Source organism: Petaurus breviceps, unplaced genomic scaffold, assembly GCF_028583685.1.
Source record: "Petaurus breviceps papuanus isolate PSGF00001 unplaced genomic scaffold, PetGlider_PUasm1.0 229, whole genome shotgun sequence".
NCBI lineage: Eukaryota > Metazoa > Chordata > Mammalia > Diprotodontia > Petauridae > Petaurus > Petaurus breviceps.
This window is the reverse complement of record NW_027185903.1, coordinates 18,146,289-18,290,467: the sequence shown is the minus strand read 5'-3', so window position 1 is coordinate 18,290,467 and position 144,179 is coordinate 18,146,289. Positions and strand designations below refer to the sequence as shown.

General features: G+C 38.4%; 2 protein-coding genes across 16 annotated transcripts in view; one reads left to right on the top strand and one right to left on the bottom strand.

Annotated features, from left to right (window-relative positions):
- Window positions 1-13,276, top strand: part of LHFPL2 (LHFPL tetraspan subfamily member 2) — a 260,793-nt gene extending 247,517 nt beyond the window's left edge. For all 13 annotated transcript variants that reach the window (XM_069096301.1, XM_069096291.1, XM_069096295.1 and 10 more), the window contains one exon: window positions 7,239-13,276. In XM_069096301.1, coding sequence (XP_068952402.1) covers window positions 7,239-7,495 — 257 coding nt within the window. In that variant the 3' untranslated portion in view covers window positions 7,496-13,276. The remainder of the gene's footprint in view (window positions 1-7,238) is intronic.
- An 11,675-nt stretch (window positions 13,277-24,951) lies between these two features.
- On the bottom strand, window positions 24,952-135,306 carry SCAMP1 (secretory carrier membrane protein 1). 3 transcript variants are annotated; one of them, XM_069096284.1, is made up of 10 exons: window positions 135,103-135,306; window positions 91,771-91,848; window positions 83,147-83,245; window positions 81,328-81,439; window positions 76,900-77,028; window positions 68,607-68,766; window positions 49,695-49,793; window positions 45,895-45,996; window positions 37,073-37,190; window positions 24,952-29,072 (listed from the first exon to the last, which is right to left on the bottom strand). In XM_069096284.1, exons 1-10 carry the CDS (start codon window positions 135,157-135,159, stop codon window positions 28,908-28,910), a joined length of 1,119 nt encoding a protein of 372 aa, XP_068952385.1. In that variant the 5' UTR covers window positions 135,160-135,306; the 3' UTR covers window positions 24,952-28,907. The 3 variants fall into 3 exon arrangements, with proteins under 3 accessions (XP_068952385.1, XP_068952386.1, XP_068952387.1); XM_069096285.1 differs by lacking the exon at window positions 135,103-135,306 and adding an exon at window positions 116,594-116,978; XM_069096286.1 differs by lacking the exon at window positions 49,695-49,793 and having other exon boundaries at window positions 135,103-135,305.
- Between the last annotated feature and the right edge of the window lie 8,873 nt (window positions 135,307-144,179).

Sequence of the window (144,179 nt, the reverse complement as noted above, 5' to 3'; positions counted from 1 at the left end):
CTTCCTCTCCATCTATACTACTTCACTCATCAGCAAAGATCACTTGACTCTTAGCCTGGTGCTTTCTAGTTCACCACACTCACTGACTCTTGTCTCCAGGAGAGAGGTAGATACGTCTCAACTATCTTATGTCTGCCTGAGGACCTAGCACAATATATTTGTCATATGGAGCATACATTAAAAATACAGTGTTTGTATGGCAGGAATGGCTCCCCAAATCTGGGTATTCTAAGTGCGAAGCTGGAAGAAAAGAGCAAAAATCCAGCATCTCAAGAGTATCCACCTCCTTTTTGCCTCTTCTCATTCTTTCATCCTGCGGAAGCTGGCTACAGAAACACGTATTTGTCAATTGAAAAGTGGGTTAATGCAGATCATCAGTTTCATAAGGCTTTCAACACAGCTATCAAACAAAAAAAAAAACCATTTGAAGCCAAACTTCTCATTTGGGCCAAAAGAAGGAGCTGAAATCAGCAACAAAACTATCCTACCTACCAACTGCCCAGGAACAAAAAGTCATACCAATTGGCTGTGTAGACTGGTTCTGAAATCTAAACCCTTTCTTCCTTTTTCCACATATATAATTCTTCCTAAAATTGGGCCATAAGATTTTAGAGTTGGAATCATCTGGTCCAACTGCCATATTTTATAGGTGAGAAAACTGAGGGAGCTCAAATTGACTTAATTGCCCAGGGCCACACAGCTGGTAAGTAAGTGTCTGAGGCCAAATTTGAACTTGAGAAGATGGGCCTTCCTGATTCCAAGCCCAGTGTTCTATCCATTGTACTGCCTAGCTGTCCAGGTAAAGGCACATGGGTAGTTAGTAGCAACGCCATCAATGTTAGAACCAGAGCCACTGATTGGAGATTTAGCTCTCTTTCCCCTATACCACAGTTCCTCATTTGGAGACTGCCCTTATCAGGGGATTTGCATTTCCCAGTTAAAGTCCAATGACATAAAAAATTCTTTGTTACAAGGGATGGCTTTCTAGGAAAAGAAAGAGATGTGAGAAACTTAGGTGAGACGAAAACAAACAAGGCCAGCTAGGCGGTGTAGTGGGTAGATCTCAGTGCCTGGAGTCAGAAGATGTTAGATCAAATCCAACCTCAGACACTCACTAGCTGTGTGACCCTGGGCAAGTCACTCTACCCTATTTGCCTCAGTTTCCTCATCTGGAGAATAAGTCAGAGAAGGAAATGGCAACCCCCCCCCCAGTATCTTTGCCAAGAAAACCCCAAATGAGAACACAATCATTATTTTATGCTCTCTCTTCCTAAAAGAAACCTAGAAATTACAGCAGGGTATTAGGCTACTAGACTATGCTACATTTATGAAAATGTTGAACTAATTTTCTGCTTTATTTTGTGATGCTTATGAAAACCTTCCTTTTGCTATTTGATCAGGAATTTAAAAGTCTGTTTGAGATCTGTCAGGACAACGGTCCCAGTGTGATGGACTGATGATGGGTGTGCCAGTTGAAGTCCGTCCAGAGCCAGAGAGCTGCTCCTAACTAAGAGCGGTGGCAGGAGGGTTTGGGGACTGGTTTCCAAGGTCAGACCATCAGATCTGCTTCCCATCATTGAAAAATACCACTACGTGGTCTATTTCCAGAGACAATTAGGGAAAAGAAAAAGAACTTAGAGGTTCTAAAATGTTTCTAGCAGTTGTCTTTGTGATAGCAAAGAACTGGAAATTGCGGGGATGTCTGTCAGTTGGGGAATGGCTGAACAAGCTGTGGCATAAGATTGTGACGGAATACTACTGTGCTATAAGAAATGATGAATTCAGTGATCTCAGAAAAAACACAGATAGACTTAAAATAATGAAGAGAGAAATGAGCAGAACCAAGAGAATGTTATATATGGTAACAGCAATATTGTTTTAAGACTTTGAGCAAATACATTATTTTGACTATTACAAATACTCAAATTAACTATGAAGGACATATGAAGAAAAATCTATCTGTATCCAGAGAAAGAACTGAGAAATAGATGTATAGAATATTTTAACACATACGTACCTTTTTGTATCTAATAATAGCTGTCTCTAGGGTAGGGGGTAGGGTGGGAGAGGAAGGGGAAAAAGACATTTACATGATAATTGTATATTTGAAAGGAATAGCAAGTTGTGCATAGTACATTTGTAGTTTCATGGACAATTATCTTTTTTATTGTAGTGTTATGGAAATGTTTTCTTTATTCCATAAATAAAATAGAAAATTTTAAAAAGAAAGAATGAAAAATACATGTGAGTCCTGCCTACTGGAGACTACAGGCATTTATTTCAGTGAAAATCAGAGTTGTTTCTGAATCACCCACATATCAGTTTCCCTGCTGAGAAGGTTACCTGAGTCATTGAACTTTTCTGTAAATCCTTGCCTGCCTTGGGAAAGAAAGGAAAACACTTAGCTAGAAGACAGCCAAATATTCCAATGGGAAGGTGCAAATTGTTTCCTTGAAATAGTCTGAACTCAGCTAGAGGTTAATATTCTGTTTGCTTTCCTGGTCAGAATTTTGGTGTTTTCTTGGTTTGGATCTACTATTTACTTACGTGTGACCTTGGTCAGTCAGTCAGCAAACATCTGTTAGGTGTCTCCTGCATGCCCGGCACAGTGCCATGCATAAGGAATACAAATACAAAGAAAGGCAAAAGACAGTCCCTGGCTTCAAGGAAGTGTGTGTGGTGGTGTGTGTGTGTGGGGGGGGGGGGGGGCAGGTGGTTATGTTGCTGCTGTCTGTGAGCATTAGTTTCCTGCTCTACAAAATGAGGGCCTTGGATTGGACCGTAGCCCCTTCCAACTCTTCTTGACCTATTAGCTGACCACTCAGGCCAAGGGCCTTAGAGGAATGACCCATCCCAGTCTGTGCCAGCACTCTACTGTTCCTAGAAACAAGAACAATTCAGGTTTCCCAGCCAAGGATAGAGTGGACAGTGGTCACCAGTAAAACAGAAGGCAGCTTCCTTCTACCAAAATAGCCCAGCCTCTGTAGGCCTCTAGACAAGACACTGGCTATTTGCACAGGCTGCTTGCCCAGGGTACTTTGGCTCCTGGCTTTAAGATCAGAACTGCAGATGTTCCCTTGCTTGGTTTTTTGTTTTGTTTCCACTCTCATATTCACTCTCTTGTGGGCTTATAAAAATCTAGAATAAGGCTTTAAATAGGCTTGTAGGTACCAACCATAAGGTAAGAGAAATCTGCCTTCCTATATCATGAATTGAGATCAGCAGTGGATACAGCTCAGGGGCTAGAGTCAGGAAGACTGAGTTCAAATCTGGCCTTAGACAGGTATTAGCTGTTTGACCCTTGGCAAGTTACTTCACCATGCTTGCCTCAGTTCCTCATCTGTAAAATGAACTGGAGGAGAAAATGACAAACCACTCTAGTATCTCCGGATGGAGTAATGAGGAGTCAGACACGGCCAAAATGAATCAATGACAACAGTGCTACCATAAGCTTTGCCTCAGTTGCAAGTAGAATAGAGACATCCTGAGACAGCATATTCTCAGATGTTGGCAAAGCCGTGTACATGCCATCAGGTAGAAGACACCTAAGCCATCTGTAAATAGTTTTTGGAGTGGGAGTAGGGTAGGAGAAAGAATCCTTATCAGCCCAATTCATGTTCAGAAGTTATCAGTCATCAGCCATGCTCTGATCCTGAGAAAAGAGCTGAACAGACATTACCCTTGAAATAGGGCTGAGTAATTGTATCTCCTGCCACCTTCCTGAGCCTGGCACAGGCACAAAGGTTGTAGCTCCATGCCTGTGCTTCTGACAAACATTAGAACACATCCATCGTGTTTGCTGGGCTTGTTTAAACCATGTGAGGCAAATTAAGTGCAGAATTAATATTTAATCAGAGCCACAATTCACACTGAAAGACATCATGGTGTTTAGTCTTTATGAAAGCAAGAAGTGCCAACACTTACCCAGATGGGGGCCTGTGCAAGGTTAAAGATTCATAGCAAAGCTGTGTGTAGATTCATGGGTTAAGAGCATTCCCCAGAATGTCTGGAGATCAGAGAAAGAGACAAGGTCTGCTTGCTCTCCTGATATCATAGCCAGCTCCAACTATAGGCACATGGTACCCCAAGCCAAGATTCTTTTGGGAACCTAAGTAGTCTTCTTATAACTTCAGGGCACCCAGGACGATCAGTTTACCAGCTTGCAGCACAGCACTGATAATCACTCAAACAAAGAGAAACGTATAATGGCTCCCATTCCTGTGGTATGGGGTGGGACAATGCAGAGGGCACTGGACTTGGAGTCGTGAAGTCCCAAGGCTCTGAATTTGTTTTGGACATTTGCCTTACATCTTATGGGGAATCATAATCTTGTTCATTCATTCACTAAACATTTATTAGGTGCCTACTATATTCCAGGTACTGTACTAAGTTTACTAAGTACTAAGAGATACAAAAAAAGCAAAAGATGATCCCTGCCCTCGAGGAGTTTACAATCTAGTGACGGAAACATCACGCAAAGCAAGCTAGCTATGTATAGGACAAATAATTAACAGAAGGAAGGTACCAGAATTAAGAAGGCACTGGGGAAAGCTTCCTGTAAGAAGTGGAATTTTGGGGACTTAAAGGAAGCCAAGGAGGCTAGTAGTTGGAGACTATTGTATTTTGACCTAGCAGAGAGCTTAGAGGCTACTGAATCCAACTAATTTTCCAGTTTAGGCAACTGAGGCACAGAAAGAATAAGTTACTTACCCAAGGTCAACTCAGTAATTATCTGAGAGAGGATTTGAATTCAGGTCTTTCTAATTTCAAGTCTAGCACTAGCCACCACTCCACTTACTGGCTCTGGGACTCCGGGCAAGTCATTAACCTCTTTGAGTTTCAGTCTTCTCATTCTTAAAATGAAGGGGTTCAATTACAAGGCCCCTAAAGTGCTTTCAAGATCAATGTCAATGAGCTGAGGTTTACAAAGGATTTTGTTCACAATAATCCTGTGAGGCTGGTAGTGCAAGTGTGGTTAATCCCATTTTATGGATGAGGAAAGTGAGGTTCAGCAAGCTGAAGTCACTAGATTCCAGTTCTCTGCCTCAATTCAATAACATGCTGTTTCTGGAGGGACGTTCATTAACAACTGCAACCCAGTTTTCAAACAGATTTCTGCCTCATTTGCCTATGTGATAAAAAACAAACTGCAGACTTCATGCTGAGCTTCTTCTCTGGGTGCCTATATTGAGCAGAGCATAAAGGATGGCTTCATGTTATGAAGATAAGAGAGAAACTCTTGTTTTCATCCTGCTGAGCCACCAGCCATGACAGCAGAATAAACGCTCATCTCTCCTGGTCATCAGTTTGACTGTTCATTGTACAAACCAAATCATTACTGATCTGTTGGGGTTTTTTTCCTGGTGGGTTCAAAGATACAAAACAAGTCCCAGCTTCATAAGCAGAGAAGCATTTCTTTAGGTGGGGGAAGGGAAGAAGATAAAACATTTATATAGCACCTCCTATGTGCCAGGCACTATGTTAAGCACTTTCTGAAAACAATTATTTTATTCTTAATTTATGGAATACAGCAAGCATTTCTATAACATGGTATGATAAAAAAAAAAAAGATGATTGTACGTGAAACCACAAATCTACTATGTAGAACTTGCTATTCCTTTTAAGTATATAATAAAGTTATCATGTAAATTTCTTTTTTTCCCCTTTTTTCTTCCCTCCTTGTCCTAGAGATGGCTACCATTAGACACAAATAGGCACATGTGCACATGCGCATTGTGTATGTGTGTGTGTAAAAGTATTTTATACGTACTTCTATTTCTCAGTCCTTTCTCTGGATGCAGATAGCGTCTTCCGTCATATGTCCTTTATAGTTAATTTGGGTATTTATAATAATCAAAATGACTTATTCACCCAAAGTAGTTCTTAAAGCAATATTACTTGTTCTGTATATAATGTTCTTTTGATTCTGCTTGTTTGGTTCTTTATTATTTCATGCAAGTCTTTCCGTGTTTCTCTAAGATTGTTGAATGCATCATTTCTTACAGTTAAGCACTTTTTACCAATATTATATATGATCCTCACAACAACCTTGTGAGATAGGAGCTATTATTATCCCCACTTAATAGCTGAGAAAACTGGGGCAAACAGAGGTTAAGTGATGTTTAGGATCACAGAGCTAGTAAGTGTTGGGGGGGGGGGTTGAACTCAGATTTTCTAGATTCTGAGCTGCCTCCCTTTTTTAAAAAAAAAATAAAATCAAGATCTGCTAATGGGAAACAGAATTCAGTTCACTACCTCTTTCTAACAAAACCCTTACCTTAGGGTGACTGCATTAAATTTTCACCATATAGAAAATAACTTTGGTCAAGGTCAGAGTGGAAGGGAATTGATCTAATTGCCAGGGGTGGGGAACCTTTGCCCTTGAGGCCACATGTGGTCCTCTAGGTCCTCAAGAGCAGCCTTTTGACTAAATCCAAACTTCACAGAACAAATGAGAGGGTTGGACCAGAGGACCTCAGAGGTCCCTTCTCTCCAGAGCTCCGATCCTGTGATCTGAAGTCAGAAGACCTAGATTTGAACCTCACTTCTCTTGGCTCCATTGCAAAGACATTTCATCTCTTTGAGGCTCAGGTTTTTTTGTCTGTGATATGAGACAGAAGCAGCAAGGTGGTGAGGGACAGCTAGGTGGTGCAGTAGATAGAGAGAAAGACTTTGTGAATTCAAATCTGGCTTCAGAAACTAATTGGCTATGTGACCCTGGGCAAGTCACTTAACCCTGTTGACCTTGGTTTCCCCATATGTAAAATGAACTGGAAAAGGAAATGACAAACCATGCCAGTATCTTTGCCAAGAAAACCCAGTTGGGGTCTTGAGGACTCGGACACAGCTAAAACGACTGGACAACAATAACAACGAAACAGTTGAATTAGTTGATCTCTAATATTTCTTTCAGTTCTGAAGCCTATGAAATGGAGCCCCCTACGATTCCTTGGATGGATAGACCCACAGGACTCTCTAGGGTTATGTCAAGTGACCAAAAGAATAGGGCTGTCTTGTGCCCAATTACACATTGGGTTCAGGCCTGTTCCAAACACTGAGCCATAGCTGACTCAGTCTCCCCACACCATCAGTTGTAAGGCTATTCTGCGGCTGTCCAGAGCAGGCATGATCATCGTTAGGGACGTTTGAGCAGGATTGTTTGTCTAGCTCTGATGAACCTTCTGTTTCATTGTCAGCTCCTAGTCTTCTTATTCTTGTTTTTTTTCTCCTTCCTTTAGGTCTGTTCCTTATCCTAGGCTTGATACTCTACCCTGCTGGTTGGGGTTCCCAGAAGGCAATAAACTACTGTGGACATTATGCTTCTGCCTATAAACTAGGAGAATGCTCGTTAGGCTGGGCCTTCTACACGGCCATTGGTGGTACTGTCCTGACATTCATCTGCGCGGTCTTCTCAGCACAAGCCGAAATCGCCACGTCCAGTGACAAAGTACAAGAAGAAATTGAAGAAGGGAAAAACCTGATCTGCCTCCTTTAATTTGAGAAAGAAAGAGAGAGAGAGAGAGATCAAAGCCTGTTCTTTCCTGATTAACTTTGGAAAAGGATCCACTTTCCTGTTTTCACTGATTGTGACCATCCGTATGTCATCAGGGGCCTGTTTCTACTGAAACCATCCTACATCCCAGGACTCTGAGGAACCAAGAGGAAGAAACAGCCCATGTCAGAGAAGCTGGACACAAGGCCACCAATGGGGCAAGGTGGGGGAGGGGGTTTAGAAGCATGTAAATAGCATATAAACCATGTTAAATAGCTGACAAATGCTCTCATTGTTAGATTGCATCTTCCCAGGAGCCCCTGAAGGATTCTGAGTTAAGTACTAAAGCCAGCAATCTTTATTCTGGACAGGATGAGACAGGGAACTAGGTTGGGGGTGTCAAAAGGATCCTCTGTGTTTTGAGAACAGCTTCTACCACGAATTTAGGACCCTTGTACAAAGAACACCCATCAGAATGAATTGGGGGGGGGGGCAGAGGAGGAGACTGTTGTCTAAGGTGACTCCAAATACAGCTTACTGCCTGTTACAGAAAACTTTGCTGGGTGAAAATGAAACTACACTCAATTTCTGCAGGGGAAGAAACATGGAAGTTAAAGGGGAAACAGGCTTTTGTTAACTGGGTCAAAGCACTCGCCTTCCTTGGGTACCATGCAAAGAACTGAAGGTGATATTAACCTGGGGATTGCAGCCTCCCCCATGTGAAGATTCCTCAAGATGAGGTACCTTCTTGGGTTGGGTGGACCAAAAGTCAGTCTGAGATTGGAGAAACTGGGTAAAGATGAAAGTCTTAGAACCTAGTGGTAAAGAAGTTGCCATCTTTGGTCTTTTCAACACTTTGAGCCCACAGACACTGACACTTTTTTACACCTTAGGCAATAGTACTAGTGAGTGTCTGTGGCTAAAATAAGACTTCCTCCCCCAGCCCTCAGCGTCCAGACTTTTGGTCAGCTGCCTTTCTGGACTAGCTAGGCTGGTCCTTGACCAACAAACACTGTCAGCAGGCCTCCGCTTGAAGCCTTTCCATCTTTGTAGGACCTGCCACGGCTTAATCTTGGAGAAAGAATGCAGGGTCACCTCCACATCTAGAAATGTCAGAGTAGGCTTTAAGTGGTGGCTACCTCTAAAATGAGAGATAAATGCTTTTCTTTCCTGAACATAGTCAAACAGGCCAGCCTGGTGGGGCCAGCAAGACCTGAGGCTGTCCCAGATTTCCAGTTCAAATGCAGATCATGTGTTTTTCTCCTGGTGTTAGGACTTGGCTTCATTCAGTTGCTGAAGGGAAGCTCATTCCCTTTCCTCATTCCAGAGACTGATGTCCCAGGGCCAGCTGTGGCCCATTCAGATGCTTAACTAAGAAGCCCTGCCAAATTCTCAGCATTTGTGGGGAGACATTTTCCCACTGTTTGTTCACCACGTTGCTGTCAGCTGTATTTCCAAATCTAGCAGCAACAACAGCAATACAGTTACCACAACTGACTTTTTTTTTAACAGGAAAAAAAAGGACAGCTAGTCATGACTTTAATTTTTCTAAGCATAGCAACTCTTCTGGAGGACAGACTTAAAGAAGATGAAATGACTGTAATGAAGGAATGTTTCCCCAGAAGTTGTAGGTTTTAAGAGTCAGTAAATCTGAAAACACCCTGTGGATACCCGTTGCATGTTCAGGGTACGTGGACAAACTCAGGAAGTCTACTCCCTGTCTCTGGAAAAGTTCTACCAACTTTGGAAAGTGCCTTGGGGATCAGAAAGCACACCTATGTTCATAGCTTTATCGTTCTGATTGATTCTGAACTTTATTTTTTAAACCATATTCATAATACTCCTCTCAATACTACAGTCCCTGGTTTACAGGCGTGAAATCTTCATTTAGGTTCCTTCGTGTTCATGAATTGGCTAAATCTGGACATTCATAATTTAGAGAAAAAGGATTTTTTGTGAAATTAGCTAAGGCTGTTACTTCTTCTGTTTCATGAAGTATCTAAAAATATTTATCAGTGAAATCAAATTGACTGCCAGATCCCAAGGAAACCTTCAAAGAGACCAACAGAGATGCTTCCTTATTTTTGCTTTCTTACAACAGCCTTTCAGCTCTGAACGCTGACTCGGCTGGAAACAACTGGCCCGAGTCATCTGCTTAGAAGAATTTCTCCCACTCTTCTCAGCAAACCCGACTCATGTGTTTGTCTTTGGATCTCTTGTATTGGAATACTTAGGAAAATTCATGATCTCCCTGGGGGCTAGGTATTCCTACTCTAGTTCCTCTTCATGGTGTGAAGGTGACCCTTGATTCTTGAAGTGCTAGTGTTGTATCAATTCAGTTTACTAAGCATTAAGCTGCTCTTGTATGCCAGGCACAAAGTCAAAAAAGAAAACTGTGCTTGCTCATAAGGACCTTCCATTTTACCAGGCAGAGAATGCTTTGAGTACGGGCGCCATGATGGTCTGAATATTTCTAATTGCAGAGATAATCTTCAGCAGAAGGCTGTGGATGATAATAATAATAAAAGCATTGGCTCTTGGGTCAAACTACCTTTGTGACCTTGGACAAGTCACACCCAATTGATGGTGGACATCAATTTTTTTCATCTTCAAAGTGGAGGGATTAGAATAGATGGCTTCTGAGGTCCTTTCCAGCTCTAGATCTATGGTTTTAATCAAGAGCTCCCAAAATAATTGATTAGAGTTGGGGTGGGGAGGAGACTCAGCATATAGTACATCAAGTTAAAAATTGTCACTTCAAACAATAAGTCAAACTAATTACCAAGTTGAATATTTCTAATCACCTAAAAAGTTGGCAATGCAAAAATCATTGGAGTAAAGTACAAGAGTAATGAAGAAGGTGATGTAGTACTCTGAAAACACAGGAATGCCTTTTGGGAGGCGTGCCTTCCACATTTTGGTATAGCACTAAGCTACTAAAACACTGTGCCTCTAGCTTTAGAAACTCTATCCATTCTGTGAGGCCTCACAGAAAATATGGGAAATTCTCAAGTTTCATCCTAGGTAATTCTGATCTCAGGTGAGAAAGGGTTCTGTGAAGGCTTCATCCTGTTTCCTGTACCTCATCACCCTCTGCTCTCCCTCCCCTAGCCTATCCTCAGTAAGTTTCCAGACTCAACTGAGGGCCAGAGGATTGAGCCAACCACCTGGGAGACTGAAATCTTTTGAACCTTTAGAAGTGCTCCAGAATTTGGGCTTTCTGAGATTTTCTCCAGCAGCCCACTTTAAAAGCTGCGTAATCACTGCTGGGCTCTTGCCCTTCCCCTAGTGATTGCAGTCGCTTGTGAGTACACACACCTGCCATAATGCCAGTAGCAGCAAAGCTTGGCTGCAGGTTAGCCTGACCTAACTCAAGGAACCACCCACAGGATGGAAGTTGGCTCTGATGCTGAGAAAAAAAGAATATTCAGGTCTTCTGTTCTAACCACTAGTTCTCACTTTGACCGAAGTCCAAAGTAAGTAGTAAGTAGATTGTAAATCCTGTGACTCAGATGAAGAAGGAGAGGCAGGTGTTTGACTTGGTGACTCAGCTCTTGTTTTGAAGAGTGGATTCTCTATCTCATTTTTGTTGTCTACACTAACAGCTTAGAATCTCGAACTGCATCTGTTATCACATATAATTCTAGGGTTAAGAAAGACGCTAGGTAGGTCTGGGGTCCAATCTTGTATTAATGCTCTGACCTTAAAGTTTCTATGTAGGCACATAATCCAGCTTCATTGTTTGTTCAGTTATTGCTTTTAGGGCAAAGTATTTCAGTTTTATTCATTAGGCAAAGGTCTTTTCTTGGTTCATCAACAAATGTTCCCACACCTATTTTTTTTCCTCCTTCATTTCAACCCTTGAAACAATCTCAGTATCTCTTTTGAAATCCAACTAATTTCTATGGGCTTAAATAATTACAAGAACCAAAAAGCCCCCTCTCTTTACATCATACCATCATCACCTTTATCTGTGTGGCTGTTGTCTTGGCTGTAAGAATGCTGCTATCCCTACAGTTATTCTGTTCCCATCGATTACAAGATGTAAACATTTGTGTCCAGAGCCAAAAAAAAAAAAGTATTTTCATTCCATTAGTTGGAACTTGCAGGATTTTCTTAAAAAGTACCAAGAAAATGAAACCACTGAAAAACATCCCACACACTGAAACTAACCATATAACAGGAAGGAAATCTACTTGGTGGATAAAAGTGACATCAGACCTTGATGGCTGAACTACACTGAAAGATCAGATAAACTGTCATCCATCCATTCATCCACCCACCACTACACATCTCCTTCCACCAAAACTTCCAGAAAATTGTCTTGGCCTGGACTCAGGTTATTCTGAATAGCTATTTAAAAACCACTCAAGATGGAGACTATGCAGGGAAGAAATGCAAATGTTAACTGTTCATTTCTCAGCTCTTCCATTTTTCTAGCAGATATAAGAAAAAAAAAGTTGCAATATTCGTAATCCATTTCAGCTGACCATCTCATATTATATCGCTGAAAATGTCATATGCTTAGACTATTGCACCAGAAGAGTCCTATTTATTTTGCCGAAGTCTCCACTTCAGGCGAATTTGTAAGGTCTTGTGATGATGCAGAGTGAATTATGAGGCTCCTGAAATGTTTGCTGATGGTTCTGTGGATTCTTTAAACCTGTGTGTTAATTCAACAGTGTAACATATTGACTTGGGGTGGGGGGTATTTTTAATCATTTTCAATCTGTGGTTTGATAAACTTTTGTTAAACATGTACTCAGTAAAGTGCCATAGTCCTTCTTTTGAAGTGTAGCATATTTAATATATATATGTGTGCATGTATATATGTATATGTATGCACATATATATACAAGTACATGTATATATACATACACAAGTCTGTGAGAGATGTGCAATAACAAAGGCGTATGTTTTGTTTTTGAAAACTGGAGAAGAGTTGGAAAAGGGTTGGGGGGAGGGAGGGAATCATCCTGTTCAAAGCAAAGGAGAGTTAAGAATGTGGGCTTTGGCCTCATAAACCTATGGCATACCAAAGTGAGAAAATGAGAAGAAACTGATTGTTGATGTGAGTTTAATCTCAGTCTATAAAATCACCAGGCGTTTTTGTTTTTTTGGAGAGTTAAGCCTGATGACCCAGGCCCAATTTTTTGCTAGCCTTTAATTTGAAATGTGAAGCTGCCAAGCTGCTTTTATGTCAGGCTAATTTCTAGTAGCAAATATATTTTATATATATATATATACATATATATATCTGTATAATCACTGAGGAGCTTATTTCTGAATATGCTTTTTTTACACTTGTCATCAATGTGGGACCACTGCTTCGAGGCTGTTTTCACACATCTCAGCCACACCAGTCTTGCTTTTTAGTACAGGCATTTTCTGTGTAGTGACAGTGAGTGGAATTTTATAAAAATTCTAGACCTGTAGTTACACATTTATATTTAGGGGAGATGGCTCTGTGAGGCCAAAGGGATGGAAGGCAAGACCATGTTTTCTTTTGAGATTGTGGTGAAACTCTCCATTGGCCTGAGGCATCATGGGGGAGGGGGGGAGGTGAAGGAGGACTTCAGTGCCGGATGGTAGGTGACAGCCACTTGAGCCAAATAGAAATAAAACTGTGCTGATGGACTTAGCTTGAGCCAGTCATCATTTGTGGTACTCCTATTGTGTTCTCAACTAACATGTTTTTCTAGCATTGCCTAAGTTGCTGTGCACATGTATTTACCTTCTTTCACACCCCCAAAGATCTCAATTAAACTAGACTTTATAAACTTATTCCGAATGTGCCTGATTGTATTGATTTGACTGCTGCGGATAGATTCCTGATCAAGAACATATTGTATATATACTCTGTGCTAATTTCATGGAGCTTTTGATAGGGAATAAAAAGTTTCCAAGTGGGCTAAAACTTCTATTTATAGGTAATGCTACATATCTTTATTTAAAGATGAGGATGTAAAACATCTGTTGAGAAGAGTCTCAGAGTTAATGGTTATGGGGGAAAAACAGAAAATTTAGGTAGAAGATTATTCCAGAAAGTAAAGCTACAGTACTGAACACAAAAGCATTTTTTGGTTTTGAGGAACAGCAGGGAAGTTTCGACCTCCATTTCTAACCTGTTCTGGTATTTTGGGGGGAGTGGGTGGAGTGTTCCTTCCCCTCCCCCCCACCCTTCTACATAACCTGGTTTCCCCCTCCTCTGCCACTTACCATATTGATGTCAGTGCAGACAGCAGATACAGCTCAGAACCCCTGATCTCACTCAAGTGATCCGCCAGCCTCAGCCTACAGGGGTGTGTCTGTGTCTGTGTGTATGCACGCGCTCCACCACACCTGGTGAGGAAATGCCATATAAACATACCATAATTGGAAAATGGTAAACTGACTGATACTTGCCCTCACTCCAAAATATCCAAGCCAATCATACGAAGGAGTTCACACTTCCTAAGGAAGCTCTTTCCCAGGACAGACTACAGTACTCTCACTAGCTCCCTTTTTAGTAACTAAGGTAACTCAGCTTGTCAAGTACCATGGGGTAGGTAGGACAGGTTACTCTGATGGAGTATTCCTTGTTCTCACCTGAGGTCTACAGGACTGAGTGGTATCATTTGGCATTCTGGCTTCTTCTGAGCCTTCCACAGATAGCACTTTATAAAATAAAAAAAAAAACCCAGCAAACCTTTCATGTACAATATTGCAAAACCACCATTGAGGGAGGTTATGCAAGGATTATTTTCCTCGTTTTTACAGATAAGAATTCAAATTCAGGCTACTAAGTGGTGAAATTGTAATTTGAACCCAGGTTTCTTGACTTCTGTTTCAGTATTCTTTCCCTTATACCTTATTCTCTCTCTCCTCTCTCTGTCTCTGTCTCTCTCACTCTCTCTCTCTCTTCCTCTCTCTCCCTCTCCCTCCCTTGCCCTTCCTCTCCTGTCTCTCTTTTCCTCCATCCTTTTCTCTTCCCTGCCTCCCCTGCACAGTGCCTGGCACATGACAGTAGCCATATAAATGCTTCTTCCTTCCCCCTCCCCCTTCTCTCTCTTGTCTTTCCAATAGCAATCTATTAGAACTGGGGATAATTATCCAGACAGTTAAGACCAAACAGAAACACTGCACAAATCATTATCTGGGTCCTTCTGAGAAAAAGTAGCGTTTGTGGTTCGGTTTCCCAGGTGAGTGCCTCGATTTTTTGAGATGCTTCTTGACTAGAAGTCAGATGTGAGGCTTAGAAAATTTGCCTCTGACCAGGAAACCTCAAGGCTGAGCACATCAAAGAGACTTTGTCCTGCTTCTATCATCCTACTAAACACTGAACAATAAGCACCTATATACTGTCATGTCCAACTCTTCGTGACCCCGGGGACCATGGCCCACCAATACTGTCCCTGGGGTTTTCTTGGCAAAGATACTGGACTAGCTTGCCATTTCGTTCTCCGGCGAATTAAAGCAAACAGGTTAAGTGACTTGCTCAGGATCACACAGCAAGTGAGTGTCTAAGGCCCCACTTGAATTCAGATTTTCCTGATGCCAGGCTCATTGGTCTCTCTATTGAATCACCTAGCTGCCCTGAAGTTGACACCTACTTATCTGAAATTGTGAGGCACCACAATCTGTCTAAACACTGACATTTCCATATTGATAACTTTAAAATTAATAATTTATGTGACTATAAATGTATATATTATATAACGTGTGACTAAACATATACACATGTATGATTATATATACTGACTTACAAAAATGTCTTTGCTCAAGTGTCTGCAATGGTCTTCCAATTCATGCCAATGATTTTAATTCCAGCAGAAACTGAGCACACACACACACACATACACACATATACACACACACACTCCTTTATTTGTTTGGCCTTATTTTACCCAGCATCTGTCTGGGGCTCCAGCCAAAATAATGCCATTTGGAATGATTAGGAAGCAGGAAGAGAGATGAGGCCAATTTACTGCTCACTCCTCAACCTTTTTGAGGTTTTTCAGAACACACAATAATGATGCTACAGTGAGTGACAGAACCCTTCCTAGACAGCTTCCAAGATTTTCCTTAACATAAAGGCAGCATACCCAGATTCCTTGATATCTTATTCCAATTCTACATGCACCATTCATTTACTTATGTGGAAGTTACTTGGGATATGTCCCTGATGGAAAAGTCAGTTCATCTTTCAGGTATTAAGTCTTGAATCCTCCAAATAAATTTCCTGCCCACTCTCCCTAGAGTCCAAAAGCAATCCTGTGTCTTCATTCCAAAGGCTGCTATCACCTCAGTCATTCTACCTGGATCCCGAGATTGCTGCCCAGAGAGAGAAGGGGGCAAGCTACTCCCTCTATCCTTTTCCTCACAGTTTCCACTTCCCCTTTACCAGGGCAGTTTTGCAAGTTTAGTCTAACTATAAAGGGCTTTGAGTAGTTCCTGTTAGAAAGGCCCATCCCCACAGAAAAGGGAAAATGGAGGTATTGAGCTGAAAGGAAGAATTTCTGGACACATTAATGTGTTCAAAAGGAAATGATGGAAGTCCATTGGTTGCAGGATGCTTTAGGCCTATTTGATTTTAAGCTGTTTAAAAGCACATCTTACTTGTGTTTGTTCCTTCCCACACCATGAGTTGTACCTTACACCTAATAAGTTTCTTGGTATTTTGAATGAACAATGAATATCAGAATTTGCTGAAGGTTCATCTCCATGACCTAGAGTAGTTCCTTCCATATCAATTGGACTGATATAGCTAATGAAATGGGGATGATACAGTGGGAGCATAAGGCAAGGGCACCTAGGTGGCACCATAGTGCATAGATCATTAGGTTTGGAATCAGAAAGACATCCTCCTGAGTTCAAATATGGCCCCACATTTCCTAGCTGTGTGACCCTGGGCAAGTCACTTAACCCTGGTCGTCTGTTTGCTCATCTGAAAAACAAGTTGGAGAAGGAAATGACAAACCACTCCTAATATCTCTGCCAAGAAAACCCTAAACATGCAGTCACAAAGAGTGGGACACAACTGAACAGCATATGCCTGGACTAAAAACATCAGAGGAGGGGGCAGAATCAAGATGGCGGAGTAGAAGCAGGACCTCCCTGCTTCTCCGGCTTCCACCTTCCCTAATCCATGTAAAAAGGGGACTCTAAACAAACTTTGGAGCTGTAGAACCCACAAAATGACACAGAGAAGCTAACCTCCCACTGAGGACAGCCCAGCAGGCTGGCAGGAATCGGGGCAACACTCTGGGAGCCAAGCCCAGCCCCATGCCAAGGCTTTAGCCCTGGGCCGGCCTGACCAGCTGCCGGCCAGAGGGACTCCAGATCGGCAGCAGCTGTGGCCATTTCGAGATTTAGCAGCACATAGATGCGAAGGTCAAAGTGAGAGGTCAGTGCAGTCTGGACTTTGGGACCCAGTAAGTGGGAATGCGTGGCTTTTGCCCCCGGGGTGAGAAGCCAGCCCAGCCAGCCAGCACCACATGGCAACTTCAGTTCCTGGCCTGCAGAGTGTAGGGGACCAAGCACCAGTCTGATGGGTAATCACTCTTGCTTTAACCTGCTTGGATCTGGATTGCAGTCTAGGGTGGAGGTCCTGGGGTGTGAGTCCAGCTTGCCAGAGCATGTGGAGGCCTCAGAGAGGGCACCCATCTAATACCTCCCGCAGCTGAGAAAACCCCAGCGTTTGGAACGAAAGCTCCCCTGTCTGGTGGCAGAGTCCTACTGTGGCAAAAAGGCCAAAAGTCAAGTAATTGAGTGGCAAAATGAGCAGGCAAAGGAAACTAAGCAAACAGAAGATTCCAACATTACACTCCTATTTTGGGGACAAAAAGGAGCAAAGCATGGAACAGGAAGAAAACAGTGAAGTCAGAACTCCTGCACCAAAAGCTTCAAAGGAAAATACAAGCTGGTTACAGGCCATAGAGGACCTTAAGAAGCAGATAAGAGAAGTGGAGGAAAATTTGGGAAGAGAAATGAGAACAATGCAAGAAAATTACGAAATGAGAGTCAACAGCCTGACTGAGGAAAATAACACCTTAAAAAACAGACTGACTCAAATGGCAAAAGAGGCTCAAAAAGGCAATGAGGAGAAGAATGCCTTAAAAAGCTGAATTTGCCAGATGGGAAAAGAACCTCAAAAGCTCAATGAGGAGAATCATTGCTTCAGAATTAGATTGGAGCAAATGGAAGCTAATGACTTTATGAGAAATCAAGATGCTGTTAAACAGATCCAAACAAATGAAAGAATGTGAAATATCTCATGGAAAAAACCACTGATCTGGAAAATAGATCCAGGAGAGATAATTTAAAAATTATTGTACTACCTAAAAGCCATGATCAAAGTAAGAACCTAGAAATCATCCTCCAGGAAGTTCTCAAAGAAAACTGCCCTGATGTTTTAGGACCAGAGGGCAAAATAGAGGTTGAAAGAATCTACCGATCACCTCCTGAAAAAGATCCCAAAAAGAAAACCCCTAGGAATATTATAGCCAGGTTCTGGAATTCCCAGATTAAGGAGAGAATATTACAAGCAGACAGGAAGAAACAATTTGAATATTGTGGAAACACAATAAGGATAACCCAGGATCTGGCAGCTTCTACACTGAGGGATTGAAGGGCTTGGAATGATATTTCAGAGGGCAAAGGAGCTGGGATTAAAACCAAGAGTCACCTACCCAGCAAAACTGAGTATCATGTTTCAGGGGAAAATATGGTCATTCAGTGGAATAGAGGACTTTCAAGCATTCTTGCTGAAAAAACCAGAGTTGAATAGAAAATTTGACATTCAGATACCAGAAGCAAGAGAAGCATGAGAAGGTAAACAGGGAAAAGGCATCATAAGGGATTTATCAAAGTTGAACTATTAACATTCCTACATGGAAAAACAATAATTGTAACTTATGAAACTTTTCTCAGTAGGTGAAGGGAATAGAAATATATGTGTCTATATATGAGGGTATATGGACATATGAATACATATGTGAATGTGTGTGTATATATATGTTTACAGGTATACATAGATAGAGGGCACAGGACCAATTTAATAGGAAGGGATGATACTTAAAAGGTGAAATTAAGAGGTGACAGAGGAATATAATGAGAGGAGATGGAGAGAGACAGAATAGGGTAAACTATCTCAAATAGAAGAGGCAAGGGAAAATGGTTACAGTGGAGGGGAAGAATAGAAAGGCAAAAGGAAATGGGTCAACCTTATTCCCACTGAATTTGGCTCAGGGAGGGAATGAAATACACACCAAATAGGGTATCTCACCCTCCAGGAGAGTAGGGGGGAAGGGGATGTGAGGGGGGATCATGGAAGGGAGGGCAGGCTGGGGGGGGGAGGGAAGTTGGGAGCACACACTTTTGAAAAGGTACGGGAACAAAGTAGAGAATAGAACAAGTGGGAGGTGTGATAGGAGGGAGGGAAATATAGTCAGTCTTTTACAATATGTCTACTATATTATTGTTTTGTATTAGCTACACATGTACAATCTATACTGAACTGCTTGTCTTCCCAGTAAGGGTGGGTGACAAGGGAGGAAGAGAATGAATCTGGAATTCAAAGTTTTAAAATCAAATATTCAAATATATGTATGTATATATGTATATATTCATACTATTTTACATGTAATTGGGAAATAGGATATACAAGCACTGGGGCATAGAGATCCACTGGAAAAGTCAAAGGGGGTATGGGAGAAGATATGGGAGAGAGCAGATTGGAGGAGGGGATATCAGTGGGACTGCTATTTTTGGGCAGTGGGTAGGGGAAAAACGGGGAGAAAAATTGTAACTCAAAATCTGGGGGAAATAAATGATGTAAATCAGAAAAAAAAACATCAGAGGAAAATGAGAGAAAAGAGTGACATGTTTATGAAGCAGATAAGACTTGGTGACTGAAGAGATAAAGAGGAGGAAAGATGACCTAACATTCTAATCATAGAATGAAAGAAAAGTTGCAGAATCGACCAAAAATAGATTGTTAGGGAAAGGAAACAGTTTGTTGGAGGAGATAAATTCAGTTTTCAACTCTGACAATACTGGAGAACACTAGTGTCAATAACCTGTAAAATAACTGTCAATATGAGAGTAAGAGAAACATGGTTTCTAATGCTGACGTTGCTACTTGGGCAAATCATCTAAATGCTGAACGTAGTTTCCTTGTCTCTAAAAGTCATCACTAGGGGTCGGTAGGTGGTGCAGTGAATAGAGCACTGGCCCTGGAGTCAGGAGGACCTGAAATCAAATGCGGCCTCAGACACAACACAAAAAACTAGCCGAATGACCTTGGGCAAGTTACTTAGCCCCAATTGCCCTACCTTCCCCCTGCAAAAAAAAAAAAAAAAAGCAAAAAACCCCAAATAAACAAACAAAAAAAAGTGGCCACTAACTTTATTTGCCACGCCAGAGAAGCCAATAATGTCAGAGAGAAGATGTGAAAGTAATGATGTCATTAACATGTCAAGTTCATGTGATTCAATTAAAAAAAAAAAAACAACACTAAATCATTGACTACATGAGGCCGTTAGGAAGAAAATAGGCCCTGCTCTCAAGGTGACTGACATGCCACTGCAGCCATTCCCCAGGGAACAAAAGGTAAATTCAGGTGGGAGAGAGGACTAATGGCACCTCAACTAAGCCTGGAAGGAAATGAGGGATTCTAAGAGGAAGATTTTAGAAGGGAGATGGTGGTAATACTTGAGGCAAGCAGACAAGATTCCAAGCTGAGTTTGTACTTCATCCTTCCCTCAGGGTTCTTTGGGTATTTCCTTTGTTTTTGCAATTTGAAAGGCAGATTTGTAATCACTCATTTCTTCTAGCCCTCTAGTCCAGTTCAGGTATTTCTACTAAGGGGCAATGATGCTTTCTGGAAGCTAACCTGAAACCTTTAGCACCTGGCTTAACATTCCAAGGTGGAAAAGTGAAACTATGGAACTCATTCAGTTCACCTGTCTCCATCAGAGTTTCTTCCAGCCCACTATTTATTACTTTATCTGGGAGAGATTTGAATGTGTTTGTAGGTAGTTGGGAAAGAGCAATTGGTTTTGTTTTGTTTTGGTTTTTGTCATGGACCCCTTTGGCAGTCTGGTGAAACCTACGAACCCCTTTCTCAGAATATTGGAGAAAATACAAATTTTGAGTTAGAAGGTTAGTGGAAATAAAGTTTTTTTTTTTTCCATCCAAGTTCACAGATCCTGTGAAATCTGGACCCCAGGTTAATAACCTCAGTCCTTCACCTCCCCTACTGGGAATTTTTTTTTTGAGCAGGGATATGACCTGTGGTCAGATCTTTGAGGAATATTGATTTGGTAGCACTATGGGGGATGCAGTGGCAAGACTGGAAGCAGGAAGATCAGGAAGCTATTGAAATAGTGTCTTCATCTACCATATACAATAAGTTGTCAAGTCACGTGAATTCTACTTTGACAACATCAGACCACATCTGCAGCACTGTGTTCAATTCCAGATGCCACGGTTGAGGCAGGGTATTGTAAACCGGGGTGTTTATAGAGGAGGACAATTAGGATGGTGAAGAGCTGGGCATCCATGTCATTGATGGGAAAGTTGAAGTAACTGTGGCTGTTTGATGTGAAGCACACATGATCACTGTCTTCAAAGCTGCCATGTGCAAGTGGGTTCACACTCTTGTTATGCTTAGTATTAAGAGGAAGAAATAGCCATAGGTGGAAATGGCAAATATACAAATTTAGCCTTCCTCACAATTAGAGCCCCCCAAAGCTAGAGGTTGGAAGAAACCTGGGTTTCTCTCCTTTGGAGATCATTAAGCAAAGAGGTCAAACATTTGTTGTGTATGCTACAAAGGGAGTTCTTGCTCAAGTATAACTTCTGGAGTCTGTCCATTCTAACTCTAGTTTTGCCCACCCCGAAATCCCAATTCCCTCTGTCAGCCAAGGACCTTGTCATCTTTACTGAGAAAATCTGGCTCATCCATCATGAATGAGTCCTTTGTAATCTCTACTCTGCTCCTTAAAACCTCTCTACTACAGAACCTAATATTGGCTCTTCTCCTAACCTATTGCCACTCTAATTGGGCCTTCTCCTATCCTCCTCAGAAGCTCTTCCGGATAATCTCTCATCTTTACCCTCCTTTGCTCTTTCCCTACTACTTACAAACACATTCAAATAGCCCCAGATGAAGTCATAGTGGGTTGGAAGTGATGGAGACAGGTGAGCTGAACAAGTTCAGTATTTTCACTTTTCCACCTTGGAATATTAAGGTCAGGTGCTAAAGGTTTCAGGTTAATGCTTCCAGAAAGCATCATTTCCCCTTAGTAGAAATATCTAAGCTGGACTGGAGGACTGTAAGAATTAAGTGATTAAAAATCTGCCTTTCAAATCACAAAAATAAAATCAGGGAACCTGGGGATGGCCCCAGACTAGGCTGTGCCCTACACAGGTCTGGACCCAATCCTGCCCTATGCTGCCCCAATATTAAGGAATGTGGAAGATATCAGATTCATGTAGGAATGGTGACAGGAGCCTAAGGCTAAGCAGTCACAGTAACACAATAATGGGTAGCCTTTTCTTGATTATTTTTTCTCAGCCTATTTGGAATCCAGGAAATGAGTATTTCAATTCAGGGATTAGATGAACCAGGAGAAAAAACTGGTAAAAATGATAGGTTGGAGAGGTTGTTACCACTATGTTCCATCAATGGTTTCAATGTTGAGCCATAGACCTAGAGAAACCTTAAATATCAAGTTTGGAACAATGGACAAGCATTCAGTTATGTTGGTTATGATTCAAACATGTAATGTAGTAGACAGTGGTCAAGACTAAATAGGAATTTCCAAGTCAAGGTTAGAGGACAGAGCTAAATAAAACCATTTTAGTGATGTTTGTAAATGAACCTGGCATGGGATAGGGCATGTCTGCTTATAGGGATGATAAATTGACTTGGGTTCCCTTTCCCTGAAGGGCCAAAAATGACCAATTTTTAAAACATGGTAACTAAAGGCACTGGACATGACGAGGCAACAGAAATGTTTTAAATCAGCCTATTTTAAATCAGACTATTCTGCTTCTACAGTGAAGGATTTATCAGAACATTCCTTTTACAACAGTCAAATGGGTCACATACTACTAAATGCTAATATACAATTTCTGGCACAAACTGGACTTAAACATTTACAATAACAAAAATAAACAACTTTAGCTCAAGGGATACCTTTATCTAATCTAAATTGAACCAAGTATCTATTTTTGTCCTATATAAATTCTTGCTTCCCTGTGTCAAGGTACAAACTCTTTATTAATGGAATTTTTAAACCAAGTACAATCCCTTTGAAAACTCTTTTCTCTTTGAAATTAAAATTTAGTTTGAGTTAGAGGCTGTGACTTATTTTTGTAAATGATAAATAAATAAATGTGTTAAAAAATGTGTTAGGCTCCACACCCCCCCCCCAACTTTCAAATCACACAATTACATTCACCTCCAATTAACACAACTTCCCATCCTACATACATCACCTCCTACTATTCTTTCACAAGATCTGTGTTGGTTAATCTAAGGGTTGTAATCTTGAGAAGATGTCAGTGCAGAATTCCTATGATGTCACGTGATATTGCTGCATCCTCAATCTAAATCTGGACTTCTCCATCGAGAATGATACGATTGCTAAATGAACCAATGATTAGAGGCTGTTTTTCTGGCAGAGATTTCATGTTCAAGGACCCACCAATTATTACATGAAAAATCTAAAGGAGCCCTGCCAAATTAGGCTAAAACAAAAGTAGTTAACTTACTTCAATAGTTAAGGAAGATTTTATGTTACACATGAGGGTCCTAACAATTTAAGGGGGCAGACCTGCAAGAATTTTTAACCTGGATGCTGTGAACTTAGTGGGTTTAAAAAAAATTTTTTTTTGATGACTGTATTTAAATATGGTATCCTTTGTATTCCTAAGTATTTTATTTATTGCATTAAAAAATGTTACAATATATGGTTCATAGTCTCTACCAGACTGTCAAAGGGGTGCTTGACACCCCCCAAAAGGTTAAGGACACTGTAATGGTAATTTGAAGATCTTCCCTTGAGGGAACTTGAGGACCTTTCCTGATTTGAAATTAAACTCTGTGCCCCCTAATAGGCTGAATGTGGTCACATAGGAAGTCTGCTGAAGGGTGGAGCAGAGCCCACAGGAGAAGCAGGCTTTGAAGGAGGCTTGTTTTTCAGGAAGGCACAACTTTTGTTACTTTGTAGTCAAGTGGGTCATGAGGTTGTGATGTTCTCTGATCCTGGAGAAGGCTATATGTACCTCTGAGGCAAGGTTTTGCTTTGGGAAGAGTTGTGTGATTTACCCAGATGAATCTCTGGGCAACCATCGAGCCCCCCCCCCCCCTTTGAAAACCCAGATGTTGGTGCTTCCTTCCTTCTTTGGTAACTAACTAGGTATGGATGTAATGGTCAGACAGCTACTAGCCCTGTCTGTTTAATTGTGTTATTTAATATATAATAATAATAAAAACACAGGATTCAAAATGATCTCTCTATTCAAATATATTAAAAAGGATAATTACTTTCTGCTCTATATCTATGCAAATAAAAGAATGGGCTTTCAGTGAGGAAGTTTTTAGTTTAGATCAGTCAAGTTATTAGGTTCAAAATGAAATGAATGGATCAACATTTGAAGATCAAGTGAGGCTGTGGAATTCATACAATCTGAATAAGGCATTATTATTTTGTGGTTTTCTAATATGTGATATGATACTAGTGGAGTATTAAGAAATGGGAATAGTGGGGGCGGCCAGGTAGCACAGCAAGTAAGAGCACCGGCTCCAGTGTCGGGATGACCTGGGGATCAAATCTGGGCTCAGATACTTGGCACCATACCCAGAAATAACTGGCCGTGTAACCTTGAGCAAGTTACTTAACTCTGATTGCTTAAAAAAAAAAATAAAAAAAGAAAGGGGAATAGTGCTAGTGAGGATCTATAGATTGATTTTAAAAAATTTAATACATTACAAAACTACTAAAAGAAAAGTCTGGGCTGGCAACTAGATGACTTTACTAATTACTGTAATCTCTTCTCTGGGGAGTTTAAATGAAGCTAGTAATTAAAAAAAATTTTTTTTGAAGCTAGTAATTTTTAAATTACTAGAAACAGTAATTTAAAATTAGATATTATTTATTATATTATATAATATATAATATTATTATATTATATATTATATATAAAATTAGATATTATTAGAGAAAATAGCATTAAGTTTAAGAGAAACATTTTCATTCCTGTAATGCTATATTAAGATATAAACATTTGAACTCGTTAATACCAAGACTTGGAATATAATTTAATTTTGTCTTTTGAAATAAATCTTCATTTTATTCTGTTTATGGATTCAAGATTTTAAATTACATTCTGGCCTAAATCAATGTCTTATAGTGAATTAAACCCTAAAAGGTAAGTTTGTGAAACAAATTTTTTTTTAAAACCCAACATTTTAGTTAACCATATTTATTTGACTTCTGGAGTGTTCAAACTACATTCAATCAACAGATGACTTCTAAAAAAATTTTATGAAACAAAAGGGGGAAATAGATGAGTATACGAGTATCGTAACAATTCTGATACAAAGGAGCAAAAAATGCTTAAGTCAATGAATTCTGCAAATGAACAGTAGTAATAATTGTTGATTTTTAACTAATAAAAGTGCACAGATTGGTGTTGATGCTAACATTCTAAGAGAAAAGCATAGCAATAAATAGATAAAAACTGCACAAATAACACAGATATAGCTTTATAGAAACAAAAAAAGTTTAAAGAAAAAAAATTTTTAAGAATACAAACATCATTCAGTGTGGATTAGGAAATGTTAACTAGGAAAAACATTTTCTTAATAAATTAGTTGTGGAAATCCAAATTCATTTTTTAAGGTAACACGAACTGAAAATACTGTTTGTCTTAAAGTGAATGTGTCACCCAAAGTAAAGGGTAGCAGGAACATCCTTTCAAATTATATTCTTGCAAAAAAGTCTTTAGATCAGAACATGGAGAATCCAGCAATACACAGCAGGCATTTTTCTCTACGTCAGCACGTAAAACAGCATTCGGCAGTGATGCTGGGGAGGGGAGAAAAGGACGAGGGCAGAGGAGAACATAACGGAAACAAAAACAACAGAAAAAAATATTGATACAGAAGTGCCAATTGAATAAAAAAAGCAAACAAGTCTAGTTTAAATTTTAGACAGGACACGTTAAATCTAGTTCAATTTTAGACAGGATATCTGTGTTTAATACTTAAAACTAGATTTATTACAGATGAGTCCATACTCTATTGCTTTTTGAGTCCAATATAAGACAAAAATTTATGTGCTGAATGTTTTTAAATACTTCCTTACAACACTGTGTACAGTTGGATTCTAAGTGGGTCTGATAGGTTACTTCTTTTTTCAAAAGATTATAAAATTATATATAAATTTTAAGACTTCGAATGTGGAATTCTCTGTATGGTCAAACCTGTGTAATTCCTGTCTTTAACATTCTAATATATTCTTTAAAACTATACAGAGCAAACATCCAGTAAACAGTACTTTATTTTATGACACTCTGTTAATACAATAAATATACAAAACTTTCAAACTACTCAAAACATGCAACAGCAGAGGGACAGATGAGAAGGGCATTTATATAGAACCAAGACAGTCACCATGATAGCAAAGCATTATTAATCATTTACAAAATATACAAACATCCCTTAGATAAATAATGCAAATCCTAAATTACAGCCCACTAAGCGATGACTTCCAGTGTTCAAACTTTACTTTGAAATAAATTAGCCACAATTTATTACTAGAAAACAAAAATTAAATGGGTGCATACTGTCGTAAAATTGCTCTGTGACTGGAATACCTGGAAATTTTAGGGTAAAGTATAAAATATTTTAACAAACAGCCTCTGCTTTCAAAGTGAACACATGAATATTTTTTTTACTGACCAGAGAAAGGTAATTCCTTTAAGGAGTAATGATTTAAAGCCCCTTTCATCCCTGGCTACAGACATTACAGCATTATTTCAACATAAATTTGCTCTTTAAAAAAACAGATACAACTGTCGACACAAATTTGTAACAAGAATATCCAAACAAATCTATTCCAAAACACTTCCCCACCCTCCCCTCCACAAAAGAAGAAAGAAGGACCCATGGATTTTATGAATCCTTTTACACTTAGTAATGATAATTTTTAACATCACCCTGTAGGGGATGTAAAAATATTTCCATTCTCAAGGAAATGATAATTAATCTAATCTCCTTTTTAAATGTTAAATGTCCTCCCCAAAACAAATTTTTAATCTGTGGTTAAAGAAAACACCAAAATAGATTTGGAATGTGAGTTGGTGACCAAGAATGAATGTTCTTGTGACATTTAGTAGTCAATGTTTTAACCAATGTCAAGTTGTTACAATAAATCATTAAATATTCTGATACATCTCAGCAGCAGAAAGACCCACACTGAAAGATGTCATTTGCAGTATTTACTTTATAAGTCCTGCAGGAGTTATTACTGAAGAAAATGATGGAAAAATAGCTTTAAAAACTTTATAACAGGAACTAGATTTTCCTAAAGACAACATAGAAATGTATTCCAAGTATACAAATTCGTCATAGCCCCAACTGAATTTGACAGAAAGCCCTTTGACTGGATCCACGTTACTTGGCCAAATTCTTAATACAATGATTCTTAAGATTAGTCAGGTTGCTAAGCATATCCAGCATTTTATTTAACTTTATAATATAGAAAGGGTGAGGGGGGATCTTTTTCAAGTATTTACTTATTGGTGTTGATGTGAATTTTTTAAAAATAAGGCTTTTGCATTATATTCAAATATTATATTCCCTACATATAAACATCCTTAAAATCAAGTTCATCTATGCTGTTCTCAACAAATGTATTATTTCTCCTTAAAAACTGCTCAAGCACCTCCATGACCTTTTCAAAGGATGACTTGGGAAGGAATGACACCAAATGCACTATATCATGAAACTTCTGTGCAGCAAGGAGGCAAGTGAGTAGTATAACCTACACAATGAATACATTTAGCTTTATTTTCAGTTCCTTTCTCAGTATATGCTGAATATTTAAATGTTTTAATTTTACTACTTGCTTCCACTTGGAAGTAGTCTTGCTATTTGCAGAATTCTAAACAATTCACTTGATTTGTCTCAAACCCCAAAGACTGAAGTGCAATAAAAGGAATTCAAGTATGTGTGAAGCATCAGCTTAAAAAATTATCAGCAGTGAAAATAACAGAAGAAAAATAAGTTAAAACACTGTATATTTATATTTGGGGACAAAGGGCAACCTGACTTATAAAGGTAAGAAAGTTAATACCAATGTTAAAACTACAATTTTCACTGTTAAAACACAAATTACACACACAAACATAAATCCTAAATACAACCAAATTTTCACTCCGAGGAAGGATAGAAAAGACTAACCACAAGAGTATGTCAAGAAATAAGAAAGCATCTTTTCTTTAACAGCATTTTCCCTAACACATGAATACTGAAATTGTTTCTTAAAAAAAAAAAAGCAAGTACAATCACTTAATTCTACTGCACCAGTTATCTTTTTAACTCAACTGCATGTTGCATTGCATATTCTGTTAGAATATCTAAGCCCTCAAATCAACTTTTGTTTATGAGTGTAATACTCTATTAAAAACATTTCTTATGATTGCAAAAACATTCCACCAAATCCTGTAATCATAAAATGGTACAGATGAATTCTAAACCAAAACACTAATTGATTACATTTAAATAACTCAATAGTGTTCATGCAAGCTTACAAGTTGATATCAAAAGAATTACCCTAAAAATAAAATAAAGAACAAAATGAAATCTACATCAGCTTTTAACGAATGCACACAGGCCATCATCAATTTCTAAAGCTTCCACACCAGCAAGCCAAATTGAAATTCCCAAACTCTCAGCCTACCCTACTTCTTTCTGTACAAACAGGGAGACAGGAATGAAGAATCAATGCACTTGCTCCTAGATGTCCCTCATATTGAATAGAAGATTCCCAAAAGAATTACTGCAGCTAAAACCTAAATGTATTTTTAATCATAATGAAGTACCATATTAATTTCAGTGTTCCATCACTGAAATAAGTCATTGAAACACTCATCCCCCAGAAAATATGGAGAATATTTATTTAGTATACGGTATAATCTTTTTCTTTGTGAGGAGCACTGAAATATTGTTGAAGAAAAAATGTTAAGGATTTAAACAAAGAACTTTTCCTGGTTTTTGCCCATGCACAGGTGAACAGGAAACATACATGCTGTGGATAGTGTGTATTTAGAACATAAAAATCTTCATAGAATAATACAGTAACTTGAGAAAAAGTAAAGTCAAAAGGTAACAGTGTGTAGTTGTTGTCTGGAGATTTCTCTACATCTGGTTACCCTTGAACGCATTCTGGGCTGCACTTGTTGCGGCTGTTGAAGCTGCATTTGCGGCTGCTGTCTGTACGGTTTTATTAGACATCACGCCTGTTGCAAACTCTTGTTGGGCCTTCTCAAAACTAGCACCTGTTGTACGGTATAGTCCATGCACCTATGGAGATAAAAAAGAAGGCAGATGGGAAAAACAGCAAAGTCCCAGATGTTCTGGTCAGCCACAGACACACAAAATTTCAGGCAGCTCAGAGAGAAGAATCTCAGAAGTGCTTACAAGGACTGGATTAAGGTTGGGTTTATCAGTTATATTCTACTGATTAAAAGACTTCAATCTATGAAGGAACAAATGGTCAAGAAGCTCAAGAGAAATAATAAAATCAGTAGATGGAAGGAGGTCTAGCAGTACCAAATGTCAAACTGTACTACAAAACAATCATTAAAATGATTTGAGACTGTTCAAAAAGAGAGACTGGTCAGTGAAATAATATGCAGAAACAAATAAATACAGCAGCATAATGTTTGAGAAATGCAAAGACTCCAGTTACTGGCAAGGAAGGACTCATTATTGGACAAAACCTGCTGGGAAAACCAGAAAGCAGTCTGAATGGAATGAGTCATCAGCCAACATCTCAAACCACATACCAAAACTGAGCTCCAAATCGATACATTTTAGAAATAAATGGTGACATAATAAATTAGAGAAGTATGGAAGAAATAGCCTTTCAGATCTATAGAGAGGGGAAGAATTCATTAGGCAACACAGTGGGGGAAAGAGTCACAAAAGAAAAAACAGACAATTCTGATTACATAAAACAGAAAAGTTTTGGAAACAAAACTAATGCAGGTAAAATTAGAAAGACTTAAAAATTCGGATGGGGCAGTTACGTGGCACAGTGAATAGAGAACCGGCCCTGAGTTCAAATCTGGCCTCAGACATATAACATTTACCAGCCATGTGACCTTGGGCAAGTCACTTAACCCCAACTGCCCTGTCTTCCCCCCTCCAAAAAGCAATAATAAATAAATTTAAAAAAAAAGAAATCTGATCAACAAAAGTGACCAGTCAGGATTCCACAGGACTGATTATTATCTAGAATATTATCTACTTCCTGCTGAGGAGGTGATGGGATTAAATATCTTTTGATTCATTAATAAATTGGATGATGGAGTAAAAATGCAGAATAATACATGCATTTTTAGACATGAACACTATGGGAATCTATTTTGCTTGACTATGCACATTAGTTACAAGGATTTTTTTCTTTTGTTCTACATTATATATGGGGTGGAAGGGAAGGAAAGTAAACAGTTAAATGAAAAAAATTTTAAATGCTGAAATAAAATATTGGTTAAACTGCACATTAAGAGAATATTAAATTATCAATAACCACCTGAAAATTGTCTAAAATCACTAATAATCATTAAAGTGCAAACTGAAACCACCTTGAGGTAGCAGCTCATATTGATCATGCTAGATAAGAAAACTCACCGATCAAAAGGCTGTGCAAAGGCAGTGGATATGTAAAATGGTTTAACTGTTCTGGGAAATAATCTAGAATTATGCAATGAAAATTACTAAGCTGTTCTGACTCTTTGGTCCAGAGATTCCACTACTGTGACTACATCCCAAGAAGACTATTAAAAAGTTCACAGCATCGTATTTGTGATAAAATGTTGGCTACAAACTATATACCGAATAATTGGGGAAGAGGGCTGAACTGATTATGGAATTTGATATACTTTAAGGAATGATAAAATGATGAATTTAGAGAACCACAGATATAGAATGAAGGAAGCAAAGTCAAAATAATAATATTCATGATGATTAAAAACAACACAAAGTCAAAAAGAGGTAAAAAAAAATGATGGAAAAATATAGCAATCAAAAATACCATATCAAACTAAGGTGGAAAAAAAACAAACTTCAGTTAATAATCAACAATCTGTGACTGTATTTTAAAAGGTTCTTTTGGATATTTGACAGAAAATATCTGCTGTGTTAAAACAAAATGTTAATAATTTAAGGCATAGTAGGATGAAAAAATTTCTTTGGGCTGTCAATTTTTTAAGGCAGTACTCAAAGTGAGCCTATCCCCAGCTTTCTAATATTCCAAAGTGTTCCCAACTTCCTGTAAGGCTATCACACAATCTTTAAATCATTATCCATTTTACCTCATTTTAGTTTAAAAAAATAAATATTGTTCACATAGCACTTTCAGCTTATGACAGAAAAGGATGTAATATACAAAATGCAATTCCCAAAGGGACACTTGACAGACTAGTAATTTAATGATGAGCCTGACCCCTGGTGGATACAACAAATGGCTAACAACATGTAGATCTTAAGAGACTGAAAAACAGCCAGTTCTGCAGTGTTAAAAGAAAAAAAAGGTAAGAAAGAAAACTAATAACCATACAGGAGCTATTCACAATCTCACAATTCCATCACTGACTCAGTGTGTCTAGAACTCAAGTCTAAAACTGAATTCATATTTCCTCCACCTGTGTGCCAATATCACTTCCATTCTAAGTCTGCAGTAGGCCTTCTTCCTTGGTTCCCATAATCAGTTCATTATCAGATTCAGCTGATGCTCTCTCAGCAATATCTTTGACATTTATCCCCTCCTTTCTGTCTTATTTCCATCACCTTGATTCAAACCATCATTACCTCTTGCCTCTGTTACAATAGCTTTGAAATAACCACCTTGCCTCCAGTCTCTCTCCACTTCAACTCATCCCAGATGCAACTTCCAAAACTTATCCTTTTACTGCATAAGAATGATAATGGACCAGACAAATGATACCTCAGAGTGCTGTAAGAATATATAGATGTAAATGCTAAGCCACTCTGGCCACTTCTGAAAAAATCATGTAGCATGTGAAAGGTGCCATAGGACTGGAGATGGGCAAGTGTCTAATTTTTAAAAAAGAAAAGGGGGGCTCATCAAATTACTGGTTAAGACACTTAACTTCAGTCCTCAGCAAAAATTCTAGAACAAGTTATGGAGGGGATGGGTGTGTGAACACTTTAGAAAAGAAACTGATCATTACTATAGTTGAGCCAGCATGGATTGAAAACCATGCCATATCACATTAAATTCATTTCTTCTTTAATTACTAATTAATTATAAGAGGAATAACAATAGTACACAGCTGACAGGTGTATGACTCTTTACATACAAGAAGAAAAGAACTTCACACAGAAGAAATACCTCATCTGATCCTCAAAACAACCCTGTGGGGTAAAATAAAGCTATTATGTCTATTTTATAGATAAGAAATGGGGTCAGCAAGGTTAGGTGTTTTGCCCACAGTCACACACACAGTTAATAGGGTAAAAGGCAGAATTCAAGCCCCAGTCCCTCAGTCCAGAGTTATGTTGTTTTTTGGTTTTTGATTTTTTTCCCACTTGGCCATGCTGCCTTTTGCAGATTACTAAACTAGTCTATCAGAAAAATGCACTAAAAATGCTTCAAAGGTAGACAACATATCCGACCAATGCTTTCAAATAGTATCTAGACAAGACAGAGTGGAGGGCAGGATTTCAAGTGCTTTCAGGCACTTGAAGGGCTGTCATGGAGAAGGGAAACTTCAGACTTATTTTAAATGGCCCAAGAGGCAGAACTAGGGTCAACAGGTAAAAGTTAAAGGGATGCAGATTTCAGATAAATGAAGGGAAAAACTTCCTAACCAGAGCCAACCAAAAGGTTAATACATTTCTTGGGGAAAGAATGAGTTTCCCTTTGCTAAGGGGACTTCAATTGAAAGCTCAACAACCCTTTGTCATGGATGTTATGGACAGAATTTCCTTTCGGGTAGAGGTCATTTCATTCAACCTTGAAAGTCCCTTTCAATACTCCCTGGAGGCAGTATGACACAGGAGATAAAAGTGAAGAACATAGCAGTCAGGAGACCTGCTTCTGAATCTCACCTCAGAAAATTACTAGCTATGATATGATTATGAGTAAGTTACAACCTCTCCGAGTCCTTGCTCCCTGATAGAAAAAGGGGGAATAACAATGGTACCACACCTCATAAAGCCATTTGTGAGGAAAGTACTTTGGCAAAACTTGAAGTGTTATATAAATGGTCAGTTACTAGTCCCACTCTGAAATCCTATGATGATTATCTATGCTAAGATATAAACCTTACTGACTTGAGATCATTTCTAACAGCAATCACCAAAAACAGAGGAAGGCTTCATGAAAACAAAATTTGAATTGGGTCATTGGACAAAAGAGAATGGGAGGAGAAAAGGCTAAATTACAGGAAGGCATGGCAAAAACAAATTTATGGAGATAGAAAATTGATTTTTAACTTCTTTTTTAAAAGCAGAAATAACAGCCATATACCTAAGTGTCTTGCCTAGTATCTGTTCACTGTCCCAATATGTTTCAAATACAAAAGCTTAACATGTGGCTCAATTTAAGAAAATGCCAAAGTAAAAATAAAAAATCAGCTGGGTTGTTTTTCATAATAAATTTCCCACAAATAACAAGTTTCTCCCATGGTATATTTATTTACAAATAACCTTTTCAATATACAAAATAATTCAAAGGAGAATAATTTCTCCTAAATACTTTAGAGATAGACAATATATAGCAATGATGCCATGTCACCATCATACTGAATACTCAGGCCTATCACTTAACCTTTCCTTTTTTTTTTAAAGCAAAAACAATTTTAATGAGTTAATTTTAGTTTAAGTAAATGAACTTCTTGACCATAGGAATTTTAAAAATAGTATCTATACTAACATGTTATCATTTCACTCTTTAGTTTAAGTTTTATTCACCTAAGTAACCTGCCCATGCTATACATAGCATATAAAATTATGGATCCAAAAGTGGTTCTGTCTACTTTCTTTTTTTTTTCAAATGCTTTATTAACTTCTGATTTACATCACTCATTTCCGTCAGATTTTAAGTTACAAATTTTCTCCCCGTTTTTCCCTTACCCATCGCCCCAAAATAGCAATCCCACAGGATATCCCCTCCTCCAATCTGCTCTCTCCCATATTTTCTCCCATACCCCTTTCAACTTTTCCAGTGGATCTCTATACCCCAGTGCCTGTATATCTTATTTCCCAATTACATGTAAAATAGTATTAGTAATAGTATATATATATTTAAACATTTGATTTTAAAACTTTGAATTTCAGATTCATTCCCTTCCTCTCTTGTCACCCACCCTTACTGGGAAGATAAGCAGTTCAATATAGGTTGTACGTGTGTGGCTAATGCAAAACAATAACATAGTAGATATATTGTAAAAGACTGACTATATTTCCCTCCCTCCTATCCTACCTCCCACTTGTTCTACTGTCTACTTTTTTCCTGTACCTTTTCAAGAGTGGGTGCTTCCAACTTCCCTCCCCCCCAGCCTGCCCTCCCTTCTATCATGCCCCCTCTCATCCCCTTCCTCCCTACTCTCCCGTAGGGTGAGATACCCTATTTAGTGTGTATTTCATTCCCTCCCTGAGCCAAATTTAAGGGGATTAAGGTTGACCCATTCCCTTTTGCCTTCCTCTTCTTCCCCTCCATTGTGACCATTTTCCCTTGCCTCTTCTATATGAGATAGTTTACCCCATTCTGTCTCTCCCCATCTCCTCTCATTATATTCCTCTCTCACCTCTTAATTTCACCTTTTAAGTATCATCCCTTCCTGTTAAATTGGTCCTGTTCCCTCTATCTATGTATATATGTAAATATATGCCCATAAACCCTCATATATAGACACATATAGACACACACACACACACATATATATTTCTATTCCCTTCAACTGTTTTCATACTGAGAAAAGTTTCATCAGTTACAATTATTATTTTTCCATATAGGAATGTTAATAGTTCAACTTTGATTAGTTCCTTATGATTTCTTTTCCCTGTTTAGCTTCTCATGCTTCTCTTGCTTCTTGTATCTGAATGTCAAATTTTCTATTCAACTCTGGTTTTTTCAACAAGAATGCTAGAAAGTCCTCTATTCTACTGAATGACCATATTTTCCCCTGAAACATGATACTCAGTTTTGCTGGGTAGGTGACTCTTGATTTTAATCCCAGCTCCTTTGACCTCCGGAATATCATATTCCAAGCCCTTCGATCCCTCAGTGTAGAAGCTGCCAGATCCTGAGTTATCCTGATTGTGTTTCCACAATACTCAAATTGTTTCTTCCTGGCTGCTTGTAATATTCTCTCCTTAATCTGGGAATTCCAGAACCTGGCTATAATATTCCTAGGGGTTTTCTTTTTGGGATCTTTTTCAGCAGGTGATCAGTGGATTCTTTCAACCTCTATTTTGCCCTCTGGTTCTAAAACATCAGGGCAGTTTTCTTTGAGAACTTCCTGGAGGATGATTCCATGGCTTTCAGGTAGTCCAATAATTTTTAAATTATCTCTCCTGGATCTATTTTCCAGTGAGATATTTCACATTGCCTTCTATTCTTTCATTTGTTTGGATTTAACAGAATCTTGATTTCTCATAAAGTCACTAGCTTTCATTTGCTCCAATCTAATTCTGAAGGAATGATTCTCCTCAGTGAGCTTTTGAGATTCTTTTTCCATCTGGCAAATTCGGCTTTTTAAGGCATTCTTCTCCTCATTGCCTTTTTGAGCCTCCTTTGCCATTTGAGTTAGTCTGTTTTTTAAGGTGCTATTTTCCTCAGTCGGGCTGTTGACTCTCATTTCATAATATTCTTGCATTGTTCTCATTTCTCTTCCCAATTTTTCCTCCCCTTCTCTTATCTGCTTCTTAAGATCCTCTATGGCCTGTAACCAGCTCGTATTTTCCTTTGAAGCTTTTGGTGCAGGAGTTCTAACTTCACTGTTTTCCTCCTGTTCCTCCTTCACTGTTTTCCTCCTTTGCTCCTTTTGGTCCCCAAAATAGGAGTCTAATGTTTGAATCTTCTGTCTGCTTTGTTTCCTTTGCCTGGTCATGTTGCCCCTCAGTCACTTGACCCCTGGGCTTTTTGCCACAGCAGGACTCTGCCACCAGACAGGGGAGCTTTCATCCCAAATGCTGGGGTTTTCTCAGCTGCAGGAGGTATTAGATGGGTGCCCTCTCTGAGGCCTCCACACGTTCTGGCAAGCTGAACACACACCCCAGGACCTCCACCCTAGACTACAATCCAGATCCAAGCAGGTTAAAGCAAGAGCAATTACCCCTTAGACTGGTGCTTGGTCCCCCTATACTCTGCAGGCCAGGAGCTGAAGTACTGGATGGCTGAGCCGGCCTCTCAGTGGCTTCTCACCCCAGGGGCAAAAGCCATGCATTCCCAAAGTGGGTCCCAAAGTCCAGACTGCACTGACCTCTCACTATGTCCTTCACATCTATGTGTTGATAAATCTGGAAACAGCCAACAGCTGCTGCTGATCTGGAGTCCCTCTGGCTGGCGGCTGGTCAGGCCCGCCCTGGCACTAAAGCCTCGGAGTGGAGCTGGGCTGGGCTCCCAGAGCACTACCCTGGCCAATTCCTGAGAGCCTACTGGGCTGTCCTCAGCGGGAGGTTAGCTTCTCTGTCATTTTGTGGGTTCTGCAGCTCCAAAGTTTATTTAGAGTCCCCTTTTTACATGGATTGGGGAAGGTGAAAGCCGGAGCAGTGGGGAAGTCCTGCTTCTATTCCGCCATCTTGACTCCACCCCCTCACTTAAACCTTTCTGGCCTCATTTTCCTTATCTACAAATGAAAAGGCTTGAATGAGGTGGCTTCTAAGGTCCTTCCCAGGTGCACATGTATTACTCTACCAGCTTCTATCTGCAGTACAACAGCAGCCTTTTAAAATACTTTGGGAATGTCACTTGTCTCATCATTAAGGGGGACAGGGGAGACAGAGGCAGGGCAGAACAAGAGTCTCCCTCTTTCCCCCACCTGAACAGAAAGGAAGATGTAATGAAACATGGCTCTGTGGGCTCTAGTACTCCCCTAGAAAACACAGCTCAGCCCAGCACAGCAAGTTAGACTTGATGTTTAATGAGGTATGTGGACGAGGGGCTGACGCGGACCAATGTGCTTCCTGTACTGTCATTCAGTTGCTCCTGAGTAGTAATGGAGCAGGTGGATGGGTGGGAGCAATCTAGGCTGAGGTCTATAACCAAGGTAAGTACAATAAGTGAAAAAATAGTTCAATATAAAAATTTGAAGTTATACGTCTCATCTTACCTTTTTAAACATAACTAAAGAGATGACTGCAGATGCTGTGAAAAGTGCTGCTATGATCATCATCATGATTCCAACAGGAATACTTTTGTTGAGGCCAGTTAAGGATGAAATCCAACCACTGAGTTGTACCAAAAAAGACAAGGGAAAGAGACACTGAAGTTAATACAAGAGAATACTTCAATACAGGTGAATGCCTCACTTTTTAAATACCATGGGTCATTTAAGGTCTCTAAAATACATCCAATCTCTTTAATATGGATCATCCTATACACATACTCTGTATGACTTGTATCTAAATGTTAATAATTGTACCAAATATGTTTAAATGTTCACAATTTTTTTTCTAAGATACTTCTATGCCTAGATACTTCAAAAGATATGTACTTGGCAACACAGATTTCACTAAAGTGAGAATTTTTCCCATTGATACAAACCACAACGTCTGTATGCCTTCGCCTATTTGTGCCCAACTCAAATAGGAATGGGGGCCACTAAACTATACAAAAGGATCCCTGATGGTCACATACTGACTTAGTTTTAAAACGTAATGTTATCTATGTTTTATTGCATTTTTATTTATTGTGTTAAATATTTCCCAATTACATTTTCATATAGGAATGTTGTAGACTGCAATTCCCACTGGCAGAGTGTCTGACACCTCTACCTTAGTCAAATATTTTTCATGAATTGTTATGGCCAAAAAACTCCTCAATTGGTAGACAATATTTTGATAATAAGCCCTGTAGATAAACACACAGAGTTCCTCATTGAGCCTAAACTCAAAACCTTTTTAAGCAATATAAGAAAAAGTGCCTCCAAAAGTCAAACTCTTCAGAACAGGCCACACCAGTGGCACTGCCTTTGAAAACCCGGGCCACTTCCAAGATGACATGAAGCACTGTAGTAGGACTTGAATGGAACAAGACAGTGTTTTAATATTGAGAGAAGGTGCTACTGTTACACTAAAATAATGAGAAATCTCTGGCTTGTTTAGGATTTCCTAATAGTACGTTTAGCCAAGAATTACTTTATGGTTAAATTTATTTAAAATCTCCTTTCCTCGATAACAAATAACTAGGTTCTACTTAGAATGAAGTTTTTTAAAAGATTTAAGGAGTTTCTGTAACAGCTGACAAAAGGTAACTTCATGTACACAGCAGAGAACAAAAGAAAACTTACACGGAAGCAAAGGGAAGATGGGCAGCTCAGAACACAAAACACTATTATATAGGCTTCCTTGAAATGGAAATTTACTGTTCTATGATCTGAATCCTCTATTACATTCTAGTGTGCACATGGCGATGCTTTTTTTCCCCCTTTTCTTATTTCCTATTTATATTTTAGTATTTAAGTTCGTTTCTTTTTCTTTTCTAATTGTGTATTCAAAGCTTTAGTATTTAAATTTAAAATAAATTAATAAAAAAATGATAACCTCACATATAAACTAGCACAAATTCAAGTACAAAAATATGGTTACAGGAAAATATATGTTTAAGAAAATGCTTTTAGAAAATACAGGAAAATATTTTCAAGGTAATAGTACTTGCTGCCATGAGGAAAAAAAACCATCATTAAGAGTGTCTTGCCACAGAAAGGGCTACTGAACAATTATATAAGCCAAAATGCAAGGTTGGTTTCATTCACTTAGCCAACATTTATTGAATACCTAATTATGTAAACTTCCTGGTACTAGAAACTCCTATTTTTGACAACCAGAGGCACAGGATTTTCTAACAAATGTTAATGCAAAATATAACAATTGAGATTAAAAACTGTACTCTAAAGTCAGTTGCTATTTTTGAAAAAAAAAAAAAGGGGGGGGGGGGGGCAGCGGGGTGGCACAGTGAATAGAGCACTGACCCTGGAATCAGGAGGACCTGAGTTCAAATATGGCCTCAGATGTTTGACATTTACTAACTGTGTGACCTTGGACAAATCACTTAACCCCAATTGCCTGGCCTTTCCCCCTCAAAAAAAAAAGACAATCAATGACATAACATATTACACGATACACCAGCAGCATTATTATTATTATTAGGTGCCCCCTAGAAAGCAAAATAATTCACATCCATGACAAATGCTAAGAAGGGAATTTCTGTATTTTTAGTAATACTGCAATTTCATACTTGACAATTTGATAAAAAGCATTTCTCTTATTATGACATTACTGACCTTTGCATGGGTGTAGTTAGTTTTCCATCGAACATATTAATAAAGGGGTACTGATAATTTCTTTTTAATTATTTTACTGGAGCAGCTAGGTGGCACAGTGAATAGAGCACTGGCCCTGAAGTCAGGAGGACCTGGGTTCAAATCTGCCCTCAGACACTTAATATTTACTAGCCAAGTGACCTTGGGCAAGTCAGTTAACCCCAATTGCCCTGCCCTCCCCCCTCCAAAAATTAAAAAAAAATTTTTTTACTGTAGACCGCATATATTTAAGTTTTAATAAGTGAAGGATTACTCTAAATCTGATCCTGCAAATTATAAAGTTATGTAGTGTCCTCCTCCTGACTCCTGCTCAATCCTCCCTCTAATTATATGCTGTATTCTAAAGAGAGCCTTTCACACTCATTCAGAAAGGGAAGCCTTCTTCCAGCATCGGCAGCCTGCCTCCCACTGAGGTAAGTGAGTAGTTCAGTTTCAAGGTGCTCCGATCTCCCTCTCCAAAGTCACCCTAAGGCTTAGCCATGCTCGCTCTACTCTGGCCTCCTGAATCCCTCGTGCGTCTCTGTCCTACCACCATTCTTCTCATGTCAAACCTTGGCTTAGGTTACTCCCACCATCCATCTGCTCTGTCACTGCTCAGGAGCTACTGAATGATACTAAATCCTTGTTATTAAATATCAACTGGGCTCTGGCCTAATGCTGCCATATTTGATTCCCTCTTCTCACCCTCTTCTTCCCTCAAGCCCTCCACCCTCAATCTCTCAGCTATGGACATTCCCTCTTACTTTGAGAGAAAAACTAAGGTTGTTCAATGTGAGTGAGTTCCATCTTCTCCCATTCTCCTTCATCTGAAAACCCCCCAATATCATCATGCACTCTTTCCTCTCCCCCAGACTCTGACAAAGAAATAGCTCTTCTTCTCATCAAGGCTCATCCCCTCTATTTGTGTATTTGATCACATCCCTATCATTTTCTCCAGCAGATTATCATCTTCCCCATTAATCATCACTCTTTTCTCTCTTGAATCTTCAACCTCTCCCTATCAACTAGTTCATTACCTATTGCCTTCAAACATTCCCATGTGTCCTCAGCCTCAAAAAACCTTCACTAGATCCTACCACTCCTTCAAGATACTTCCTGATCTCTTTTCCCTTTCTCAAACTCAACTGAAAAAAATTGTCTACACACTCACTTGCCTCCACCTGCTCTCCTCTAATACACCCCCCAATCTCTTCTAATTCTAGTATATGAATTCATCATTCTACTGAAATTATTCTCCCTGAAGTTACTAAGTGATCTTTCTTAAAAAAAACAGATTTTTCTTGACAGCTTTTGGGAAAGGAATACCTTTCTCTGTTTCCTCTTAGGAATCATCCCTTAGAACACAGAATTTAAAAAGAAAAAGAGAAAAAAAATTCAGCACAATTGATCAATAAATAGAAAAAAATAAGACATTATACACAATGTTCCACACTCATGGGCTTCCCACCCCCGTTCCCTTGCAAAACAAATTGGTTTATGGTTGTTGTTCTTTTCCATTTACATTACTATAATCATTATAGTCATTGTGGTCTCTGTGTATATAGTTTTCCTGGCTTTATTTACTCCATCATGCATAAGTTCATATCTCTTTCCATGCTTCTCTGTATTATTTTTTACTTTTCATCATTTCTCATACCACAGTAATATTCCATTACATTTATGTAACATCCTTCATTTAGCCATTCTCCAATAAATGTATATATGCTTTGTTATCAGGTTTTTTTGCTACCAGAAAAGGTGCTATAATGATTTTGGTGGACATGGTGCTTTTTTGTCTATGCCCTCCATGGGGTATATGCCCAAGAATGGAATCTTTTGGTCAGTGGGCATGGGTACTTAACTTTATTTACATATTTCCAAATTACTTTCCAGACTGGTTATGCCAAATCACAATTCTACGAACAATGCATTCACGTACCTGTCTTTCCACAAATCCTCCAGCAACAACTATTCCATGATCCAGGGCACCACTCTGCATCTGGTGCAAAAGATCACTGAGAAGTGAGTGTAGGGGCAGCTAGGTGGCACAGTGAATAGAGCACCGGCCCTGGAGTCAGGAGGATATGAGTTCAAATCTGGCCTCAGACACTTGACACATTTACTAGTTGTATGACCTTGGGCAAGTCACTTAATCCCAATTGCCTTGCCTCCCCCCCCCCCAAAAAAAAGGAGGTGGGTTTAACCAGAAAGTAATTTTACTAAAAATATATTCAAATACCCCAATACCCACACTTAGAAGCAGCTCCCAAGACCAATAAATGCAATTCAAGAAGATAAAAACAAATAAAACAAAAGTTGTCAATAAGGAGGTTCCTCCAGGTATGAGGATCTGCCAGACAAAAACGTAAAAATTGCTCTTTTACTCATCTACCACAAAAACATGCACGACTGGGTCCCAATCGATCTAACCCCAAACTTCCCCAGGTTTACATCACAACTTCCTTGCTTACAACAGTCCTAAGGAGGTGTGGAGATTAGGAATTAATTTATGCTTACTCAGTACCACCAACACCTGGCCCACAACACTAATCTTTTGTCATCTTTGCCAATTTACTGGGTATGAGGTATTAGAGTAATTTTGATTTTAATTTTTCTTAATATTAGTAACCTGGAGCACTCTTTCAAATGGTCAGCAAGTCAACAAACAAATATCAAGCACTTACTGAGTGTTAGGAGTCTTAAATGCTAGGGATACAAAAAGAGGAAAAAAACAGTCCCAGAACTCGTGGTCTCACAGGGGAGACAACAAGCAAACAAATTAGTAATAGTTTGCAATTCCTTTTTTGCTGATCACTTAGATACCAATAATCTCTACTTACTTGTCAAATTTAATGATCTTTTCTCACTCCTAACACTTCTCAGCCCATTTGCTGCCTGCTATTGCCCTGCCTGCTGCTGCACTACCCACTGCTGCCCTGCCTGCTGCTGTGCTGCCCGCCTTCCTTTCTCTGCTGCCCCTCCTCTTCTCAGACTTTGGTGATGCTGCTCTTCCCTGACATGCCTCCTATGTGCTCAGCTGCTCCTTTTCTGCTTCTTTTTCTGGCACATCACACACATAGTTTTCCCTGAGGTTCTGTCCTGAGCCCTCTTCTCTTATCCCTCTTATACCCTCCCTCTCAGTAATCTCTTTAATCCCCATAGGTTAACTAACTACCACATCTAAGCAGATGACCCCAAGATCTACAGTCCTAGCCCAACTCCTCCTCTAAGTTTCAAGCCCACATCACTGCCCTATACCAGAGACATCCTAAACTCCAAATGTACAAAAACTGAACTTACTGTCTTTGTCCCCTAAACTGTCCCCTTTCCCAAACTTCCTTATTTCTGTCAAAGGCCTCACAATCCTCCCTGACTCTCAAGTCCATCACTTCAGCATTACCTCTGACTCACCCCTCTCCCTCACTCATATATTCAATAAGTTGTTAATCTTTGCCATTCTATCTTCACAATATCTCTTACATCCCACTTCTTTCCACTCACACAAGCTACACAACCTGTGTTCAGGTCTTCATCACCTCTCACCTAGATTACTACACAGCCTCTTAAATTGGTCTTCCTGCCCTAAGACTCTCCCTAATCTAGTCCTTCTTACACACTGCTGCCAAAGTCATTTTCCTCAAGTGCTAATTTGATCATATGACAGTCCTTTACAATACCTGACAGCTGGCTTCAAGTATTTTTAAGGGCTGTCGCATGGAAGTGGCTTTAGATTTATTTTTCTCTTGTCACTGAGTAATTTCTGTCCTGTTCAATTCTTCGTGACCCCATTTGGGGTTTCCTTGGCAGAGATATTGGAGCGATTTGCCATGTCCTTCTCCAGCTCATTTACAGATGAGGAAACTAAGGTCAATAGGGTGAATTGACTTGCCTAGGGTTACACAGTTAGAAAATGTCTCAGCATGGATTAGAATTCATGAAGTTGAGTCTTCCTGATTCCAGGCTGGGGACTCTACCCATTGCACCACGTAGCTGCCCTTTAGACTTGCTTTGCTTGGTTCCAGAGCAGCAATGGATGGAAGTTATCAAAAATTAGAATCACACAAGTTTGACTTTGGAAAGATCTTCAAAAACAATCTATTTGGGGGCAGGAAGCTCTCCTTCACTAGAAATCTTTAAACAGTGGCTAGGTGATCACTTGTTGGGGTTATTTAGAGGGGATTCTTATTCAAGTATAGGTTAGAAAAGATAGTAGCTATGAGATCCTTTTCAATTCTGTGATTACATCTTTCCCATGGCAGTAGTAATTTTTCTATCACAGTCTACACAAAGGTGTCGACATTTGGGCACCAGTGATGTGTTAATTCTCTAGGAATCTACACTCACATAAGAGAAGATGCCTCCCTCACTCACCAACTCCCCAAGTCATCTCAATTGGCACAAAAAAGGACAGCTGAGCATGTGGAGGAGAAATGTTCAAGTCATTTATCGTAAGGTGACTGAGTAAGAACTACCTATAATGTACTAACGAAAGCCACATGCCTAAGCCCTGAAGTAGACATGAACTTTTCTGTACTGCACCAGACCATAACCAATACCCGAACTACACAGCCTGTGTTATGGAAAAAATGCTTCATCTTTTTTTAACTTGCTCGAAAGAAACACAAGAGATAATGAGGCATAGCTAGACTTGAAGTCACAAAAACCTGGGTTCAACTATATCAAAATGCTTACCCTCTCAGTGGAGGGAAGGGAAAGAGGGAGGAAGAGAATCTGGAACTCAAAATTTCAAAAAATGAATTAAAAAAAAAAGTGTTTTTAGGGGTAGCTAGGCAGCATAGTGGATAGAGCACTGGCCAGGGAGTCAGAAAGGCCTGAGTTCAAATCCAGTCTCAGACACTTACTAGCTGTGTGACCTTGGGCATGTCATTTAACCCCAAACCCCTCCCCCCAAATATTTTTACATGTAAATGGAAAATAATAATTAAAAAAAAAGAATTGGGTTTGAGTTCTCTGTAACAGGACCACCACCTAACCCCACTCCAGCCCCCACATGATTAGACAAGTTTTTCCTTGAAAGGTGACAAAGCTGCCTTACCCCTGCTTAACTGTCATGGGGCAGGGAACGGAAGGGTGTTAAGGATCAAACTGCCCCTTGAAATAACTTCCTTAGACCTGTGGTCATAGTGAAATGGCTTCCTATTTACCTATGGGCCCTTTTAAAAGGCCTTCTGCATAGAGCTAAAACCCTTCAGACTTGGCTTTTGAGCTACCACACCTTACCCTGCTGACCAGACACATTTCCAAACACAGGTGACAGAACCCTGGTCTATCTAAGTCAAGTGTTGCCGTAACCTTATTGAATATCTTTTTTATGTTATGATTAAATAAATCTCCTTTTGTTAACTGTTGAATAACAAAATGAGTGTCTCATTCCAACACCAAACCTAAGCTAAGAAGGTAAAGGCCTGAAGCAGGCCCACCCATTATCCCTTACCCCTGACACATCCTGGCTACGTGTCCTTGGGGAAGTCATTTAACCTCTCAATGTTCTAGGTCAGTAGTGTCAAAGTCAGATAGAAAGACCACCAAACCCTACAAAAGGATCTCTGTGGCCACACAGTGTCTTAGAAAACCTTCTATTAACATTATCTATATTCTTTTTTTTTTTAAGCAATTGGGGTTAAGTAACTTGCTCAAGGTTACATGGCCAGTTATTTCTGGGTGTGGTGCTGAGTGTCTGTGCCCGGATTTGATCCCCAGGTCATCCCAACACTTGCTGAGCCATCTGGCCGCCCCTCATTATCTATATTGTCACATTTTTATATTGTTAAATACTTCTCAATTATATTTTAATGTTGTTTGGGCAACACTTGGGACTCGGAGGTGGGGAGGAAAAGGGGCATGTTTGACACCTCTGGTCTAGGTGACTCTTTAAGACTATTAAGGTGAAGAAAGGTAGTGACTAGCATTGTAGAAGGAATTTCCTCGTCCAGGAGTTCCCTAGACCAGTAAATTCACAGGTCCAGTCACTATTCCGTAAGAAAGACAGAGTGAAGTGATCAAAAATATTATGATCCTATGATTATATCACAAAACACTTAGAAGCAGTGGATGATAAAATAAACCAGCAGACAGTTTGATGTGTGATTAAGCTAAGAAAGGCAGAAGAAAAAACTAAAGAGTAAGACAGAAGAAACAATAATACATCAATGTAAGGTATTCCAAACAAAAATTGTGGTACCCTGAGTTCAGGCTCCACTACCTCATCTTCCTCACAGGACTAGCAGGTGTCATGTTATCTCAAAAGATGAAGTAGAGAAGAAAACGTGGAACAGGCCAAGTACATGGAGAAGAAATTAATGCTAGAAGTTTGCTTTAGAGATTTAAAATTTTATTACAACTTGCAGAAAACAAACTGGTCTTCAAACTTTGTGTTCAACCTATTTTTAAAGTAACTGTATGAGTATAATCTTCAAGACAATGATTCAGCCCAAATGTAATCTTTCAACAATATTTTGCTAAACTAAGTTAAAAAAATAAGACAATGAAAAATCATTTGCACTTTTATATCATACTACAGAATTTTTTAGCTTTATATCTCTGAAATCTAAACTATTGTATGACTATGTTAAGATTGTGAAAACGAACAAAAATAAAGTTAAATCACTTACCAATTACCCCAGCTTTGAAATCCTGCAGCCTGAAGTACATGTACAGCAAACTGACAAATATACACAAAGAAGAAAACAAAGAATCTGAAGGAACTATCACTCCTGAAGGAAAAAGAAAAAAAAATTTTCTCAATCTACTTGACACTCATTACAGTATAACATTAAACATTAACAGGAGCAAATAAGCATCTCAGACCCAAAGAGTCACTTAAATACCTATCATGGTAGTGTGGGGAGGGGAAGACAATTCTTTTGTATTTGCACACATATACAGTTGAGGAACACTTGCAAAAAGCATTTTTAAACTTTCTGAGATCACACCACTTTAGGAAGTTTGTGTGTGTGTGTGTGTGTGTGTGTGTGTGTGTGTGTGTGTGTGTGTGTGTGTGTGAAATATAAATTAATGTTTATCTTTTGGTACCTTCCCCCCCTTTAAGAACATAGTGACCTAGGACAAATAACGCATTCTAACTGTAACATTACAGAAATGTAACATTATAGAAATATATCCATAAGCTCTATGATTCCACATTTTCAGAAAATTATACTCTCTAACAAAAAGCAGGAAACTCTGGCAGCCACATTTAAAAAGGGTCTAAAGTAGCATAAATTTAAATGGCATTGTCTAAACTTTCAACAGCAGCAACTAGAGTTTTCACATTAGTCTGACAAACTTTTACTTAGTATTTATTACATATAAGTACTGTGAGGACAACAATGAAAAATGGCATTCCTGCCATCAAGGAGCTTACAATCTGGTAGAGGTAAAGAACCAAGTATGTAAATAACTATCGTGCACTTTAGAAAACAATTCATGAAGCACAAACATATGGGAAACTTAAGAGTATTAAATACACAGAAGGTACACAGTAGAATAAAATGCAAAAGAGATTAAATACACAGAAGAGGTCAAACAGAATAAGAAACTTGAAAAAGAAGAAATAATAGTTGAGGCAATCAGAAAAGGTAAGGTCTTGAAGAAGCTTTCCATGGGCAGAAATATGGGGAGAGGTCTACTCCAAGCAGGAAGAATAGAGCAGGCAAAGACAGAAGCCTCTGAAGGCTAGACCCAAAATGTGAATGCTTTATTTGGCCATATCTGGGATTCAGGAATTCTAGAAAATTGGTACTCAGGAAAATTATATAATCACAACCTTAATTGTCATGTAGCACAGCAAGCAGACAAAGAATATATACTATATAACAATATAAACAAAAGTTTGTCCCCACATGCAAGAAGAGCACCCCAGCCAGAGGGCGAAGGAGACATGTTAGAGCAGAAACATGCTCAAAGTTGGGGTTTAGGTGGCAAGGTTGCATACCCTAAGAACGGGCTTAGTTAAGAACATGTAATTGGTGCCAGAGGTAGGAGGGGACATTCCTGATCAGAACTAGATGTTGCAGGAAAATTCCTGGGGTCATATAACAATACCAGTGAGACTCAAGTTGGGGGAATTTCTTTATCTGGACTACAAAACTGGTGGGAGGATCTAATGTTAACTAAGGCAGAAGAAGAAGAATGGCTTATTAAGAGCGCTGCCAGGTCAAGTTCATCCAATCAAAAACCTACAAGCCCTATATACCTGACACAAGAAGTTAACAGTATAAAAGAACAAAGAATTATTTGTTTTGCCCATGTGATTCTATGAGCATGTGGACCCTTTAGTGTAAGTGACTCCACAATGGAGTCCTATCATCATAAATATAATATCAACAATATAAAGCTTACAATTGTTATAGTGAATGACCTCAATTGCCAGGTTGCCTTTATACTCTATTCAGGACATAACAGAGGATCTAATGAAGTTTTCTGAATAAGAAGTGACTTATTCAATACAATTAGGAAGATTATTTTGGTAGAAATATGAATGATGGATTAGAGGATAAAGGAAGATAAGCAAACCAGTTATAAGGAGACCTATCCTAAGAAACTTAGCATGCTATTGTGATGTGACATCTAGGTGGATATCTTAAAAAGCAGCTAAAATTGTACAACTAGAGTTCATAGGGGGTAGGAGTGGAAGGGGGGGTAGATGGAGAGAGGGAGACAGACAGAAAAAGCCTGCTAATATAGGTTTGAAAGTCTTCGAAACATTAGTTATACATTTGGAACTATGCCCAAAGGGCTATAAAACTGTGCCTACCCTTTGATTCAGTAATATCAGTATTAAGTTTGTATGGGAAGGATGGGGGGGGAAGCCAAGGAAAAGAACCTATATGTAAAAAATACTTAGAGCAACTCTTTTTATGGTGGCAAAGAATTATGAATCAAGGAGATGCCCATCAATTGGAGAATGGCTGAACAAATTGTGTTATAAGCTTGTGATGGAATGCTATAGTGCTATAAAAAATGATAAGCAGAATGCTTCCAAAAAACCTGGAAAAGCTTACATGAACCAAAGCAAAGTGAAGTAATAAGCAAAACCAGGAAAATCCTGCACACGGTAACAGCAAAATCATATAGGGATCAACTGTGAATGACTGAGCCATTCTCTGCAATACAAAAATCCAAGATAATTCTGAAGGATCTATGATGAAAAAAATTCTACCCATCTCTAGAGAAAAAATTAATGCAACTTGAATGCAGGTTAAAGCATATTGTTTTCTTTTTACTTTCTTTTTCTTTTTTTTGTCTATGTTTTTTTTCACAACATAATTTAATATGGAAATGTTTTGTGTGACTACATGCATAACCTATCAGACTGCTTGCCTTTGCAATAAGGGAATGAGGAGAGAATTTGGAACTCAAAACTGTTAAAAAAAAATGAAGGTTATAATTTATTTTTACATGTAATTGGGGAAAAATATTTTTAAAAATTAGAAAATAGAAGCTATGGGAGATGTATGAGATTTGGGGAAAATATCAAGACAGAAAAGAGTGTGAAGGAACAAGCCCTGGAGGAAGTGGGGGTGGGGGGAGAAAGGCAGAATGAGGAAAAAGAAGCAGTAGAGAAGACTAAGAAGAAACAGGCTGGGCAAGAGAGGTCAGGAACAGCACCGTGGAAGCCAAGGGAGAAAAAATTTATAAAGACGATGCTCAAATGTTGCAGAAAGGTCAAAGAGAATAAGAATGGAGAAAAGACTACTGGATTTGGCAGTAAGAGTTCTCTACTGACCTTCAGAGAACAATTAAGCATGGTAGGGATATATGGGACATTGCAGGGATTTTGAGAGTTAGTGGTGCAGGAAAGGGAGACAATATACATACACAGATTAGCAGTAAATGAAAGAGATCGACCTATAAACACTAAGCACCTACTGTACTATGTGCTAGGCTATAGGGATAAAAGATCACAATGAAATTGTCCTTGCCTTCCAGGAATTTATATTCTATCAAGAGAGACAAGTAATCAACAAGCATTTACTAAGCTCTGATTGTGTCAAGCAGTGATAAATGCATGTAGTGAGCCCCTAATACTTACAAAAACACCCTCACATATAAATAAGTATGTACAAAATAAACAGAAGGTAATTTGAGGGGAGAGATTCTAGCAACTGAAGATGCACAAAGATTTCATGTAGGATAATGGTTTACAGAAGTAGCAGGGTCAGAGTAGGTTTTGTTTTCTAAGTAAGATAAAGAGAACTGAACGTGTTTGTAGATGCAGGGGAATGTGAATGAAGATGAGAGAGAAAGAAAGCAGATGACCAAAAGAACATCCCAGAGGATACAGAAGGAATGGGATGAAGGGAACAAGTGGATGGGATCCCTTTGGAAAGGAGTGGACCATCCTATTCCCGGTGACTAAGAGTGAAAGAGGATTTAAAGTATGGAAGAGGGGAGATGAGGGAGCTCAAACCTGATGCCTTTAATCTTCTTGGTAAAACAGGATGCAAAGTCCTCTGATGAAAAAAGGCAGGTATAGTACTGGGAATGTAAGGAGGTTTGCAACTGCAGCCTACAGGATCAAAAAGCCAATTCCTTCGTTTAGTATATTCATAATCTGTCTCTTAATTTACCTTTCATATTACTATCCCTGGTCTCTTATGTTCTAGCCATACTGTACTTTTCTACCTCCATGCTGTTCCCTATGTCTAGAACTCATTCCCTTTCTCATCCAGAAACCTGCTGTAATCTTCTTCCTTCAAAACCCAGCTCAGGCACTCACCAGCTCCCTGAAACCTTTCTGAACCTCTAAGCTCAAAGTGACCACTTCTTTGCCTCCATCACATTCTATTCCATTTTATGCTATATTTTTATATATAGTTTATATATTTTATTTTATATATAGTTTATCCCAATGGTGTCAAACTGAAATAGAAAGAGGGACTATTAAACCATACAAAAGGATCTCTGACTTCAAACCACATATACCATCACCTATGTCGTATTTTTATTTATTTTATAATGCTAAGTATTTCCCAATTACATTGTAACCTTGTTCTGGCTTCACCAGGGGCCAAGTGTCTGACACCTCTACTGTATGCCATTCCTATTAGACTGGAAGATCCCCTGAGGATAGAGATGGTGTTGATTTTCATCTTTATATCCTCCGCACCTAGTACAGTGCCCTAATAATGTTCATGTGTTCAAAAACGTTGAATTGAAATGCAATAAGCCAATGACTTGTGTGAATTAACGTTTTATCAATAATACAATTTCAGAGTCAGGGAATTCCTTGCTCTCAAACATTAAACACCAATGTCTATCCTCATACTCTCAGGGCATAGAGTAAATCTCACTAGCTCACAGATATTAACTTCACCATATCATATGACAGAATAAACATTAAAGGCATGCCTTCGCTATATGTATTAGAGTACCAAGAATACTGTGGGGGGTTGGAGTACCAGGTCGAGTCAGACAGAACCTAGTTCAATACAACCCAGTGTCAGACACTTACTATTGTGTGACCCTGGATAAATCACTTAACCTGTTTGCCTCAGCGTTCTTATCTATAAAATGGAGAAATTAACAGCACCTACCTACCAAGGGAGTTTTTGAGGATCAAATGAGATTAATTATGAAGCACTTAGCACAGTGTCTAGCACACAGTAAATGTTATATTAATGTTAATTATTATTAATGAAAATCTTTCTTCTTTTCTCAGCTTCCAGGATTCCTAAAAACTGTACAGTTCTCCACAAGTGCCTTCTGAGTTTGCTGATCCTTCATTAACACTGGTGCTCTCTGAGTGCCTTCAGCCCTAAAGTGGAGGGACTTTGAAAGTCTCTTAATCACCTAAGTACAATAAAACCCTGTTTTTAAAAAGTAGTGAGAAAGTTCTGTTGCAGGTCAAACAATCTCAGGGCACAAGGTTAGGATTTTGTTTTGTTTTTTTCCCAATCATGTCATCAAAACCTCATAAAGTTAGCATAATTATTCCCCAGTACCAACATTAAAACATTTTGGCAGCACCTACATTAACTGAAGTAAGGATAATCAAATAAAACACTGTTTATAGTCTGTTTTCAGCACCCTTGACAATGTAGCTACCTCTACCCTATTTCAACCACTCCCCAGTACAGTCAGTCACACCCCGGACCGTTCCAATCACTAGACATGGTTTCACCTTCAAGTTTTTAAATTTTGAGCACAAGATCATAAATTTAGAGCTGGGAGGGGCTTTAAAGATCTTCTGCTACATTTTACAGACAAGGAAGCAGGATTAAGTGACCTGCTCAGGGTCACACAGATACTCTTGACCTCTGGTTCAGCATTCTCTCCATTGGACCACCTAACAGCCCTGTCTTACCAGAACCTTCTTATCCTTCTCTTTTGCTCCTTCACTCCTGATGAAATTACTCTTATTCCTACGCACAACCTGTGGTCCTTTCAACTGGTCCTTTTCTCCCAGTTAGGCTCCATCTGGCTTTACTTAAGCTCCCTACATAGGTTAATTTTAACCTCAAATCAATTCTCAAAGCTGATCTTCAAACCCTTTCATTCATTTCAAATAAGTCTTTTTACACTGTCTACAACAGCTGTTTTAAATCTTTTCCAGTCTCCTGAACTCTTACCCCAAATTTCCAAATGCTTGTTGGCCATCTTTACTCAAAGGTCCTGCCAGCAATTCAAATTCACTATGTCCAAAACCAAAATCATCATCTTCACTGCCAGTTATTCCTCTTAACTTCCTTTTCCCGTTACCCAAATTTAAAAAATGTGAAGCTATCTATTTGCTTTCTCTTGTCCTCCAAATCCAGTTAGTTGTTTAATTCAAACTATGCCAGTATGAGCTGCACATCAACTTAGCCCCAAATCTGAACATCAAGTACATACCATCTCAGCAAGGACCAGCTTTCATCTCTGGAGCAAAGATTTATTTGGGTGGTTGAAATGCAAAAAGATGCCATGAAATCTCCAAAATTCAAAAGAATGAATAATTATTCAACTGACCTTCACAATAGCCTAAGATTCTTAGCTTTCTCCTTTTTTCATTCCCACTGCCTCTTTTAGGTTATAACTAGATTTTATCTTATATGACTCTCTTCCAGTGGGACAGATTCTTTTCAGTCTCCTCTGCAAGATCCATCGGCTAGTTATCCCTTCCCTATGCATGGGGGCAACAAGAACGCTCAATATTAGGGCTTTCATTTCTCTCTATGCTCTATTATGGTAAACTCAACAGCTTCCCATGGATTCAACTATTTTATCTCTAAAAAAATGACTCTCAAATCCATACAAACATCCCTTCCTATCTCTCTCTTTCAAAGTCCAGTCACAAGTGTCCAAAGGCCTGCTAGATAATTTCACCCAGATGTACCAAAGACATCTCCCAACTCAACAGGTTCAAAACAGAAATCATTTTTTTCTCTTAAACCTGCCCTTCTCTTCCTACCTTCTCTATTTCTGTCAAGGACAGCACCATTCTTTCAGTCACTCAAGTTCTCCAATATTGACATTATCCTCAACTCTCTACTCTGACTGTACTCCAGAACATCTCTCCCACTGGTCTCTTTCTCTCTTTTCACATGGCCATATGTAATATAATGCCAAGGAAGGCAACTTCCCAAGGTTCAGAATACCAGCATAGGTGCTCTCCATTTTATTCAGTAACAAACCCAGAACAGGGAAGATCAAAACATGACATCATTCAAAATACAGCATTTACTAAGTATGATTAAATAATCTCCAAGGACTACCCCACCCCAGGACCTTCCAATCATTCAATCAATTACAAAGTCTCAGTTCTAAATACTTCTCCACCCCTAGGCTATACCTTCATTTAGTCCACCACAAAGCCCCTCTTCTCAAATGGAGATTAGTTTCCAAACATAAGTAAAGTACCTTCATTTGTTCAATCACAGAGCACAGAAAGGTCAAAAGTTCCCCACCCCTGGATCACAATTCAATCTACCCCAGAGTTACATCAAGTTTAAACACAGCACTTAATACCCAGATGGAGGTCTTTTCTTCATCTTGACATGAGGCAAGTTCTCAGCAATCTTAGTTCCTGGGGAGACAAGGCTTAGCAAGGCCATAAGATACATTGCCAATCCCTTCATGAATTTATCCTCTGTCTGTAGAACAGTCCTAGAACCCCTGAACACATTAGCAAAGCCCTCTCCCAGGATTTCTGTAAACATACAACAAGAAAATCCTTCTTCAGGGCTTCTGAACCAACAGAAAGGCTCCCAGACCCCTGCAACAACAGCACTGTCCTTCACCAGTGGACAGTATTCACTCTGTCTGCAGGACAGTCTCCAGACCCCTGCAACAACAGCACCGTCCTTCACCAGTGGACAGTATTCACTCTCTGTCTGCAGGACAGTCTCAGGGCTTCTTAGTGAACAGCCAGGTTCCAGGACTTCTTCAACAACAGGACTGTCTTTCACCAGTGGACAAATCTGGCAAAACAACATCAAAACAGACAGACAAAGTACCAGCAAAACAGCCATGTCTCCTCAGTCCTTGGCAGCTCAGGGGGCAGGTCTCAAAAGTCCAGGGTAATTCAAAGCGGCCACCAGCAATTCTCTTAGTCTCTCTCTCTCCACGAAGTGCTGCTTCCAAAAAAAAAGTTTCTTCTGCCTCTCTCTTGTGTCTCCAAATCTACGTCACCAGCTCCTCCCAGTTCAGGACTTTCTTTTCACATCAAAAAGTCCATCCCACAGGTGGGATTAACAAGCTCTGGGTTTTAACACAATCAATTTGAAAACCAAGCCAATACAGGGGAATCTTTAATTGCCATTACTATCACACCATAGCACCCTCTCATCTGGACTATTCCAAGTCTAACTGGTCTACTGTCTACCCCTTCTACTCCCCAACTCATCCTCAACATAGCTGCAAAACTGATATTCTTAAAGAACAGATTTGACTATGTCACTCTCCTAACTCAAGATGCTTCAGGGGCTTTCTATTGTTCCTTAGACAAAACAGAAAATCCCCTGGTATTTAAAGCTGATGAAAATCTGGTTCCAGTCTTTCTAAGGCTCTGAGCTAATAATTCAGCAGTATCCTATCAGCCTCAACGTGGCCAATGCAACATTCCTCATGCACAACATTTCAGGTCCCACCCACATGCTTTTGCACAAGTCGTCCTTGTGTGTGGCATGCTCTCCCTCTTTGTTCACACCTCTTACAAGCCCCAGCATCCTTCAAAGTTCAGTGTTTCACCTCATTCAAGAGGCTTTTCTTGATCTCCTCAGGTGCTAGCACTTTAGCTCCAAAATCCTATCTATTCATCTTGTGTATAGCTCATTTACTCATCTGGGAGCCTGATGAATCCTTCCAGTGGAACATAAGCTTCTTGAAGACAGTCTTGCTTTTGTTTCCTGTATTCCTAACAGAATAACTGGGACACAAAGGTTGCTTAATAATGCTTTCTAACTGATTACCAAATGACTATAAGAGCCCATTTCTGGTCATTTCTCCTCCCAAACCACCCACCCGTGTGGCTTTTTAACCGACTGACTAAAGCCCAAACTCCTCAGGATTTAAGACCATCTACACATCTGAATCCAACCTACCTTTCTAGCTCTCTCCGGAGTTACTCCTTTGTATAAACCCTAACAACGCTTCAGTCAAACTCTTCAGCATCCTTTGAAAAGAAAATTGTAATCCCATAGTTGGAGGAGACCTACCTAACCCCACCTTCAACACCCCTGATAAGTGGAACACTGAATCCCATGGCAAGGAATCTAAGTTCAATTCTTGGCTTTCACTCTGTTACCTTGAACCAGACATTAAAAATCTATGAGCCTCAGTTTCCCCACTTGTAAAATGAAAAGATTACTCTAGATATGATTGGCAAATTACTGTCCCACTTGTTGCCCTTGAACTAAAAATGGTTTTTACATTTTAAAATACAACAAAACTTTATGTGAAAACCATTCTTAGCTCACAGGCCACACAACAGGCTGTGGGCCAGATCTGGCCTGCCAGTCGTGTACTTTGTCAACCTTTGGGCTAGATGATCTAAGGCCCCCTTTGGCTCTAAACCTCATGATCTTCAGTGATAGGGAAATCATTACTTTATAAGGTAGCTCATTTCTATTTTTAGATACCTCTAATTATTAGAAAATACTTTAGGTTTGCTTACCTAACTCACTAATCCACTGGTCCTGGTTCTCCCCTCTGGAGTCAACCAAAACAGATCTGATTCCGACTCCACAGAAAAGACAGCCCTTCCAGTACTGTATGACGTGTCACATCCCTCATAAGCTCAACATCTCCAGCCTTTCCAAAGTCGGGAGCTCTACTCCTGCAGCTGCTGCCACATGGAGTATGTTCCTGCTTCCATTTGTGCGTTTCAAAATCTTATCTATTCTTCAAGGCCTACTTCTAATGGAACCTCCTCCTGATCCTACTCCTCCCCACCTTCAACCTCTGCCCTCTGAAACTCCACATGTTGTTTAAACCATTACAACGCCCTTTGTCCTTTAGGTATCTATGTACATCTTCGGTTCCTTACTGGCATATAAACTCCTAAAGAACAAAGATTAGTACTTTGTTTCTAGTAGTCCCTTAATTAAAAATTATTTCTTGAATAAACAAACAGGTGTATAACCATGGTGCCCAAAGTCAATTAAGCCTTAACTACATCTTTTTATACTGACTCTTTCCATCTAGACTGAGAGGATTGTATTTTACTTTTTATATTCTTCTCCTGCTATCCTAACCAAGTATAATCAATAGATATATATGTCACATTACTACCTAAAACAAAGCAACTTTGCCTACCTGTTCAAATTTAAGCAGTGATAGTTAAATACAAATAGTTTACAGAATTATCTCAAGTTTGGAATTATTTTTATCAAAATGATCTTTAATAGAAGCAGGGAAAATATAGTCTGGTCTAAGAAAACAAAGATTCAAATATTAAAAGCCTTTCTTTAATAAAAAAAAGTAACAACACAGAAAAGGAAAACCAATCAGAACGCAGATCAGCAGAAGAATAAGAGCACATGCTTTATGCAATAGTGATGAGAACTTCAAAAATCTTATGGAACGAGACTGAGCAGATGAGATTAATAAGCAGATGTCCCCTGAACTGAATAAACATGAGAAATATGCATTTTTTCTTAGCATAATTTCTTCATTTTTCAAATGCTTTATTAACTTCTTATTTACATAATTCATTTCCGCCAGATTTTGAGTTACAAATTTTCTCCCCATTTTTCCCCTACCTACCACCCCAAAATAGCAATCCCACTGGATATCCCCTCCTCCAATCTGCTCTCTCCCATATTTTCTCCCATACCTCCTTCGACTTCTCCAGTAGGGCATTGTGGATATCTATGCCCCAATGCCTGTATATCTTATTTCCCAATTACATGTAAAATAGTATTAATAATAGTGTGTATGTACATATATATATATATATATATTTTAAACATTTGATTCTAAAACTTTGAATTCCACATTCATTCCCTTCCTCCCTTGTCATCCACCCTTACTAGGAAGATAAGCAGTTCAATATAGGTTGTACATGTGTAGCTAATGCAAAACATTAAAATAGTAGATATACTGTAAAAACTGACTATATTTCCCTCCCTACTATCTCACCTCCCACTTGTTCTATTCTCTACTTTGATCCTGTGCCTTTCAAAAGTGGGTGCTTCCAACTTCCCTCCCCCCCAGCCTGCCCTCCCTTCCATAATTCTCCCTCTCATCCCCTTACTCCCTACTCTCCTGTTTAGTGTGTATTTCATTCCTTCCCCAAGCCAAATTCAATGAGAATAAGGTTGACCTATTCCCTTTTGCCTTCCTATTCTTCCCCTCCATTGTAACCATTTTCCCTTGCCTCTTCTGTATGAGATAGTTTACCCCATTCTGTCTCTCCCCATCTCCTCTCATTATATTCCTCTCTCACCTCTTAATGTAACCTTTTAAGTATCATCCCTTCCTATTAAATTGGTCCTGTGCCCTCTATCTACGTATACCTGTAAACATATATACACACATTCACATATGTATTCATATGCCCATATATAGACATACATATATATATATTTTTTTTCTATTCCCTTCGACTATTTTCATACTGAGAAAAGTTTCATCAGTTACAATTATCATTTTTGCATGTAGGAATGTAAATAGTTCAACTTTGATAAGTTCCTTATGATTTCTTTTCCCTGTTTACCTTCTCATGCTTCTCTTGCTTCTTGTATCTGAATGTCAAATTTTCTATTCAACTCTGATTTTTTCATCAAGAATGCTTGAAAGTCCTCTATTCCACTGAATGACCATATTTTCCCCTGAAACATGATACTCAGTTTTGCTGGGTAGGTGATTCTTGGTTTTAATCCCAGCTCCTCTGCCCTCTGGAATATCACATTCCAAGCCCTTCTATCCCTCAGTGTAGAAGCTGCCAGCTCCTGAGTTATCCTGATTGTGTTTCCACAATATTCAAATTGTTTCTTCCTGGTGCTTGTAATATTCTCTCCTTGATCTGGGAATTTCAGAACCTGGGTATTATCTTCCTAGGGGTTTTCTTTTTGGGATCTTTTTCAGGAGGTGATCGGTGGATTTTTTTAACTTCTATTTTGCCCTCAGGTTCTAAAACATCAGGGCAGTTTTCCTTGAGAACTTCCTGGAAGATGATTTCTAGGTTCTGACTTTGATCATGGCTTTCAGGTAGTACAATAATTTTAAAATTCTATCTCCTGGATCTATTTTCCAGATCAGTGGTTTTTCCAGTGAGATATTTCACATTGCCTTCTATTCTTTTCATTTGTTTGGATCTGTTTAACAGCATCTTGATTTCTTATAAAGTCATTAGCTTCCATTTGCTCCAATTTAATTTTGAAGGAATGATTCTCCTCAGTGAGCTTTTGAGATTCTTTTTCCATCTGGCAAATTTGGCTTTTTAAGACACTCTTCACCTCATTGCATTTTTGAGCCTCTTTTGCCATTTGAGTTACTCTGTTTTTTAAGGTGTTATTTTCCTCAGTCAGACTGTTGACTCTCATTTCATAATTTTCTTTCATCGTTCTCATTTCTCTTCCCAATTTTTCCTCCACTTTTCTTATCTGCTTCTTAAGGTCCTATGGCCTGTAACCAGCTTGTATTTTCCTTTGAAGCTTTTGGTACAGAAGTTCTGACTTCACTGTCTTCTTCCTGTTCCATGCTTTGATTCTTTTTGTCCCCAAAATAGGAGTCTAATGTTGGTTTCTTCTGTTTGCTCTGTTTCTTTTGCCACTCAATTACTTGACTTCTGGGCTTTTTGCCACAGTAGGACTCTGCTAACAGACAGGGGAGCTTCATACCAAATGCTTGGGTTTTCTCAGCTGCCAAAGGTATTAGCTGGTTGCCCTTGCTGAAGCCTCCACAGGCTCTGGCAAGCTGGACATACACCCAAGACCTCCACCCTAGACCGCAATCCAGATCCAAGCAGGTTAAAGCAAGAGCAATTATCCCTCAGACTGGTCACTTGGTCCCCCTACACTCTGCAGGCCAGGAGATGAAGCTGCCACATGGGGCAGCTGCCCAGCCACGGTTCAGCCCCATGCACTCCCAACTACTGGCTCTCAAAGTCCACAGTGCACTGAACTCTCACTTTGTCCTTAGCATCTATGTGTTGATAATTCTGGAAACGGCCACAGCTGCTGGTGATTTGGAGTCCCTCTGGCCACCCACCCTGGGGCTAAAACCTCTGGCTCACAGGGGCCTGGCTGTGGCTCCCAGAGCACTGTGCTGGCCAATTCCTCCTGGCCTGCTAAGCTGTCCTCAGGGAGAGGTTATCTTTTCTGTGTCATTCTGTGGGTTCTGCAGCTCCAAAGTTTGTTCAGAGTACCCTTTTTACATGGATCGGGGAAGGTGGAAACTGGAGCTGCATGGAGGACCTGCTTCTACTCCACCATCTTGACTCCGCCCCGAGAAATATGTTTCTTAACAACACACTGTTAAACCTTTCTCAAATTTTGGTATGATTTTTCTATACAATAACAGTTTTTGAAGAAGGATAAGAAACAACTACATGCTGCTCTAGTTTCCAGCTGTCCAGGGGCTTGGAACTGTGACTTATAACCCAGAGGCCTCATCTGTCCATACTCCTAAATTATCCTTCCTTTTCCTCTCTTGAACCCATCAAAACCAAACTTTTAAGGTAGTTGATTTCATTTAGCTATTAGGAGAGCCAATGATCAGACTAACTCACATAAAAGATATAAATGATCAATTTCATGCAGGGGTTTCTTAACTCTTTTTTGTATCATGGACTCTTTTCACAGTATGATAAAGATTGTAGACTACTTTTCAGAATATATTTAAATGCATAAAATAAAATACATAGAATTTTAAAGGAAACCAATTATACTGAGATGCAGTTATCAAGATTTTTTTTTTAAAACGAGTTCATGGACCCAAGGTTAAGAACTTCTCACTTAATGTGTTAACCATAGTAGAGGTTTTCCTATTTTAAAAAATTAACAGGATAAACTACAGAAGTATCAACCTCTCTTCCCCTTCTAATCCTGCACCTCAACCAGGAAGCACAGGGGGATAGTCAGGTCTGTTTGTGAATGAGGATGGACTCAAATTACAATGGAAAACTTAGACGTAAAATGCCAAATTATTAGAGTAAATTGTAGTAGAAATCACTGGACATTCAACAGACATTTTATGCATATATGTCTACTCAATACATATCTATTTAACATGTCTTCAATACAAGTGAAATTAACTTTCATTTAGACAGATGAAAGAAGAATAAAGTGAAATCTAACATCCAATTAAGTTAAATCGACTAGTGTGTGCTCACAAAACTCAGCCAACTGGACATGGTAGGGGGTTTTTTGAGGTGGGTAATCTTTACACATATAAATTTTTACTCTCCACTACAATTCTACTCTAGGCTATGTCAAAGAAGCACACAGTCAGGCAAGGCCCTCCACCAAGATGCCAAGTAAAGGCTTTGAGAATAGGTCTGATAATGGTCCCCCTCCTAAGGATTGGTCTAATTAGGATAAACAGTGCCAAAACACTGACTCCCAAATATTAAGTTTTCATCACAACTCATGAAGTCTTTCTACCTAGGCACTTAGGGGTTCAGCTCTATCTCAGTGATGGGAGTGTCCACACAGTTAAATCTCAGGCCCTTGAGGTCATTTATTCTATAAACACCTTCCTGGCAAAAGCACCTGTGACTTATATTTTGTTGTTATTCAATCACTTTAGTCATGTCCAACTCTTCATGACCCCCTTGGCAAAGATCCTAGAGTGGTTTGCTATTTCCTGAGGAACTGAAGCAAACAGAGTTAAATGACTTGCTGAGGGTCACATAGCTAGTAAATGTCTGAGGCCAGTAAGATGACTCTTCCTGACTCCAGGACCATAACTCTATCCACTGTGCCACCCAGCTGCCCCATTTATATAGACTTGAGGTTTCCAAAGTACTTTATACAGATTAGTAGAATATTGATCAGCACAAGAATCCTTTGATGTGGGAAGGAATATTATTTAGGAAATTGAGGCTCAAAGATGTTAAGGGACTTGCCCACAGTCACAAAGGCAGTAAGTAAAGACAGTATATTATGACTGTAGCAGTAAAATCAGTGTTCTCAGTCAATAAGCAAGTTTAGAAAGTATAAAATGCCTTCTACGTACTAAGGCACTGCACTTGGTACTGGGAATTTACAGAACCGAACAAGCCCCTGCTTACTGGGAGCTTACATTTCACTAAAGGAGTTACTAATTTGCTAAAAAAATTACTAAAGGGGGCGGCTAGGTGGCTCAGTGAATAGAGCACTGGCCCTGGAGTCAGGATGACCTGAGTCCAAATCCAGCCTCAGACACTTCACACACACACACACACACACACACACACACACACACACACACAAACTAGTCATGTGACCTTGGGCAAGTCATTTAACCCCAAATGCCCTCCAAAAAAAAAAAAAAAAAGAAAATACTAAAGGAAGACCACAAATTCACAAACAGACTGAAGACATATATAAAACATGTGATGGGTGGGCAAGAGAAACATACACCTAGGGGAATCAGGAAAGACTTCTTAGGAAGTGGCAATGGATCTAAGTGTGGAAGGGGAGTTACTGTTTCCAAGACATAAAGGTAAGGAAGAAGAACAGGGAAGGTTTGGGGAAATGGATGGTCTTTGTGAAAGCATGGAGGTTGGAAAAGAATGGTATCTACCAAGAACAGAAGGCACCCTGGCCCTTAGAAAGATGGGCAGGAACCAAACTGTGAAGGGCTTTAAAAAGTCAAATAGAGAAATACCTAAAGGCAAATGAAGAACTACTGAAACTTCCAGAATAGAAGAAAGACATGGCCAGCCCTACAGTTTTGGAATATCTCAGGAGAAGCAGTGTGGTATACTATAAAACATTCTGACCTTGAAGTCAGGCAAGACCTGCCTCCTCTACTTAACAGCTGAGTGAATCCAGGTAAGTCACTTAATTTCTCTCTCTAGTCCTGGCTTCCTCTTCTGCAAAACGGGCCAATAAAATGAAGCATTTACTTCACAGGGTTGTGAGGAAAACATGAGATAAATTAAAGTGTTTGCAAACCTTATTAAAGTCTAGAAAACTGCCAGCTATTCTCATTCCCATTATATGACAACCCTATGTACAAGAGTGGAAAGAATGCTGGATTTAGAGAGAATCTGGGTTCAAACTTCTACTATTTACTACCATTTGCCTTGGGCAAATCACTTAAACTTCTTCAGGCCTCAGTTCCCTCAAACTCAAAGAGAAACTGATCCCTACAGATTACATATTGACTTTAAAAACCATCAGCGAATGTTATATAGTATTTTTATTAATTTTGTTAAATACTTCCCACTTTCATTTTAATCTGCTTTATGCTGAGGCCTGAGTTTGATACCCCTAGACTAGAAGAACTTGGAAGTCACAGGCTCAAAATTTATGATCCTGAGTTCTGTAAAACTTTTGGAACTTGGAGATTTCTCTCTAAAAACAGGCTAGTCCCTCCAACTCTCCCTCACCTCTTGAACTTGATCTTGACCCCCAAGCCCTCATTTTTCTCCCAGTTTATCATGCCTGTTCTCAATTCACTTTCCTCACTTCTCAGCCAGTTCAACAATGGTCATTAGAATGCTGGTGATTAATTTCTTTTTTTTTGGTCAGGGAAACTCAAAGATGGCAAAAAGATGGAGCTATGAACAAAGGCATGGAGGGATTACTACCTATATCAGTAGAAGGGGATGTTGATACTGATGAAATCATAAATCATTTAAGTATTAAGAAGATAAATTCTCAAAATCTGTATTGAATGCCAGCAGAATCAATTTAATAAAGAGAGAACCACCTTTAAGATTCTCTGTACTCTTTACCAAAGTAGGACAAGGATATTAAATACATTAACCAAAGACTAATTTAAAAGCTAATCAGCAATTTTGCAGCTATGAGGTTAAAACTCAGAAGAGACAGAACTAGAAGATGGGCACAGCATTTACATTATAATATAAATTAAGCTGGACAAAGACAGATACAATGCATGGAAAAACAGGTTTGGCACTGATTAAGGAAGAGAATCAAGAGAAATGATATGAAAAAACTCAATTGATTTTTAAGGTAAAAAAAGTTTTTATTCTAATGCTATCTTGGAAAATTTTACAAAAACATATTCAAGATATATTAAAGTTAGTGTCATAAAAGACATCATTATGGATCAGGCATTGTTATATTTTCTCAACTAAAAAAGCAATATATTTCTGCAATCTTTGGGGGAAATTTTTTTAAACATTTCATGATGTACTAAGTACTTCCAATGTTGGAGATACTGCATTAGAACCTGGCTTCCAGGTTCTTAGATTTTTCTCCTTTTCTTGCCAATACTCTAAATATTCCATAATAATGTACAGTCTTGGTTATTTTGGAACAGTTGATTATGCCATAGGCATACAGCAGAGAATCTGAGTTGAACGGGACCTCAAAGGCCATCTAGTCTATCTCATACTTAAACAAGAATCCACTCTGTAATATCCCTGTCTGGTAGCCACCGTATTTTTTAAAGATCCACCTCCCTCAAGATTGTAGAGACCCACTACTTCCCACCTCTTTCCACTTTAGGATGGCTCTAGGACCTTCACCCTTACAATAAAGGCTAAATGTGCCTCCCTGCAACTGCCAGCCTAATCTCTCTTCCACATTAAAGTCTTTCAAATACTTCAGAGAGCTAGCATGTCCCCTTGAGTTTTCTCTTCTCCTCTCCAGCACAAACATTCATCCCCTTTTCCTCCACTGATTTTTATGTAATGTGATCTGTTTCATTTTACACGACTTTACAAAAACCACTGAAAGTGGCTCAACGATTTTAGTTGAGTTCATTCAATAACTGTGGATGTAGTTCATCTAAGCCTGGTAACTAAATCAAAGGTAGTTAGGTGCTCTCTTAGTCTTTTTTCATTTTATCCTTTCCAATCCCATGATCACCATCCTTGGCAAAGAAAAAAAGAAAGCATAATAAGGGTAGATTACCTCTGCCTTCTCTCCACCTCTTGCCACCATTATTCCATCCCTCTTAATTCATATTCCTCTGTTCTTTTTCTTGATCTTTCTCTTTTTCAGAGTATAGTTAAAAGGATTTTTGTGGTTGTCCTTAAATTTCCTTATCAGTCACAGCTCATTCTGAGCTTTAACACTCTTGATATTATTTTTACTGTACCATGCCAGGCCTCTGTATAAGTTATCTGCATTTCATACATCTTAAAATAATTTTAATTAGTTCTTGTATAAACCACCTGGTTCTTTAAAATTCTCCCCTTTTTCTTCCTCAGAATACTTATTTTCTGTTTCTTCAGAATTTCATTCATGAGAACTTTCTTTCTCTAATGGACTGACTTCCCCTCTTAGAATTTTAGTGTCTTTGAAATTTGGTCTCCTAAAATCTAGAGTGCCTACCAGACTATGCTTTCCTCACCTTTTTTATCACAAATTCTAAGGATGAATGGTCACTTCCCTACAACATTCTCATCATTTACACCCTTGCAACCTTTTCCTTTTTACTGGTAAGAACACACATAATAGCAATCCCCATGGTTGGTTTCATCACCTTCTGAAGAATGAAATCATCAAGATACTGTTAGTCATTCCGATTTGGGCAGAGAAAGCTCCAACAGACATCTAGATGACTGTGAAACTGCCCATGACTACAAGTATCATGTCATCATTCTAAGCTCATGATCTATTTCCCAAACTCATCAATTTCCTTTCTGGACAGATTATGGTATTATGTGATACTACCACATGTTTCTGGTTCGGTTGAAATTCAAATATACCTTCCCTACCACACTTTCTTTCTCTGGGTTCTTGAAATGTCTGATATAAGTATATCTTCTTAATATACAATTGTTACTTTACAGTGACCCAACAGTATGACTCCAATTCAGAAACATAATATACCGACTAGGTACCATACAAACAACTGACAAATATTTGCTACTCATTCTAATCACATTATTTAATGTTTCATAAAATTCCCATCTTCAGTCAACTTGATGGTAAACTCATGAAGGCAAGAAAAGTGTGGCATCAGGGTACTTAGATTTGAGATCCCTCACCTTTTTAATAAAATACAAGCAATCAATAATTTATCTGCTTTAGGATTTTTATTGTCTTCAGGAGTAAATGTTTAACTAGTGATCACAGGACTCATAAAGGAGCTTTTGATATCACTTAGTCCACAAATTTTTAAAAAAGAGCCCCAGAATAGTTAAATACTCATCTATTGGTTGATAAAAGGTAGTAAACAACAGAGCTACAACTCCGAGTCAGTTTTCCTAACTCCAAATTCAGTGCTCTGTTGACTACCTCAGGCTGCATCTCTATCCAAACTCAAATATTAATGCTTTTATAACTGTTAAGAATTTCCAACTGCATTTATTAGTGAAGCAGGTTTAAGGAAACTCAAAGTTTGTCCCTTGGGGAAGGAAATACCAAAGTTACCCACTCAAAAAAGGTATACTAATGACATTTGCTTAAGGTTCTCCATAAAATATTCTCCTCTTTACCCTAGAAGTCTAAAAAGTGAAACCTAGCTAATTAACTTCTTTGAGGTATATTATGAATGTACTGACACTTTTTAATGTCAGAGAAAGAGGGGGAGAAGAGAAGGAGATCACCAGTCATAACTAAAAAGCTACGGTGTCAAGGTTCAATTAAAAACTGACATTGCTGGGGTTCAAATCCCTGTCCCCAAGATCTTTATTTAAATTGGCAAATTAGGTTACATATCCAATTCAGCTGTGTGAATCCCAGGAGCAAATGGAAGCTAATGACTTTAAGAGAAACCAAGATACTATAAAACAGATCCAAATAAATAAAAAAATAGAAGGCAATGTGAAATATCTTATTAGAAAAACCAATGACCTGGTAAATAGATCCAGGAGAGATAATTTAAAAATTACTGGACTACCTGAAAGCCATGATAAAAAAAAAAAAAGAGCCTAGAAATCATCCTTCAAGAAATTCTCAAGGAAAATTGCCCTGATATTCTAGAAACAGAGGGCAAAATAGAAATTGAAAGAATCCACCAATCACCTCTTGAAAAAGATCCCCAAAAGAAAACTCCTAGGAATATTATAGCCAAATTCCAGAGTTCTCAGGTCAAGGAAAAAATATTACAAGCTGCCAGGAAGAAATAATTTGGATATTGTGGAAACACAATCAGGATAACACAGAATCTGGCAGCTTCTACATTGAGGGATGGAAGGGCTTGGAATAGGATATTCTGGAGGTCAAAGGAGTTAGGATTAAAACCAAGAGTCACCTACCCAGCAAAACTGAGTATCATGTTTCAGGGGAACATATGGTCATTCAATGAAACAGAGGACTTTCAAGCATTCTTGATGAAAAAACCAGAGCTGACCAGAAAATTTGACTTTCAAATACAAAAACAAGAGAAGCATGAGAAGGTAAACAGGAGAAAGAAATCATAAGGAACTTATTAAAGTCAAACTATTTACATTTCTATATGGAAAAAATGATAATTGAGTCATGAGACTTTTCTCAGTATGAGGATAGTTGAAGGGAATGTATATATATATATATATATATATATATATATATACACACATATACACATATGTATGTATAGGAGGATGTATGTGTGTATAAATACATATGTGAGTGTGTGTATATATGTGTGTACATGTATACATAGACAGAGGGCACAGGACCAGTTGAATAGGAAGGGATGATATTTTAAAAATAAAATTAAGAGGTGAGAGAGGAATATACTGGGAGAAGGAGAAAGGGAGAGACAGAATAGGGTAAATTATCTCATATGAAAGAGGTTAAGAGAAAACTGTTACAATGGAGGGGAAGAACAGAAAGGTGAAAGGGAATGGGTCAACTTCACTCTCATTGAATTTGACTTAAGGAGGTATTAACATATACACTCAAGTGGGTATTTTACTCTACAGGAAAGTAGAAGGGAAGGGGATAACAAGGGGGATGACAGAAGAGAGGGCAGATTGGGGGAGAATATAGTTAGAAGCAAACACTTTTGAAAAGGAACAGGGTCAAAGTAGAAAACAGAATAAGTGGGGAAGAGGAATAGGATGGAGGGAAACACAGTCTTTCACAATATAACTACTATGGAAACGTTTTTGTATAACTACACATGTACAACCTATGTTAAATTGCTTGTCTTCCCAGTGGGGGTGGGTAAGGAGAGAAGAAGGGAAAGAATCTGGAAATCAAAGTTTTAAAAACAAATGTTTTTAAAAAATTGCTTTTTACATTCAACTGGGAAATAAGGTATACAGGCACTGGGGTACAGAAATCCATCCTGCCCTACTAGAAAGTTGGGAGGTATGGGGGAGTGTAATAGTAATGGAATATAAAGATCCCCCTGTATTGGGGGAAATCAGTAGGCTCTATATCTTGGGGTAGGGGAAAGATGGGAAGAAAATTTATAACTCAAAGTCTTGTAGAAATGAATGTTAAAAACTAAAAATAAATAAATAACAGTTTAAAAAAAAAAGAAGTTTCAGCAGAACAAGGGACAGGAAAATGGAGATGATTCCAAGCTACACACCTGTAAAGTGGGTCTGGACTAGAAAGCCCTTGCCCATAGTCAAGATTCATGCTAGAGCGTATATACTTAGAATTCTCTGCCTGCTATTCTCCTTAACCAATTGCTTAAAAATAAATAAGGTAGCCTAAGCTTCTTTGTGACAGGTCCTCTTTCTAGAGCTTCACAATACTCTCTCCTTAAGCTTTCTTCTTTTTCTTCCAATCTCTTCCTATTCGTTTTCTTCATTTTACCCCATTTCTGTCCAATACACTTTTCTACTGCCCAACACACCTTTCCTACAACCTTGCCTCTCCTTTTCCTTCTATTTTAGGTTCAACATGGAAAAACTCAAGTTAATTAGGAAAATGGGTAAGATATATAAATATTAAAGAAAACCAAGTGAAAATAGGTTTATATGATCATAAGGATTAGAAAAATGAATCTGTTATTTAGGTATTTTTTTTTAATTATAAGGCAAGGTGGATTTCTATATAAATGAAAAATTTCCGGTAGAAATTGGGGGGTGGAAATAAAATAACTTTCAAAATGAACATCAACAAGATTTTTTTTTTAAATAAAAAATGTCATTATGGCCTCTGTTGACAATTTTATAAAACCATATACTAGCCTCTTAAATTTCTAACATACAGCAAATATTATATTACCCAAGAACTAAAGTAAGACATTTATTTTTTATCTAAGTAAAACTACGCTAAGGAAAATAAAGGAAAAAGAAGGCATACACTTGTAAATCTAATCAAACAAAAATGAAATGACATAGGAAAGCACTTAACTAGTGGTTATGACTAGCTGACATAGGAAAGCACTTAACCATATAGGACTAAAATAAATTATTCCTAAATAACACTCATGAAAATATCATGGCTGTTATTCTCACTGTCTTAACAGCATTACTACACACATTACAGCACATTGCTTTTTTTGAAAAAGCAAATGAATTGGCATGGAAAATAAGTAAATTACTAATCATAAATGAGCAGAGATAAAATTGCATCACACTATCACGTAGTTACCTTAAAGACCATTCAAAATTAAAAGGTTCTAATAGTTAACTTTATATTTCAGTAAAAAAAAAGGACAAGAGTCAATATATTTGAACATTTTCACAAATATCAAACTTTTACCTAGTATGTTTCTATTGCAAAAAAAAATTATTTATATTCCATCAACTTTTATTTTTAATTTTTCTTTTCTGGAACAAGAGCTCCTAACAGTTAAAGGCAGTCACATTTTTATTATACTTAAGATCTACTATAACAATTATTTACTTCATAATTATAAAAGATTACATTTGAAATTTTACCTGAAAGCTCCATAAAGTGGTCTGTACCAACAGACAAATGAACAAGGAGTAAAAAGCATGAACCAGAGGATACTCAATCCAAAATCAACCCCTCTTCCAGGCTCAACACAAAACCAAGCCAGGCATCCAAAGATATTTAGGAACAGTGTTACAGCATGGACTGTGGAATCAAAAACACAGAAAGACAATTTAACTCAACATATCTGAGTTCATTGCATAAGTATCATAAATTTTGAAAAACCACTTCCTAATACAAAATACTTTAAAATGACACCCTATACAATTTCCAAATGTTCATTACATGTCAATGGATGTCTCATCATATATAGATATGTCTTCCAAAGGTATAAACTACAAGCCCTCTCCACCTTCTTCTCCTGTGGGACCCTTGCTCATGGGGTCCTCAGACATACTCTCTGGAGGGTCTTACCCCATGTGCTGGAGTCCTTCCTCTGGTTCTTTTAATATATTATAGATATCCTGTCATGGCAATTAGGCTGTCCATCTATTATATCCTTCATCTTCTATACAAGACCTGTAGAGCCCTAAGCCTAAACTTCTTTTTGATAGGTGCTGTTAGGACCTTGCACTAACAAATGCTGGGTGAATTGAATTTTCTAACTGCACAAATCTTATGGAATCTTTGACAATTCTCAAAAAACATTCATAGTAATAATCTGAATCTTCCATTGATCTCTGGGTCACCTGAAATTTTGACTCTTTTAAAATTATGGTCTTTGATTCATATATAGCATAACTGGGGAAATTCTAGCATTAAAGTGTTCCTAAAATATTTATTTTTTTCTTAACAATTTGAATATACAGGCAGAATATCAAGGTATTAGAATATTTAGCATAGATTCTGTTGCCCCTATAATGGTAACAAGTGGTACTGTCACACTAGGCCAGTCCCATGTTTTATAATATGTGCCCTTAAAGAAAAGGTCCTTCCCCCCAAAGATCCTTTCCTTTTTCCTTAGGCCTTTAACAATGTCTAAACTAGACAAAAGCATCTTGTCAAATAATTACAAAGTCTTGTTGATGGTTAGTGTTGAGGGCAGGAAATAGGGTTATTCCTAGACATAGATTTGTCCAATGCAACTTGCAAAAAGGGTCTACAGTTTTTCTCCCCAGAAACTGGGAGTTTCTCCCCAGTATTAGGAGGCAGCACAGTCTAGATTCCAGTAGAAAGAAAATGAGACCAGGACTTTTTATTTCAAAACACAGGACCTCATTCTAGTCTTAGTTTTAATACTCTATGATCTTGGTCATATCACTTCACTACTCTGAGCCTGTTTTCTCATTTGCAAAACAAGATGGCTGAGTTAGATAAATCCTCTCTTAGGTCTCTCCTAGTTTTCAAATTCTATCAAGCCTACTCTGAAAACTTCTTACAAAATGTTTGTTATAAAAAAAATCCACTGGCAAGGACCACGTCATAGTCCAACTACACCAAATTCTTTATTATGTTTCAAATTTTCATTAGCAAAAATCATCAATTCTGAAGACATGATAAAGTCATACATTTGGGGAAAATCTCAATGATGTTTTCTAGCAAATCCATTTTTTTTTTTTTGCTTTTTGGAGGGTGGAAGACAGGGCAATTGGGGTTAAGTGACTTGCCTAAGGTCACATGGCTAATAAGTGTGTCAAGTGTCTGAGGCCAAATTTGAACTCAGGTCCTTCTGACTCCAAGGTGGGTGCTCTATTCACTGTACCACCTAGCAGCCCCAAATCCATGGTTCTTAAAGGCTTAAAGTGAAAATGTACATTTCCATTACTGTGGTCAACTTTTCTTAATTTCTATCATTACTCTCAAAGATTGTGCAAACTCTTAAATACAGCTCATTGCTTTTATGACAAAATAGGAATCCGTACAAAACAGGATAATGCCATCACTGGGCCAAAAGATCTAAACTAATTCAGTAAACAACTCTGTGCCCTCACATATTGAATGAAAGCAGAGGTTAAAGTTACCAAATGAAATCATCTATTATTCCCCAGTCCAACAAAGACACATAATATACATTTATTTGAAGAGAAAACAGTACAAGGAACCTTAAAAGCTCTTCAAGTTAAAACTAAGTGAGGAATCAAAGTTATCAGAGCAGAGGACCACATAAGAGCTGGAAGGGCCCTTAGAAGTCACTGAGTCTACCTCCCTAATGTTATAGATGAGGAAACCAAGGCCTAGAAAAAGCCTCTGGTGTCAGACACACAAGCCTAAGACAAAATTGAACTGAGGTATCCTTGACTCCAGGTCTAATGCTCTTTCGAGTATACCACAACAATACATCGCTATAGATCAAAATACTCTTAGAACATGACTTAAAGGTTATTTTTGACCCTTTAAACTGTATCTTAAAAATCTTATGGGTAGAAAAATATTTTCTTGGACCAAACCTGTGATTTCAATGATGCAGGGGATATCTAAGGGTAGAAACTTGCTCTACCAATGCAAATCAATAGGCATTCTTCAACTTATAGTCTTAGAGCACTGTCAGCAACACTAAGAGATTAAATCATTTGCCAAATATCACACAGCTAGGGTATATATCAGTGGTGAGGTTTAAATCCAGGTCTTTCAAAAACACATATCCACTACACATTGTGCTACTGTTAACAGCAAGCACCTTAGCATATCTAGGACGGTTGCTAGCACAGTTACCAGAGAAAGGAGCACCAACATGTGGGTTTTCAAAGCCGAGGGACTCAACAGCTACCCAGAGTCTCATCTGTCCAAATCACACAACTCTTCCCATAAGTGAACCCCAAAGCAAAACCTCATCTCAGAGTATATATACCCTTCTTCAGGGTCAGAGGACATGACCCGCTGCCTAATTACAAAATAACAAAAGGTTACCCTCCTAAAAAAGAAGCCTCCCCCTAATCAAGCCCCTCCTGTTGGGTTCCACTTGAGGCCCATTAAGGGGCAGGGAAGATCTTCAAATTGCCTTACCTTTATTCTCACTATTGTGAAATTTTATTTAATGTATATATTTATGTGAATATATATATATCATATATATTACATATATAATTTCTTGATTCTAATATATAATGTAACATAAAAATAAAACTACCTGTATCTCCTTAAAAACTGGAAATTTCAGGAAAGTTATGCTATACTATCAAAGACATTTACAAAGTAGCTCAAAATTTACAAAGAACATACAAATTACCGCATCTGATCTTCAGACAACTTTGGGAGATAGATACTACAGAGAGAAGTATCTTAGGGATAAATAAAATGCAGCCAGGATTGTTAAGTGACCAGTCCATATTCACAAATGAATATGTATTTATAAAAAGGACTGCAACACAGGTCTCTCCAGATTTCATGTTCATTGCTCTTCTCACTACACCATGCTGTCTCCCATTAAAAAATTAAATAACTTTATGCTGGAACAGAAAGACAATATATGGCATCTATGTAATTCAGCCAGCTCTTACTGCTACAGTATCATTTAGTAAATTACTCCAAAGTAGTTAGTATTCTTTTTTTCACACACATTCTTTTTTTTTTTACCCTCCAGAAACACCTATCCATAATTAAATCCTTTAAGATTTCCCCCCCTAGATTTAGTTTGTGATTTCCTTATGAAGTATTTTGAATTTTGTAGTTATCTCTGTCAAATCTTGAGGACATGAGACAATTCTTTTATAGCCTTATCTCCCAGCCCATTTGAAAGGATTTTTTTAAAAAAATATTGATTCAATTCTTTCCATGCACACAAGAGGTACCATAAGATGTATCATAGGTTTTAAAGTTAATGCAAAACATTTGTAAAAAAAAAAAGCATACATGGAGAAAATCCCCTATTAATACAATTTCTATGAAGAGATTTCTGGGGAAATATTCCAATAATCCCTAAACATAAGTATGATCTCAATAATACATAGGCATATCAAAGACTTGGGATTTAGTTAGTGTGGGAACTGCTTCCATCAATGCAGGTCATAAGTCATTTAAAATTTTTTTAAATTGCCTGCAGCTTAAAGGGGTTGTTGCCCAAGGTCACAGCCTATTATCCAAAGACAGAATTTGAATCCAGATCTTTCTCAGTCCTAGTCAAATAATTAACTATGCCACACTGCTTACTGATAAGATTTAAAGGAGACAAATCTACTTTCTTTGTACTTGATTTACTTCTTTCATCCATTTCCTACAATACCTATCCTTTTTTCCCACGTCCCTCCCACTTCAATAAGTTCTAGAACCAGGATCAAGTCAACTTAGCCATTGTTCCTAATAGGAATCTACATGCATCTGCTTCCCAAAGGCCCCACTCACCACCCTCAAAATTTAAGACCAAACTGCTTCTCCCTGACCACCACTCTCTTTTTTGCATCCCTCTCCCCCATTAGAAAGCAAGCTCCCGGGGGCCAAGATCTGACTTGGATTTTGTATTTGTATCCCCAAAGTTTGGTGCATATAAAGAGCTTAATAAATGCTTTTTCATTCACCCATGTGTGTTACAGAGGAAAGAGATTAACTATTATGGAAAAGGGTTCTCTTCACCATAAAGTAAGGACTGGATATGTGTCACAATTTTTCCCTAAGTCAGAACCAGAAAAGGAATTTTTGCTCTCCCTGGGTTCATAGTCAGGTTTACAGCTATATCACGAATAGGGCTGGGAAGGATATTCAGAATATTCTTATCCATCTTAAGAAAAATGCAAACACTTGTCAGTTTCTGTGGCAAAACCATCTGTTTCTGCAAAGTTACTTCTCACTATGTATCACATTAATCTTGTTACTAAATGATATGTTTCATGAGATGCCAAGAAATTCATTAAGGCAGAGAACATAAAACTAGTAAGGCGAATTTCTTCCATAATAAATTATATCTTTTATCTTTAATAAAATATACTTATATAAGGTTGAATGGACACACATATGAAATTTCTACCCTTTACATTAGAATGGATAAAAATGATGAATTTTTAAGAGTTCAACACAGGAACTAGGATGTCAATAAAAACAGAAATACTTAAAATAATAATCGCTTAAGACAAGGGATCCAAACTCTTCTTTTCAAATCCATAATGGCCTCATTTAAATAAACAATGTGACTATTCTATCAGGCAGGAATTGTGGACTCACAATTTAAGGGAAAGAAGGACTTTATCTATACTTAAAGAAAGAACAAGAAAACAAATTTGATCTATCAATATTACAACTTGTGAAGAAACAAATCTGACCTAGGAAAAGTAATGTATGAGCTACAGTTCTACTGTTCACCTAGGGAAAAAATATCAGACACTTCCTCCAACTAACTTAATGAGTACTATGCTTCTACAAGTTCTCCTACTGCCTTTTACTAGTGCCAATGGCTGGCTGGCATCAGATACCAACCAGTACCAAGACTAAACAGAACTCAACAAGGACGCTCCAAGAAATTCTCAAGGAAAATTGCCTTGATGTTTTAGAACCAGAGGGCAAAATAGAGGTTGAAAGAATACAGTGATCACCTCCTGAAAAAGATCCCAAAGAGAAAACTCCTAGGAATATTATAGCCAGGTTCTGAAATTCCCAGATCAAGAAGAGAATATTACAAGCATCCAGGAAGAAACAATTTGAATATTGTGGAAACACAATATTACAAGCATCCAGGGAGAAACAATTTGAATATTGTGGAAACACAATCAGGATAACACAGGATCTAGCAGCTTCTACCCTGAGGAATTGAAGGGCTTAGAATGTGATATTCTGGAGGTCAAAGGAGCTGGGATTAAAACCAAGAATCACCTACCCAGCAAAACTGAGTATCATGTTTCAGGGGAAAATATGGTCATTCAGTGGAATAGAGGACTTTCAAGCATTCTTGATGAAAAAACCAGAGTTGAATAGAAAATTTGACATTCAGATACAAGAAGCAAGAAAAGCTTGAGAAGGTAAACAGGGAAAAGAAATCACAGGAACTTATCAAAGTTGAACTATTTACATTCCTACATGGAAAAACGATAATTGAAATGGATGAAATTTTTCTCAATATGAAAATAGTTGAAGGAGGGTATATGGGTATATGAATACAGACGTGAATGTGTGTATATACGTTCACAGTATACACAGATAGAGGGCACAGGACCAATTTAATAGGAAGGGATGATACTTAAAAGGTGAAATTAAGAGGTGAGAGACGAATATGAGAGGAGATAAGGAGAGACAGAATGGGGTAAACTATCTCATATAGAAGAGGCAAGGGAAAATGGTTACAATGGAGGGGAAGAACAGGAAGGCAAAAAGGCAAAACCTTATTCTTATTGAATTTGGCTCAGGGAGGGAATGACATACACACTAAATAGGGTATCTCACCTTACAGGAGAGTAGGGGGGAAGGGGATGAGAGGGGGGATCATGGAAGGGAGCGCAGGCTGGGAGGGGAGGGAAGTTGAAAGCACCCACTTTTGGAAAGGGACAGGATCAAAGTAGAGAACAGAACAAGTGGGAGGTGGAGGTAGGATGGGAGGGAGGGAAATATAGTCAGTCTTTTACAATATATCTACTATGGTAATGTTTTGCATAGCTACACATGTACAACCTATACTGAACTGCTTATCTTCCCAGTAAGGGTGGGTGACAAGGGAGGAAGAGAAGGAATCTAGAATTCAAAGTTTTAAAATCAAATGGTTAAAAATATATAAATACTATTTTACATGTAATTGGGAAATAAGATATACAGGCATTGGGGCATAGGGATCCACCATGCCCTACTGGAAAAGTCGAAGGGGGTATGGGAGAAGATATGGGAGAGAGCAGATTGGAGGAGGGGATATCCTGTGGGACTGCTATTTTGGGGCAGTGGGTAGGGGAAAAATGGGGGAAAAAATTGTAACTAAAAATCTGGCAGAAATGAATGATGTAAACCAGAAGTTAATAAAGCATTTGGGAAAAAACAACAACAACAGGGAGTTCTATAAAATATAGTGCAACTTTTGGCTATAGCTAAAGACAGTATGATGGTATATTTTAGGATCCCGGGCTATAATTCTTCCACTAAAGTCCTTCATCAGTGGTCTCATCCCTGGTTCTTAAAAGCTATGCCAGTTAAGCACAAACTTGGCAGATCTTATCAGAATGAAAAGACTTCAGGTACATTCAGCAGCAAATATGTACCTTTCATCTGAGGACCAATTAAGTGAAATTCAGAAAGACTCATCACCAAAGATTTTTTGGAGAGGGGCAGAACAGAGTATAGCAACTAATGAAGGAATTACAATCTGAATTAATAAAAGTGGTGACCACCCTAATAAAAACTTTGATTCTTGAAATTTTAAAGTAAATATTACAATTATTTTGGAAATGCTCTGGACACCTCTGACAAAAACCAGAGGTTTAATCCAGGGGTGTTGAGCCTGCAGCCTCAAGGCCATATGTGGCCCTCTAGATCCTCAAGTGAATCCTTCACTTCACAAGTTTGGATTCGGTCAAAGGGCTGTACTTGAGGACCCAGAGGACCACATGTGGCCTCAAGGCCACAGGTTCCCTACCCTTAATAATCAATGGTACTTCTTCCACTAATGAAAATACATTTACTTTTCTAAAAAAATACTACAGTATCTGATTAGAGTAGAAGCTATGGTAAAAGATTCAGTTTATTCTACCGTCAAGTATTTTGACTCCATTGTTGAAAAAAGTCACGAGAGCCACGTTTAACACAAATAAAAAATAACTGTGCGTTCTTCTGCACAAAAATAACACTATAAGCTATCTTTAATGCTATTTTAAAAATATATAATCACTACATGGAAAATACATTTTGAAAGAAGGAATTGTTACAAAATTGTTACACCTATCATATGCTAGGGCAGTTCTATACACATTTTTCCTCAAAAGAGTTCAAGTCTTTCCCACTTTTTCCCACTAAAATTAAACAAATGCTTAAATAAAAATAGTTCTCTCTGGCAAAGATAATCATTATCATTTGTATTTACAACTCTAAAGTACATCAGTATGTCTTGGATCTTGAAGTTGAGATTTGGTCTTTTAAAAAAAGAAAATTCTGGGGTGGCTAGGTGGTGCAGTGAATAGAGCACCGGCCCTTGATTCAGGAAGACCTGAGTTCAAATACAGCCTCAGACACTTAACACAAAAAACTAGCTGTGTGACCTTGGGCAAGTCACTTAACCCCAACTGCCCTGCCTTCTCCCCCTCCAAAAAGGAAATAAAAAGAAAAAAAAGGATAATTTTAATATGAAAACTTTATAACTTGAGTCTTAAAATGGAAATGTTAGATTTTGATGAAAAAATAAAAAGTCCATACAAATTGTATGGTTTGTTCTATACTCACACATCCATAAGTAGTACATAATCTTTACTGTCTTCTGAAATTCTACAGGGATGTCTACAGAAAAATCCTGATAGAAACAAGGTCCCACTGGAAAATTCCCAGGAAGAGGCGGCCAATTATTTTTTCTGCCTGCAAATGAAAGAAGCAAGTAATTTTAAAACAATGCCACACCTGTTATTCTTATTTAGTACATCACATCAAAGAGATCTATTTTTCATTTAAAATATGTCTTAGCTTACTTACTCTACAAAACATGTAACTTCACAAGAGTGGTTACTGAGCTCTAATGGAGACTACAGATCTGCTACAACTGAGGGGTAGTCAGTATGCCTTTTCCTCAAGTTGCTTTGCCTAAAAACAAATTACATGGCACTCAACCTCCTGGGATTAGCTTCCTCCAACTGAGTTAACTTGGTTATGATTCACATCCTTTACAGAGTACACACTTGAAAGCTCTTGTAGTATAACAATACCTGTCAGAACTTATATTTCAATGAAATAGTTTTTGAGAATCCAAGGTCACCTTCATGACAAAGAATTATCAGAGTAGCAGGTTACAAAAAATACATCTGCCTCATGATTTCTAATCATTCTGCAAACTAAGTGTGGTTAACTACATATTTCAATGTCCATGCCTCCAAAAATGCCAAATGTTATCAAAACTTTAACAGAACACCACTTCTGAACAACACACTGGAAATTAAAATCTTTAAAAGAGAAATCCTTTGTAATCTCATATCATTCCTCTCCAAAATTTCTCTAACCTGACAAGAAAACCCTTCATCCTATAAGCTCACTCTAGGCCCCAAATCCACACATTCAAGGTACCTTCTGCCCCTGTGGCCTCCTCCTCTGATTGCATTGCTCCTCCCACAACCACAATTTAATGAAGGCACCCAGGCAGCCACATCTCAATTCCTTTCTAGGTTTCAGGAATTTCTCTACCATGTTCAAGTACCTTCAAGTGTTTCATGTTTAATACTCTCCCCTACCTTTTCAGCTTCTTTCTATGTGTACTCTTCACACAGTAGAATGTAAAACTTCCAACTCTTTGTTTCTGCTTCTGTCTGTATTACCAGCACTTAGAATAGTGCCTGACACAGTGTGAACTTAATAAATGCTTGCTGGCTGACTGGCCTCTCTGAAAATGGATACCCCACAGAAATCTGAAACATGTCCAAAATGAAACTCATTATCCCTTCCCCTAAGCTCTACTCTCTTCCTAACATCACTATTACTATTATCAAGGGCACTGCCAGCTCCCAATCACCTAGCCTCACACCCTGTCATTATCAACTCCTCCCACTCTCTCATCCCACCCCTCTCCCTGCCTCAAGTGTCTCCCCTCTCCAATCCATCCTCCACTGAACTGTTAAACTAATCTTCTTAAAGTGAAGGTCTGACCAAGTAACTCCCCTATTCAATAATCTTTAATGGCTCCCTATTATTCCCAGGATCAAATACCAAATTCTTTGACTTTAAAACCTTTCATAACTAGGTATTTCCAGTCTTCTTAAACCTTACTCTCTACCACATACTCTGCAATATACTGACACTAGCCCTCTTGCTCTTTCTTGCACAAGACACTTCCTTCCCATCCCTCTAACCTGGGCATTTTTATTGGCTATTAATTCTCCCCTTCCTCATCTCTGTCTTCTGACTTCCTTCAACTCTCAGCTAAAGTCCCACCTTCTCCAAGAAATCTTTCTCAATCTCCCTTTATTCTAGTACCTTTCCTCTGAGATTATCTCTAACTTATCCTGTATATATCTTGTCTTTACAGTTAGACGGCAAGCTTTTTTGTTGTTGTTGTTTCTTGGAGGGAAATTGGGGTTAAGTGACTTGCCCAAAGTCACATGGCTAGTGTGTCAAGTGTCTGAGGCCGGATTTTAACTCAGGCCCTCCTGACTCCAGGGCTGATGCTCTATTCACTGCACCACCTAGCCACCCCAACAGCAAGCTTCTTGAAAGAAGGGGCTGTCTTTTGCAATTTTTTGTACCCCTAGCATTCAGCAAAGTACAAGGCAAATATCAGGCACTTAATAAATGCTTGTTGGCTTAATATTTTCAGTACCGCTGGTTGGTGAGTTCATCCCACTTACACTCACATTCAGGATTGCTAACTGTATTTGCCTCAATCCTATTCACTTAAATTTATCCTTCTCTTTCACTACGTCCCTCAGTCCTCAAGAATCTTATTTCCTTCTGAGCACTGCCTCCCTTAATCTGTCTGTCCTCTTATCCTTTTCCCTTCCTTGGCTAAACACTTTTCCCTCCTACTTCCCTGCTGGAAAAAACAAATTTCTGTTATTTTAACATAAATTCATGAGCATTTTGTGCATTCTAATTCTGCACCAAAGGCAGTTTAGTAAAAAATTATTTTTAAGTAATTTCAGCACAATTTAAAAAAAACCTTCACATAATGGTCACATATCCCACTTTTTTCCCTCCAAAAAAAATGGCACAAATTCTGCAACAATTATTCAGTGAAATTCAGCATTTAAATAGTTTCTTTCTGGCTGCTCACAATATTTTCTGCTTGACTTAGGAGTTCTGGATTTTGGTTATAATATTCCTAGGAGTTTCCATTTTGAGATATCTTTCAGGAAATGACTGGTGGATTCTTTAAAGTTCTACTTTGCCCTTTGGTTCTATGATATCTGGGCAGTTTTCCTTTATAATTTCTTGAAATATGATGTCTAGGCTCATGGGTTTCTGGTAGTACAATTATCCTTAGATTAAGTCTCCCTGACCTATTTTCCAGGACAGTGATATTTCACATTTCTTTTCTTTAGTCTTTGGAATCATTAGCTTCCATTTGGCCAATCGTAATATTTAAAGAATTATTTTCTTTAGTGAGGTTTTGTACCTCACAAGCTGTTAATTCTTTTTTCATAATTTTATTGCATAGCTCTCATTTCTTTTCCAATTTTTCCTCTACTACTCTTATTTATTAAAATCTTTTTTTTGTTGGCTTTTTTCTTTTAATCCCTTTAACTCTTCCAGGGATTTTTGTAGGACTTGGATCCAATTTGCATTCTTCTTTAATGCTTTGTTTGCAGATGTTTTTAAGTCACGTTTTCTATGTTTGTGTCTTGAGGTTCCCTGTCACCATAGTAGCTTTTTATGGTTCAGGTTTTTATTTGTTCATTTTTCCAGCATATTTCTTGACTTTGGACTTTTATATTACTGATGGGTCCTTAAAGTTTTCAGTTCTTCCAAAATGATAAGATCTGGGGAGAGGTCCATTCATTGCCCTCCTGGTCTGAGCCCTGCAAGTTCTTGACCCATTTTGGGTCTGTTCACTTATGCTGGTTCAGTTTCTATAAACTGCTGCTGGATTCAGTCACTGTTAGCCTGCTAGAAAGTTTGGCAAGTTCAGAGCAAAGGAACTGCTGACTACCCCCTTGGAATGCATTGGAGACCTTTTTGGTCTCCTGCCCTGGTTTATTCCATTGCAGGCTTATGAGTAAGACTAAAGGCTAGAACTGAGACCCCTCTCTGTTCTTGGGATCAGACTGACAAAGCAATTTTTGGAACTTCTTCTGTTTCTTACACTCAAAATCACAACTGCTCCTCTCTACCAGAACTGTGACCCAGAAATGAATAATGGGTGACAGAACTGCCAAATATCAACTGTTCCTACTCCTAAGTGCTAGTAAAGGAGTTCCCTGGCGTTCAGTTCCCTTCCTGGGGCCTGGGTTGCTCCCCATTGCTGCTGCTGTGCTGCTACTACTGATACTGCAATGCTATGCTCTTGGCCACTCCAGTATCCACAGACCTCTTTCTCTTCCTAAGCTCTCCTGAGCTGGAAAAATAATTCAATGTAACTTTTTGTTGGCTTTCTTGATCAGAATTCAGCTTGGTATGTTTTTAGGTAATTGTGGAGAAGACCGTGGAGAAGCTAAAGCAAAAAATACTACTTCTCACTCTGCCATCTCTACTCCCTACTTTGAATCTTCTTATAAAGACAAATGTGTTCTAACCTGATAAAAGAAACCTTTCTGTTGAGGTCTTGAAAAAGCACTGTAAAGATAACTGATAACAATTCTGCTCTTTTTTTTTTTCTTCTTAATTTAGGATTATTAAACATGCCCAGCAGACCACAGAATCACCACAGGGGATTCTCCCATATTATTCAAAAAGCAGTCACAAAACAAATACTGGACAAAAAATATGCTGTTATTTATTACAAGTTAAAATATGGGATTCTGGAAAATTGCCCCTGAATTCTTTAGACTGGATAATCTATTCTACAAACTCTCTAGACCAATTTTTAAAAGCCAATGCTGAAATCTAGAGGATCTACACTGTTTATGTTCCCAAAGAGCTGAGGCACAAGGCCTGGGTAATTAGAAAAAAATAGTTAGCACTGTATTTGCAATTTTCAAAGTTGCTTAAAAATTTCTGAATAGTTCTAATGCATACCACCATGTTGATTGAGGCTCTGCATTTCTCTTTCCCGGCGATCTAACTCTGCTGCTTTTCTTTCTAGCTCTTCCTGGCGCTTAAGCAGTTCAGCTTGCGCCAATGCATGTTCCTGAAGAAAAAAGCCACAACAATCAAGAATGCTAACAGAATAATAAAATGCAAACGTTTTAAAAATTATTTCCAACTACATATCTATAGCATTAGGTAAAAATTTAGCATTTTCTGCTCTAAATCACCATTGATCAGAGAAACACAAATCAAAACAACTCTTAGGTACCACAGCTCAGCAGTCAGATTGGCTAACACAAAAAAAAAAACAGGAAAATGATAAATGCTAGAGAAGATAGAGGAAAATTGGAACACAAATGCACTGCTGGTGGAGTTGTGAACTGATTCAACCACTCTGGAGAGCAATTTGGAACTATGCCCAAAGGGCTATAAAAATGTGCATACCTTTTGACCCAGCAATACCACTTCTAGGACTGTATCCCAAAGAGATCATACAAGTGGGAAAAGGACCCATAAGTACAAAGATATTTATAGCAGCTTTTTTTGTGGTGGCAAAGAACTGGAAATCAATGGGATGCCCATCAACTGGGGAATGGCTAAACAAGTTGTGGTATATGAATGTAATGGGATACTATTGTGCTATAAGAAATGAGGAGCAGACATTATTTATTCATTTATTATTATTAGTTATTCATAATAACCTAGAGGGACTTAATATAAACTGATGCTGAGTGAGGTGAGTAGAACCAGAAGAACACTGTACGCAATTACAGACACATCATATCTGTGATGATTAACTTTGACAGACTGGGCTCCCCTTAGCAATGCAAGGTTATAAGACAACTCCAAAGGACTCATGATGGAAAAGGCTATCCACATCCAGACAAAGAATCACACAGATTGAATGCAGATTGAAGCAAACTACTTGCTCTCTCTTTTGTGTTTTGTTTTATTTCTTCCTCCTTGGTATTCGTTCTATTGGTTATAATTCTTTACAACTTGACTAATGTTTAATGTGAAAATATACGGAGAACCTATATCAGATTGCATGCTGCCATGGGGTGGGGGAGAAAATTTGGAGCTCAAGAAGTTGTGGAATCGATTGTTGCAAACTAATAGTAAATAAATTTCTAAAATTAAAAAAAAAATCTCTTTAAAATTAAGCATTTTCCCACATAAAGGACTGTATTTGAAAAATATCAGTTTAAGAAAACATGTAAGAAGGCTGGGTCTACTTAGGCTTCCTGGGGGCTGACAAAAAGCCTTATTGAATTAGGTTAAGTAATGTGCTTAAAGGGAGGTTATTGCTGGGAAGAAATTGCTTTTAATATGCTGTTGTTAAGTCCACAAGAGGCCAGAGAAGGGAATGTAGATTTTTATTTGTATCATGCAGTGTCTTAGTCAGTATGTCATAGTTTTACCACTTTTTAACTTTCACTATGGCTCCCTCTTTTGGCACTCAGCCAGTTTATGGCTATGTAGCCACTTGATCCTTTTTTCCAAGCAATATCTTCCTTCATTTCACCACTATCATAATACCAGTACTTTGTGCTAACAAGTGACCTGAAATAATAAAAATTCTTTAAAAACACAAGGTAAGGTGTGTGTGTGCATTCAACAGTGAAAAGATCAGGCAAGCTAGTAGTATGGTTGTCCAAAAGGTCACCTAGATTGGCCAACAGACATAAAAGTCATGAAGATTAACCAAATGGAACCATTTAAAATGAACAGGCATTCAACTAGTCAGAAGAAATGTAATATCAAAATATTTGTTGCAATTATATTTTCTCTATTATCATGAACTAACCTTTGCAATTTGTGTATAAGCTGAGGGTTCTTCTGTTGGCTTCATTATCGCTGGTTGTGTACTAGGTACATTAGGCATTTTCACATTTCCTGGTGGTGCCTAACGAGAAGGAGGTATAAAAGTAAGCCATAGCAGAAAAGGATTTATCTTAAAATACATGTTAGTTTGAGGGAAAGGGATTTATCTTAAAATATATGTTAGTTTGAGAAATAGATCACCTATTTCAAAAATTATGAAAACTCGAAGAAAACTGCCAAATGTGCAATTTTATATTTCTGATAAATAGTTTATAATCTGCTGTTTTCATGACTTGAACAAGATTTGTTTGGTTTTTAAACCTAACACTTTGTTTCTTTTGTATAAATAATCAGACAATACTTACCTGAAAAATGGGAATAAATATAGTCTTATTTTCCAATTAGGAAAATTCTTTTGGATTCATAGTAATACCACCCAGAATAATGATAACATAATAATAATCAACATTTATAAACACTTTGAAGCTTAATATATGTATATGTGTGTATACATATATATGAATAAAATTTTATTCTCATAGCAGCCCTGACAGATCAATGCCAACTATTATCCCCTTTTTACATGTAAGAACATTGAGTCAGGGAGAGAATAAATGAGTTGTCTGGCAGCACACAACTACCAGGTATCTGATGTTAGATTTGAACTCAAGTCTTCCTGACTCCAGGTCCTCTGGACCTCCTAGCTGCTGTTGTGAACCTAAAGTACATCTCTTTAATTCATGTACTTCTAGGGTACAAATAATCATTCCAGCGGCTAGCCTATTCAATCTCTCTAAAAAATAGTTTTGAATCACTTTCTACTTGACTAACCCTTTCAAACCACGTGAAAAAGCACAAAAAGTACATGGGTCCGTAATTATTTTCTCAGTCATCTTTTTTTTTTTGGTAGTGCTAACATTCTAGGATTTATTTTCCTTCATTCAGATATTCTTAAGAACTGATCTATCAAGTCTCAAAATTTTACTGCTTAGAAGACAGAACTCCTCATTTTTTAAATGGGTGTAATCCAGCTACTCTTCCCTTTTTTGTTTTCTTTAGTACTATATAAAAAGTCAGCATCCAAATAAGAATGGATCCATTGTTGCTGATGGATGAATCTGTTACGAAATCTTGGGAGCTATTTTCCATTTTTCACCCATTTGTTGTCCTCTTCCTGTCTTTAAATGCTCTTGGAACACTGTGGCTTAACTGGCTTTGAATCCTGGTTCTGCTACTTTTACGGCACTTAAGCAAAGACAAGTCAGTTGACATCTCTGGGCCTCAATTTTCTTTCTGTATATTCCCAGATTGCTTTCTAAAAGCTGTGGCTCTGATCCTAATAAGTGACATTTATCAGAACGCAGTGCTTTGCAGATTCAATGCTGAGATGTGACACCTTTCAGACAGCAAGACTGCTTTACCTTTCAGGTTCTGAGATTAAGTGTGTTTAGCCAATGGGAAAGTTATTATACTAGACTATTATTTTGTATAGAGTAATTTGCAGCATTGTGCTTAGTCTCAAGAGTCAGGTCACAGGGCAGAAAAAACAAGGGGCTCACATCTTCCTGGGAGAGGAGGGGTAGGGGGAGACAGTTTTAGACAATGAGTCAGAAGACTGTTGCTACTTATCTTGTATTTTTAAATACATGTCCTTTTACATTATCACCATGATGTCAATGAAGAGGACTTCAATTCCCAAGATAATTTTAGAATGGAGCATTAAAGAAATGGTTGTCAAACATCTAGAAAAGGAAGAAGTGATGACAAAAAGCCAGCACAGCTTCATCAAAAACAGGTCATGTCAAAGTAATGTAATTTCCTTTTTTGACAGGATTACCAAACAAAGAGATGATGGGATACTGCTGATATATTTAGCAAAGCTTCTTATGAAAAATCTCATATTATTCCTGTGGTGAAGATAGAGAAATATGGCTTACACAATAATACAAATAGATTTATCAATAACTGGATGGGCTGACTCAAAAGATAATTATTAATAAGTCAGTATCAACAAGTCATGAGGTTTGTAGTGGAATTCTCCAAGCTCAGTGCTTGGCCCTGTGTTGTTTAACAATTTTATCAATGACTTGAATAAAAGCATAGATGGATCAAATTTGCAGATGACACAAAGGAGGGAGAGCCAACACAATGAATGAAAGAGCCATGATCCAAAAGGGTTGTGACAGACTTGAACATTGAGCTGAAATTGAACAATATGAAATTCAATAGAGAGAAATGTAAAGTCTTGCACTGGAGTATAAAAACATCAATTTCACAAGTACAGAATGAGGGAAACAAATTGATGGCAGTTGCCCTGAAAAAGACCTGAAGATTTTAGTGGACTGCAAACTCAATGAATCAGCAGTATAACGTGCCAGGCAAAAATATTAATACAATCTTGGGTTACATTTAGAGGGGCAGAGCTTTTAGGAATGAAGAGACAAGAGTCTTACTGTAATCTATCCTCAGTAATCACCTGGCATATCACATTCAGTTCTAGACATCACTGTTTCAGAAGCACACTGAAAAGCTAGACAGTATCAAGAGGAAGGCAATCAGGATGGTGAAAGACCTTGAGAATATGAGACATAACGAATGGTCAAAGGAAATGGGCATATTTATATATAAGCTGGAGAAAAGGAAGGAGTTTATTGCTATCTTCAAGTATCTGTTCAGAGTGCCTCAGAGGACAGAAGCAGGAGCAATGATAGAAGTTGCAAAGAGGCATACTTAGACTTGCTTTCAGGAAAAGTTTCCTAACAATTAAAGCAGTACAAAAGTAGAATGCATTGCTTTAAGAGGTAGGGTGTTCCTCCTCCTTGGAAGCCTCTGATGACCCCTTTTGGGGATGTGGATAGGTATTCCTTTTGCATATGGCTTGGATTAGTCAATTTTGCATATGGACTGAAGTCACTTATAGCACACAAATCCTATAATTCTCATGATTAATCGTAACTGGTTTGAAGATTCAGAAAGAAAAAAATATAAAGGAGCTCACAAGCAGTAAGTAAACTCAAGCAGGTTCTAAGAAATGCTATATACTTTGGGGAAAGCAAAGCATACTGCAGTAGAATACTTACTGTATGCTGTGATTGTAAGTCAGAAAATTTATCATAACCTTTGACCTAAGTGAGAATAAGTCATAAAGAAATAATAAAAAAGGAGCTTATTTATATCCTCTCCAAAATCACTGTTTTACTTTAACAGCAAAGAAACAGGGAACAATCACTATATGCAATGATTAGAAAATCACTAAATAAATTACCAAGCGATAAATGTAACTGTATATTATTGTGCTGGAGAAAAAAAAATGTTTAATGGAAGAAAATATGGAAAGACATATGAAGAGATAAAGAATGATACAAAGAAATGAACAGAATCATTTCATCAACAGATATTTATTATTCACTTACTATGTTACCAGGCCCTTACTGAAAACAAACTTACTACACTTTGAATATAACTATATTTAGAAAAGGAAAACAAAATCAAAGGTATTAGAGCTTTTTAAGTATACAGTTTGATTCCGAAGAAGATCCAGATAACAAATTTGTTATTTTGCAATGTTTGGCTTGAATTTGTTAAAATATATAATACTGTTTGGGTGTAGGCTTTATATTCAATAACAATATAAATGGTTTAAATTTTAGAATTTTGGTTGGAGATTATCCTCATGTTAGTTCAGTTCTTGATCTGTTAGCATTTATTATAAATGTTACATGTGTTGCTACAGTGGCTACAAGGATAGGTAAAACATTCTCCCTGATTTCAACCTTACAGTAAGTCCAGCTAAGAGGATAAGAAACATATAAAAGTCAGAGAAGACAGCATGAGCAAAGGCATGGAAGACAGAAATGCATAGGCATGTTCAATTGTCAAGTTTGGCTGCAATAGAAGTCCTGGAATAGAGCTAGAAAGACTGAGATCAGAAGTTTATAAGTCACTCTTCAGGCAGTAGGGATTCACTAAAAGGTCCAAACAAGAAAATGATCAGAATTATGCTTTATAAAGATTAACACTCTATACTTCTCAACCCTACCCAACTCACAGGCCCATCTAAAATCTGTACATTGCCCTTCCACTATGTCCAGATTCCCTATCCCACTCCCCACAGAAGCTATTTAAATCTCTTCTCTCCTTAAGCCTTTCACAACTCCCTCCCACTCTCTTAGAAAATCTTGCCATTCACTCTGTGAGCCCCTTTTCTGTTTTGTTTTCTTCATCTCAAACTCCATTATCATCCACTATTCTCTCCTCTCCTTTCTTCATCTCTGACATCAAGGCAGACCTTCTGGCCAAGAACAATCCCTAAATATTTGCTCTTGATTTCATCTCCTCTTGTAATACCCAGCAGATTTGCACAGCCTCCCCCCCCCCCAATTCTTTAATCTTCAATCTTTCCCTACCTATTGGCTCCTTCTCAATTGCCTTTAACCATGCTCAAGTCTCCCCTTCAGAAAACACCTTCACTTGATGCTAAAATTCCTTCAAGCTATTTATTATTCTCTCTCCCTTTCTCAGCCAAACTCTAAACATCAGTGAAAGAGTTTGAGCCCTTCTTATGCTTACTACACTGATCAAGGGACTGAATCTCTCTAGGCCTCAGGTTCCTCATCTGTAAAATAATAGTTAGATGGTTCCTGTAGTCTCTTCTAGTTCTAGATCTATGATCCACTTCCTCTCTTCTCCCCAATTCCTTAATTCCTTGAAATCTGGCTTCTGGCAGCATCACTCAAATGAAATTGTTCTCTCCAAAGTCATAGACAATCTGAATAGCCATATCAGATGGTCATTGCTCAGTCCTCATTCTGCTTTACCTGTCTGCTGCATTTGATATCACTAATGGTCTTCTCATTCTCATTATTATCACCTGGCTATTAGACCTACCTGTCTAATCATTCCTTCTCAGTTTCTTTTGTTGGCTCATCACCATTAACTGTGGGAGTTAATACTTTCTGCCTCTATATCTCTCTCTGTTGTTGACTTTCAGGGGCTGAACGATCAACTCTATTCAGAGGACTTCCAGATGTTTGTATCCAGCCCCATCTCCTCTGAACTTCAATATTTTATCACCAATGGATTTTTGGACATTTAAAAACTGGAGTCAGAAGAGTTACATGAACTAATACAAAGTAAGCCAAGTAGAATCTGGAGAACATTGTACAAGGTAACAACAATATTGTAATAATGATCAACTGTGAAAGACTTACCGTGTTTCCCCAATAATAAGACACTGTCTTATTAATTTTTTTGGACAGAAAAACACCAGAGGGCTTATTTTCAGGGGAGGGCTTATTTTAATGAACATTGACAGCAATTTTAATAAACAGGTAAATGTGAACAAAAAAAATGTACCTTTATTCAATAATGAATTCAATAAAGAACAGGATGACGCGCTCACTGCTGCAGCTCTGATTGGATGCAGCTCGGAGCGCGGTGTGCATTTCACGGAGGGGGGGAACGGTGCATACAGAGGGTACCATAATGTAGCGTGTAGCGCAGGGGATCACCTTCACTACAATAGCAATCTCAATAGGGCTTATTTTCGGGGGAGGGCTTATTTTAGAGGAATCTTATACAGTAAGGGGAGGGCTTATTTTCGGGATAGGTCTTATTATCGGGGAAACACGGGTAGCTACTCTGATCAAGACAATGATCCAAGGAAATTCCATAGGACTTATGATAAAAAATGCTCTCCACCTCCAGAGAGAGAACTGATAAACTCTGAAGGCAGACTGAAGTACACTTTTTTATAACTTTCTTTATCTTTCTTGGTTTGGAGTGTGTGTGTGTGTGTGTGTGTGTGTTTTACTTCACACATGTAATAATTATTCTACTTCAATTTGCTTGCCCTGTCAAGGGGTAGGGGAGGGATGGAAAGAAGGGAGAGAATTTGAAATTCAAAAATTTTTTTAATGAATGTTAAAAAAAAATTGTACATGTAAATGGGAAATATTTAACAAAATAAATATATTTTTTAAAAATAAAACTAGGGGGCGGATATGTGGTGCAGTGAATAGAGCACCGGCCATGGAGTCAAGAGAATCTGAGTTCAAATCTGGTCTCAGACACTTAACACAAAACTAGATGGGTGACCTTGGGCAAGTCACTTAACCCCAATTGCCCTACCTTCCTCCCTCCAAAAAGAAAAAAAATAAAAAGAAGAAAAGAAACTAGATGTCCTGGAGAAAGCTCAGCATATACAAAAGAGAATTCATTATCTTTCTCCCCAAATTTACCAATTTCCAAACTTTTCTATATCTGTCAAAGGTACCGCCATTCTTCTAGCCTCCCAGGTTTTAAAACTTTGAAATCATCCTTGTCTCTTCACTCTCCTTCACCCCATATATCCATCCAGTTGCAAAATCTCATCATTGCTACCAACACAATATGCCTTACATCTGATCCCTTCTTCCTACCCTAAGAACTACAACTTTAGTTGAGGCTCTCATCATCTCTCACCTACAATGCTATGATAGTCTATTTCAAGTCTCTCCCCAATTGAACACATCTTCCACACAAGTGCTAAGGTGACTTTCCTAAGTGAAAACCTGACCCTTGTTACTCTCTTCTTATTCAATAAACTTCAGTGATGCTGTATTGCCTCTAGGATCAAATAAAGACACCTCTATTTGTCTTTTTGAGCCCCTTATCACCTGGCCTCAATATATTTTTCCCACCTCATTGCACAATACTCTCCTTCCCACAATTTATATCCCAGCCAAATTGGTCTCTCTGTTCCACAAACGGCATCACATCTCTATACCTTTGCACTGACCCTTTCGACACATGGATGTACTCTTGCCTCACCTATATCTTACAGAAAACCTCTCTTCCTTCAAGATGATGCTTAATCATCACATTCTCTAAGCAACCACCCCTACTCCCAACAACTGCTAGTGTCCTCCCTCCACAGCTACCTTGTACTTAACTAATGTATTTACTATTCATAGTTCTCTGTATATTCTTTTACATATGCTCACTATCTACCCCTAAAAAGTCCTTGAGAGTATGGATTTTTTTCTTTTTATTTGTAGATCCTGAAACACAGCAGATGTTTAATAATACTTGTATATTTACAGAATCAGTTGCCAAGTCTTTTGATATTTCTAACGTTCACTGCTCCTCTTAAATCCCAACACCATTATCATCACCTATCATCTCAACTATTTTAATTTCCTAATATGTCTCCTCCTTGCCCCTAGTTTCTTCCTACCACCTGAAATCTAACCCACATACTACAGCCAGATAAACCTTCCTATATACAGTAAAGATCATGGAACTACCAATATCATGCTTTGAAAGCTACACAGAAAGATTTTTAAGTGTGATAATCTGAAAAACTATATAGAGTCCTATTCAGATGCTTCATTTTGACATGGAGTTGACTCCAGTTTCTTGTAAGCTATGCCAATGGAGTCTGAACTCTGGTAGGGTAATTTATGATGGAGAAGTTTTGACTATGATCTCAGAAACAAACTATTTGCTTTTAAAGGACCACCTAAATATAGAAAAGCTCATCACCAATAGGCTAGCCACTTGGTGATATAGTCTTGCCTAGCTGTGAAATAAAATAAAACACAAAATGCCCTCAGTCCAACGCAGTTCCCTTCCAAATCTGCAAGTGATGCTGGCACAAGACACATTTTTTTGAACCTCTATAAGCAATAATTTAGCTGTAGATACTCTAAATGTGTAGTTCTCATCTAATTACCAAAAACTATTATTCTATCAGAAGTAAATAGTATCATTCTTTACTGACTCATTATTAACATTAATAATAAACAACATTAATTGATAATTAACAAATATATACAAAAGAAAGTTGCCACTAAAGGGATGGATAATTTCTACATGAAAGGCACCAAATAGTATCACTAATTAATATTTTAACAGATGAAAAATGACTAGTTATTAATGGTCATTTCGGAATCACTGTGTGCGTACAGTCAATTTTTTCAAAGATCAAAATCAATACCAAATTATATGAATAAAAATAACATATGGCATGCAATTAAAACTACTGTAACCAGACCCACTTAAAGTAGCTAAAGATGAAAAGTAGGAAATAGACAAAAAAACAGATGTGGACAGAGATTATCGCTTTTTCCAATGGAAACTTAATGGGTATAAAGCAAAGGCAACAATGAAGAAATCAAAAATAAACTAGAAATTACTTTAGCCAATGACCACTTGATCTTCTTGACAAGGGAAAAGACAGAAAAGCAAACATTTTAGACTAGAAAAGCTAAGAAGTTCATCTATCAGAGCCAAAATACCCAGGGGCACTGGTTAGGGTTCCTTTTTATGTAAAGGGCATTACCCCACATCACCACAAAGATGGCATTGCTCCCAATAAAACCTATAGTATAACTCATTCAAATACTTTAAAGAACATACTAGTTGAACATAAGAAACAAATCTTCATTGTTTCACTAAGATTTTGATAACTTTACATCAATTCTTATTGCCCTTTAGTTTAAAATAATAAATTCTAAATAATACTTGGTTTAAGCAATCAGCTAAATGAACAAATTTTTAACAAAAACACAAATGTCTAGATAATTTCAACTCAACCATTTGTGATGAAGTAAAGAATATTCTTACCGTTCTAGAATCAGAAAATGGATTATATTCATCAAGCCCTGGTGGCATGTTTCTTGTCACCTGTGTAACTGAAGGATCCTGAAACAGAAAATTTAAAATATTGTTAGTGTTTCCATTATATTCTTGATAATCCATCCAAACTCATACTGATCAGAGCAAACTTGATAAAGAAAACAGAAGGGCAAAGAGATTTTCTCATAATCATATCATCTAGTTTCTAAAATTTTTATGCATGCTTTTTATGTACCCTCCCCCACTAAAAGTACCTTCCTGTACTGTAATGCCAAGGAAAAGGCAACTTCCCAAGGTTCAAAATACCAGCATAGGTGCTCTCCATTTTATTCAGTGACCAACCAAGAACAGAGAAGATCAAAACATGACATCATTCAAAATACAGCATTTACTAAGAGTGATTAAATAATCTCCAAGTACAACCCCACCCCAGGACCTTCCAATCATTCAATCAATTACAAAGTCCCTGTTCTAAATACGACTCCACCCCTAGGCTGTACCTTCATTTAGTCCACCACAAAGCCCCTCTTCTCAAATGGAGATTAGTTTCCAAACATAAGTAAAATACCTTCATTTGTTCAATCACAGAGCAGAAAAGGTCAAAAGTTCCCCACCCCTGGATCACAACTGAATCTACCCCAGAGTTACATCAAGTTTAAGCACAGCACTTAATACCCAAATGGAGGTCTTTTCTTCATCTTGACAGGAGGCAAGTTCTCAGCAATCTTACCTCCTGGGGAGACAAGGCTTAGCAAGGCCACAAGATACATTGCCAGTCCCTTCATTAATTCATCCTCTGTCTGTAGAACAGTCCTAGAACCCCTGAAAACATTAGCAAAACCCTCTCCCAGGATTTCTGTAAACATACAACAAGAAAATCCTTCTTCAGGGCTTCTGAACCAACAGAAAGGTTCCCAGACCCCTGCAACAACAGCACTGTCCTTCACCAGTGGACAGTATCCACTCTCTGTCTGCAGGACAGTCTCCAGACCCCTGCAACAACAGCACTGTCCTTCACCAGTGGACAGTATTCACTCTCTGTCTGCAGGACAGTCTCAGGGCTTCTTAACCAAAAGCCAGGTTCCAGGACTTCTTCAACAGGACAGTCCTTCACCAGTGGACAAATCTGGCAAAACAACATCAAAACAGACAGACAAAGTAGCAGCAAAACAGCCATGTCTCCTCAGTCCTTGGCAGCTCCGGGGGCAGGTCTCAAAAGTCCAGGGCGATTCAAAGTGGCACTCAACAATCCTGTCTCTCTCTCTCTCTCTCTGCCTCCACAAGGTGCTGCTTCCAAAAAGTTCTTCTGCCTCTTTCTTGTGTCTTTCCAAATCTACGTCACCAGCTCCTCCCAGTTCAGGACTTTCTTTTCACATCAACAAGTCCATCCCACAGGTGGGATTAACAAGCTCTGGGTTTTAACACAATCAATTTGAAAACCAAGCCAATACAGGGGAATCTTTAATTGCCATTACTATAACACTTCCCTAGTAATAAATTCAATTAAGTGAAAGAAATTAACATACTGGCCTTGTCTGAAAATACATGCTTCATTCTACATCCACAGTCGCAACCTCTTTGATTATTTCCCATTCTTCACCACATATGTCCAGTCCTCAGTGTTATTGCTTCTACTTCTACATTATCTCTTAAATATACTTCTTAAGCATTTCTACTGTCATGACCCTAGCTAAAGTCCTCATTACTTCTCTCTCATAATAGATTACTTCCATAGTCTCTAATCTCCCACCTCCTTCTTCTCCCTTTACTTCATCCTATATATATAGCCAGCCACCAGAACAATTTTCCTGGTAGACAAGTATGACTGCTCTGCTCCACTGCTCAGAAGCTTTAAATGGCTCCCTGTTGCTTTTCTGTTCTAAAATGCATATAGAAATGCCCATTTGTTTTGATGTCTAAGTTCAAAATAAAATTTATCCAATAATGATCAAGCTTAAGAGAAACTCTGATACAAATAAAGATATACTGAATACAAGAACATATAACAGGAAATGGAGGTGGGCAGGTCACGAATGAGGCAAAAGCAAGGAAGAACAGTTTTGTATTGGTACCTCATTACAAGAGTTCGTGGAAAGTGCCCTGCATAATGAATACATATGTGTAATATATGTGTATTATATTGTTGTGCAGTCACTCAGTCATGTGACCCTCATGGACTCAAGAGGTTTTCTTAGCAAAGCTACTGGAATGATTTGCCATTTCCTTCTCCAATGTATTAAGGTAAACAGAAGTTAAATGACTTTCCCAGAGTCACACAGCTAGTAAGTGTCTGAGGTCACATTTGAACTCAGATCTTCGTAACTCCAGCCCAGCACTCCATCCACTGCTTCGAATGTATTATGTATGCATATGTATAACCTGTAACACATATATATATGATATATATATATACTATTAAGGATTTATGGAAGTATGCAGATACAAATTAGACAGGATATGAAGGCATCCATGAGTGGCAATCAGCAGCTGGCACTAGGCACTTAAATTTTTATTGACGGAGAGAAATACTTACTGGATAAGATCACAGATTCATTTAGATATTAAAATATAAGACAAAAGTGCTATAGAAATATAAGTTGAAACAGCACTAGAAACTAGCCAAATGCCAAGAGGCAAAACAATTTTTAACAATAAGCATATTAAAGGAATAAAAAGGAAGTAAAGGAGCAAAGAATGAGATATTAACTTTGGAAAATGCAAAACATAAACAACATTCACAACAATGGAATCACTATAAAGCACAGTTCAGCAAAAAGCAATGAATAATAAGAATAGAATCAAAGAATAACCAATGTAAGAAAACTAAAAAACAAACAAAAAACCCCCACTAAAACAAAGATTAAAAAAGAGAGGGATGTAGAAGAAAAATCACGAAGATAAAATTTTAAATTACTCAGATATTTAAAAAATTGAGAAAATTAATTTTTAAAAGATACCAAATTTGAGGAGGGAATGAGAGAAAACTGCATAAACTGAACTAACACAATATTCTTAGAGTGGAAAACTACAGAAGACTTTAAACTTACAAGTTTGTCCAAAATCTATCACAAGAGATAGTTAATTGGATAAGAAGTATATATTCAGAAATCAAAGTGACATAAAAACAAAAGACATAAATAACATTAAAAAGATAAAAATGTAATGGAGGATTAAGCAGCGAGGGCCTTGTCTTTGAGCATGTAAAACATTTCCCTGTAGGTTTCAATCCAACACATGAAATTTCTTCTTGTTATCAATAACCAAAGGGCTAGCACTATATGGTAATATGGTATTTCTGGCTGGAATATTCCAAAAGAATTTATCTTCTCTAGTTGTTAGTGCCTCTCCCCATCAAGTCACCTTGTATTCATTTTATTTATATATGAAAATGATTTATCTTCTGACAAAATGGAAGATGCCTGAGGACAAGGCCCATTTCATTTGTTGTCTTGATATCCCTAGCATCCGATACAGTTCCTGGCACAAAACAGGTGCTTAATAAATGCTTGCTGATTGACTCACTGAACCACTTATGGCTTCGATGTGGTCAAACTCTTGGTTAGGTATACAGAACGCTACTAAAGCAAATGCAGACTGGAACCTTGTTCATGCCTCTCCAGAGAGCCCAAGCAGCCTCACCAGTCCAACCAGCCTATATTAATGCTATTTTTTCCAAACTGCAGAGCACAACTATTATCAACATTCCACTAAGCCAATCTTACATTAGGAATATATAAAATGGTTTCTTTTTTTCCATCATATTTCTCTGTCTTCCTTGGCTACACAAAACATCTGATTCTTTCCTACATCAGCAACTTAGGTAACTGCACAAAAAATAATTAAGAGCAATTATGTATCTTCTTCAAGAACCAGAATATACTCTGTAGAAAGTAGAAAGGGATATCTGTAGTCTGGCCACATTCTATTCTTTACTATAGAGATGCACTTGCAGTTTGACTATCCCCAGTTTTAAAAAAGCAATTATTTATTATAAACAATACTGAGCATAAGTACAGCTAATTAAACATGCTTAGTAACTATTTACATTTAAATTAATTTTAATAAATAAAATGTCCCTACAGTTTTTCAGCCACTCTCAAAATCTTCATCAAGATTGTTTGGTCTATTCATGTCACTATTCATGTCACATTCATATTCCCTCAAGTCTATAGTCTGTCTGCTCTGTATTTTATTTTGGTTCATTTTGGTTTTGATTTTATTTTTGCTTAGCATTATTTTGTAGTCTTTCCAAGCTTATGTACATCTTCTGTATAAATCTTAATTGTTTTATAATATTCCATTAAATTAATGTACCATGATTTATTTAACCAATTAACCATAGAGGGCATTTTAAGCTGTTTCTGTGGGGGTTTTACAAATACAAATAATGCTACTATAATAATCTATGAAAAGAAAGCTTGTTTTCTCTTTTCAATACATTTTCCATGGCATATTTGCAAGAATATAATTATTAGGTCATGCACAGCTTTTTGCTTTGCTCTTTCTTAAAAGAATTTTGTTTCAGAATTGTCACTTAGATGTCATGATAGCCAGAAAGAGTGTCTTCTCTATCTGCTGTTCTTACAACAAACAAAAAGGTTCAAAAAGGTAGGAGTGCAATCAATGAGATAGGGCTGTAGCTCTTGAGACTCAAACAAAATGAAAAAAATAAAATAGAAGACCTGTCAAACTGGGGCAAAAAAATCTTTGCAGCAAGTTTCTCTGATAAAGGTCTCAATTCTCAAATATATATGGAACTGAACCAAATATATAATAGGAGTCATTCTCCAGTTACAGTCAATTTTCAGAAGAAATCAAAGTTATCTGTAGTCATATGAAAAAAAAATCTTCTACATTGCTAATAATTAGGGGAAAAAAGCAAATTAAAGCCCTCCAACTATTTAAAATGACTGAAAAAGCAAAGAACAAATGTTGGAGGAGATGTGTGAAAACAGGTACATCAATGCACACTGTTGGGAGTTGGAACTTTCACGCCAAACAACCTGGAGAACAATTTGCAACTATGCCCAAAGAGCTATAAAACCGTGTATACCCTGTGACCTAGTGATACCACTATTAAGTCTGTACCCCAAAGAGATCAAAGAAAAAGGAAAAGGACCTATATGTACAAAAAATAGTTGCAGCAGATCTTTTCGTTGTGGCAAAAAAAAAAAGTGGAAACTGAGGGGATTTCCATCGCCGTGGGTAATGGCCAAACAAGTTATGGTATGTGAATGTGAAGGAATACTACTGTGCTATTAAGAAGGCAATTTTAAAAAAACATGGCAAGACTTATTATATGAGCCTATACAAAGTGAAGTGAGCACAACCAGAATACAAATTTACATGAAAACAGCAATATTATAAAGATAATCAACTGTGAAAGACTTTGTAACTTGGATCAACACAATGACCCACCACAATTCCAAAGAACTCACCATTGAAAAATGCTATATACCCCCAGAGAGAGAACTGATGGACTTGGGGTGCAGAAAGTTTTCCCTCTTACTGTTCTTATTTTTCCCCAGAACATGGATAATGTGGAACTATATTGCATGATTTCATATTTGTAATGGGTTGCATATTTCCTGTTTTCTCAATGGGTGGGGAATGGGTAGGGGAAGGAAAGAATTTGGAACTAAAATAAAAAATGAATTTTAAAAAACACCACTTACTCAATTGTACATTCATCTCATTGCACTAAGATACTGACCTAGGACTATTTAGTAGTCAGTTGATCATGCTCCCACCCACCCAGGACCAATATGATGGCTTCAGTATATACTTCATGAATACCCCAGTAAAAAACATAAAAAGACTATGATAGGGCAGAATAAAGCTTCCAGAAATTAAGGAACATAGGTTCCTGATAACCTCAGAAATATATAATGCCAACAGTTCGACCCTCACTACCTACGCTCCCCTTTCCCAGAAATACAAGGCCTAAAACTCATCAACAGCAAGCATTTATTAGGTGAAATGCAAAGCCTTATGGCTCTCCCTTCTTATATCACTCTAAAAGAATTAAATCACATTAATGACAAAGAGCAAACAAAATAAACACTTTATACACATTTCAATGATCTCTTATAGTTTTCAAAATTCCCCATGACCCAAGAAGCATCTTCCCCCTGAATATTACATATACAAGTATTATTTCATCATAGACAAAACTTCCTTAACTAGAGAACTTATCTCACATTTCAAAACTAGAGACGAAAATGGATAAGACAAAATATGAATACTCCAACTAAAGTACTAAATAAGACTCACTCATACTAAAAGCACAAAAAGTCTACCAATAAACTTGGGGGGGAAAAATCTTACTTTCCAGCTAAACTTATCTATCTGCTGCTGTATATACATGCTATGTTACCTCTCACCTCCATATCTTTGCACAGGCTGCTCCCCAAGTCTGAAATACATTCCCTTCCTGCCTGAGCTCACAGAATCCCTAGCTTCCTTGAAGTGAGCACTCCAAGGCTCAGTTTAAATGCTACATCCTACATGCAACATATCCTGATCCCCTGCATAAATGTTATTCACTGCCCACCCCCCAAAGAAGATAATCTCTGAGTGTGGACAGTTTTGGTTTTGTTACTGGACCTTAGTACCTTGCATAATGCTAAGACACTTAATAAATGCTTCTTGAAGGATAAGGAGGCAAAAAGATGAGCAAAGCCAGGTATTTAACAATTTCTTCTCACTGTGGAAAAGATGGAGAAGTATAAGTGAACCAGTACCACAAAAGTGGATTCAAAAACTGGCTGAGCAGCTACCCAAAAGGTAATCATTAATAGTTCCATGTCAAAATAGAAAAGGGTCTCTATCTGGTTTTGTGCTATTTACATTTTTATTGGTTATTTAAATAAAGTCCTAAGCGGCATACTTAGCATGTCTGTAGAAAACACAAAGATGAAAAGGAAAAATAGCAGGATGGATGACTGAACCAAGGTGCAAAACTATCTGAATAGCTCATAGGAACATTCAACTCAAGGAAAACAAAAAAGAGCTTTATCTAGTAAGACTGGATGTAAGAAAGGTGACTAAGAAAGGCCAAGATACTATCTGAAAAGAGGTCAACAGCCCAACTTCCATAAATCTACTTTAGCAAAAACCTAAAAATAGCACCAGACAGAATAATGATCTAAGAATCAAATGAGAAACTACAGAAGTGACCACTCAAAGGCTGTACAAAAAGCGAGTAGCCCAAGGATCATAGAAAAGAGGGCCTCTGCTGAAAAAGCTAGTGTCAGCAGAGTAGGGAAACACACCAAAAACTACTCAAACACAGCCCTGTGAGAAATACTTGGTGCCTTGAGAGGATCTGCATCCAGAGGAAGTAAAGGCAAAATGTTCCCTAGAGATAACACCAGTAGAGCAGAAAACCCAAAGCTTTTCATTGGAGCTCAGATCAGGACAACTCAGGCATGGGGCCTTGTACGTTCCCTGCCACTCTTTTATGAGATGTCATAGAGGGTCTTGAAGAACCATCATTCTAAACTTCAAAGATCCAAGGAGCCTAACCACAGGAGGAAGAGGTGGAACCTAGGTGACCCAGGCTAAAGACCAAGCAAGGTCAACCATTCAAAAGCAGCACTAGAGGGTATGGGCCTGGGTCTGGCAAAGACCCAATTTACAAACTATGACTTGACAAATGAAGAAACTCAAGAAAATATTTTTGTTAAGAATTATAACAGATACAAAAGACACAAATAAGATTTTGGTTAGGTTTCCAGGCCAGTCCATTCCCCCCCCCCCAAATATTTAGTTCATAATTGAGCATTAACGGTATTAGAGAACTTAATCACCATATTTTTAAAAAATGATTATATCATTTCTTAAGCCCCTACTATGTGCCAGGCAAGGGAGGATGATTAAGGAAAGGCCTTGAGTAGAAGGTGACACTTGAGCAAAACCATAAGAAGTCTTGAGATGCTAAGAGGTGGAGGAGAGGAGAAAGTGCATTCCAGGCAAGCAAAAAGAGACAAGAATGAGAGACTGATTGGTGGAAGTGTGAGCAACAGAAAGTAGAAAAGAACTTCAAAAAAAAATGTGTCCAGAATTTTAATTTAGAATGCCAGGAATGAATCTCTCCTCCTTGTCAAGGCTTCATGTTATTTCTGTGAATTGCTCAGATAACATAAGCAGAAAGTGAAAGAGGGGTGTTTGTCGAGTAGTAGTCTCTTGACAGAAGGAGATACACCCACTGGAAGACTCTAAGGGGCTATTTTGAGCACTCTGTTTCTATATTTGTTCATGGGCTCTGGTAACTCCTTTGAGTCTTACACATTTTTCTGTAGTGTAGGAAATAAATGCTGTTCCATACATGATATCCGTATTGTATGTTGGGCACTTGTGAGGCAGGGGAAATGGGATACACACATCTAGGGAAATCTTCCCTCTCCAGGCAGTACCGCTGACTCATCTCCATAGGGTGTTCTTTACTATGTCAATGAAACCTCTTCACTTCAGAAGTTGATTCCAAACTGGAATCTCCTGACCCCTAAGCCATAACCTTCTGATTGGCTGGTTCCCTCCCAGAACCTCCAATTTAAGAAAGAGGCCCAGGCCAAGGAAGTCTTCATTGTTCTCCAGGCTGTACTGTTTACTTATTTCCATAGAACTCTGTCTACCAAGCTCAAATGGTAGGACTTTCCCTCCTCCTCTTTTCAGCTCCCTTTTATGTGTTGTCTTTCCCCATTAAAATGTGAACTAAGTGATGGCAGAGATTATATCTTTTTAATGATTCTGCTAGTATAGATATGCTAGTCACTTAGCATATATTAAGCACTTAATAAATGCTTGTTGACTGTTGACTGACTGTCCAAAACACATGCCATTCCTAAATTTTATTTAGATTTTTCTAGAGTTTTACTCTGGGATGAGAGCAAGACAAGGATAAAATTACCTCCTTAGGGAAGGAGGGGAAATGTCCCAGGAACAAACCTAGTCCTAGTCAGCCCAGAGTCCTTGGAGAGAGGTCCTGGGCCATCAGTCAAAATCTGCAGATATGTAGATTAGATAACTAAGGCAACAGAAAGGAGAAGGGCTCATAGGTAATACAACTGTAACTTGTAGCAGCAAGTTTTTAGTTTCCTTAACAATATTAAGAAGTATTATTTTTCTCTAAAAAGTCCTTTCCAAAATGGAAAAGCTCCTAGAACAGAAAGGCTTTTTCTTAAAGAAATGGATTAAAGATAGTACCTTAAGTCATAAACTCTGGTCTTGTTCACATCCTGGTCACTACCCACCTAAAGTGACTTGCACTAGACTTGACAGGATTATGAAACCAATGAAGATGTGGAAGACAGCAGTTTCTTGACACAGCTCTCTTTACCCTGACACAGCTTTTGCCACTCATAAGCGCCCCAACCTCCAACTTCCGTCAGATCCAGCTTCTCTAGTGACTCCCCTGGTAAAGCTTCCTCCACTCATGAAACCTGATCAGGCCCAGCTTCTCTGACATAGCTTCCTGACCCAACGCCAATAAAAAGCTCAACCCACATGGGTGCCTTGCCCCTCAGACTTGGTGGGTGCCAGAGACCATATAATCAATATTCCCTGATGTCTGCCTGACCAGAGGTTTTTCTCCAGATAGAGATGCCCAGAGCTACCGTATCCTTGATATATAAACTTGTTTCATGTCCTTACTGTATCAGGGGCAAAGTAAATTCCCTCATTTATTAAATGTTTAGTGATAACACCAGTGTCTCATTTTGTCCCAACGTCAAATCTGAACTAAGTACTAGAGTAGTCCCACAGGGATGGGGGCAGAGAATCAAGATGGAAGGCATGGAGAACTATGCCAATGTGGGCAGATCTCGCCAAGCTAGAAATGTCTTGAATAAAGATTAATTAAAATTTAGATAAAATTTCAGAGATCTGAGCCTAAACTGCAGAATATTAATTTTGTTTCCTTTGACAGACTCAAGCACACGTTCTCAAACACCAAATTCTGCATTCTTTCCTCTGCAGCACACTGAATTTTGCCCTATAACCCTGTTCCTCCTTTCACTTCTATTTATTTATTTATTTATTTGTTGGTTGGTTGGTTTGTTTATTTATTTTTGCCTTTTGGAGGGCAATTGGGGTTAAGTAACATGCCCAAGGTTACACAGCTAGTTTTTTGTGTCGGTGTTAAGTGTCTGTGGCCGGAACCGAACTCAGGTCTTCCTGACTCTGGGGACAGCGATTTAGTCACTGTGCCACCTAGCCACCCCTCTCCTTTCACTTCCTTTTTTTTTTCAAATGCTTTATTAACTTCTGATTCACATCATTCATTTCCACCAGATTTTGAGTTACAAATTTTCTCCCATTTTTCCCCTACCCACTCCCCCAAAATAGCAGTCCCACAGGATATCCCCTCCTCCAATCTTTTCTCTTCCATATTTTCTCCCATACCCCTTTCGACTTTTCCAGTGGATCTCTATGCCCCAGTGCCTGTATATCTTATTTCCCAATTACATGTAAAATAGTATTAATAATAGTATATATATATATATATATGTATAAACATTTGATTTTAAAACTTTGAATTCCAGATTCATTCCCTTCCTCCCTTGTCACCCACTGTTACTTGGAAGATAAGCAGTTCAGTATAGGATGTACATGTGTGGCTAATGAAAAACAATAACATAGTAGATATATTGTAAAAGACTGACTATATTTCCCTCCCTCCTATCCCACCTCCCACTAGTTCTATTCTCTACTTTGATCCCGTCTCTTTTCAAAAGTGGGTGCTTCCAACTTCCCTCCCCCCAGCCTGCCCTCCCTTCCATCATCCCCCCTCTCATCCCCTTCCCCCCCTACTCTCCTGGAGGGTGAGATACCCCATTTAGTGTGTATTTCATTCCCTCCTCAAGCCAAATTCAATGGGAATAAGGTTGACCCATTCCCTTTTGCCTTCCTAGTCTTCCCCTCCATTGTAACCATTTCCCCTTGCCTCTTCTGTATGAGACAGTTGACCCCATTCTGTCTATCCCCATCTCCTCTCATTATTTTCCTCTCTCATCTCTTAATTTTACCTTTTAAGTATCATCCCTTCCTGTTAAATTGGTCCTGTGCCCTCTATGTATACCTGTAAACATATATACACACATTCACATATGTATTCATATGCCCATATACCCTCATATATAGACATATATATGTATATATTTCTATTCCCTTCACCTACTGAGAAAAGTTTCATAAGTTACAATTATTGTTTTTCCATGTAGGAATGTTAATAGTTCAACTTTGATAAGTTCCTTATGATTTCTTTTCCCTGTTTACCTTCTCATGCTTCTCTTGCTTCTTGTATCTGAATGTCAAATTTTCTGTTCAACTCTGGTTTTTTCAGCAAGAATGGTTGAAAGTCCTCTATTCCACTGAATGACCATATTTTCCCCTGAAACATGATACTCAGTTTTGCTGGGTAGGTAACTCTTGGTTTTAATCCCAGCTCCTTAGCCCTTCGGAATATTATGTTCCAAGCCCTTCGATCCCTCAGTGTAGAAGCTGCCAGATCCTGAATTATCCTGATTGTGTTTCCACAATATTCAAATTGTTTCTTCCTGGCTGCTTGTAATATTCTCTCTTTAATCTGGGAATTCTGGAATCTGGCTATAATATTCCTAGGAGTTTTCTTTTTGAGATCTTTTTCAGCAGGTGATCAGTGGATTCTTTCAACCTCTATTTTGCCCTCTGATTCTAATACATCAGGGCAGTTTTCTTTGAGAACTTCTTGGAGGATGATTTCTAGGTTCTTACTTTGATCATGGCTTTCAGGCAGTCCAATAATTTTAAAATTATCTCTCCTGGATCTATTTTCCAGGTCAGTGGTTTTTCCCATGAGATATTTCACATTGCCTTCTATTCTTTCGTTTGTTTGGATCTGTTTAACAGCATCTTGGTTTCTCATAAAGTCATTCGCTTCCATTTGCTCCAATCTAATTCTGAAGGAATGATTCTCCTCATTGAGCTTTTGAGATTCTTTTTCCATCTGGCAAATTTGGCTTTTTTAAGGCATTCTTCTCCTCATTGCCTTTTTGAGCCTCTTTTGCCATTTGAGTCAGTCTGTTTTTTAAAGTGTTATTTTCCTCAGTCAGGCTGTTGACTCTCATTTTGTAATTTTCTTGCATTGTTCTCATTTCTCTTCCCAATTTTTCCTCCCCTTCTCTTATCTGCTTCTTAAGGTCCTCTATGGCCTGTAACCAGCTCGTATTTTCCTTTGAAGCTTTTGGTGCAGGAGTTCTGACTTCACTGTCTTCCTCCTGTTCCATACTTTGCTCCTTTTTGTCCCCAAAATAGGAGTGTAATGTTGGAATCTTCTGTCTGCTTTGTTTCCTTTGCCTAGTCATGTTGCCCCTCAGTCACTTGACCCCTGGGCTTTTTGCCACAGTAGGACTCTGCCACCAGACAGGGGAGCTTTCATCCCAAATGCTGGGGTTTTCTCAGTTGCCAGAGGTATTAGATGGGTACCCTCTCTGAGGTCTCCACACGCTCTGGCAAGCTGGACACACACCCAGGACCTCCACCCTAGACTGCAATCCAGATCCAAGCAGGTTAAAGCAAGAGCTGATTACTCCTCAGACTGGTGCTTGGTCCCCCTACACTCTGCAGGCCAGGAGCTGAAGCTTCCACGTGGCGCTGGCTGGCTGTGCCACAGCCTCAGCATCTTCTCACCCCGAGGGGCAAAAGCCACATACTCCCACTTACTGGTCCCAAAGTCCAGACTGCCCTGACCTCTCACTTTGTCCTTCGCATCTGTGTGTTGATAAATCTGGAAATGGCCACAGCTGCTGCTGTTCTGGAGTCCCTCAGGCTGTGGCTGGTCAGGCTCACCCTGGGGCTAAAACCTCGGCATGGAGCGAGGCTGGGCTTGGCTCCCAGAACGATGTGCTGGCCGATTCCTGCAGGCCTGCCCTGCTGTCCTCAGCGGGAGGTTAGCTTCTCTGTGCCATTTTGTGGGTTCTGCAGCTCCAAAGTTTATTTAGAGTCCCCTTTTTACATGGATTGGGGAAGGTGGAAGCCAGAGCAGAGGGGAGGTCCTACTTCTACTCTGCCATCTTGGCTCCACCCTCTCTCCTTTCACTTCTAAATGACTAGAAAGAACAGTCTGTACCGGCTAGTTCCATTGCTTATTAACCACTCAAATCTCAACCCCTCAAAATCTAACTTCTGATCTCACCATTCTATTGAAACTTCCTTCTCCAAAATTACCAACATCTTTTAACTCCTAAACCTAATGGCCTTCTCTCAGCCTGCATTTTATTTGCAATCCTGCAGTTTCTGACACAAATTATTCTATCTTCTGGGTACAGCATGTGCCCTTTGGCAGCTTCTTGTTTGCTCCTGCTTCTCTTACTGACCATTTCTTCTCCTTTGCAGAATCAACATTTTCTCCCACTGATAAATTTTCTTGGGATAGGCAGCCCCTAAAGTCCCTATATTGGATCCTCCTCTAGTCTCTTGGTAATCTTCAGCAGTTCCCATTCATATCATGTCTATACCAATTATTGCTAAATCTATATATATCCCACTGAATCTCTCTAATTCTAGTCCCACAATACCAAATCTTACCAGATACCTCCATCTGCATGTCTCCTCAGTCTCAGCATGTCAAATACAGAACTTATTCTCTTTCCCCATAAATGTATTCTTCCTCCAAAATTCCCTATTTATACTGAGGAGTAGCTTCATTCTTCCAGTTACACAGGTTTACTAACTTGCATTTTCCTTCTTCCTCCCCCTAATCAGTTTCAATGACTTGCTGATTTTAGTTTCATAACATCTCTCATCATCTACCCCTTGTTCTCTACTCATGGGGTCATAATCCTAGTTCAAGCCCAGGCCGCCATTCCCTCACAGTAAAACTATTCTAACAGTCTCTGAATTAATCCCCCCATTTCTACTTTCTCCCTTGCCCAATTAGCCTCCTCACAGATTCCAAAATAAGTTTCCTAAGGTACAAATCTGATCATTTCATTCCTCTGCTTAAAAATCTTGACTCTTGCCACTAAGGAAAAAAGTATATAAACTCCTTGGCTTGACATTTATATACCTTCAGTCTGGCTCCTTAATAGCTGAATTAACTTGATGGCCTATCTCCTAGCTTTGTGAAGCACAGGCTTTTTCTCAATGGCTCAAATGTACTTTCTCTTTAAATCCCTAGCTTCCTTTAGGGCTCAGCTCAGAAGGCTTCCTTGATTCCTACTTTACACCCTTGCCCAAGTTCTAGGTGCCCTATTGCTACTGAAATTACCCTGAAATTTACTCACACACCAATATGTTGTATCCCATCTTCATCCTCTAATAGAATGTCAGTTCTTTTAGGAAAGTTGCAGGTTTTGTTTTGGTTTTTGTATCCCTAGAACCTAGCATAGTGCTTCCCACAGAGTTAAGTACTTTATAAATGTTGAATTGTTGAATTAAATGTTCAATTGTTGAATTAAATGAGGCATCTGGGCAGATTTTTCTTATATTTGATAAAAATTCAAAGGCAGACAGTATGGGGGGGGGGGGGGGTTACCTTGGCCAAGACTGTCTCATTTTCAAAGAAGAAAAAGAGAATAGGATAATGCAAAGACACTTGGTGTAGTATTGTTGTTGTTTGTCCTTTGTTCTTGAAGAGGACTATGACATCAGGAAGGTGATGGCATGACTTAAAAGTGAATTGGATTTAAGGGAGGGAGGGCTGTACACAGGTCACCAGCCTCATTTTCTCCTCTGAAGCAGTCTGGGTCCAGCGGCAAGATGTAGATCAGGATGACTGGAAATGGCCCCTTGCTTGGTGTATGGAAGAAAGGAGAACTGACAATAGATGACCTGTTTTCTCACAAAAATATAAAGTGAGTTCCTCTGTGAGAAAGAAAAGGGAAAAAAGTGGTGACATATAGGTTTTGAAGAGAGAAATCTGTAAGAGAGCGGGGAATGTAATGGGAATAAAAGGACTTACATGCAACAGTTAAGGTCCACCTGAGATTAGGTAGTTTGTAGTGGACCCAGTTGGCATACATGCATTACTTTTTCCAGAACACATAAAAGGGTGGATGGTAAAGGATAGGTAAATCAAGTCTCAAGTTTGGCTAGGTGTAGGGTAATAGATTTAAGGGTAAAAGATATAACTCAATTAAGTCAATCAAAAGGATCATGAGACTGAAGGGGAGGAAAGTGAAGTTTGAACAAAAGTGATGGACTGACTAGGATGACAAAGGATAGGTTTAGGACAAGTTAAAAAAATGGAGAGATGGAAGGTTATGATCAAAATTCTCACTGTGACATGAAGTTGATCCTAGGATCTCAAAGGTTACACCAGTGGAAAGCGAGTTCTACCAAGTTTGAATACTTCTGCCTATGGCTCAAAGATTAAAATTGTAAAGCTACTGTCTAAAGATTAGCCTAGTCATTCAGAGACTCTCACCCCCAGGTTAGCCATAAGGCGATAAGGGACATATTTTAGCCACAATAATTCTCAAAGGTCATTTACTATTGTGCTTAAAGGTTTAAATATGCCTTAGGTTAAAGGAATGCCACACTGGCAAAAACTACAGCTCCATAATGTACTGAGGTAGCTGAAAATTTTAAAGTAAAAATCTACCCAGACTACTACTGAGAAATTATTAGCACCAACATAAAGCCTATTAAGAGCCAAGAAGAAAAAGCCAAAATATGCCTAAAATGAAACCAAAATCCTAGATATCATGACATCTAACAATTTCCTATGCACACCCAATATTATTGATACAATGCTGCCTGAAAATTGACCAGTAGTTTCTTCATCATGATGAGCCAAGAAAAGTTGATCACCGTTACAACCAGATCTCTAGAGGGCCAGGATACACACGCAACCTAAGCAGTGGAGGATGTCTAAGATGGGAGGATCTTCAGGCCATGACAAGAGTCAGTGGTGGGCCTCTAAGATGAGCAACTAGGTTATGGCAAATTCTCCTATTACTTCAGTATGTGTGAATGTCTGGATTCCCTTCGATACGAAAGGCTCACTCTCTGGATTTCATTCAATATAATAGGGCCACTCCCTGATGCAGAAGAAGGCCCATGGTAACATAGGGAGATGTGAGGTCTTGCTCAGGTACATCTAATTAATTTTCCCTTCTGATATCCAAGGCTGATGATATACACCAATTAATTAGGAAGCCAGAAATTTCCAGCAAGAAGGATTCTACATAAGGGAGGTTCCAGAGAAGAGACAGGGGTACGCATACCCAAAAGGAAAAGGGGACACATGTAGATGAAAGACAACCTATCACAAAAAAATCTAAGGAATTCCTAAACCAGAAGCTGGCAGGACTACCAAAATGACTAATAACAACTAGTGTTTCTTCCTGATGTACTTAACTGCATAATCATCACAGATTTTATGTTAATTTTTTGCAAAAAGTCATGATGCAACCATTATGTGAAGCTTTAAAAATTTGTGCCGGTATTACTTTGTCTTTTAATTTCCACCAGTCTCACACCAACTTTTCACTCACTGAAAAATGTCTTTCCGTAACACTGTTTCCATGCCGTTTAGCGAACACAATCCCTTTCAGCTTGAAGCCCCCTGAATAGTTTTTTATATTTACCCATAATCAGAAAGAAATGCCTTGCATGTTAATGTATCTTTGGCAGTTGAACTGTACTGTGCAAGCCTTACCATACCACGTGACTTACTCATGACAGCTTCACCTGCCTGCCTGAACCCACTTGAGCCTATGGCTCTTCAATGGGTTGAGAGACAATACCCATTAGTCCTGCAGCACTCTAAACAAACCACGCAATCTGGCATTTGGGAATACACTGGCAATACCCATGCACTGAGAATTCTAGGCTGCTGGCTCACAATGGGCAAGAGATAAATGTGTATCCATATGCCACTGGTGAATACACTGCTGCTTTGTTTACCTTTTAAGCCACCTTATAAACAGAATGATATCATGTGATACCATACTATGAAAGATTACAAACCAATTTTTGGACTGAAAAACCAGGGTGTGACAATTATGTGGTGGAATACAGTACTTCAGTGTCCTGATCAAATGTAGTCAACACACTCTGACTAGCCTTTCTGGGGAATGCTTCCAGACTCTTCTGTGGATTTTCACAGATCTTAATCAGCACCTTAACCTAAGGCTGGGAACACTCTTCCTTTCCCTTCTACTTCTGTGACAGTGAGAAGGTTACCATTTTGTCTATACTCTGATTTACATAAATAACACTCTTAGGTAGTTCTGGCTCAGGGTAATTACAAAAGTACCCTAAATAAAGAACTTGAATCAGAGGCTTCATATTTCTACACAGAGTCAGGAGTTCATTTATATCTGCAAAGAATTTGTCTGATATTAAAAAGTTTACTGACCCAGTTAAGAGCAGAAATCAGGATGTTCTGGTTTAAAAGAAGAAAAGAGAGACTCCTTTTTAAGAGTCAGGTGTAGAAAACTAGTCTCTAATAATTGTCAACTGTAACAATATCTTAAACTGGTCAATGTCTTATAATTAAAGAAGCATTTAAAATAATTAAAATTGCAATGATGTAAACATACTGATAAGACAGAAAAAAAGAAAGTTCAAATTATCAATTACCAAGAATCAACTTATTGGGGCAGCAAGGTAGCACAGCAAGTAAGAGCACCGGCCCCAGTGTCGGGATGACCTGGGGATCGAATCCGGGCTCAGACACTTAGCACACACCCAGAAACACCTGGCCGTGTAACCTTAAGCAAGTTTAGCAAGTTACTTAACCCCAATTGCTTTAAAAAAAAAAACCATCTAATGAGTGTCCTACCTTTGTTAAAGGCCAACAGATCTTGTCTTTTATTTTTATCCACAGAATTTAGCATTATTTAGTATATTTAGCACAGCATATAGTTAAGTGCTTTAAAAATGCTTCATCTAAGGGATAAGATAAAGGATGGACTCTTAGAAAGCTGTGCAGACCAAGAAATAGGAGGGTAAGGGCAGAGGATAAGGGAGGGATTTTTAGAAGGAGTGCACATAAGGCAGGCAGTGTTGAGAAGCAAATTAGACATCTGAGGAGTAATTGGGTAAAAAGAGGAGAGAAGGATCAACAGTGAAGGAAAAAAAAGGAGAGAAATATACAACTAGTAATTATAACTTTGCATATGAATGGAATGAACTCACCCATAAAATGGAAATGGATAGCAAAAAGGATTAAAACCCAAAATGTAACAATATGTTGTTTACATGAAATACATTTTAAAATGAGAAATACATATATAGTAAAAATAAAGGGCTGGAGTAGAATTTATTATGCTTCAGCTGCTGGGGAAAAAAAGCAGGAGTAATAAATCATGATCTCAGACAAAGATAAAGCTAAAATAGATTTTTAAAAAGAGACAAACAGGGAGTAATATTATAAGATGTGCTATAGATAATGAAGTAATAGCAACACTAATCCTATATGTACCAAATGCCTGAACATCCAAATTTTTAAAGGAAAAGCTAAATGAATTACAGGTGGAAACAGACAGCAAAACTTCACCTCTCAGAACTAGATAAATCTAACAAAAAATAAGAAAAAGTCAGGAAGATAAACAGAATCTTGGATAAGATTGCTATGACAGCTATCTAAGAAAACTGAATGGGAATAGAAAGGAATATACCTTTTCTCAGTGGTACATGGTACAAAAATTGACCATATAATTAGGGCATAAAAACCTTATAATTAAATGCAGAAAAGCAGAATATTAAATGAAAAGGATGAGTGTATAATCAACAAGGATGAACTTAAAGCAATTATTAAATTATTTTGCCCAACTAAAACTGTCTAAATTAAATATTTATAAAAATTAAAATTGCCCAGAATAACAGGAAAGAAAATTGAGTCTTTAAATAAACATATTAGAAAATGAAATTGAAAAACCATAACTGTACTTCCTAAGGGAAAAAAACCCAGGATCAGGTGAATTTACACGGAAATTCTACCGAACGTTGAAAGAATAACTAATTCCCAATACAATGTCAACTGTTTGGAAAAATATATAAGAAAGGAATCCTACCAAATTCCTTCAATGACAAAAATCTAGTTCTGATATGTAAAATATGATGAACAAAACCAGTAAGTAAACTACAGGCCAATTTCTCTAATGAATCCTAATGCAAAAATTTTAAATAAAATACTAGCAAGGAGACTACAAGCAGTATAGCTCAAAGATCATACACTATGACCTGGTAGGATTTATACTAGGTTTCAGGTTAGCTTAATTAGAAAAAACTATGAGTATAATTGACTGTTTCAATAATGAAAACAACAAAATATATCAATAGATGCAGAAAAAGCTTCCGACAAGTTACAACACTCATTCCTATTAAAACCACTAGAGAACATAAGAATAAATGAAGCTTTTTTTGAAATGATCAGTATTTAAAACCAAGAGCAAGAATCATCTGTAAAAGGTATAAATTAGAAGCCTTCTCAATATAATCTGGAGTGAAGCAAGGATCTCCATTATCATTCAATGTCATACTGGAAATGCTGACTACAGCAACAATACAAGAAAAAGAGACTGAAGGAATATGCAACAAAGAAACATAACTATCACTCTTTGTAGATGAGACGAAGGTATACTTAGAGAACCCAAGAGAATAAGCTAAAAATACAGATGAAACAATGAACAACTTTAGCAAATTTGCAGGTTATAAAATAAACACCCATAATAAATCATCAGCATTTCTATACATTACCAACAAAACCTAGCAGGTAGAGATAGAAACATAAATTCCATTTAAAATAACTGCAGACAATATAAAATCATTATTAGGAGTCTACCTGCCAAGACACAAACAGGAACTAAATTAACACAATTATAAAACACTACACATAAATAAAGACAGATCTAAACATTTGGAGAACTATTAACTGCGTGTGGGCAGGCCGAGACAATACAGTAAAAATGACAATGCCACCTAAATTAATTTACTTATTTAGTTGCTATACTAAACTACCAAAAAAACCACTATTTTTAAAAAACTAGGAAGAAAATAACAAAATTCATCTGTAGTAACAAAAAGTCAAGAATATGGGGGGAGGGGGGAGTGAAGGAAAGCAGCCAAGCGGTACCAGATCTCAAACTATTACAAAGTGGTGTTCATCAAAACAATCTGGTCCTGGTTAAGAAATAGACTGGCTGATCAATAGAAGAGATTATGTATACAATATATAGAAGTAAATAACCACATTAAACCATTATTTGATAAACACAAAGATGCCAACTACTGGGGAAGGAATTATTTCACAATAATTGCAAGAAAAACTGGAAAGCAGTGTGGCAGAAAGTCACAGACCATTATCTCACATCATATACCAAGATAAGGTGAAAATGGGTACATAATTTTGACATAATGACATAATAAGTAAATTAGGGAAACATGGAAAAAAATATCTATCAGATCTATATAGATGAGAGAAGTGTGCATGACCAAACAAGAAATGGAGAAGATCAACATTGAAGGTAAAATGGACAATTTTGACTATATGATATCAAAGAGGGTTTTGCAGAAACAAAACCAATGCAGCCAAAATCAGAAGGAAAGCAGAAAATGGGTGGATTTTTTTCTTATGAATTTTTCTGACAAAGGTCTCATTTCTCAAATATATGGGAAACTAAACCAAATTTTTTTTTAAAGGCCATTCCCCAATTGATAATTGGTCAAAAGATATGAACAGAAAGTTTTCAGAAGAATCAAGGCTATTAATATTAATAGCCATATGAAAAAGATGCTCTAAATCACTAATAATTATAGAACCTGGTGGTACAGGAGTCCTTTAAAACACGAAAAACCTTTTTTTAAAAATTCATTTCATCTGCCTTTTGTAAAATTATCAGACAGATGCATTAACAAATTAACATCAGCTTCACCCTTACCACTATCTTATACAATTCTTGTGCTAAAATCCAAAATCCATACCTCTGATCTTATTCCCAAACATGCTCAAATCATGAATTCACATAATAGGAAATTTTTAAAGCCAATTTTACACATCTGTGTTTAATTCTGGGTGTCATCTAGTCTGATCCTGTTGCTCTCCTCAAACTTCACTATGCTGGCCAATTGGGCTTCTATTTCATTACTTCTCCAGTTCAGATCTAGAGATGACCAGATAATTTTGACTTAATATAAACTGGAGAAGCAAAACTCCTTTTTAGATTCTGTAACTACATGAGGCATCTGGGATTTAAAAGTGTTGCTTAAATGAAATAGGTCACTGGGATACAAGGAACTGTATGTTAGCTATGATTCCTGTATAGCTTATATGTAAGTTTTCTTGGTTATCTTGGTGACATGTACCTGACTTAATGTAATTATGTCATTTTATAAAATTGTGAAAATTACTCTTTGCCTTACTACTAATCATCTCCTTCTTTGAAGGATGTTATCTCTATATTTATTCATTTATTTGGCCCTGAATATTACTTCTCAGTGAATTTGCTATAGAATAAAAAGAGGGACAATGTCATAAACCTTGCCAGAAGGAAAACTTCCTTAGCCTTGTTTGATTTCAGACATGAGTCATCTCCGCTAGTCATGCAGGTAGTCACCAGACACAAGGCTTAGGCATAAATAGGTGGGAGGTTTCCTTTTCAGAAAGAAAAGGCACAACTGGGAAATAAAGTCAGAGACATCCCACCTGGGCAGTGTCCAAAGTTGTCCCCAAACTTTTCCAAGCACAGACATCCACCTTGAACAGTTCAAAGCCTGCAGCCTCTGCCATCCCATTATCAGCTTTTATGACGACTCCTGTAATCAAGGCTTAGAAAAATAGTAAAATTTACAGTCCCTCAAATTATTAAATAGCAAATAAATATGGTCTAGTGTCCTTAAGATAGGGCCATCTAAAATTTGATTGAGCTATTAATTATAAACTCAAGTTACAAATCTTTCTCCCTTCCCAAAACTTCCTTATGCTCTCTCAACATACTTCTAAAACTGATAACAACTATCTGGAAACAGGAGGGGCTGGATGAACCCCATTTGTCCCCTAACCCTCTCATCTGCTTTGTTCAGTTTTTCATAAATAGACTTTAAAGAGTTTGAATTAACCTGGTGTTAAAAATGGCATCTTTCTTTTCTCTCAAGTAAAATATCTCTGATTAAACTAAATATCAGGTAGCCAAGTACCCCATCATTCCAAGCACCCAATCATCCCCCCCCTTAAACAGCTGGGACCCAAAATCATCTGGGTAGATCTGTCTCTGTTTCATATGGGGCTAGGTCTGTAGCCAGTGGCTAAAACATAGCTGAAACCAGGTCCAGGGACAAGCCCTAAGCCCCCTCTCCCCCTCTTTTTTTTTGGGGGGGGGGAGAGTTTAGGACCTTGCCAAAATTGTTTCCAGGGACACTGTAATGGGAATGTAAATTTTAAACATCTTCCCTGCCCCTAGGCTAAAGTGCACCTGGAGCCTGGGGTGGGAGGCTTGTTTTTCAGTAGATACTTTTTGATTGGCCAGTGGGTCCAAAAGGTTGTTACATTCTCTGAGCCAGAAGCTATATAAGCCCTGATGTGAGGCTTTGTTTTGGGGCTCACTTTGAGAAGTGTTTTGTGATTTGATTTGATGAAACTCTGGGCTAGCCGTTGTCCAGAGCCCCCTGGCTTTGAAACCCAGATGTTGTTTGGTATGGATGTAATGTTTGGACAGTTTGGAAATCTGTCTACTTGATCTGTTTCTGTCTTGATAATTCTGTCTGTATACTTTGAAGTTCGGGGCGCTGACCTTTTTCCCCTGAACTAGGTAAACAATACATATGTTTGACTGATTAAAGTAAGCTTGTTTAACCCATTTTGAGTTGCTTTCCTTTATCAAAGCAGATCCAAGAACCTGTGGGGGCAGCAAACCCTGAGGACGCTTGGGGTGCTTGCTGCTACAGACACCTAAGCCCTCATTTCCATATTCTAGGTTTTACAAAACTTAGAAGAGAATTCACAGTGTCTTTTCTTCACATAATTACCAATAAGTAGTTTTTCCAAGCATGCTATTGTTAATTCTTGATTTATGAATTGAAACTTCCTATAAAACAAAGAAAAACTTAAACCCAATACACATGCAATATGAAATTCAGATTTTTTTTGAAAGCTGTAATACTATTCCTACTTCAAAAATGTTTCTTAAGTTCACTTAGCTAAATAGACCTTTAGAAACACAATACAGTCTCAGAAAGATGGCAACAAAATAACAATGAATATCAAATAACTTATACAATAATTGACCTTATCAATTCTGGCATGGATTCAAAGTTAGAGAGATACCAACATAAGCCAGTAATTATATTTCACAATCACTATACAATTCTGATCACAAGTGTTTCACAAATGCTATTAATTTTCCTTTTACATATTCAAGGAACAAGTCAAGCTGAGATAGCAAAAAACTTCTTTCTTTTTAAGCAATCCCAATATCCTATTTAATGATTCGCAGAATTCGTGCAGATATTTTATAAAGAAATTGTAAATTTCCCAAATTAAAAATTTCAAATTATTACAAAAACAGGGAGAATTTTGGTGGACATTTTGAAAGTGAGCTTTGAATCTTCCAATCTCAAAGGTCCACACTTAATTGGCTTTAATTGGTCAGGCAGGAGATCTAGCCTGCCTGCTTCTTTGATCGGAGGGGAGGGATTGCCAAAGAGGGGCCCACCTCCCCACCTTCCCCAATGCCAACAAGGAGGGCTCTGAAGTCTCAGTCCTGGGGAGGACCCCACCTCTCCCTACCTTGAAGTCTCCCAGAGAAATTTTCCAACTGCCCAATTTCCTCCAGAGGGAGGGGCTGTGCAGGTCCCAACCCCACCCCCCCTTTCCACTTCAGTGGGTGGAGAACTCCTTCCAGACAGCTCCTTCCTCCTTCCCACTCCACCCCCCACAAGAAGTGGCTGAGGGCTAGGGGAGGGGGACTTCACCTTCTCTTGCCTGAGCCAGAGGTAGCTCACAGTGGGAGTCGGTCAGTCCCACCCTCCTCCTGACCTGGGAGCCAGGCTGGCCAGGCCCTCCCCCCAGCCTCGGCCATATGGATGAGAGGAGCCATGTGGACACCTCAGTCAGGCTCAATTAGGAATAGATGGGATACATAGAAAGACAAACAAACTTTAACAGTACCAGAATAGATAGGACAAAACTTTAGCAACACAGAATGGATTGGACACATAAAAAGACAGACAAATAATAGTCCCTACCTGCTTATTTACCTCCCACAGATTCTGAACAGGAAGCAAATGAGCTCAAGTGAACACAGGACACATAATAAGACAAACGACAGACCCTACCACTTGTTTTCCTCCTGAAGTTTCTGAACAGGAAGCAAATGAGCTCAAGCGGACATAGGACACAGGACATAGGACACAAAAAGACAGACAGACAATAACCAGACCACTTACGGGCAAGAGGCCGGATGTCTCAAGCTTTGCCCAGGGAGGAGATGCCCCCTGCACAAATGGCTATGTCTAGCCCTTCCCCCTCCAGGAAATAGGACAGAATTTTAATACACCCTTAAGACCTGGGGCCCTGGAACTTCATCAGGGGCTAGCCCCCCTAGGAATCTGGGTGAGCAGAAAAGGTCAAATGAGGAGCTGGTTGAAGTTGGGAGGCAGGTGCAATCTTTCCCTCCTCCAGACCTAGGGCCTTCATCAGGAAGGGGCCTTCATCTGGAACTTAATCAGGGGCTAGCCCCCCTAGGAATCTGGGTGAGCAGATGCCAACCCCCAAGGCCAAGAGCTCTTCCTATTTGGCAAAATCTCTCTGGCTCCCCACGATGTTAGTTACAGACAGATAACAGAAAGGCAAGCACACAAACACAACAGACAGATAACCACTCACCTCTGGAGGCTGACACAGAGATCTGGGTCCAAAGAGCCGAAATGTGATCTGATCAATGTCAGGGGATGGTCTGGACTTTCTCAGCCTTGAGTTCTGAGCTCTGAGAAAATTTCAGATGCTGGGTGCTCAAGGAAGTCAAAGCTGAGAGGCCTCCATCCCCTGAGGACAGGCTAGGATCTTGGGCCTTGGACAACAACACAGAGTGCTGTCAAATCTCGCTGGGGCCTCCAAATGTAGTACTGTATCTTGATTAATGCGAGCAAGACCCAATTAATAATTTTAGAATGGACCCTTTATTAAAATGCCATGTTGGCTGATCAGGCCACATGGTGGGCTGGGCCGGCACCACCCCATGTCTCAGGTTCAGCAATAGCAGTAGCAGCCAGCAACAGCTCCAATCTGGGGCAGAACCTCAGCTTATAAAAAGGGCCTTACGTAAGCAGTGACTGGTCAGTACACACCTTGAAACTCCCTCACCTGACCCAGAAACCTGCCCACTTCTATGAAGGTGAGCTGACTTGGGGAAAGGGCAGAGACCCAGCGCGGAAGGGTGGAACTGACCTGGCAGTCTGCTCACTTTCTTGGGGGAGGGGAGGTTGTGGGGAAAACCAGGCACAACTATATATATACATATACACACACACACACACACACACACACACATATATATATATACACACACACACATACATACATACTAGAGAGACTGTTTGAGTTCCTTAAGGTACAAACTAGCAGTGGAATTAGTGGATCAAATTGTTAAGTTCCTAATTCATAAAAGTATTGGTCTTATTCCAACATGAGAGCCAACAAAAGATCCAAATTCTTTATTAACCAAGAGAAATAATGGTTTATGTCCATAGTCACAAAGATGGATTGTTTTAGATACAGGTCATATTCATAAGAGGTAATATCTTTCAAGAAAAAAATTTATATTTCTATGCAGGTATACCATAAAAATTATCATAATAATTATAATCAATATTAAGCATAGTAGTTTAACATTAAGACCATTTTTCTTAAGTTTAAATAAGGATATTTTATTTAAGTCCAAGTACTGAGCATGACAACCAAAAAAAAAAAGCACCAAAAAATGAAAGTAACTATATCTTTAAAAGTAGGAAAAAATAAATCAACATTGAGTCATTTCCAAATCTTCCCCCATCCTTAAAATCCTTCACCAGATCCTAATATCCCTGCTGGCTTCTGTCTTCTACTCTTGAAAGAAATGATTATTAAGCAATGATTTGGGGAGATCTAGGTTTCCCCTTTTTCTATATTCCTCATTTCAAAGTTCAGTGTCTGGACAGGCATTACTAATAATGAGATTGAATTAACTCTCCTCAATCTTAGACCCCACCCAAATTTACAATGAATTTAATCCCATAGGTTTCCACTCTGGTTATCTTATCCAAGATAAATTCTTGGATTAGACTGCCCAAGGCTGAAGGTAAATCAGAAGTAAATCACAAAATCAAAATTCAATAGAATAGGCCCAGCCCCTCACTGCAATATTCATTCTCTCTCATTACTTGATAACCAAACAAATCTGACTGCCACCCTCTGGAATACCCACTTGGACATCACTCAACTATTTGTTCTCTCTAAAGTTAACAATCATTTCTTCTTTGACAAATTTGAAGGCTTTTTCCTCAGTCCTCTCTCAAACATCTGATACTGCTAACCAATCCTCTTCCTGGATATTCTCTCCTCCCTGAGTTTTTATGTCATAGTTCTATCTTTTGGTTCTCTTCCTGTCTTCACCCATGTCATACCCTTTAATTATGATATCCCAAGGCTCTGTTTTAGGTTCTCTTCTTTCTCTATATACCCTCTTAGAAACTTCTTAGACTCCCAGGAAACTATTAGCTTAGTGCAGATAACTGCCAGATCTACATAAACAGCCTAAAGTCTCTCTTTTTAAAGGGTGTCCCACAGGAATTTCAAACTAAACATAGCCAAAAGAATTTAACTAACTTTCCCAAAAAATCCACCTCAGGGTGGCGCATCGAATAAAGCACTGACCCTGGAGTCAAGAGGACCAGAGTTCAGATTAGGCCTCAGACACTTAATACTTGCTAGCCATGTGACCTTAGGCAATTCACTTTACCCCAACTGCCCTGCCTTACCCCCTCCAAAAACAAAAACAAAGAAAAAAAACTAAAAACAAAAAAAATCCACCTCTATCCCAAATTTCCCTATTGTCAATTTCCAGGAGTCTTTATACCTGTATATCAAGAATACAGTCTTCAAAATGAAAACAGGAAAGCACTGAATGAGGAACTCGGAAAAAAATTAAGCTATATTTAACCAATTACATACAAGAGAACACAATGAAGACAATTTTAAAGGAACTCAGGGACCAATTTGCAATATCTTAAAAAGGGAAAGATGCCACAAAAAAAGAAATGATTATAGATGGTATTATTACTCAAAAAACATCTCAAACATTACACACACAAAACGAAATTGACAGGGTCTTTAACAGCTAGTAAACAACTCATTACAAGAATGCAAAACATTTCACAATTAACTGCCTACTTACAGTAGTATAATCTACTCATTAGAGTAAAGGTAAAAAAAAAAAATCAAAGCCCCATTAGAAGAGGATAAAGATTAGAAGATTCAATCAGATGTGACTGCCATAACTAAGAGAAATGAGGAGATAAAAGTCAAGATGCTGGTTGGTAAAATTTCTCTAGAAAGTAATCCAGAAACTGACTCAGCCGACAAACACTTGAACTTACAAAGCAGAAAGACGTGGAAGCATAAGGAAAATAATAGTCTGGAATACAAATTCATTTGTAAAACACTGAGGAGGCAAATAGAATATTATAGCAGTACTGTCTAAACAAAGAGAGAGAAATCCAGGGGGTGAAATAATACTACAGAAAGCTAAATTGAGAAATAATCAACCCAGATTATGCCAAAAGCATTTACAAGAAAATAATACAACAAAGAGATGACTGATTTATTTATTTATTACTGATCAGTCAGTAATTTCTCAACTGTCATATCTGGAAGTCCTACACTTGGAACATCTAACATCTTAGATGGGAGGCTCTAACATTTTAGAACCCTCAAGTGCTATGTGTGGAAATAGAAATAGCATTCAAAAATAAAGTGAGAGGTGACCAGGTACATACAGGGAAAATCTATACTGAAAGTAGACAATTTTCAAGGTACTCTGGGATCAATTCTTGGGTATCTCAAAGAGGGGAAGAATTCACAAAAACATCAATGATCATAAACAGTATTTTTTTAAAATAAAGGGCAACTTTAAGATATCAGGAAATAACGGCAGCTAGGTGGCACAGTGAAGAGAGCACCGGCCCTGGAATCAGGAGGACCTGAGTTCAAATCTGACCTCAGTCAGACATTTGGCTTACTTAGTAGCCGTGTGACTTTGGGCAAGTCACTTAACCCCAACTGCCCTCCAAAAAAAAAAAAGATATCAGGAAATAACTAATCAATATTATCTACTTTCTCATCCATTAAAAAAACCTTGTTACTCCTAGGGTTATATCCCAAAGAGATCATAGAAATGGGAGAAAGACCCATATGTACAAAAATGTTTATAGCAGCTCTTTTTGTTGTGGCAAAGAATTGGAAATTAAGGGGGTGTCCATCAATTGGGGAATGGCTGAACAAGTTGTGGTATATGCATGTTATGGAATATTATTGCGCTATAAGAAACGGGGAGCAGGTGGTCTTCATATTTACCTGGAGAGGCTTAAAAGAACTGATGCTGAGTGAGAAGAGTAGAACCAGGAGGAATTCGTACACAATTACAGACACAACGTATGTGTGATGACCAACTTTGATAGACTGGACTCTTCTCAACAATGCAGGGATATAAGTCAATCCCAAAAGACGCATGATGGAGAGAAAAACGTGCATCCAGAGAAAGAACTAGAAAGAACTAAATTTATATCCAGGTGGAAGCAAAATACCTAATCTTTTTTATTCTCTTATTTGATTTTATGTCCTCTTTACCATTTTTCATTCCAGCTGGTATAATCCATCCTTATAACCTGACCATTGTGTAATGTGAAAGTATTTACAGATCCTATACTTGATTATAAGACGCCATGGGGGGGGGGGAGAAGGAGGGGGACAAAATGTGAAATTCAAGGAATTGTGGAATTGAATCCTGTAAACTAAAAGGAAACAAACAAATTAATAAATTAAAAATTGAATTAAAAAAAATAAAGTTTAATCAGTTGGTCCTAAAATCCTAGTCAGTTGGGATTGGGATTATGTCTGTGAATGCTGTTGTATTTCTAGTATAGGTGAGATAGGGAGACCAAGTCTCAGGAAAAAAAAAAAGAATATGACTGGGGAGTAGTGAATTTTAAAAATATTCAAAGAATTATCCACTATTACCCAGTTGGAACAATACAGGATGCATGACTAAGGAAAATTGTAAACATAATAGACTATTTTAAGAACAAAACAAATAAGATTGCATAATTAAATCAGTAGATGCAGAAAAAGTCTTTGGGAAGAATATAACACTAATTTATGATGAAAACATCCACTATATTAGGATAAATATGTTTTTCCTTAGGGATTATCTATATAAAACTGAGAGCTAGCATTATTTGTAATGATATGGCAACAGAAACCTTTCTAATAAAATAACGGTAAAGAAAGAATGTTTTTTGTCATTGTCATAGTTCTAGAAATGCTAGATACAACAACAAGGCAATAAAAATTAAAGAAGTAAGCACTGGCAAAGTGGAAGCAAAATTATCTTTATTTGCAGATGATATGATGATTTACTTAGAGAATCTCAAAGGATCATTTAAAAATTGAATGAAACAAAAGTAACAAGTTATAGAAAATATCTACTTTATTACTAATTAAAAATGAGGATAAAATATAAAAAGAAATTTAATTCAAAATAACTACAAAAAGAATAAAGTATTTGGGAGTTTAAAAAAAAAAAAACCTTGTTAAAATGGTATATATATGTACGGTAGGTATCTGATGATACCTCAGTAATAGGCTACATCTTTGCATTCACACAATTGACCTAAATAGTGAGCTGAAAACAAGATGCCATTTTAAAAAATATTCATGTCATTTAATCAATGAAATAATAACCATTTATTAAACACCTACTATATGCCAGCACTATAAGTGCTAGGAATACAAAAAAAGGCAAATCAATGTCATTATTATTTTAAGAAAAATTTGTATTGAGTGAATAAGTCATTTTGACTATTATAAATTTCCAAATTAACTATAGGATATATAAAGGAAAATACTACCTGCATCCAGAAAAAGAACTAATAAATAGATGTATAGAATGACTATTGACATATACATACTAGTGTCTAATAGTAGCAATCTCTAGTGTGGGGAGAGGGAAAAGAGGGAAAAATGATACATTTATTATATATTTAAAAGGAATGAGAAATTGTGCATAATCAATTTGCTGTCTCATATTAAATCATCTCTTTTTTGTTATATTATGTTAGGGAAATGCTTGTTTTATTCCATAAATTAAAATAAAATAATTGTCAATTTTTTTTCTTTTTTAAAAAATTAATTTATTTATTTTTAGTTTTCAACATCCATTTCTATAAGACTCCATTTTTTAACTGGAAAGCACATGACTCAGGAGAACAGAATCTAGAGACTTAAAGGCTCCCTAGCAGGACTACATCAAGACCAGCTCATGACAAATAAAACTATATGTACCTTTCTGACAAGGTACACTAGGCTTGCTGATCAGAAAGAATGGATGCTATATACATAAAATCACAATTTTAGAAAACTATTGATAAAGGGTTCTGTGTTATTTTTGTGGAGAAGATGAAGAAACATGGGATAAATAATAGTAAAGATAGGGAGAACTAGAACCCATCAAATGGCTGTAATAAAAGAAGAACTGATAGTGATAGAGATCTTATAACAGAAGGCTCCAAGGGAACTTTGCTTAGCCCTGGTGCTGCTTAAGGTACGTATCAAGGACTTTGTTAAAAGGTAAAAATGACATGCTTATCAAATTTGTATATGACAAAGATCTGGGAAGGATAGTTCACTCAGTAGATGGCAGTCAAGATCAAAAAATACCTTGACAGGCTATTTGGTGGAATTTAATAATGTGAAACTTAATAAAAATAACGTAAAGCTTTATAGCTGGGATCAAGAAATCAACCTCCCAAGCAAAAGATGCAAGTGGGGTGGTTAGAACAATTCATCTGAAAAGGTCCTGGTGGGTTTAATAGATCAGAAATACAAAATCAGTCAATAAAGTCAGTTATCAATAATTTTTTAATGACCTTTTCCTCAATCCTCATCCATCTTGACTTCTCTTCAGCATCTGACTCTCTGGGTTTGTCTGACATTGTTCTATATCCCTCCATATTTGACCACTCCTCAAACTCCACTGCTAGATATGTCCCCTACCTGGATCCTTGTCCTTTCTCTACACCATTTTTTTTTGGTCATCTCTATAGATGATTCTCAGATCTGAAATTACCTTATCCAGTATTGATATCTCTCTTGGGATTGAGTCTTGCAACACCAACTTCCTGCTGGAAATGTCCAATAAGATGTCCTTCTGTAGGTACTTCAAACTAAATATGCCTGAAACAGAACTTAGAATCTTTCTTCAAAAATTCACTTCTCTTTTTAATTTCCTTGTTTCTATCCAGGGTACTACCATCCTTCAGGTCTTCCAGGTTCATACCTTTAGAGTGACCCTCTACTACTCACTAACTACAGAAGTCCAATCATTTGCATAATCTTGTCAATTCTACCTCCACAGCATTTCTCTTATCCCCTCCACTTCCTGCCCTTTATACAGCGTTAGTTCATGTCTTCATCATCTTCCACCTGGACCACTTACAATAGCCCCCCAAAGATCTTCCTTGCCTCAAGTCTCTCCCCACTTCAACCTATCACCCACATGGCTGCCAAAGTGATTCTTGGAGCACAGGTTTGATGAAGTCACTTCTCTGTTCAATAAAGTCCAATGGTTACCTATCACTTTTCAGATCAAATACAAACTTCCTATTTGTTAGCCCTTCACAACCTGACCCCAAACTCCTTCCAGCCTCATTGATCAGTTGAGACCAGTAGGCCTGCCTACTTGTGGTTCTCCTCATGTACCGTGTTTCCCCGATAATAAGACCTATCCCGAAAATAAGCCCTCCCCTTAATGTGTAAGATTCCTCTAAAATAAGCCCTCCCCCGAAAATAAGCCCTATTGAGATTGCTACTGTAGTGAAGGTGATCCCCTGCGCTACACACTACATTACAGTACCCTCTGTATGCACCGTCTCCCCCCCCCCCCCGGTGAAATGCATGCCACACTCCGAGCTGTATCCAATCAGAGCTGCAGCAGTGAGCGCGTCATCCTGTTCTTCCCCAGTGATTTGCTTGCTGGCGCCATTGAGAGCAGTGCTGCGGAGGAGAGCTGAGGCAGGACAACATAAACCCTTCCCTGAAAATAAGCCCTCTGGTGTTTTTCTTTCCAAAAAATTAATAAGACAGTGTCTTATTATCGGGGAAACACGGTATAGCACTCCATCTCCCTTATTAATATCTTCACATAGGCTGTACTATATGCAATATACCCTCCCCTCTTCTCTTACTTCCTAAAATCCCTACTTTCCTTCCTAAGAGGGGGAAGACATGATAATGATCTACATTATAGCCTAGTATATGAAAAAAGGAATAATCTGTTCTACTTGGCTCCAAAGAACCCAATTAATAACAATGAGCGGAAGCTATAAAAAGTAAATTTTAGATTTGCTGTAAATAAAAACTTCCTTTTAAGTTAGTTAAGAGATATCTGGTAATGAGTCTTCTCTTCACAAGTTATCTCCAAGTAAAGGCTATGTGATTACTTGAAGGTCTATGCTGTAGAAAGGATTCTTGTTCCAGTACAGGTTCAGAATGCCTCAAAGGTCTCTTCTGGATTGCTCAAACTCCTCACCTCTGACTCTTTGGAACCCTTGGCCCCTTTCAAGGATCAGCTCAAGTGTAGTTGCCTACACACATGGCCCTTCTGATCCCCTCAGTTGTTATGAAAATAAAAGGGAAGTGAAGAAGCTTTGATTAAGTTTCTACCATGTGTTGGGCACCATGGTAAGAGTTTTATGAATATCTCATTTGATCCTCATGACAACCTTGGGAAGTAGGTGCTATTACTACCCTCATTTTACAAATAAAGAAACTGAGGCAGACAGAGGTTAAGTGACTTGCCCAGGGTCACACAGCTTATAAGTGTCTGAGGCCATATTTAAACTCTGGTCTTCCTGACTCCAGTCCCAGGACTCTATCCACTGTGCCACCCAGCTGCTTAGTACTCTCTCCCATCTCTGAAATTACTTTGAATTTATTTTGAATTTATCTATCCTGTATATGTTGTTCCCTCCTCCCCCAGGAAGCTCCTCAACTGCAGAGACTGTTTCATTTTGTAGAGCATGAAAGAAGCGAGACAGAAGATCCCGGAGAGTAAATCTGGAAGTGGATGTTATTACTGCAGGACTGCCGGGGTCACATACCCAGATCAGACAGTGAGTTGGCATGGACAATGTGCCGGTTTTTAAAGAGATTACAATAGTCAGGTTACGTAAGCTGAAACTACAATCAATGATTGGTCAGTGTATATTTGAATTTTCCCTTGCCCGCAAAGTTTTTCCCTAGGCTGAGGGACAGGGAACCTAGAATGGGCGAAGATGGGGAATATCTGGTGAGGGGGGTGGCAGGGGATGGGGAAGAGTGTAGCAGGGATTTTATCCTAGGCTGAAATTCCTGCTCACGGATCAATTAGGGGAGGGAAGGGTGGAGTTGTGCTCAACAATTTCTATCTCTATATGCCCAGTACCTGGCATGCAGAAGGTACTTAAATGCTTGCTGAAATGCAACTTAGCATCTGTGATTTTCTCATTTCCTTACTCCAAATATTTTCTCAAGCAATGTCAAATGCTGGAAAACTTTCCTTCCTCTGCCTTCAATAACTCAAGGATTTGTGATTTCACCAATGTGAGTAGTACTTCCCCCACTGACACAATAATAACCACTCTTAATCTCGTGGACTGTCTTTTTGAGTAGCTATAGCTTTAAAAAAAAAAACACTCATTATCATGTGACCAACTTTCTGGTGATAAGTCTCTCCAAACTGAGATCTGATATAGGTTGATCCTTAGCTGTCAGCCACATACTGAAAGCCATTCTTATTTGGTAGGAGGTGGCTTAGACTGAAGGCTATACCAGCAGATGCAACAAAGCAGGCATTCAATGGGACTTCAATCAAGTTCCTAAAATCTGTTCTGTTTCGTGTTGAAGTTCACTGATTGTTTTGGGTCTGACCTCTCCATGTACTTCCCCACTCCACAGCTCCATTCAAACTGTCTGCTCTCCAAGTCTGGAATATTTTGCAGAGTCCTACCTCTGCAGCTTTCATGGAGTTCTCTTCATCCAGAATGCCTTCCTAAGCTTCCTTTAATCCCCAAATTCTTACTCCTTCCTTCCCTATCTATTCAAATAATACTCAGCTTTAATGACTCCGCTAAAATCCCTCCTCCTCAGTACATCCAACTTAGACAATTTCGTTACCATGTCCCCCTCCCTTCTCTGAACCTACTGCACTATACCCTCCACCTAGCAATTAATAATGTACCACTCTGTGCTATTTCTATCTTTTTTTTCATTTAACTTCTCACATATTTAGCTTCCCAGTTACATTTTAACATATCAACCTTGTCCTTAGAGCTTACCCTTTTTTGTATCCCATAAAGAGCCTTGACATTCAATACACACTAATCAATTAGTATTGACAAACTGATCAATTAAATCTTCCACAATTAATTCCCTCCTCTTCCTATACACTTATCCTTGCCTTCCACTCTAAAATGCAATTATCTGTATGCATATCATATAAATAGTCCTTTGTCAGTTCACTGATTTTATTTTTATTTACTACAGCCTTTCCATCTTGTGTGTATAAAACATAATTTACATTGTTCTATAATCTACCGAAGGACAAAGACAATATGTATAATTTTCTTTATATACTTTCACATAAAATTATAAACTCAGTACACACATGCTTTTTGAAGGATAGTAATCTAATAATATGAGAAACTTGGGAGTAGAACTGACCATCAAATACTGGAAACTGTAATTTGCCTGAGCCAAGTTCCAAACAAAAGCTGCATAGATAATACAATAATAAAAACATTCAGTATCTTTATTAATCCTTAGGCTCAAATTTTAAATTACCAATGAGTGACACTCATATTTATCTTTGTGCTTTGAAAGATGGAAGGCAATGTGGTATAACAGAGTCAGAGTACCTGGGTTCAAATTCCAGCCATGCTCTCTGGTCTCTGTGTGACTCTGGACATGTGACTTAAGCTCTCAGAGCCTCAATTTCTTCATCTACAAAATGAGAGGAATGGACTAAATGACCTCTAATATCTGTCCTTTCCAGCTTTTTATCTATGATTATGATTAGGTGAAGAAATCAAAGAAACATCATTCTAAGCACTGACTGTGTGTCAAGCCCTAGGCTTGATAATACAAAAAGAGCAAAAGAGAAAGTCTCCACCCTCACAAAGCTTCATGCTGACAGAAGGAGGCTATATATCTCTATAGATATATCTATATCTACAGCAATATATAAGGGTGTGTGTGTGGTGGCCAAAAAAGGGTCACAGAATGAAGAGCTAGTCCGAAGAGCAGTCACCTCGCTTCCGTTCCAAAGAACATTGGTAGTATGATAGTACTGATTTCATTCCAGAGCTCTTGGGGAGTGGGGGAGTAGGCCACATAGCAAGGTAGCTAGGAGTGGACAGATAAACACCATATGAAGGATCTGGTCTGGTACTCTGCTCTAGTGAGAGCTACAGAGAGCGGAATGAAACCCAATTAGCTTACAGATAACCTACAAGGCTCTGTCCAGCTTTTTAAATCGATGATCCTATGATTCTGATTTTATTTAATTATAAGTGGAAGGTTAAACAGAAGAAAATTTTAAGTGCCAATTCATTGATCAGGCAAACTAAAGTGAAAGTGCACCTTTTTTAACCATTATTATTTAATTAGAACACCAATGCTTACTTAAAAAAAAAAAAAATAGGATCATAGACTTAGAACTAAAAAGACATAAAATTCTAGGCCAAGCTCTTCATTTTGCAGATGAGGAAACTGAGAGCCCAAGTAGTTAAAAGACATGCTCAGGATCACAATGCTAACAAGTTACTGAGGAAGGATTTGAACCCAGGTTTTCCTGACTCCTAGTCTAGCACTCACTCTACTATACCTCACTGCCTCTCTAATGACTAAATTGAAAAAAAAAGGAATGAAAATAATTTTACCCAGCCACCTAATAAATATTAAATTCTAGCCTAATATACCTCCAAAATGATCTCCTGTCATTACTGCACATATGCTCATTTTACAAAGATTCAATGTGTATATAATATTTTGTTATGCTTTTTTCATGTAACATTTTAAGTAAACATTTCCATGAAATCAGCATAGTATATGTAATGATCATTTTAAATGAATGTTTAGATATAGTTAAAATTTTACTTATATCCCCAGAGATTATTTAAAAATAAGCACTTAATTGTAACTTTACTGGAAACAAATTTGACTGAATAGATTAATGAAGTAAATTACATATATCCTTTTATTAAATATGCAACTCTGATCATATGCACGATATGTAAAAAGGTGTCAACTAGTGTCAACTAGAACTGGAAATGTTTGCTCAGAAACATTTCTTTTAAGTCTTAAAGATTATCTTTTCAAAATGTAAATTGTTTCAACAACAATTTCTGACAAGTAACTGAAGAAAATTACTGAATATGGTTTTTTAATCACTCTATCCTTGTGTTTCTTATTAGAGAAAGACAAAGTAGACACTATGACAAGTCAAAAACCAGACACAATTCAAGTTAGCTTATCTGTCCTATTACCACATAGTTAAGGGAAGAAAATCTTTCCTCATTCCTACAAATCCCAGCACAGATTTTCTGTTATACAAATTTTTTGCTAAAATTGCATTAGGGCAAAGTTAATAAAAATAACATTCTTTGGGGGAAATTAACTTCATACATCATTTTAGAGACAATTCAAATATATTTGAATGTTTTTTTGTTTCTTTTTTTCTCATGATAAAATAACTTGCCTCAGCTAACCACCTAGTACAGAACAAATGGGCTACTCTAAACTGCAGTACAGTGTCCTTTTACCAACAGGTCATTTAAAATGCAGATTTGGCAGGAATCAACAAATCAGGTTTTACCACATTAGTCCAACTGGATACTACCTACACTTTACAAGAAATAAGAGTATCAGGAGCTCCACTGACCAAATTTTTTTACCTAAAGATAAAAATAAAACCTCATTATATAATTTCTTGTAAAGCAATCACAGAGACCCAGACACCAAAATATCAACTTGGTCAAGTCCTAACTGAGACAAGCAAGCACACCTGATAGAAAGGGCAAGATTAGGAAGTCAGGAAACTGAATGAAATTCCAACTCTATCACCAACTTCATGACAGGGACAGAACAGAATCACTATAGCTGTTTTCTCATGTGCAACATTAAGGTGATGGACCATATAATCTTTAAGATCCCATGCGGTCATAAAATCCTACACCATTCTTATGGTAATCCTATAAAAACACACACAAAATAAGGTAAAAACAAATGTTTTATGAAGACTATACTAACTCTTAGAGACAAAATCTAGTAAGAAATAAAATTAAAGATTCATATTTTCCTTCAAGATGAAGGTGCTGAGTAGAACAGAGGGTATAAAAGTACATATTAAACACAGGATTTTGAAATAAGATCAACTGATTTATGTTCATTTATATCACAATTGATAACAATCATTATAATATCATTTTATATAGCACCTACTATGTTCCAGGTACTGTGCTAAATGCTTTTTACCTTTTTTTGTCTCATTTGACCCTCACAAAAACCCTATGAGGTAGATGCTATTATTATCTACATTTTATAGCTAAGGAAATAAACAAAGATCAAGTGATCTGCCCAGGGTCACACAGCCAATAAATGTCTCAGGACAAATTTAAACTCGGGTCTTTCTGATTCCAGGTCTAACACTATCCACTGTGTCACCTAGCTGCCTCTAAAACGGAACCTTGATTTAACACATTTCCCTAAAAATTTCATCCAAGGGGCTTTGTTTATTAAACAACCTATTCAAGCAGTTGAGGGGCTCTAAAGACAAAATTATTGTGGTTAACTACTAAAACAAAGAGAAATAGACAAATTTCTCAATAAAAGCAAACATAGTAAAGAGAATCCTAGAAAAGAAAGCAGCAAAACCATTCTGCTCTTAATCTCAGTTCCCCTTCTGTAAAAAGTGAGAGATTTGGATTAAATGAACCCTTAAGTTTCCTTCTATGAGGTAGCACAGTAACAGGTGCTCATAATCTGGTTCTAACCCTTCTTTCCAGACTTAGCACATCCTATTTCTCCTAAACTAGACTATTTACCTCTCCCACCTCTGTGCCTTTGTATATGCCAAACTCCCAGGCAAATAATCTTCCACCTCTATGGTGGTCTTCACATACAGGAAGGAACCAGAGGTAGAGTTGCAAGGAACCTCACAGGTCATCTCATCCAAACTTCTCATTTTACCAATAAGAAAACTGAGGTTCAGGGAAGCTAAGTTGCCAGCCCAAAGTCACTCTGGTAAATAAGCATCAGAGATGGCATTTGACTGCTGATCCTTAGTATGCCCTCCACTGTACCTCCCTCTGTCTTTCTCTAATTTAAATCTTTCCTTTCTTTCAAATCCCAGCTCTGATGTCACTTCTATATGAAGCTGTATGAATACAAATTCCAGGTCCTGACTCTGGGAGTTTGTACTGGTAGTTCCCCATGTCTGGAAAACAGGGATTAGTTTCCTCCAAAGCACATCTTGGGCACCACTTCCAATACAAGGCCTTTTCTGATCTCCCCAGTTGTTACTGCTCTCTCTCAAAATTATTTTGTATTAATTACCTTCTAGATAATGACATTTACATAATTTTTTAAAGTTTGCAAAAAGTCTTGTTCGCTCATGTGAGCCTCAAAGCAAAATACTTTGTATTTACTTAGCAGTGTACACTCTGTATCCCTTTCCCCATCCCAATAAATCCTTCCTTGAAGGAAAGGACAGTTCATTTTTGTCCCATTATCTGACACATAATAGGTGCCTGATGTTCATTAAATTGGAGCCTTCTCAGGAGCCAGGAGGACCCGAGTTCAAATATGACCTCAGACACAACACTTACTAGCTGTGTGACCTTGGGCAAGTCACAACCCCAACTGCCCCCTGCCTTCCCAATCCAAAAAGCAAAAAAAAAAAAAATTAGAGCCTTCTCAGATTCCTGTTCTGCTTGTGCTTCTGTTATATATGTTTCAGTTTGTGAGAGTTAGCTGTGTGCTTATTCTATCGTGGATAAAAATGTTGGCTCCTTGAAGACAAGGAATAGGTCCTGTTTCATCTTTGTATTCCTACTCTGCAAGTGTGCTGTATATAGTAGGCACTTTGTTGGAAATGAAATTTTTAAAAGTCCGTGACCATTTTAATCCTAGTATTGCACTACTTTGCCCTTTGTACTTCTTTGGGACTTGACCAAGAAGCTTCCCTAACCCTGCCCTCCCTAGCCCCCACCCTTTTCAGCTTTTCCACCTCATCTTCTCCCCATTGTAAACTCCTGGAGGGCAGGTGTTGCCTTTTTTTTTTTTAACTAAAGTTCTTTTTTAATCTATTTGTACCTCTAGCAATTAGCACAGTGCCTGCCACATAAAAGGTGCTTAATAAATGTTTGCTATTGTCTAAATCCCCAAGGACTTCTTCCTATTACAGTGTGCCCTCAATAAGCACAAAATCACCTACTTCCTTGTGATGTTTCATAATGTCATCTTATAGTATTATTTACTTAGCTTTTCACATGTATGGTTACAAAAAAAAAAAAATAAGGACAGAGAGAAGACACTAGACCTGTGACCTCACTGGTTTAGACAACTCTCAGGCAAGGAAACTTTCCCTACCAATGCAGGCCCACACTTTCCTTGCAACTTACAGTAACAGTTCTGTGGACTATTGACTTGCTCAAAGTGATAGTCAATTGATGTGAGAATCTGGACTTGAACTTAGATCATCCTGGCTCTGAGTCCAGCTCTCTATCCATTACTAGATGCTGTTTCTTGACAGTTTTTTTTAATTGTATGCAAAAGAAAAGAGTTTTTTTTTATTGACTGTATTTAGCTTTTTGGAGGGCAATTGGGGTAAAGTAACTTGCCCGGGGGGGGGGGGGTTGTGTGTGTGTGTGTGTGTGTGTGTTAAGCGTCTGAGGCCAGATCTGAATTCAGGTCCTCCTGACTTCAGGGCCGGCACTCTACTCACTGCACCACCTAGCCGCCCTATTTTTACTGACTTTGTAAAATTCAAAAATAGTCAAAAAGTTCATTTTAGCAACTATTTATTGTCTATGGAAATACATTTTCCCCCTTCTGCTTTAAACCAGGTGATATCAACTCAAGATGGCATAATGAGAAGTTTCCAAACCTCACTTTAGTTCTTGCCATTTTTTAAATGAAAGAAAAAGAATTTAGTAAACACTGGGGCAGCTAGGTGACTCAGTGGATAGTATACTGGGCCTAGATCAGGAGAAACTGATCTTCCTTAGTTCAAATCTAGCCTCAGACACCCTGTGACCCTAGATAAGTCACTTAACCCTGTTTGCCTCAGTTCCTCTTCTGTAAAGTGAGCTGGAGAAGAAATGCAAACCACTTCAGTATCTCTGCCAAGAAAACCCCAAATGGGGTCATGAAGAGGCAGACACTGCTATTCAGTCAAACAGCAACAACAAACATTTATCATATGCCAAGCACAATGCTGACCATTTAGGAACTTACCTTCTAAGAGGAGAAAACATGGTCGAACGGTGACCAAGAAGAGATATTTTAGTTCAAAAAGTTAGAATTTATAGAGCCATGAAGGAGAAGCTTGATACACCCTTGCCAAGAGCAAAGGGCATTATTTATCTAATTAGCCTCACTATGTCAGCAAGTTAAGGAACTGGTTGGGGAAAGACAGCAGCACTGGGGCAAGGCTTCTAGTCTATGTAGGGGGCAACTGAGGTTGGCAACAATCTTAAGCATCCGGTATTTCTAAAGTTACAAAAACTTCATTTGTGATAAGCATGTCTAACTAAAACAATTTATAACTGTATGTACATACATAAAGGGTGTTGGAGAATTCACTTTGTAAATCTGAACCATATAAACATGAACTGAATAAAGTAATGAATAATTTTACAATAGCCTGAAAACTTTAATGTCATAATGTGACTGCCACATTCTCTAAGCAAAAACTCAGCCAAATCAGAAATTGTCATTGATTGCCAAGGTTCAAACAAGGTGCTTGTCATGACCTTCTAAACATAAAAGAAAAGCAGTTAAAGAAATACTCATTTTTTTGGTGGCTAGGATATGTCGATTCTTATAAAGTACCTAAGTTTTGGGGGTAGTGAGGTATCTAATGGATAAAGCACAGGCCCTGAAATAAGGAGGATCTGAGTTCAAATTCATTCTCTAACACTTGACACTTAACCCTAGGCAAGTCAGTTATCCCCAATAGCCTTGCAAAATAATAATAAAGATAACAATAATAATAATGTATCTAAGTTTTAAAATGCCTGAACTATGCCACATACAATGGTATTATTTAAAACTACTTTGTTTGGGGGTTTGGTTTTTTTTTTCTTTTTGGAGAGGGGAGGGCAGGGCAATTTGGGGTTAAGTGACTTGCCCAAGGTCACAGGGCTACTAAGTGTTAAGTGTCTGAGGTCAAATTTGAACTCCAATCCTCCAGACTCCAGGGCCAGTGCTCTACTCACTGTGCCACCTAGCCCCTCCTTTAAAACTACTTTGGTCTGGAATTATTACAAAGTTTGAATGTCAGAAGGAGGAAGAGTCAGAGCAAAACATAATGACAAAGCAGTAGGCTATGCAACAAAAATGTACTGCATTAACTAAAGGATAAACCATGTGAAAAGATGCATTAGATGAAATGAACCTATGAGAAAAGGCAGAAAAACCCTGAAATAAAATTGTCAGAGGAAATCCGTGTATTCAATTTTCTGAATCAGCAAAAGTCACAAAACTAAGGTTCATATTTTCATACTTTCTGAAGGATTTGAAATAACTTCATGTGGCTAAGAAAAAAAATATTTTTTTAAATCATGAATTTTATTACATTATCTGTGGACATATACCAAACAGGAAGAAGCTAGCAAATTATAAGCAAGAGCTAGAAACTCAACTAATAGTGCTGTATTTAAAGATAATATAAACATGATTCATTCTTTAGCTAAAATATGAAGTGATTTTTTTCCTTCGGAAATGCCTAATTAAAGATAAAATCAGCATAAATGTAAATAGAAGCTCAGGAGAAACTTGCAAAATCACATTCCGTTATTGCAAATGCATACTAATTCCTGCTACCAACCAAATTACCCATGAGAAATCAAGAGACAACTAAGTTAAACGGATTAGGGGAAAGAAAGGCTGGGATTTACATACACTAAATAACAGCACTCCTTTATGAAATGGAACCACGAGACATTAAATAAAACCGGGTTCCAGAGGCAGTCAAAACGCTATCAGCTCACTGAAAAAAAACTGAGGACTTCCTTTGACTGTTCCACAACCAAAAATTGCAGAAGCTGTAGTCAAGTGAAAGGAAAGAAGGTGAACTGGGAAATGCAACCACGAGCTTGTGGTGACGCACAAAAAGAAGAGTTCGGAAAGTATGCTCGCTGTTTTACCTTGCACCGGGCAGCTGAGGTGCCTTGAAGACATTACTCACCTGTGGTTGGGAGTGGGTAGTTGGGGTTTTTAAAAAAAAAAATACTTATTTCGTCAACTTTTGCTTTAAAATCAATTTTTAGGAAAACCCCACCTACCCACCCCCTAAACTGGCAGGAGGTTGGCAGAGTCGGTGCCAGGCAGTAGCAAATACAAAAGCCCCTTTTCTCTGTGCAACGCAGTACCTGTCATCACCTCCTCCTCCGACATCACCTCCTCCTCCTCCACACTTTTCCATCACTCCCACGCAGCAGCTCGCAGCCTCCTCCAAGAGGCACCCCACCCTCCCCCGCTGACACCCGCCAGGGTCCCCATGACAACCCAGCCCCTCTCCTCCTCACCTCTAGCACCCCCCCCCACTGCCCCTCCCCCTGGGCCATTTTCTTCTCCTCCACACACCCCCTTCGGCGCCTCAGGGGAGGGGGGGGGTCACGAGCGGTCTCCCCTAAATGAAAACAAGCCCCCAGGGCTACAAGGAGGCGGAGCCCCCCGTGGGCCTGCCCCCCAGCCCTGGAGGATGAGGGACTCCCGGGGCAGGGGATCGGGGACCGAAACTTGTACCGGTGTCCCCGCGGAGCCGCGTCCGCCGGGGCCGGGGGGTGGGGAGCGGGGGAGAGAAAGCCGGCGAGGCCGCTCACCTTGAAAGGGTTGTTGAGATCCGGGTCCGCGAACGGGTTACTGTCAAAATCCGACATCTCGCTCGCGGCGTCTGCCAGCGGAGGGCCCAGGGGCTGAGAGAGGGAGATGCCACCGCCGATGCCGCCGCCGATGCCGCCGCCGCCGCCGCCCCCCTTGCGCGCTCACGTCGCCACCGCCGCGGAGCCGATCTCAGGCCAGCGCGACGGGCTCCTATTGGCGACCCGATGGGCCCCGGCTACTGAGCATGCTCGGTGCGGCCGGGAGCGGCTGCCCCTCCCGGGCACAATTCCACCGCTCCGGGTTTTTCGGGAAGCTCAGTCGGGAATAGCAAAGGGAGAGCATAGGGAGGGCGCAGGGAAGGAGCTTAGGTTGGATCCACCATTTCAGCCCCGGAAGGGACGGGACTGGTGATTGGTTCGTGTGGTCTTATTCGTAGCCCGGTTGAGCGGATGCCAGCGACAGGAAGCAGGCATGTGGCACTGAGGGCTCACCTATAGGCCAGGTGAAGGGAGAGGCTTTTTTTTTTTTTTTTGCTGGGAAGGAGACACCCACCATAACTCCTCCCTTCCCTCTTCCTCCTTCCCTATCCCTCCCCCTCCCACCATCTGCCTCCCTTGGGAAAATCCCCCCTCCCCAACCCTTCAGGTAGGTGGAGAGTTTTGTGGTTAAAACCCACTGTGGGGCCCTGGGGTTGTCTGTAGAGGTAAACGATGATGTAGTGTCATGACATGGCAAGTAATATTTGCAATTCTCCAAAAGGAGAAGGGTAGATGTCCCCCCTCCCCCGGCTCCCTCTTGAGTTTTGTGTAGCTTCCCCCCCCCCCCCCCCCCCCCCCCAAAAGAGTCCACCTTAAAATCTCTCTCAACTGTTTTTAACTGTTTTTCTGGCACTTTAGGTAGTCTCCAAAAGATGGAGAAGTGGATAACACGTTTATAGACTGTCCTCATTGAGCATGCTCAGGAAGCTCACTGGGGTTACCCCAGGGGGCCTCCTGGAAAGACCTCCCAAAAATGGCTACTGCCCCGGAAGTGAGATAAATGGAGAGTGGAGGCTCGACCAGGGCTGGAGACTGAGGTGGCCACGTGCTTTTTTCTGAAATTGGAAAAGGTTGTGAGTCCCCTGGGTTTTTTGCTTGGGACCCACCCAGAGCTCCTGCTCATCTTTGGAATTACCTATGTGTGTCTAACTAAGAAAGGGATAGGGGGAGGGGTCATTTGATCTTTACTGAGGGATTCCAGCTGTCCATATGACTTAGTTTTAAAGTATCGTGTTACCTGCCATACCAATCAATCTAACAAGAACTTATTTTAGAGAGCTAGAAAAAATATTTACAAAATTCACCTGGAAGAACAAAAAGGCCAGAATATCAAGGGAATTAATGAAAAGAAATGCTAGGGAAGGTGGACTAGCCATACCAGATTTTAATCTGTATTATAAAGCAGCAGTCATCAAAACCATTTGGCACTGACAGAGAACTAGAGTAGTCGATCAGTGGAATAGATGAGGGACAGGAGACACCTCAGTCAATGACTCCAGTAATCTACTGTTTGATAAACCCAAAGACCCCAGTTTTGGGGATAAGAATTCACTAGTTGCCAAAAACTGCTAGGAAAATTGGAAAATAGTATGGCAGAAACTGAGCATAGACCAATATCTTACAAGGCATACGAAAATAAAGTCTAAATGGGTGTACAATCTAGATATAAAGACTGATACTGTAAGCAGTCTGGGAGAACAAGGAATAGTTTACTTGTCAGATTTATGGAGAAGGGAAGAATGTATAACAAAACAGCATTATGCATTGCAAAATGGATAACTTTGATTACATTAAACTGAAAAGTTTTTGTACAAATAAAGCCAATGTAACCAAGATTAGGAGAGAAGTGGAAAATTGGGAAAGAGTTTTTATAATCAGTGTCTCTGACAAAGGTCTCATTTCTAAAATATACAGAAAACTAAGTCAAATTTATAAGAATTTAGGTCATTCCCCAATTGATAAATGGTCAAAGGATATGAACAGGCAGTTTTCAGAGGAAAAAATTAAAGATATCTATAAGCATATGAAAAAATGCTCTAAATCACTAAGTAGAGAAATGAAAATCAAAACAACTCTGAGGTACCACATCTCACCTGTCAGATTCACTAAGATGATAGAACAGGAAAAACAAATGCTGGAGAAGATGTGGGAAAATTGGAACACTAATGCATTGCTGGTGGAGTTGTGAACTGATCCAACCATTCTGGAGAGCAATTTGGAACTATGCCCAAAGGGTTATAAAAATTTGCATACTCTTTGACCCAGCAATACTACTTATAGGGCTGTATCCCAAAGAGATCTTACAAGTGGGAAAAGGACCCATATGTACAAAAATATTTATAGCAGCTCTTATTGTGGTGGCAAAGAACTGCAATCAAGGGGATGCCCATTAATAGGGGGAATGGCTAAGCAAGTTGTGTTTTATGAATGTAATGGAATACTATTGTGCCATAAGAAATGAGGAGCCGACAGACTTCATAATAACATGGAGAGACCTATATAAACTGATACTGAGTGAGGAGAGCAGAACCAGGAGAATTTTGTACACAATTACAGACACATCATATCTGTGATGACTAACTTTGATAAATTGGACTCCTCTCAGTAATGCAAGGTTATAAGACAACTCCAAGGGACTCATGATGGAGAGGGCTATCCAAATCCAGAGAAAGAACTACAGAGTTAAGTGACTTGCCCAAGGTCACACAACTGGTGTCTGAGGCAGGATTTGAACCCAGATCTTCTAGGCAGCACCATGTAAACAGTAAAACAATCACTAAATATGAGCAGAAATTAGTATTTCTATTCTGTATATCATAAATAATAATCATATACTCTATAATGAAGTTTGCAAAACCTATGACTTTTCATTTTCAGGTTTTAGACAAATGTAACAATGCTTGAAATCTCCCAAGGTAGTACTTGATGTCAAATGTACTTGATTGTCAAATGACAAATAGAATAAGTGCTTTAGGAATTAGATGGCAGGAGACAACATAATGGGTGAGAATGGTTTTTGAAGGCTTTATGGAGAAGAAGGAATTAAAATATGAGTAGAATTTGAGTAACTGGAGAAAATGAGGGGGAAATAGCATAAGCAAAATTTCAGGAGTTATAGTGAACACACTTAGTTTGGGTGGAAGGGGTTTCAAAAGCTAATTGAAGATAACATTATAGATGTAGGTTGTAGATGGCTTTGACTCAGAAGTGATTCAGAGCAAATGTGTAACAATTTATCATTAAGAAACCACAAAACATTAAGTAATATTGAAAGTAAAACTTCTATGCACAACCAAAATCAATTCTTCAACTAGTATATCCATGATCTTTGAGAGCCTTTTTAAACCACTTGTTCCTAAAGCTGTGTCCATGTTTCTTTTCTACTTATCTGTCCAATTTAAGTTGTAAGACATCCGAGAAGAGGATATATGTTAATTTCATATTGTATACACTGCTTCAGGGTACAACCAATACTCAGTAAACAGAATTAATCCTTAAGGGGAATGGGGAATTTATTTTTCTTACCTCAAAGGGATTGCTGAGGTCTGGACTCACAAATGAGTCAGAAATGAAAAGGAACATGTCTCCCACTGGGTCCATCCAGAAGAGTTATTACTACTGCTTCTATTTATTATACTACATTATGAGATGATATGACCTTTCTCCAAGACAAGTTCAACTCTTCCATTGGCTAGCCTCATTAAGTGTCAGAGGAGATGGTGGCACCTGTGGAATGAGAAAAGAAATACTTAATTTTGTTTTTTGTCACAAGACAGGGTTCATTCTGGAGGAGAAAGGGTGAAATGTATAGACAAAAATCAGCAATTAAACTTTACAAAAGTATTATTCATATAGCTGATGCCCAAGAGGATTTAGAACAGAGGTTCTTAATCTCAGTCTGTGAACTTGTTTTTTTTTAATAATTATATTTCTGTATAATTGGTTTCCTTTGTAGTCCTATGTATTTATACATTTTAAAGCATCATTTTGAGGTGTCCATAGGCTTTACCAGACTACCAAAGGGATCTGTGACACAAAAAAGGTTAAGAACTCCTGATTTAAAAACAGAAATTCTTTCTTAAGGAAAAAGTTCACATTATGCTTTTTCTTTCCCTTTTAAATGCCAAATTTATAACACGCAGCAAAGATTATCTGGCTCTCTCTCACATGCCCACGCTGTTACATCTTCCATCAGGGCACCATGAAAAGTTGAGTGTCTCTCCTCTGCTGTTATGGGCTCAAGTCTACATTGGTTGCGTTCTCCCCGTTGTTAGGTACTTGTAACCAGCATCCCAGTTCCATTTAACCACTTCACCTCGGGTAGCATATACTTTCAAAGCTATAACAAGGAAAAGCATACAAACATTTCTCCCAATATTTCCAAGGCATACTTTGCCCTATATATTTTCAGTCTTGTCTCTGGTAGACTTGGCTCAAAAATTAACTCAGTTCCTAATAGCATTGAATTTTACAAAGTTCATATCCAGATGTGACATGGCTACCATATTAATCCATCAAATGGGCTGAGGTCCCAAATATCCCTCCCAAGACTACTCCCTGCTCCTTGGGACAGTGATGCCATTGGTGCTTCATTGACTCTGGAACCCCAGCCTGAATGCTGATTTCCAGATGGTCATGGTTCACTTCCCCATCTGACAGGTCTTTTTGAATACCTCTGAAGCCAGTAAGATAGACTCCCATTCACCATGTGGTCTGAAGACTAGAACCAGTTACATAGTATCTATGCATGCTCTGCATTCTCTGCAAGGCATTTCCTTTACTCATCATGACAATTTTCCCAGAAGCAACTCTCTGGCTTCCTCAATGTAGAGCAGTTATATCAGCCAAGCAAGCTAATGACCATGCACTAGATTGCATTAGACATATATTTATAATAAAACCCAAACTGCTCACACAGCATTAACACCTAAGTAAGGCACATATATTTTGGGAAGCTAGGTGACTCAGTGGATATAATGCTGGGTCTAGAGTCAGGAAGACCTGAGTTCAAATCCAGCCTCACACACTTATTCACTGTGTGACCCTGAGCAAGTCACTTAAGGTTATTTGCCTTAATCTACTGAAGAAGGAAATGACAAGTCACTCTAGTATCTTTGCCAAGAAAACCCCATTGACAGAACTGATGTGCTATGATTCATGGGGTCACAAAGAATTGGACACAACTGAAGAACAACAGATATACATATTGGAAACATAGTATGGTCTGTATAAAGTTTACTCTCATGATCTACCTATAGTAGGAATCGTGCTTTTGGGCAAGATAACCAAAAGACTATGGAATTGTACAAACATTACTTATTCTGATTAATTTGACAGGTACTGTACTAAAAAAGAAAAGCTACAGAAGAATTTAAGAAAGTGAAAAATGAATGATAAAATCAGCACAAATGAATGTGTTTCTGGAAATGCTAGGGGAAAGTTTTATTATTGTTATCTGAAAGGACATAAATCCATGTAACAGTTTTCCTTTTAAAAATGGTTTCCAGGGGCAGCTATGTGAATAGAGCGTTGGCCCTGGAGTCAGGAGGAATTCAAATCCAGCCTCAGACACTTGACACATGGTACTAGCTGTGTGATCTTAAGTCACTTAACCCTACCTGGGTTAATTACCTGGGTAATTGCCCTGCCTTCCCCCGTCCAAAAAGAAAAAAAAATGGTTTCCAAAATTTCTCACCTTTGTAGAAGCAAACTTTTTTTTTTAATCTACATTAGTTTGAGTACACTGGAAGGGAACATAATGGCATTTATAAAAACAATTTTACCAAATGCACAAGTTTAAAAATAAATCCAAAACTAAGCACATGCTACTAATTGATATTTTCTAAAGATCCCCATGATTTTCCCTTAAGATAAATTAGATAACAAAAGCCAAGTATTCCCAGGCCTTGACTGCTATTATGTCATGTCAGGCTATGCTGTCCAAAAAATAAAAGATTCCTGCTTTATTCAGGATATGGAGCAAATGCTAAGAAGTGGGAGACAAATGCTTGACTTTTCAGTCAATTACAGGAAATAGAACAAGAAGTGTGTTTAAATAGGTCTGTTCCATGTACAAGTTCTATATTGATACAGAACTTGCAATGAATAATAAATGTCATTTATATATGACAAAAAAAATTCACTTTTTACATATGGAACAGGAGAGATTGATCAGTGAGAGTCCAGTGCTTAGATAATGCTTTTCTTGGTATCAGTCCACAAGGAGCCCAGGTGAACTTCTTAAATAGGTACCCCGATTCAAAGCATGCCTAAGTATTCTTTCACTATTCTGCTGACTTAGGCATGTTTATGAAAAGTTGGCTGCTCAGTCAGAGCAGACTATGTAAAAAAAACAGACTTACAAACAGATGAATTCTCTTGCTTTCTCTGGCATCTTTCAAGTGAGAAGGAAGAAATAGTGGACCTCCAAGTAGGGAGAGAGGTGGAAAAACACCAGCAGGATGCACGATTTCAGCTGTCTTTAACACCTCACCTGGACCATCACGTGGCCACAAATGCATGGTGCCTGTTTCTTTTGTCCCTGATATATCTGTTCTTTGATGATCTTAAACAAATGAGTTTAAGATAGCAACTAAATAACACTTATATAATACTTTAAGGCTAACAAAACACTTTCCATATATTATTTCATTTGATACTCAAAACAATCCTATAAGATAGGTACTATTATTATCCTCATTTTATAGGTGAGGACTTTGAAGCTGACCGATATCTAGTGACTTACCCAGGGTCACACAACTAGCAAGTATATGAGGCAATATTTGAACTCAAATATTACTGACTCTAAGTATAGTGTTCTATTCACAATGCCACCTGAATTCCCCTTTACAATGACATCACTATTTACTATCTACTATGACATCTACTATTTTAATAGGGGTATATAGTCAGGTAAAAACAAATTAAGAAAGAACAAGATCTGTTTTCACCTTTTATTCTATTGAAGGTAGAAGAAAAGACACAATGAAAAGATCTCTTTGAGTTCTCTGACTTTGAGATCAAAAGACCTGGGTCCTTTGCTCTTTACTACCTATGTGAAGCTCAACATGTTCCTTAACCTCTCTGGGTCCCAATTTCCTCAATTATAAAACAAGATGGGGTGGCTAGGTGGCACAGTGAATAGAGCACTGGCCCTGGAGTCAGGAGCACCTGAGTTCAAATCTGGTCTCAGACATGAAGTACTTACTAGCCGTGTGACCTTGGACAAGTCAACCCCAATTGCTCTGCCCTCCTACCCCAAAAAATAAGAAAAAAATTTTTTTTTAATTCTTAAAAAAAAAACAAGAGTATTAGGCTAGAAGACCTTTAAAGTCACTTCCAAATTTACTGTGAATTCTGGGCTAGTGAATGTAGGGGTAGCCTGTTGAGCATATCATAATGATTTCCAAATATGTTTATAAAATATATAGAATAAAAGATTAAGAATTGGAAGATACCTAAGAGTTCATCTAGTCTAGCACACTTATTTTTACTATTATTTTTTTGTGGAATATAAAATGCCCAGTCAGTTGAACTTTTTATTTTTCAAATGCCTTATTAACTTCTGATTTACATCATTCATTTCCGCCAGATTTTGAGTTACAAATTTTCTCCCCATTTTTCCCCTACTCACCGCCCCAAAATAGCAATCCCACAGAATATCCCCTCCTCCATTCTGCTCTCTCCCATATCTTCTCCCATACCCCCTTCGACTTTTCCAGTAGGGCATGGTGGATTTCTATGCCCCAGTGCCTGTATATCTTATTTTCCAATTACATGCAAAATAGTATTAATAATAATATATATATTTAAACATTTGATTTTAAAACTTTGAATTCCAGATTCATTCCCTTCCTCCCTTGTCACCCACCCTTACTGGGAAGATAAGCAATTCAGTATAGGTTGTATATGTGTAACTAATACAAAAAATTAACATAGAAGATATATTGTAAAAGACTGACTATATTTCCCTCCCTCCTATCCCACCTCCCACTAGTTCTATTCTCTACTTTGATCCCGTACCTTTTCAAAAGTGGGTGCTTCCAACTCCCCCCCCAGCTTGCCCTCCCTTCCATCATCCTCCCTCTCATCCCCTTCTCCCCCACCCTTCTGTTGGGTGAGATACCCTATTTAGCCAGCACACTTATTTTATGGATGAGGAAACTGAGACAGCAAGTAATTTGCCCAAGGTCATATAGGTAATAAGTAGCAGAGGGAAGATTTGAACCTGGTGGTTAACTCCAAGATCAACATTCTTTCTCCTCTACTACAGTGTCTCCTTAATTCTTTTTTCTTTCCCACCCATGGCTATAGTATGCTGATCCCTCTGGTTTCAAATTAAAATCACTATCAATTATCAAGTAAAATTCAACAAGCAAATATTCAATTCAACCAGTGTTCAGAACTGAGCTAGGTACTGGGAATACAATGACAAAATTATGAAAAATTCCCTGCCTCAAGGAACTTACATTCAACTAGGGGAAACAACAGGTATGTAGCTAAGTAAATACAAAACACACAAAAAGTAAATACAAAGTAATTTGGAGGAAAAGAAGAAAGTACTAACAATCAGGATGCTCAGAAAGGCATTTGAATAAGATGTGGCCCATCTGCCAAGTCTTAAAGGGTGCTAAATGTAGTCGAGTCTCTTAAGGTTGTACCCCGCCTTTGGAATGTGGACATCTCCAACTATTTCCCTCCTCCTCCCACAAAGTGAGGACTTCTCTAATAACCACCCCCAACTCCAGCCCTACAGAGATATTTCTTTGAACTTTCTTGAATGGGAAAACAATGGAGAGGCACTGTGATTCAAAAATGCCTACATCCCATCATCAGACAAACACACGCTATTTTTAGCTCATGGGGAAGAAGAGCAGAGTCCAGGTTTGCCCTACTTTGGGAGATTTATTTATAAAAAATAAGAAATCAATGTCAATAAAATTCCGTTTCAGTTCCTCAGACCCTGGTTGGGGGAAGAACTTCTACCCTTACATTCAGAGTGGGGGCCCATTCCCTGTGTTTCTTTATCTTGCTCTCAT

What these genes read in the sequence shown, in the direction of transcription:
- SCAMP1 (XM_069096284.1), bottom strand. Translation starts at nt 135,159, where the DNA reads ATGTCGGATTTTGACAGTAACCCGTTCGCGGACCCGGATCTCAACAAC. An exon ending in CATTTTCTGATTCTAGAACG is followed by an intron (nt 83,246 to 91,770) that starts GTAAGAATATTC and finishes CCTTCTCGTTAG; the next exon opens with GCACCACCAGGAAATGTGAA. An exon ending in GAGCCTCAATCAACATGGTG is followed by an intron (nt 77,029 to 81,327) that starts GTATGCATTAGA and finishes TTTCATTTGCAG; the next exon opens with GCAGAAAAAATAATTGGCCG.